The 143,959-nt window shown below is 36.2% G+C and overlaps 1 protein-coding gene across 4 annotated transcripts; it reads right to left on the reverse strand.

The window, feature by feature from the left end:
* Nucleotides 1–10,955: 10,955 nt before the first annotated feature.
* Nucleotides 10,956–116,443, reverse strand: PLOD2 (procollagen-lysine,2-oxoglutarate 5-dioxygenase 2). Of its 4 annotated transcripts, none has more exons than XM_024244900.3 (20): nt 113,745–116,443; nt 70,814–70,905; nt 67,779–67,915; nt 55,933–56,096; nt 52,192–52,304; nt 49,948–50,011; nt 48,410–48,507; nt 33,373–33,474; nt 30,170–30,295; nt 28,368–28,489; nt 26,745–26,849; nt 23,304–23,429; nt 20,651–20,792; nt 19,398–19,460; nt 18,316–18,429; nt 14,806–14,871; nt 14,075–14,179; nt 12,795–12,941; nt 12,560–12,685; nt 10,956–12,390 (listed from the first exon to the last, which is right to left on the reverse strand). In XM_024244900.3, the coding sequence occupies exons 1-20, from the start codon at nt 113,851–113,853 to the stop codon at nt 12,235–12,237; spliced, it is 2,277 nt and encodes a 758-aa protein (XP_024100668.1). In that variant the 5' UTR covers nt 113,854–116,443; the 3' UTR covers nt 10,956–12,234. The 4 variants fall into 4 exon arrangements, with proteins under 4 accessions (XP_024100668.1, XP_024100669.1, XP_054408781.1 ...); XM_024244901.3 differs by having other exon boundaries at nt 113,653–113,779; XM_054552806.2 differs by lacking the exon at nt 113,745–116,443 and adding an exon at nt 69,938–69,998.
* Nucleotides 116,444–143,959: the final 27,516 nt, after the last annotated feature.

The raw sequence follows: 143,959 nt of genomic DNA on the forward strand, positions 1-143,959 counted from the left end.
TCAAGATATCTAGGAAAGTGTTCCAACAAAAGGAACAAAACAAATCCAGTTCTAGTAAGTGGAGTACATAGTTTATCCATTGGCTCAAAATAGATGTTAACAGATTTGAAAGAAAAAGTCAAAGCAAGGCAGGCATCAGTGTTGTTACTTGATCTACTGGAGGCCCTTAAGCACAGATAAGATTAGAACTCAAGAGTTGAAAGCAAGACTGAATCTCTTGGTGAAGTTCTAATGTATACATAGAATAGATGATGGTTAACTAAGAGGAATGCCTTTATGAAAATATAACGAGGCCTCAAATACATAACCCATTGTGTTTCTTTTGAGCTGGCATCAAAAGAGCTTAATGATAGTTTTTGTGTGTGTGTGTGCAATTACAATAAGCCTCTCACTGCTTTGTCTCAGTGTTTTCTGACCTTTCTTGTCTTCATTTTAATAGTATTTACATTATTCCTTTGGACTACCTCTAATTCATTTTGAGTGTGACAGATAGTATAAATATCAATGTATGATACTTTAGCCTACGAACCAGTGCCTTTAGAATTGCACATCATGATCTCACCAACAATGTATGCAATATTTCAAGAATAATGGGGGGGATACCATGAAGGTTGCTACTTGCCTTTTATGTAAATGGCTAATAACACTGATTTTTATAAAATTCTATTCACTATACTGAAATACTCAGGCAATCTTAAAAACTTTGGGGAAAAAATGCCTTTGCCAAATGATCCAGGGTCACAAATTTAAATCATTGCAGTTGTTCTGGGTAACTCTTATTCAATACTGTGATTAATTTCAGATGAGAGAGACTGAAAGTTTTCTGCCAGGCTTTATGAAACAACACTCCTTTTAACAGCTGAAAGATATCTAAAGTCAAAGGAATAAAAAGTAGTTTATTTTGGTTATGTCTTAAAACCCAATGTTTTAAATAAAAAGAGAAGCAATGAGCATAGCATTAAAATTTGTTTCACTTGGAAAGTCCTTAAATTTGGAAAACCAATTTTGGATCCCATGCTTATGAGCTATGTCATTTGCTATCAATGATGATACAAGTTCACAATGTGATCTTAAAATACTTTCATTTATGATACATATTAACCAAATTATATGATGCATAAACCCAACAACATAAGAAATATTAGCACTGTTAATCTTTACTTTTTCAAAATCCTTTTCAAACTTTTCTAAACATTTTGTGGACATAAACAGTAACGTAAGTGTTCTAACTTTATTGCAATCTTAAAGAATTGCATTTGAAAATTCTGGGACTACTATTATCAGAAAATTAAACTAGAACAGATCAAAAGCCTGATATTTACATTCAAACAACAACAAAATATTGTATTTACCTATAAGTTGAGAGAAACCACATTTAAGGATAGAACTCACTTAGATGCATATTAGGGTCATTGAAGTACTTTTAAAAATCACTGTACCTGGGCCTTACCCCCAGAGATTCTGATTTAATTGATCAAGGGTAAAACAGGATATCGCTATATTTTTTCAAGGCTCTCTCAAGTGATTTTAATGTCCAGCCTGGCTGGAAAATCATTGATCTTTTAAATCAATGTAGTATGACTGCGGTAAAAATTGATAAAATGTTGGGCTTCATTTCTAGAATACAATGATGAGATCTAAGGAGGCTATCAGAACCACTATTATAGCCAGGTTGTTCAATCTGCTATCCAGGTGACACATTGTGAAAGGTGATGTTGACAAAGGAGAGAAACAGGTGTCACTGAGGACAGGATGATGATATGGTTTTGAAAACCTGAAATCTTTTCTTGAAGAGCAGATTTAGGAAAATTACAATCCATCTGCATTGCTAACACAGGGAAAAGACAATCAACATAGTCTGTGTTCCTCCAGGAGGCAGAGCCAGAACCAATGGATAGAAGTTAGGATGGCAACTTTATCAGCTCAATAAAAGTAAGAGCATTTTGATTAGAGCTTTTCAGCCACAGATGAACAATCTGTAAAATACTCAAGCACAGGCCAGGTGATCTGTCATGAACATGGGAAAGAGGTTGAACTATAGATATTTTCCTCCTCATTGTACAAATAACCTGAAAGAACATCTTGAGGCTTCATGAAATTTCTCAAATCACGTCCTAGTGGTTTAGAGGCTAAAACAGAATGACTGAGGGGACTCAGACTATTGGGTAGAACCAAGCATGAGCTGCTTGTTCTTTGTGTGACCTCGGGAAGTCTACCATGCATGCCCTCCTTAGCACTAGCCAAGTCTCTGGGTATAGCATACCCTCAAAGAGAAGTTTTTTTTTCTTTTTGTCTTTCCAAATAGAAATTTTAGTTATAGATTTCACTTAGATTGCTATTTAATGATTGATCAGACATTTTCCACTTATGATAGTTCCATTAATATACTACAGTAAACTCAGTATAGAAGTGTTATGTAGTGGTAGCACTATAACCTTTAAGTGCTAAGCTAGATCTGATTCTCCCAACCTGTGCTGCACATTAGAAGCACTTGGAGAACTTTTAAAATAACTGATGGCCTGGCTTCACCCTAGAGAATGGAATTTAATAGGTCTAGGTAGGGTCACAACATTAAATGCTTTTAATAGTTCCCAGATGATTTTAATAGGAGGCTGACAACCACTAAAAATTTCTAAGGTCGTTCTCTAAAACTTCAGAATTCAATGCTTTATTTTCATTTAATTGCAAATAAGTATATTGTTTGTTGAAAAACAGAACAAATTAAAAAAAAAAAAAACCTGTAGCCATGATCAGACTTTCGATTATAAATTTATACAGAACACAGCAAGCCATTCGAATTTTGGTTCATCTTTCTGAACAGTTTTGTAAATTACCAAGACTCAGTTGTCGAAAGCTAGCTCATCATTTTGGGTGGCATGAACCCAAGAGGAGAATAACTTAATTATGTTGAGTGATAGAATTAGCTTTCACAAAGATTGAAACAGGCTAAAACTATAATTTAAAACCAATAAAATTTAATTTAATAGCATTCTATACTTGGCTCAAGAAAAATGTGAAAGTAAGTACTATAAACTGAAGTCATGGCTTAACAGTGTTGTTATGAGAAGGAAAACAACATTTTTCCTGACTGCGAATTATCAGCAGTACAATACAGTTGCCCATTCCTCACCAAAAGTAATTTGATACTTAATTTTATTAACAAAAAATACAAAATATGAATGAGTCTTCTCTTTGCTTCTATACCACTTATACCTAGTACTACCTAGCATATTAAGTTCAGATCTGGCTACCACCCTTCCACAGCTATGTTGATAAACCATTCCAAATGTAGAGGAGAGTGATACTGATACCAGGACTTTGTAAAATCAGCAAGCCAGTCAGCTGAGAGGAGCAGTGAGGGTGGTCAGACAAAGACTAGTGAAGAATCTGGTATTTTTAAATGTGGAAAAGGTAATAAAGTGAGGCATAGAGGGGTGGTAGGTGGGAGGCAACTGTTGTGATTACTGCTGTTAAATATTTTATAAGCCCCATATTAAAAGGTATTAGGTTTTTCATATAATTTCCAAGTGTACCCATATAAGCTTTACAAAGAAGTTACAAAAGACAGTCTTCATTACAGTTATGAAGAAAGCTTTGCTGTTTCTGTGTTAGAATGCAGTAAATTGCCTGTCACCAAATTGTAATGCAGGGTTGATATCTAAATCATGTTTGTAATTTCAGGTACATTGATGGGCTTGTAACAGATACTCATAAACATTCACTAAATGAAGTTTTCAAGTAAACCTGGGTGATCAACAACGAGGAAAGCTTGAAAGATGATTTGTTTAGGGTAGAGGTAGGACAGACTTTGGACTATATAGCTTTTAACACTACTTCCAATCCTCAGATTCTATTGTTAGATGACATAAATTAAATCACAAAATCCTAAGATAACTCTAGATTTTTATTATTTGTAAATCAACATAAACCTAAATTCATCTTCTCCTAATAAAGTGTATATCTTTTTCTCACACATGATTGTTGTTTTAGTCAGGTTAAAATAAGTGGTCTTGCAAGCCTTGAAACTTCAGTGGCTTAACATAGAAAACTTCATTTTTCTCTCTCGCATAAATCTGTTGTCCTGGCAGCTATTAAGGACAACTTACTTCCCAATAGTGATTCAGAGATCCAGGCATCTCAATACATATGCTTCAAGGTCTCTAAAATGGGCTCTTAAATGTGTGGCTTTGCAAGTAATCCACATAACTTCCATTCATTGGCCACTGGCCAAAAGCAGTTCCATAATCCCACCTAACTACTAGTGGGAAGGAAATCTGGGAAGCCCATGTATATTCAGCTAGCTATATATGTAACTGTCACAAAAGTAAACCACCAATGAAGATTAAGATTCAGGGCTACAAGCATCTGAGAGAGGACACAAATTAATTATGTCATACAGACAAGTACATGTTCTGTAATTCTTGCTCTGTCTTCATTTTAGAACTTAAAAAAATACTGTAACATTGGATTAAAATTTTGCAAGAAAATCTATTGGAAGATGAAACTGTCTAGAATACAGTGTAGATGATATTCTGTCCAAAAATAATAGATTAGAAAATTTAATGTCAAAACAAATGTCCCAAATTGGATGAAACCCCTCTAATCAATGGCAAGTTAGATGGCAAGTTAGATGTGTGTTTATGTTCATTCTCCACATACTTACTTGAAATATAATTAATCATAACTCCTGAATCTCATTTCTCCCTCTTAATTCTTATTACTTTACGCACTTAAATTTGCTCTTTGGTACCTTTTAAATATCTCAGATTGGGCAATTCACTTACCAATTTTAAAAATAGCTCCTCTATATTGATTAAAAAATAGGACTTCACAAGAACCTCAAAAGAAGTTCTAAGTTTTATTTTTTCTGACATCATCCCAGTTATAACTTTCCCAAATAATTCATATTTTGAACAGAGTCCTACAGGTCCATAATTCTGAAATTATAAAGTTTTCGTTCCATTATTTATCACATTTGTAAGACCAGACTGAATAGATGTTAAAATAACATTTGGACAAAACCAAGAGAGGCCACACCCAATGGGCAATCGAATCTGTAACTGAGGTAACAACACTAGTTCCAGAGTCAGTACATATCAAAGCTACACTTTCCTTGGCATTTGAAAATCCACTGTCTTCACATATTTCTAGTTTAGAACTATTTTCTAGTTTAAAGTTAGAGGATAAAATATAGAGTTTGTAGTCATTATATAAAACAACACTTTTTAAAGCACCTTTTAGAAAACTGCTTTAAGATGTATAAAAGCAAATTCAATTTGAAACACTTATTGAATGTTTAATACAAATACACATAGTAAGCACATACTAAGCAAATTACTCATAAACTGAACCCTCCCTCTCTCAGTCCTTTGGCCCAGAATGCTGAGGATAACAGTGATAGTTTCCTTTTATACTGTCTTAGTGCATCACTGTATCCAACCTGAGGCCACCTACATGTTCCTTTATTCAGGGACAAACTGTACAATATTTCGCACATCTTTACTTCACACAACTACAGTACACATAGGTTTATTTTTTGGCTACCTCTTAAATTCAAAACACCTATTCCCCCTCAGGGATCATTTTGATTCAAATACAATAAAATTTCAGACATAAAACCAACTTCCAGTTAACACATAAATAGCTACTATATGCCAGACTGTATGCTAAAACTGAAAAGATGGAATAAGACCCAGTCCTTGCCCTCAAGGAGCCCATGGCCTTATTGAGGAGAATGAAAGGTAAGTAAACAATCCAGTATGCAAAGTGCTCTGAGAAGGAAAGCCTATTAGAGATACACTATAGGCAATTAATCCTGTTTCAGTTATCCATTTCTGTGTAACAAACCATGTGGAAACTTAGCGACTCAATAAATTATCATCTTTTATAGTTCTGTATAGGTTTGCTTAGCTCAGCTGGGTGTTTCTCGGCTGAGGGGTCTCACATGTGGTTGCAGGCAGATGTTGACAGGAGCTATATTCATCTGAACTGGGATTTGTCTGGGACTGATGTCCAAATAATTCACTCATGTGGTAGAAGTTGATGCAGGAGCTTGGTTTCAGCTGTTGGCCAGAGTGCTTGCACATGGCCTTGCCATGTGGCATGCGCACAGAATGGTACCTGGATTCTAGAGAATGCCCTAACAGTAAATGTTCCAGGAGCTCAAAACCACAAAGCTTCTCATAACTCAATTTGGAAATTAGGCAGTCACGTCTACTGCATTCTATTGGTTACAGAGGACCCACCTGGGTTCACAATGGTATGAGTACTGGGAGGCATGGTTCATTGAGGACCATCTTTGTCGACTTGCTATCACAGGCACAAAATCATTTCAAAAATACATATTTTTAAAATTCTCTCTCCTCTTGGCTCATAGGTCAATGGGAAAGCTGTCTGAGACAATATGAAAATCAATGATGCCACTCTAGCATTAGCTGAAGATCCCCTTGATTTTGTCCAGCAGCCAAGACACTAAGTGACCCAAAGGAAGAAAAGGGTGATCAACGAGGCTGTGCGGTAAGTAAATGTGCAACAGCTGGAGTAAATTAGAACTACTTTAGTGCATAACTGCAGCAGGAATAAATTTTGTTAATCTTCAAAAAGTCAAAACAAGGATTGTAACTTTCACAGTATCTGAATCACCCAAATTTTACTACCACAAGACTCTTGTCCTCATTGTTGCACTTACCAGTTCCGTACTGATAATAAAGAAAAATTATGATTTACCTTTTCCTAACAAACAGCAATTTTTAAAATTTTGTTTTTACAATAGGACCCTATGGAGCTGTTGTTTTATGTAAATTAAGTAATTTTATCTACTCTAAACAAACTGCTTTATCAGTTGTAGTCAAATCTGACTACTCCTATGCTTATTTTATTATTAATCCAAGTAAATATTCTCTATTGAACATAGATTAGCAGTTTACAAATTAGATAAAAATAGAAAACAAATCACTTCAACAGTATTAACTAGAAATATGCTAGCTACCCCTTATTTCAGAATAAGGTGTCACAATTCTTCCTTTTAAAATGTTGTATTGTATCATACTTAAAAATATATAAATAATTCCTGAATAAAAGCATCCAATATTTATCATTTTATTAGTATTAGCCTTTGGGAAAAAATTTGATAGCATGATTTTATAAAGCTCTTGCATTTGCTTTAAATTTAGGTTCTGTTAGCTAACTATTTTGGCCACAAGGTGGAGCTGTGATGTCACAATTTGGCAAGATTTGTAAGATACAAAAACTATGTAAATACAGATGAAAATAATTTAATAAAATAGGATAATCTCATCTTGCAAATATGCACTATTTAAAATTTATCAATTCTCCAAACATTAATTATCAGGAGAAAACTATCATTTAATTTGTCCAGTTCTCACTTAGCAGTTATTGAGCTTTATCATATATAAAATTGTCTTCAGTAGATGCAGAATTATTCTGTCATTTCACATCACGATCCCAGATTTAGTGACTTTAAACCAGTGTTAAAATAATGTCTTTCAAAATTATTTTGTAATTAATCACAGACTAATTCATTAACCATTACAAAATGTACATTTTTTTTCTCCTTCTCCATCCCTTATTTTGTTATCCAATATTGACTTCAGGATCATCCATTATATCTTCTAAAATAATTCTTTCAGTTGATTATTTGTATTTTGTATTGTTAAACAGGCAGAAATTTCTAATTTTCAAAAGAGAGTATTCAGATTTTGAGTCAACCAAATTTCAGTGAAGATAGACTAGCATGCTAAACTCATCAATTGTCTCTTGAATTATTAAATAAACAAACATTACCACCACTTCAATAATATCTGTCAGGAATGAAACCACTTTTCCAAATGAATGTTTCCTGATCTATTTTAATATATTAAGAATAAAACAAAAATATATCCATACATCTGTTGATGCACATTTAGGCTGTCTCCAAATCTTACCTATTGTGAACAGTGCTGCAGTAAACACAGGAGTGCAGATATTGCTTCGGTATACTGATTTTTTTTTTTTCTGGGCATATACCAAGCACTGGAATTGCTGTATCATATGGCAGCTCCATTTTTAGTTTTTTTGAGGAACCTCCAAACTGTACTCCATAGTGGTTGTAATTAATTACATTCTCAACAGCAGTGTGTGAGGGGTCCCTTTTCTCCACATCCTCTCAAGCATTTGTTATTGCCTGTCTTTTGAATATAAGACATTCTAATTAGGGTGAGATAATATTTCATTGCAGTTTTGATTGGCATTTCTCTGATGAACAGTGATGTTGAGTATATTTTTAAATGCTATTAGAAAGATTTAAGACTTATAAAGTTCACAAATCCCTAGCCTGTTTACTTACCTTTCCAGTCTAATTTCTTTTATCAAAATAATATAATTATGCAGTACATCACATTTTTAAAGCATTTCTACATGTACAATTTTCTCTTCTCATTATTTCTTAGTGTACTTCTGTTCCATTTTAATCCAAAACTCATTGCATTAAAAAATTTTATACATTTCCCTATTTTTCTTCCCAATGGCTTTTTCTTAATAATTATTCTTAAATAATGCTGTGGCTTGCTACTCTAAAAGACCACAAAACAAACAGTTCTGTTTGATACACTGCTTTCATGAAGTCTTGAAGACTTCAATATTCCACAACAGTTAACATCTAGTCAGAGGGAGTTATTTACACAGACACAATTATGACTAAAAATTCTACTGGGCTCTTCTGCAACTTTGAGACATCTGTTGAATAACCATTCCAAATTCCAAACGAATGACAAGTTACCAGCATGTCATGTAAAATGGGCTTTAGGGCATAAAAAGCAAATAAATCAAGACATACATATGTCAGACAGGAAAACACAAGTGAGTATATAAAGAGATTCTGTGACGAGGATGGACCACTCAACTCATATGTTCATTGTTTTCCACATTTCTATTCCATAGAAGGATATTTGACCTCTTAGTTAAGTTACCAATACAGATAAATTACTAGTGTTTTCAAAGATGAAGCAGAATTAAGATTAATGCACTGGATGACTATTGAAGTATCTATATTAAGGAAAATATTCATATTGATTCCTGTGCACATTGAGAAAAAATTCTACCACGGTGAGCATTTAAAGCATCTTGGTAATGTATGTACACACATACACACACATGCACACTTGTGCACACACATGCGCACACACACATGGTTACTATTGACATCCATATGCTTCCATTTATTCAAATTAGTTACGTGAATGTCTCCTTTTCTTTCTAGTCTTTTTTTCTTTAAACAATCAATACACAAATATATTTCTATAATATTTCAAAAACACAAGGGTAAAAGGTAAAAGACATAAATCCTATTTACTCCTCCATGATCTCATACCACTCTCCAGAGTTGTTCCTCTCTAGGAAATTTTCTGTAGGTTTATGCACACATATATAGTATTTTGTTTATAACATAAATGGTATCATACTCTAAATAGTGTGACTTTATCAGGTTCATCTGTCAGAGATACCCGATTGTTGCAGATACACAATAAGCCCTTGGACTACATGTGTTTAAACTACGCGGGCTCATGTGTATGCCGGTTTTTTCTGTCTCTGCCACCCCTGAGACACCCTTCCTCTTCCCCTTCCTTCTCGGCCTACTCAGCGCGAAGACAACAAGGATGAAACCCTTTATGATGATCCACTTCCACTTAATGAATAGTAAATATATTTTATCTTCCTTTATAATTTTTTAAATAAATTTTTCTCTATCTTATTCTAACAATACAGTGTATAATGCATATAACATATAACATAAATGTTAATCAGCTGTCTGTTATCAGTGAGGCTTCCAGTCAACAGTAGGTTATTAGTTGATAAGTGTTGAGGGAGTCAAAAGGTACATGTGGATTTTCGACTGCACGGGGATCAGTGCCTCTAACGCCCACATTATTCAGGGGATAATTGTTTATATATATGGGTGTGTGTGTGTATTTTTTTTAAAGCCTTTATTATATTGCATAAAATGAATGAATCAAACAACAGATGTACTTTCTGTATCTTCTGCTCTGTGTGTTTCAAGTTGTATTTTTCTCCATCCTTCCAATTCTACTTGTTTTCCGTTTTTCAAATTTTTTAATCTACTTATGGGAATTTTTCTAATTTTCTCTCACGAATTATGAATCATCTTTTTAAAGCTACATTTTATATTATTTCATGGAATGTAGGATAAGAGGAAAGACAAAAAAAAAGTGCTCAATAGACTACCTGGATCCCATTTCTGAAAACATGGCATGAGACTGAAATAGTTATGCTAAGTAACCACCCATGGATACCAAAATGGAAAATAACTAGTACCTGGGAAATGTCTTTGAACTGTACCACAAGAGATATTAAGCTGGCTTGCACTGGTAGGAACGAACTGATCTGCTTTTATAACCAGAGTCTGTTCCGATGAGTTGGCATCGATGTCATACCAGGTGTTACATATTTTGAAAACCATTCCTGATGTACAGTAACATAATTCACAAATCATTACTAAAATGTCTCCTCATCCTAGTTGATGGATAGTAGAAATTTTCTTTGGGTATTAAGTGTCGCCAAAGCAGAGAACAAGAGTAGAACCAACTTCCTTATCTTTTTAAGTCCATCTCACAGTGACTATAATGTCTTCTTCATCAACATATCCTTGGTGCCTGGAACAGTGCCTGACCCATAATAGAGACCCAGAAAATATTAATAAACAAATAAACCTATATTGAATAACGTTTAGGCTTCTATTTTCTCACTTTTAAAATGAGTTAGATCAAATCCCTAGTCATCCTAAAATTGAAGATTTTATAATTTCATTTATAATTCAATAGTTTCATATATCATTAAATCTACTAAGCAAAATGAAAAATTATAGGCTTCATTCTTTCAGACAATTCCATCATGTATTCACTTCAGAAGATAAACACCAATAATAAAGAGAACAACAAAACTTTCTAAAATTATTTTATTTTTTATAATTTTCTAACACACGGTGTTAGAAAATGAATTTTGGCACCGTGATTAAGAATTTCTTTTCAAGTTTAACCTTTACATTAAAAACAGTAGCTACAATAAGGGTATTTCAACCTTACTTAGAGAAGTGATAAAACATCAAGTCAACAAATATTTTTGTTGGAGAATTTTTTTATAAGTGGGATAGAGGGAAGTTAACATAGACACTCAGAAGAATAAAATGGAAATTATACCAGGAAGATAAAAAAGCAAATAACCCTCCCCCCAAAAAAAGAATAAGGAGCGAGACAAAGGGCAAAAGGGAAGAAGCAAGGCTCAACAACTTTGTTTTCCTGATATAAAATTCAAGTACTTAAAAAGTTTTTTTAAAAAATAATTAAATGCACTACTCATCTCAATGAAATTTTTCGTTTTCCTATTTTCTAGAACTTTCTAAAAAAGGAAACAAAGCAAAAACAAACAAAAAAAAAACCTCTTTGACTTAAGGACACTTGCTGATCTTGACACTTGATAATACTTTAAGAAATGGAAAGGTTTTCCTAAATCTAATATCTGCTTAATATAATCCACTTTGGAAGATTCACCTGAAAGAAACATAGGGTTTGATTTTTAATATAAATATAAAATAATCTGCCTTAAAATCAAAACAAAAATGTTTTCAACTGTATACGCTCCTCAGTTGTGTTTTGTACTAATTTTCTTGAGGAAAACATTGTGTAATTCTTTGTGTGTTCCCTTAGTAACTACTGTAAATAAGACCTGCATAGGTGTTCAGAAAAATACTTAGTTGCATACAAATCCAGTTAGAATCTGATTTTCAAGGTTTTAAAACATGGTAATTTTCATTTATATCCATTTTGTCTACATTTCCTCTATATTTTGATAAATAAAAATCTTCCCATGCTTTTTTTAAATAAGAAAATATTATGAGTCTTGCTATTTGTACCTAAATATTTTATCAATTTGAAACACAAATTCATCAATTGTCATTATTCTCAGAGGCAACAAAGCACAGAAATAAATATTTAAGTTTTTTCTTTCTTTTCTTCTTCAATCTGTGTTTTAAGGCTCAGAGCAGACATTAAGAAATATCAAACAATTTTTTATAAAAAGTTTTTCAAATGTTTGGCCCAAAATGAAGTCCTTCTGTTGACGTTATTTAAATATTCCCCTCATCTTCTCAGCCACAACTTCAAAGACGTGTTCATGCCAGTCATTCATCCAAAATAAATTTCAATTCAATGAAAAGTAAATAACTTAGGGATCTATAAATGACACTGCAATGTATCTTGTTCCATTTTTAACAGGAAGTCCTTCATGCAAATGTGTGAGTCTCCCAGGATGCATGAAGCTCCAGCCTTTTCGTGGTGACTCAATAGAGCAATTGTACCTTAGAAATTTGCAACCACCTCCCTAAAAAAGTTAAAATGAAGAAATACATCAGATTATATTTAACCAGTGGCAAAATTCAAATTATGTCATTTGAGCAAAATTTAAAAAAGAAACTAAGGCCTAAGGCAAAGTCCTTTTCATAATGATATATTTCTTTTGAACAATCTAAAAACACAAGAGTCATAATTACCTGAAAGTCTTCTCCCACGTTATTAAGTGCAATGTTTATGGTAAATGTAGAAGCATCATGATGAGGACGAAGAGAACGCTGTCGTTCGGGGGAATATTTTACTACAAAATTCAGTAGTGCAAATCCCTGAAAAAGCAAAGTAAGCCAGTGGATTTGCTTATTAATAAAAACATTAAAAAGAACACCTGTGTAAAAATGGGTAAGAAATAGGCTGGAGGGGTGAGAGGATAACTACCTTCGTATAATAGCCTGCAAAGACCTTCAGTGTAACTGGTGCAATGAACTCCCGGATAAAATGAAGCCATACATTCTCCAGATCAACTTGCTTCATGTGGATATCATCAGTTGGGACATTTTCATAACCACCAGATATACGGCTATCCTAGAAACAACATTAATGACATAATAAGCTGTACTCCACGTGCAATTCCCATTTATATTATAGTATTTTTTTCAACCACAGATCATAATAGACAACAAAAATAACAGTTGTTCCAATGTGGTATACCATCTGCTTTAACTGTAAAATTATCAAAATAACTTAGGTAACAGCTTTGTCAATGATACAATGACAAAACAAAGTAATGTAAGGTCAGTAGACTCCTTTCCTACTTCTTAAATGTATATGTGAAGTTTAGCTATAAAGTAAATAAAATTGACTTCCTAAGCCCTCACATCCCCTCTTAAAAATGAGTCTTTTTTTACAGTGACCCTTTAGGCAGTCTTAGCTGCTTGATGAGCATACACTTGGCATATCTGCTGTCTGTATTACCAAACACCGAAAACAAGCTTTCCCCGCCCTTCCTCACTTCTGTTTGTAACACTCAAAAGTTTTTGAATGATTGCTTTTCATTATTTCACCACCTACTGACTTAAGTTCTTCCTTATACTTTAAGCTTCCCTCTCCCTTATCAGCTCATTACCTGGGGGACATAACCGTGCAGAGGCAGTAATATTCCAGAGTATTCTGCTAAAATGGCACGTCTGTTCTCAGAGGAAAAGAAACACATCTAACCACTGGCAGTAGTATTTCCTGCCAAGTCTTTGACACTGAAGGCAAATGCAAAACTGAATTACACCTAAGGCACTCAGATCCCTCCTTCCTATCTTTACACACAAAAACAGTTTTGACAGCCAGATAACGTTTGCCTTAGAATTTTCACCATAGCTCACTGAAAATGCAAGGAATAAAAAGTGGCCTTGGAAAAGAGTGATATCACTCTGTAAAGACATGTGTTACCTAACAAACTCTGGCCTGAGGACATCTACCCTTAGGGAACATCCAGTGTAATTACATGCATAAAGGAGAAACCCGCCCAAACTGATGAAATTACTTAAGTGTTAAAAAATTGGTTGGTGGGAGAAGTAGACTGAAATCAGAGCCTTGGCTAGCCAATTTATCTAAGTCTAGAACTCAGAGACATATGAGAAAAAGTATATAACCCCTCCAAATTCTCTGAGTATCTACTTAACCCCCACATACATTTTAGTTCTTAGTGTGAAATTACAACTTACATGATGTTTTCCCCCAGACCATTTGCCATAATGTTCCATTTCTTCTACCAATTCATCACAGGCTTTTTCAGAAAATATGGGGAACCAAAAGACATCTGGACAGGGCTATAAAATATGCATCATCGTTAGAAGACATAATAACTTCTGTGTCTTAATAGTCTAAAATAGTTATTTTAATATGTGTAAAATAAAAAATATTGTATGACTAGGAAACATAGTTTTCTGTCATGGTTTATTGACAGTATTTTTTTTCTCATGGTACATAAATAATGGTACACCTCAGAACTGATGACATCTTACATTCTCAAAAATTAGGTATTACGAATAGTTTTGAACAGTAAGCTAAAAGAGAATTCATGTTTCGAAGATGTCTCTGAGAAAAGACTCTTTCAGAAAGACAGCCCAGTTTCTTCCAAAGATAAGCTTTCACTGCAAGAGTTCTACATCAGAGATCTGTCAACAGTTTCTATTTTTAGTGGTTTCAGAAAGCTATGACACATAGGAGCATGCTTTTTAAAAAGGCATGCTTTTAAAATGTTAATTTCTATGTTCTACATTTTACAACTGTATGTTCCTTAATGCCATTTAATCAGTAATTGAGCCAAATAAATTTTACCTAAAAGGTAGTTTCTCCACTTTCACATCTTCTGTGAAAGTAGTATTGTATTAATAATATTTCTTCTGGAAAATAACAGCAAAATTTTCTATACTTTGTAATCATTAATACAAACCTGTTCAACTATATTTTCAGTGAAAATCTTTGAATAATCACGGTTTATATACTTTTCCTTCCAGTCCTATAAAAAGAAGTACATATTAAAACAAATATCTTTATAAATACTTCACTGAAAAGTACAAAGCATATGCATTTTAGAAATTATTCAACTTATAAATGATTATGTATAGTGGACAAAATAGTAATTTTCAGAAATCACAGTATATAGCTTAATCTTTGCCTGGTTCTGAATATCCTTATGTCATTCTATGAAATACAAAATTTTTATTTATGAAATATTGTACCTCAGGATTTTAAAACTTAAGTAATCTTACGGTGAATAGATTCACACATTTTATAGACGCTCCCTGACTCACGATGGGGTTATGTCCCAATAAACCCGTGGGAGGTTAAAAACACACAGTACCCTGACAAATCCATCATAAAGCTGAAAATTCCTAAGTAAAGCCACCATAAGTTGGGGACCATCAGTATTTTAATATATACACAAAGTAGGTAAATAAATATGTGCTTAAAGGTAAAAGACAAGGAGCAAAATTCTACCAACAAATATTTGTAAAAATGAATTAGTGAATTCATTAACTAGGGTCTGTCTTATATGTCTATAGTAAATTATTCTAAATTTGATTTTTTAAATGAGTTTTTAAAATTTCTGCCTTCACTGCAGTTATTAATATTTATCAAGGAATAATCATGAGTTTACTAGCACTTTCACTTCTTTCAGTTACTAAAATTAAGGGTTAGGGCTCTATATTGAAAAATGGTTTCTCTTTATTCTAATCCATGAATTTGATTCTTTTTGACCAATCTCTGGCATAAAATCCACACACAAAGATATCTCAACTTTTTTCAACAAAAGCTAAAGAATTATTTTATTGGGTCAAGTTCTTTATTCAAATATGGATATTTATTAAAATATTAATATATTAATATATGGAGTGATATAAATATCCAAAAAGATCTCTTCTGAAATTTAGAATATTTCTAGAAATTATTAATTTTCTCTTTACAAAGTGCAAATACAGAGAGGCAGCAGGGAGGAAGTGAGACACAGACTCAAAATAATTCCAATCAAAAGATGTTTCAAAAGATATTTGCCTTAAATACATCTTTTGAGGCTAGATTTTAGGGGCTGAATATTTATATCACAATTTATGTCATTGGTTTTGCATATCTGTTTATATGTAACTCAAACATTTTTCATGTGAAGGAAACAAAGGTATCTTCAAAATTTTAATAAATTTCATGTTTATGTAGTATATATGGATCAGATTTCTATATTATCTCATTATTCCCTCTAATATTAATTAGCTTTCTGATTCTAAAATATGGGAAGAAAACTGAATAGTCATTCATAAGATTTAAGAATTTTTACCTGTAGCCTTTTTCCTGTGCATCAATGCTGATTTTTCTTCAAGTTAAAGTAAAAAAAAAATCCCCTAAGATTTTATTTTAGGGCACTAGTATTAACATTTCATTGTAGATCACCTTTCAAATCATTGAGCAAACTGTGACTTTATTAATTTCTTAGAAATTCTGATAATGGGATAATCAATAAGCATTTTGCTATGCGGTATCCCTCACGAGGCATATTAATCAGGCTGATTTAACAGAGAACAAAGAAAGCCATGGAAAGAAAAGTTGTTCCTACTTAGTTCTGATATTTTCATTGCTTACTTTCCAAAGACTTGAATTCTTACACAAATATCTACAATTCAGGATATAATTCAGGATATCTGACTTGGAACCTAATGTCACCCAAGAAATCAAATAATTCTATCCCTCAAGACACCAAGAGATTCAATGGTGAAGTGAAATATGGAATTCTACCCTCACGACTAGAAAACACCTCTTTTCAACTTTACTTCCGTGAAAGAGGAAGGTATGTGGCTAAAATGGAACAAAAGTACTTTTAAAATAACACTATGTCAAAAGATAATATTTTCCTATTCAGAATATTCAGAGACAACTACATTTACTATCCCCATATCTCAACTATTCCTACAAAATAAAGGACAATTCTCATCAGGTGGATTGAGTCTGCAATTTAAAACTTTTACTATTGGCAAGGGGAAAATCATTACAGCAGTGTTACAGGTTTGATTGTTGAAGAGAGCATTTTCCCTTGAATAAGTGTGCCACCTGCCTAACAAAAAGATGTCCCTGTAAAACACAAAAGGAGCTAATTACTGTACCATTCAAATCTGTTACAAAAAAAAAAAAAGAAGAAGAAGAAGAAGAAAACAGATTTTAAAAGGAAATTGTTTCTTCAAGTTAAGACTCTTCATATGCTGAATCAGCTTTCTCTGCAATTCTCTCTGGCTATCTTTGATGTACATTCACAAAACTGTCAAAAAATAATTTAAAAAAATGTATTTTCCTAAACAAAATTTTTGAATTTTCTTCTAAAAAACAAACTGTTATAATATGCGAGCTATTTGTAAACATGTTTCTAAAATTATGATTAAAACTGGATGGTGCTTTTGAATACACAAAACAAAAATATTAGAATATTGGAAGAGAACAAATTGATAATTCCCTTCCCCAAACCTAATAAGTGTCTTAATAAAAACAAGTTATTGGTCAAGTTTAGATCTACTCTATAGATCATGAAATACAATTAATTATGTCGTTTTAATTTTTTTCTTTTTATTTACTTTTAAAAAAAATTTCAGCTTTTGGATTCAGGGAGTATATGTGCAGGTTTGTTGCAAGTGTATAATGCATGATGCTAAGGTTTACGGTATGACTGATCCCATCACCAAGGTAGTGAGCACAGTACCCATTAGTTGGTTTTTCAACCCTTGTCCCCCTCCCTACTCCCTCACTCCTCTAGTGATCCCCAGGGTCTATTGTTCCTATACTTATGTTCACAAGTACCCAATGTTTAGCTCCCAGTCATAAGTGAGAACATGCAGTATTTGGTTTTCTGTTCCATTAATTCACTTAGGGTAATGGCCTCCAGCTCTCTCCATGTTGCTGAAAATGACATAATATTGTTCTTTTTTATGGCTTTATAGTATTCTATGGTGTGTACGTAACACATTTTCTTTATCCAGTCCACCATTAATGAACACCCAGTTTGAGTCCATGTCTTTGCTACTGTGAATAGTGCTGCAACGAACAGATACAGGTTCATGTGTCGTTTTGGTCAAATGACTTACTTTCTTTTGGCTATATACCCAGTAATGGAATTGCTGGGTCAAACAGTAGCTCTGTTTTAAGATCTTTGAGAAATCTTCAAACTGCTTTCCAATTTGCTAAACTAATTTACATTCCGACCAACCATGTACAAGCATTCCCTTTTCTCCATAGCCTCACCCATATCTGTTTTTGACTTTTTAATAATAGCCACTCTGGTGTGAGACAGTATCTCATTGTGGTTTTGATGTGCATTTCACCTTATGTCATTTTTAAAAGCCTCTAACCACATTTTATATTATTAACCGACTGATTTATAAACACAGTTATAGAAAAATAATAAAGTTGAGTATGAAATACATACCACAGGATTTTCAAAAATCTGCCAGAGGTCATTGTTATAATGAGAAGTATTGTAATTTGCAGTGGATAATAGCCTTCCAAATTCATGTCTATTAGAAATGTACATAAATACACCCTATATGCCAGAAAATAACAGTATTAATCTTAGAGGTAGGTACAAAAGTAAATTTAATCATAGGAAAAATATATAGAAGATATTAATTTCAATTTTTATATTTCATTTATGAACATGCATTTTTATTCATATAAAATGTGCATAGTTTAAAATAAAAAACTCAAATTTTGATTATGAATTCAGACACCACAGAAAACTAGTAGATAGCACTGACACTCAACTGAAAAAAAAGAAGAATGGACTGTTTTTGTCCCTTTCTCATTGATCCTAGATGTAGACATCGAGGAAAAAATTCCTGTTTGAAAGCAGAAATATTTTTGAGACACAGTGCAATGAATTATACCTCTTTTGGCTTATTTCTCTTTCAAAGAAAGCATCACATTTTTAATCAAGAATTCACTGCCAGTCATATTTCACCAGTCTGTTTCATTCCTTTCTTTTTCTAATGTTTAAAGGCTAACACGCAAATGAGTCATACATTATAAAGGCAGATAAAGAAAACCAATTTCATATTCTTGCCCCAACCAGACAAATGTGGAAAACACCACGAGGTAATGTTGTTTCTTTTTGGACCTGTTTTAATAGTAAAAGACTTAGTGATTAATAACTCAATAATGTGCACCTAAACCTTACTGTAATCAAATTCTATTTTATACCTACTTCTATCCTCTTCTCTCCCTTTAAAAAGAAATAAAAACCTAAAAAAAGAATGAAAGGGACTTAGGTTTAACTTTCTCACCTGTCAACCATAAAATATAAATCAGCTCAAAGAACCAAGAGTTGACTATCACACAAGACCCATGCCCAAGTCACACAAAACACACACACACATACACAGATGACTGATGAAAATCAACATTATACCAAGCTAAATGCAACTAAGGCCCTTAAAGAAACTTTACTACTAGGCAATATACTATATCAAATATTAAATAAACAAAAATAAATAAAATAAGTAAAAATAACACCTTTGGGGGGCTGAGCATTTGGAATGTTTCCGGAGTAGGGGAGTCTTTTTCCCTTTGTAAAGTCTAAAATGAAGAGAAGCATTGGGTAAGTTGACCTGTATACCCGCTCTCTCAGGTATTCTTGGTAAATAAAAATAATAGCAGCTGTTGATCAAAAGCTAACATTCTGAAATGTCCTTCATAGACAACATGCAGAACAAGCAAAGCTTATAGCGCACACAAAGAAACATCTCCAGCTCTTTCAGCCCTTCTTTTCTTTTCTTTTTGGGAGGTGTGGTGGGGTCAAACATAAGTCTAAGCTCATTCCTTAGCAGAACTTTCATTAGACACATAAGACAAAGGAAAAAAATGAGTAAGAGAGGCCATTCCATGATGCGCTGTTGAGTCAAATCAGCCAAACATGAGCACAAAATACAATCACAAGTACTGAGGATATTCAATAATAATGCACATAGGTTTGTAGAGAAAACAAACATATTCAAACAATACATGCTTTGTTAAACTAAGAAAAAAATACTTGCCAACTTTTCTGATTTTTCATCAAATCACAATTGCTTATATAAATTTGGAAATCGGAAATAAAATAACCCCATCATTTCTAAAACCAAAAATCATATCAATATATTCTAAGCCATATTTATGCATTTTGAAAAATTATTTTCTAGTCATGTTAAGTTTTATAAGAAAAGTATATTTGTAGTGCAGCAAGGTATCATTAGTATTTTATTTAGAGTAAATACACTACGTATCTCAACACTTCTACTAGCTTGGTGGTAATAATCCTGCTTTTTAAGAATGTGAAGTTAGTAACAACTTTAAAATTTTACCTAGTTAGAGAAAATGTGGACATTAATTTTAGAACAAAAATATTCTTAAATGTGGAAATATTGTTCCATCTAACCTTATCTAATTAATTTTAATTAGATCAAGTTTTCACTATAGAATTTCAAATTAAAGATGTATTCTTAAAAGAGCAAAGCTGATTTGTAACAAATACATCTTTATTACTGAAATCCAACTCTGTTGCCTATGAATTAGCCTGAGCACAAAAACTAACATTTTTCATACCATTTCTATAAGTAAATGTTAAATTATCTCCAAAATTGCTCCCAAATTTTTAACACAGAACCAAAAAAATTGGCTAGTACTTACAAATTAGCAAGACAAAGGGCATCAAAACACAGTGACACACCAACTGGTAAAGCAAGCCATCTTATAAGAACATTCAAGCAAGCCATCACTGCATATCTTACCATTTCTCTAGCATTTCGGCAAAGAGCCATATCAGGATCCAGTTTGTCACGAACAAAATAGTTCCTTTCATTCATCTCTGATCGGAGTGTCTTTCCTTTAATTAAGTACACATTAGCCATGTATGGGACATTCCATACTCCTCTGAAAGTAAAGAGAAGACATTCTTATATACCACAAATACAAACAATTTTGTTTCATTTTTACCTTTTTAAAATAAATGCTTTGTGTTTAGATTTTGTATATATAAATTATTGAATCAACATACAAATATATTCAATGATATATATATGATTACACTGTATACACTATATTTAATGAGATTTAGGAGATAAACCACTGTCCCTTTGGATACATTTCAATTTTGGGTTGGTATCTGTTTGGCATTTGTATTATAGCTATCATATCTCAATCAGTTGTTACAATTAGACTATTATAATCTATTGTACAGAAGTTGTTTCTATTTAAAATTAAAGAATTTGATAGCATGAATCATAACATACAACCAGTGGTGCACTAGACCCAGCTCATACTGGCTCCCCAAAGTTAACTTTTTCTGCCAAGTCCGTGTTCAGTAATTTCACATTGGAAACTTGAAATCAGCCATGGTAGAAGTATTTACACCAAACATATGGGCGAGCACTTTAAATCAGGGAACCCTCCACCTCCAAAAGCCAGTTGTTACACATTTACCAGCATACCACTGAATACAGCCTAAAATTCTCCAAAATTATATTCTCTTACCATTCATTAAGCCATCTTAAATATTTTATAGAAAAAGGAAAACATGAAGAAATACAGCTGGGAGCACATAAACGTTGCATCCTTTCCCACATCTATATTCTCACTCTGAACATGACTGATTTCATAAAAACTGCAAAACAAGTTTTGCCCCTAAGACTGTGCGCCTTTCCTTTAGAGAACATCAAGGCAAGATCTTGACCAAGAAATGTAGTTAGATATTAAAGGAAATATGATATTGTGTCTTACTAGACTAGCCTCAAAGAAAAATGCCTTAAGGAGTACAGCAGTCCCCGCCTTATGTGAGGGTAATACATTCCAGGACCCCAGTGGATGCTTGAAAGCAGATAGTAACAAACCCTACACATACACTACTATGTTTTTTCCTACACATACACTACTATGTTTTTTCCTACACATACATACTTATAATAAAGTTTAATTTATACATAAAGTACAGTAAGACTAACAACAATAATAGAACAACTATAACAATATGCTGTAATAAAAGTTACATGAATGTTTACACTTTCTCTATCTCAACATATCTTCGTATTTTCAATCCACAGTTGACTTGAAACCATGGAAAGCAAAACCATAGATAAGGGAGAATTACTGTATACATGTCAGCTAAATTCAGAAATTAATCTCTGGGGAATTATTCAGTGTTTCAACTTACACACACACACATACACACACACACACACACACAGAGTTGCTCCTTCGTGTAGCTTTTGGACATTAAGTGTATTCCAGATCAAAAGTTTCTGCCATATTTTTTTCCTTATACTTTAGACAACAATGACAGGAGGTTGGACAGAAAATCACCAATGCCTAAAGCAGCTTGAAACGAATTTTCCATTCTACCTTCACAAACCCTCATTTCTGATGTGCTCAAAGATACTATCAGGTATACTGTCTATACAACTCACCCAGAGTCAATACAACTGCATAGAAACAACAGAATATGATCTTAATAGTCTTTTCTCCTCCACTGTGCATTTTAATTGCAGCTAACAAAAACCTTTATTGTATTTACGTCATTCAGATTGAAGCTTTCCACACCAATTACTATTTCCACAAGCAACACATCTTTTTACCACTCAACTGTTTGAACAGAAACGTGTGCCTTTTTTTTTTTTCTAAATTTAAGGACACATCCTTTTAGTCCTGAGAGTGTACTGCCCCTTTTTAATCAGGCTGACATGTTTGAGAACTAAGGCAAAGCATGTAATGTCTTAGTCACTCTGGTCCATCATATGTATGAAAAAAAGAATGACATTCTTCTCCAATATTACCTTAGCAAAACTATTTCAATTGTGATTATTTTTAGTAATCAACCATTGTCTCTGAAATAAATATAAATCATGCACACACTTTTCAGCAAATATATTCTTTTCAGTCTCTAGAAGTGAAAATCTAATATTGGTGAAAAAACTTGTATTTAAAGTAGAATAGCTATTTCACACACAAAAAAACTCATGCAATCAGGAATACTGGAATGTTCTGGTTGTTAGTGTTATTGTTGGCTTAATTATAAATTGTAAAACCTATCAAAACAACCCTTAATTATAACCACTAAAAAGTTAGTAAACTAAATCCCCTTTCCAAACTTTTAAATAAAGAGTATTACTCTTCTATCAAGCATAATGTGAGTATGGTAAACATACATAATCTCTTAGTATTCCCCACAGCAATGAGCTTGTTCCTTTGAAGATTAGGGACTTTAAAAACATTTTTTTAAAATATTAGTTTTATACTGGTATTTCAGGATTCCAAGTGGTCTTGGGTTCTCAAATTCCCATTAACTATAAAGAAAAGAGATGAATGCAAAAAAAATTTCAAGTAATACTAACAAGACTACATCTTTAGATTATGGTATTTCACATTAAAATATTAAACCAAGTAACTTACACTCTATTCCCTTGAACAATATCCACATAATCTTCAGATCGTGCATAGTATCCATCAGGACTCAATGCTCCCCAGAAATTGGACCATAGCTTTCCATGACGAGTTACAAGGGGAGCAATGATCTTTCTAAAGACAGAGAGTGTGAGAGAGAGAGAGAGAGAAACCTATATAATTATTTATTTTTAAATTACCACAGAATTATGTATTTTGGGCTTAGCATGTCATATAACACAATAAAGCTCATTTAACAAACCTGCAGTTAATAAAAATAAAATAAGGATCTTCTTTCCCAACATCTTTTCTTTAATAAGCATATTGCTAATTTTCAATCATATTGCTTAAAAAGAGTAACAAAGAAGGAAAAAGTAATTGAAAATGCTAATGAATACATAAAAATGACTTTTAAAAATGCCTTGCTTACATCCAACAGAGGGAAACTACTTTAGTTATTTAATTATATTTAAGTTTAATTAAAGTATTTCGGAACCTATACTAAATGAAACCAAATATTTTCATTGTCACTGGGTGAACAACAGCCCCTGGTGCATTTAAGATATTCAATTAATATTTGTTGAATTTGTAAAAAATGAATGAAGATGAACTGAGACGTTTGTAAATAGGCAAAGTTTTCCTGTAATTAAGTCTCAAATTACTTAAGTATGTTTCCAGTTTTCCATGACTTTAAAAAATGACTTGTGATTACAGTAAGCTAGTTCTGGCAACACTGAACTTTCCTTTAACTATTTCAGAAAGCAAATTTATGGAACAACTATTCTTTATAAGAAAAAAGAAAACCTATTTCACCTCCATCTTGTGAAGACCAGCCAGGCCCTTTCTATTACATGCACAAAAGTGAAATAAATAAACACACATCGGGCCAGGCACGGTGGCTCATGCTTGTAATCCAGCACTTTGGGAAGCCGAGGCGGGCGGATCACAAGGTCAGGAGTCTGAGACCAGCCTGACCAACATGGTGAAATCCCATCTCTACTAAAAATACCAAAAAAAGTTAACCAGACATGGTGGCGCCCACCTATAATCCCAGCTAATCAAGAGGCTGACACAGGAGAATCGCTTGAACCCGGGAGGCGGAGGTTGCAGTGAGCCAAGATCATGCCACTGCACTCCAACCTGGGCGACAGAGCAAGACTCCGTCTCAAAAAACTAAATAAATAAAAATAAATACAAATCATGCAAAATAATAAATTTTGGTTTATTCTTACAAATTCCTACTAAACTATTAATCAGAAACACGTTTTGTTTTGTTTTGAATACCTACAATATTGGAAATAATAACATGAATTAGAATCTACATACATTAATTTGGGAAATAATTCAATATGAATAACTATCAAATATTTAATTTAAAAAGAACTTATAATTTATAATCCCAGCTGCCTCCTGAAAAGGTTTAAACCAACAAATTTGGGAAACCAAAATTCATCTGCTGTATACCTCAATGTTTTTGTGAATGAAAATGTAAGGATGACAGCTGAGGAATGATTCATATTATTATACAATTTAAGGAGTAAAATTTAGAGCAAGGGAGCAAATAGAGATAGGAAGAGGAAAAAAGAGAGCTGATGAGAAGCTAGAAAGCCACATGCCCAAGATGTGTCAAATCTTTCTCTACCCTTCAGTCCAATCTACTAAATCTTGCAACATTCCTGGCATATGTGAATAGACTATAGAAACCACATGTCTAGATACAAAAGCAAGAACCATAGGTATTACATAAACCCAAACCTTTGATTAACTAACAGAATTCCATGGAGACATAGCCTGAGTTTTACTCTTTAAGGGGCAAGGGACCCAGATGACAGGTAAGTTTTTTTTCTTTTTTGAGATGGAATCTTGCTGTTTCGCCCAGGTTAGAGTGCAGTGGCGCAATCTTGGCTCACTGCCAGCTCTGCCTCCTGGGTTCACACCATTCTCCTGCCTCAGCCTCCTGAGTAGCTGGGACTACAGGCACCCGCCACCACACCTGGCTAATTTTTTGTATTTTTAGTAGAGACGGGGTTTCACTGTGTTAGCCAGGATGATCTCGATCTCCTGACCTCGTGATCCGCCCACCTCGGCCTCCCAAAGTGCTGGGATTACAGGCGTGCACCACTGCTCCCGGCCGGGAATTTTTTTTCTTTTAGAAGGTTTAAAATGTTTAATATTAAGAGGGATATATGTCAAATACATAGTGTAAATTCATTAAATAGTTCACTAAGAGAATAATTAATAAATATCTAAATTATAGTCATAAAATGAAAATATCTAAATATTATTAAAAAGCATATGTGCATTACACACTATAGCATTTCAATCAAATTAAGAGAAAACAATGCAAATTCAAGAAAATAGTACTGAATTAAACTAGGCTTCAAGAGTTACAAATCATACACTATTTCATATCTCTAGGGTATCACAACTGCTTTTCCTTGCCAAATGATCAAAACCTCATTCATATGCTTTGGAAAATTACCTACAATGTACATAGATAGTTAACTTAGATATTGAGTATCTATAACACAGCTATACAGTTGGGCTGTATATACAGCTTGCTACAGAGAGGTCTTAGATTTTTGAAGTAAAAACTAAATTCTCAAATTTACAAATTCTAGTGATATGGATAGATAGATAGATAGATAGATAGATAGATAGATAGATAGATATTATATATAGGGTGGGTTAATAAAGCATAGTAGATTTCCCATGTATCTTACTTAACAAAATAAAAACAATCATTCTAACATTTCATCCACTAAACATTCTATTTATTATGAGAAATAATTGTGTTAATACATGTACTTACAACAATACCTGGCACTTAATAAGCACTTGTTAAAGGTGAGGTCTTAGCAGGAGTAGTAAAAATGGTATTATTAGTATTAGCAGTAGTATTGACAAACAAACTTAATATCATTGTAAGCTGATATACATGATGTCTTTTTCCCATTTCAATTGAGTTAAATGAGCAAACAGACACTGTTAAGTGATAACTAGTTCAATAGTAAATAAAGCTACACATATGACTGTCGGATGATTTGTACCTCTGAAATTTCCTTCTGATACTAAGGACTACAACTCTGTATGCAATAACTATTTTGGTCAGAAGTTTTGTGAAATTCTACTTTAAAAATATCTATAGAGAATAAAACAACTCTAAATTTTAGTATCAGATATATCATAATTTCACCTAGCTTTAAACAGAAAAATGGGCCAAGTAACTATTTGTGATTATAACTAACATTAAATAATTCCAGATGTATTCAGGCTGTTTTCTATGACTCCTTTAAATGAAAAATAATTAACTTGAATTGAAAGTTTATTAGCTGTAGAACATAACTAAATTCCCTCAATTTACTAAACACACAATAACTACAGTATGTTCACATCAATATGAAAAATAATCATTTTAACAATAAATTGATATCGAATTTTAGAAAGTACCTGTTTTGTTCAATCAAAATTTTTAAAGTCCTTGGATTTGTCAAAACAACATCTGCATCCACACTAAAGTAATAATCACACTTTTCATCCTGACGGCAAAAGTCCCTAACATTGAAAAAGAAAATGAAATGGGCATGAGATAAAATAAATTTCTGCTGACTGAAAAATGTTAACATAAATATTCTTAGATGTAAAATATGGTTCTCTAGCATACTTTTCTGATCAAAATAGTGAAACAATATCTGAAACGATATATATATTGTCTTAAATTTCAAAATGGTCAATTTAACACAGATATTCACAGGGAGATCACCTCTAAAATTTTAGGCCAGTTAAAATATATTTTCAAGCCAGTAAATATTTTAAGGCATAAAACATCCACAAATCAAAACGTTTCTGCATACATACATACATACATACTTACACATGCACACAAATGCAACTTATATATCCCACAACTCAGTTTTAAACGAATGTTGGAGATGTAAGTATATGATTTTTCAGGTATTAATATTTTACAAACTTGATTTGCATCAAGTTTTCTAAGATAGTTATTCCCCTACCTTCTTACCAGGGGCAGTGACTATGTTTGCTTTCCCTGGTACAGTTTGTAACATTATCATCAGGAATATCAAGGAATGAACAACTGGAGATACCAGATGACATGTGGGTTATCAACTTCCTACCTCTGGGGTCCCCTCCCTCACTGTTGGTCCCAGTCAGCACTTTTTGCTGTTGTCAGTGTGTGTCTCCATACCATATTTGTTCCAAGCAACTATCAAACAAAATACCAAACAGGAGCACTTGGTACAATCATGAAAAATATTAAAGAAAATATGTTCTGAATGTGGACCCAGAGGATTCTCCAATGAATAAATTATGGAATCATTAGTAATAACATCAGTTTGGTTTTTCAGAGGCCTCTTTTCTGTCTATCCCTACACCCCTAACCTAGTCAGAATCCATCCCTCTGGGACCTCAGCTTCTGCAGCACAGGCATGAGGGTTCGTAGTAGATAAGATTATTTCCTGATGAGAATGGATCATGTCTTCACCTTTTTATCAGCTACTCTTAACACAGTTCCTGGCATATTCAATTAATATTCATTGAATACACGATTTTTTTTACTATTACTAGAGTTTTATTAGTAGAATGAAGTATTAACAGGGCTAAACAAAAGGCCTATAATACCCCTTCTTGGGGATTACAGTATTACCTAGCTCAGTGAGTAACTGGAGAGTAAGAGCACCTGTTTCCCCCACAGCCTAAAAACACACTTTTACCACACACAACCTTCAGAGTGTACACTTAAATTTAAGTCACTGCTATGAAAGTCATGCTATTCATTTATCTGCCTTTAAAAAAAATTGATCTTACTTTGATTCATCATTTGATTAAATATGTTGACTTGTAGCCATTAAAAGAAAAACATAAGTAACTTCTACAGCCCTTTATGTATAAATACATACAAACATAGACACAGACTAAGTTGGCTACTGCATACACAAACAAATAGTTTGAGACACCCAAATTTGGCATAACAATTTTAATTTAAAAGTTTATTTTTTCTTAAAGTTTCCTTAGTAAAATAATTTAATTTAATTTTAATTTATTAAAACATACATTCCCATGTTTCTGGCTTCTGCTTGACTTAGATTTTCTTCTGGTCCTACTATTTTTATAGTTTTGATTTCATGCTTAGCTTTATCAAAAAATACCTTGATGTCCTTTTCATGATAAACTTCCTGTAACATATTTTAAAAATCAAAAATTAGAGAATAAGACAATAAGATGACTGAAGTATTCATATGTAGAAAGTGCTTCACATTCAAGGTCATGAATTCTACAATTCAGATATTCAATTACATATAAAATAATAAACATATTAAACATGGTATATTTAAATATCACTTAAATGTCACATGAATAATCTTAAATACATATATATCAATATTCTTAAAGAGAAGATGCTTCAAAATTCTGTCAATATCTACTGCTAGACAAGTATTTGTATAAATACTTAAATCTTTAATAGGTGTTTGCATAAATACTTAAATCCTTAGTAATATAAAATGTTTCCAATTGGAGAAGAAAAACATGGCCTGTAGCCTGGAAATCTAGATATATGTTGTAAAATATCTAGAAAAAATGTCTACTAAGCATAATAGCCATCAATCTGAGTTACAAATTTAAACAATCACATTTTACAAAATACTCTTTGAAACCAGAGTAAAATAAATGGTCACATATAATAAATTTTTTTATTTACCAAAAAAAGGAAAAATTTAACAAAATTCTATGGATAGATTAATGGGAAAACCATCAACATAAAAGTTACCAATTTTAGTGTGATTCGGCTGTGCTAAAATTCAGATAAGATTATCTGTCTCCATCATTAGAGCATTTCAGAGATTTTTATTTGTCAAGTCTCTAAGTTTTCTGAAAAGCTGTTGCTTTTTGCAGATTTTTAAAATAACTTATCACATAAAAGCAACATAGAGTTAATACTAAATAACCGAAGATAAGACAAAAACTTCCGCCATCAAGGATTTTAAGGCCCCATGAAAGCAGGGAAAATATAAATAAAAGACAATACATAAAAACAAAATAATTTAGTGAAAGTATATACATTACAACATATTTTACAAAGCAAATGCTCAATTTTTCACCATTTTAAATCCATTTAAGCTAGTTTTCTGCAGTTAAAATATTCTCTGGAAAATGTGAATGGTTAGCTGACATTTACATTAGGAAAAAAGAACAATGGTAAACAAACAGTATTAGGACAGAAGAGAAAAAATCGCACACTTCACAGCTATTGAGTTTTTCTAGACAATGTTAAATACCATTGGTTTTAGTAGACAAGAAATAACTGTAAAAATACTGAGGAAAAATATCTTCAAGTTTGGATAATATGTGGGAGGTATGTAGGAGGCTCTGAATATTTTTGAAGAAAATGACAGTATCAAAATCCTTTGGGGAATGGCATACCCTTGTGTGATTAATCAAAACAGTACTCTATCTGGAAACTGTTTCAAGTTCTTATGATATGTTATTGTCTTAAATCACAAACAATTTAATGACCAATTCTATAGAAGAAAGTACCAGAACTAACCCAAAGGCAAAGGGATTTAAGGCCCTTTGAATCTCCTTGATTATGTATTAATTTAAGCTATATGATGATGGCTAATATTCAGCCATTTTTGATCTACAGAAACTGGCAGTTTCATGTGGCTCATATCAATATTGTGGTGCTAGTCTCTAGACTCTAAAATCCTTAGGTCCTAAAAAGGCAGGGCTGTAATTACTCCAAAAATCCTCCACTGAACTTAACCCAATGAATTTTATTAGACATAAATAACAAAGAGTTCCAAAAAAGACCAAAAATAGTTTTGACACAAAATATTCATTTCTCAAATACTTACTTTGTTATGAATAAAAAGTTTAAGTGCTTCTTTTGGGTAATCCAGTGTCAACAATATGTCCAGAAACCGAGGTAGAAAAGGGGTTGGTTGCTCAATAAAAACACCTATTGATACGTTTGGATGGACCTTTGTTTTACACCAAACATAAAAATAAAATTATCATTAGTATAGTTTTATTTTAAATTTTATTCAAATCTTAATCAGCATGACATAAAAAATACTAGAATACCAATTCAACATAATCTGCTAAATTTGAACTGCCCCATGGCAGTTCTCTAACACTTGAAACCAATTTTTTTGGCCCCCCCCATCAAAGTGATTTTACTGAATCCCATCTTGGTTATGAGTTAGGTTTAAAGATGAAATTATCATAGTTATTACATGAATGTAATTCATGGTACTGCCTACACTACTAGTCAATGCTTCCTTTAAAATAGCCCTTGCAGAAACTTCTTCACATCTGAAAGCTATTTTGAAAGCTTCGTCTAAGAAACCAAATACTAATTGTGTTTCTCTTTTTGTTTCCACAGCTTAAAGTTCACGGCTTAATTCTGAGCATATAAAAAGCAATCATGGGAGACCTGAGACTTTATCCTTTTATTTCCTTTCATTATTATATTATGTATAAGGAGAGCTGTTTTCTTTCATTAATATTAATATATCTTATCTTAATGTATATATTTTAATATATTTTCTTAAGTTCTCTTTAGATATGTTTTGGTGTGGAGTTTATCCTTCATTAATTGCACAAACAATTCTGAAATAGCCATTATACATTCCAATCCACATGATGGGCAATATTTGGCAAAAGGAATGAAAGTTCCTGGCTTGAAAGACTTACAAGTAGATGGGGAAGACAGAAACATAAGTAAACGCCCATGTAACAGTGTCATGACCAGAAATCTATAGAAGACTTGTTTATAATGTCTTACTAAAGCCATGTCTTAAAGTCTGAACAAAAGAATTACAAATATTTTTAAATACCTTATACATTAAGTGCTGAATTAGCAACCTTCTTCCATTTTTTCATACACGGTACCTCACACATTCCTCCATTATCTGTATAATAACATATGCTCACATAAAAGTACACCTTGTACACTATCATATTTCTTCATCTATTCATTCACTTGCCCAAATATTTATTATTAAATGAATAAACAAATACAAAGAACACAAAATATCTACTCTCTAGTAGTTCTCGATTTAATAGGAAAAATAATTTTAAAAGTAGGTCACAACTCTCCTTTATCAAATGAGATGACGCATTTCATTTAATTTGCATAAAAGCCTTAGAGGTTATTTTCCCAAATTTGCACATGAGGAAATGAGATTTAGATAAATTTAAGTAACCCAGAACACATATATTTGAGGGTAAAGTGCTGGGTTTCAATCCACTACATCACCAATAACCTAAGTTCAAGTTTATATAACAACAACAGTATAACAGTTAACATTTATTGAAGACTGACCACTTCGTATATGTATATTAAATTTATACAAATAAAATATCATTTATATATTTGTTTTATATATTCATATATATGTGTGTGTAAAATTTCATTTAACATTCCTACCAATACTCTGAGATAATCACTATGACTTTACATATAAAGAAACATGCCTATGGCCCACATCTAACATTATGATAGGATTGGGATTTAACTACCTACAGAATTTTAATTTTTATATCCCTATTGAAAAACAGCTGTATATAGCACGTAATTTTATTGTGCATAATGGAATGAATAGTTTTCCTTTCTATCACATTTTAATAAGCTGTAAGACAAAACAGCTTAAGTATTAAATTACATAATCCTACATGCAAAAAGAAAAAATGTTAATATAAATATTTTTCTATCTTTGCACCAGAAAGTTTATATAAAAGGAAACAAAACATAAAAAGTATTAACTTGCCCTCCAGAAGACAACACTACTTTCGGCAAAAAAAGATCAGGATAAATTTTTAAACGTCTTCATGATGCAGCTTCATTCAGAAATATTCTGGCATTCTTTCCAGATAGGAAACAGTTTGCTATCTGAGAGACTGGCCAAAAACCATACTTTCAAGTAAAATAGGGCTCTATTCATAAGCTCCTACATGTACACAAGTTACTCTTTATACTCCTTTCAGACAATGATAAGAATAGAAACTATTTAATTCAGAAGCTTGAACATATTACAGTAAAAGTATTTTGCATTTGCATGGGTTCAGGAGTTAGTAGTACCATATTCCTAAGAGCTTTATTTTTGCCTATATTGCTTCTACGTTTCTGGCTGCTGTAGATACTCAATGAACTTACGGTGAATGAAGGAAAAAATCAGTCTTAATGACAAAACTCCCTAGAATCAACGCTTCATACATACAATCTTCCAAGTTATGTGAGCAATTTTTTGGAAGAAAAATGTTATCGTAGGATATCAGCTCTGGCTGATGTTAGAACAAAGATACATAAAAATGTTTTATAGATTAATAATGAATATTTTCAACTCTTTGTTCACTCTCAAAACATGAATGATAAAATATAACTATCTATGAAATACATACAAGTAGCACCATGCCTAGAATATACACATCACACAGGTAAAAATGCAGTGTCAAGAACATACAGTAGTCTGGAGCCAGACTCCCTATATTCAAATCTCACCTCCAACACTTAAAATTGTGTGCCCTTAAACACGTTACTTACATTTATGCACCTCAGTTTTCTCGTCTGTAAAACTGAGTCAATTGTACTACCTACTTTAGGAGTTTTGTGAAGTTTAAATGAGTTATTATATGTAAAGTAGTTAGAACAGTCGTTTGTTATATAATCAGGTAGTATTAATTTTTACATACCAATTTTGAAAATCCAGCACAGATAAAATTAGTCAATAAAAATGCTGAAGCCTTGTAATGATTTTTTCTCAATGCTTTGACTAAGCTAACAGACTAAACACAAGAGCACCCAATCGTAGTAAGCTATTAAATGTTAACCACAGGACTCTTTCATTAGGTTCAATCATTAGCTGGTTTTTCTTTCAAAAAACAGTTCTGAAACACAAATCTAGCAAATGGCTGAATCATCATGTTTTAACACTATCTCCCCGTTATCTATCATAAAATCAAAACTATAAAATAATTTGCTTTTCCTATAAATCACAGTATTTCATGACAATGTACTTTCTATTACTACATTTCACACATAATCAATTCCACTTACATCTACTGCAGACAAGTCGACCGTATCGAATTCACAAAGAGTGCAGCCATTATCCTGTGTCCATGAATTGGGTACATAGTTTCCAAAATAATTCAGGAGAATCTTGTAAATGAAGGAAAAGGTTATTAATGAAGGCAGGCCTCTCATCAGTGTGGTTTCATTCTATAATCATCTAATTTAAAAGCATGTTTTCTGCAGCAGGTATATTCCTTTAGTAATTCTACTAATATATCATCTGTAGGTGCAAACTGAATAGTTTTCTCCAGGATATGAATTGTAAAGCAGGACAAAGTATGTCTAGCAATGTCAAAAAAAGTCTTATAAATCATAAAGGTCATTTTATTTCATATTATATTAGATATAATACCAGAAAGAATGATAAAAAAGAAAAAGCAAACAATGAAATAGAGTTTTAAATGGGCTAGTGAGACTTATTAGGAAAAATACAAATAAGAGTCACATGAATAGTAATTTAGTAATAAGATAAACCTGTTTAAAGGCTGAGCACAGACACCTACAGTAAATGGGGCAGTAGTAATGTGACCTCTAACTAACACAACGCCACACAAAATAAATACTAAGTAAGCTTTGTCACCAAAAGACACTAAGCTCTTCCAGGAAACTATGTTACTATAAGCTAAGCTTCTGGGCAGTGATTCAGGGGTACTGATTCAGGAAAAGACAGCTTGCAGATCAAAATAGATCTAGGGCAACCACTAATAACAGTCACCTGACAAATCCTAGTGACAGTAAGCTAAAGTACAATACTATTTCTCTACACATTTTCTTTCAGATCTCTCTGAGGATCCCCCTTGTGAGGTATCTGTCCTTAAACAGCTATTGGCATTCATTTTAACTGTAAAAAAAAAAAAAAAAAAAATCTGTGCTCTTCTGTGTTTTGGGGAGGGGTGGTGTGAGGGAAGAAGGATAGGTGACGGAGGTCGACACACTTAGATTTGCTCTGAACCCTCAAACAAAATATTTAATATCCCTAGAATTTGAACATGTTAGGCAAAATCCTGCTGAGTAAATAGTAAGTGAAATTACTACATCTTCTGCAATTTTAATACCCAGTAGTGGTATGAGCATTTATATTAATAGGTTTTTTAAATTTTCTTTCCACAAACTATAATTTTGCCTCATGCTATTAAAAAGCACCTAAAATCCCTATTATCATTATATGATCAATAATTTTTCATTGGAAAGGTAAAATGAAATCAAAAGAAAAAAGTCCATGTTAAACATGGGGATCAAAAAATGTACAAAGGAGGAGCCAAGATGGCCGAATAGGAACAGCTCCGGTCTACAGCTCCCAGCGCGAGCGACGCAGAAGACGGGTGATTTCTGCATTTCCATCTGAGGTACCGTGTTCATCTCACTAGGGAGTGCCAGACAGTGGGCGCAGGTCAGTGGGTGAGCGCACCGTGCGCCAGCCGAAGCAGGGGCGAGGCATTGCCTCACTCGGGAAGCGCAAGGGGTCAGGGAGTTCCCCTTCCAGAGGTGACAGATGGCACCTGGAAAATCGGGCCACTCCCACCCGAATACTGTGCTTTTCCGACGGGCTTAGGAAACGGTGCCCCAGGAGAGTATAGCCCGCACCTGGCTCAGAGGGTCCTACGCCCACGGAGTCTCGCTGATTGCTAGCACAGCAGTCTGAGATCAAGCAGCAAGTCGGCAGCGAGGCTGGGGGAGGGGCGCCCGCCATTGCCCAGGCTCGCTTAGGTAAACAAAGCAGCCTGGAAGCTTGAACTGGGTGGAGCCCACCACAGCTCAAGGAGGCCTGCCTGCCTGCCTCTGTAGGCTCCACCTCTGGGGGCAGGGCACAGACAAACAAAAAGACAGCAGTAACCTCTGCAGACTTAAATGTCCCTGTCTGACAGCTGTGAGGAGAGCAGTGGTTCTCCCAGCACGCAGCTGGAGATCTGAGAACGGGCTGACTGCCTCCTCAAGTGGGTCCCTGACCCCTGACCCCCGAGCAGCCTAACTGGGAGGCACCCCCCAGCAGGGGCAGACTGACACCTCACACGGCCGGCCAGGTACTCCAACAGACCTGCAGCTGAGGGTTCTGTCTGTTAGAAGGAAAACTAACAGAAAGGACATCCACACCAAAAACCCATCTGTACATCACCATCATCAAAGACCAAAAGTAGATAAAACCACAAAGATGGGGAAAAAACAGAGCAGAAAAACTGGAAACTCTAAAAACCAGAGTACCTCTCCTCCTCCAAAGGAACGCAGTTCCTCACCAGCAACGGAACAAAGCTGGACGGAGAATGACTTTGACGAGCTGAGAGAAGAAGGCTTCAGACGATCAAATTACTCCGAGCTACGGGAGGATATTCAATCCAAAGGCAAAGAAGTTGAAAACTTTGAAAAAAATTTAGAAGAATGTATAACTAGAATAACCAATACAGAGAAGTGCTTAAAGGAGCTGATGGAGCTGAAAACCAAGGCTCGAGAACTACGTGAAGAATGCAGAAGCCTCAGGAGCCGATGCGATCAAATGGAAGAAAGGGTATCAGCCCTGGAAGATGAAATGAATGAAATGAAGCGAGAAGGGAAGTTTAGAGAAAAAAGAATAAAAAGAAACGAGCAAAGCCTCCAAGAAATGTGGGACTATGTGAAAAGACCAAATCTACGTCTGATTGGTGTACCTGAAAGTGATGGGGAGAATGGAAACAAGTTGGAAAACACTCTGCAGGATATCATCCAGGAGAACTTCCCCAATCTAGCAAGGCAGGCCAACATTCAGATTCAGGAAATACAGAGAACGCCACAAAGATACTCTTCGAGAAGAGCAACTCCAAGACACATAATTGTCAGATTCACCAAAGTTGAAATGAAGGAAAAAATGTTAAGGGCAGCCAGAGAGAAAGGACGGGTTACCATCAAAGGGAAGCCCATCAGACTAACAGCGGATCTCTCGGCAGAAACCCTACAAGCCAGAAGAGAGTGGGGGCCAATATTCAACATTCTTAAAGAAAAGAATTTTCAACCTAGAATTTCATATCCTGCCAAACTAAGCTTCATAAGTGAAGGAGAAATAAAATACTTTACAGACAAGCAAATGCTGAGAGATTTTGTCACCACCAGGCCTGCCCTAAAAGAGCTCTTGAAGGAAGCGCTAAACATGGAAAGGCACAACCGGTACCAGCCACTGCAAAATCATACCGAAATGTAAAGACCATTGAGACTAGGAAGAGACTGCATCAACTAACGAGCAAAACATCGAGCTAACATCATAATGACAGGATCAAATTCACACATAACAATATTAACTTTAAATGTAAATGGACTAAATGGTCCAATTAAAAGACACAGACTGGCAAATTGGATAAAGACTCAAGACCCATCAGTGTGCTGTATTCAGGAAACCCATCTCACGTGCAGAGACACATATAGGCTCAAAATAAAAGGATGGAGGAAGATCTACCAAGCAAATGGAAAACACAAAAAGGCAGGGGTTGCAATCCTAGTCTCTGATAAAACAGACTTTAAACCAACAAAGATCAAAAGAGACAAAGAAGGCCATTACATAATGGTAAAGGGATTAATTCAACAAAAAGAGCTAACTATCCTAAATATATATGCACCCAATACAGGAGCACCCAGATTCATAAAGCAAGTCCTGAGTGACCTACAAAGAGACTTAGACTCCCACACATTAATAATGGGAGACTTTAACACCCCACTGTCAACATTAGACAGATCAACGAGACAGAAAGTCAACAAGGATACCCAGGAATTGAACTCAGCTCTGCACCAAGCAGACCTAATAGACATCTACAGAACTCTCCACCCCAAATCAACAGAATATACATTTTTTTCAGCACCACACCACACCTATTCCAAAATTGACCATATCCTTGGAAGTAAAGCTCTCCTCAATAAATGTAAAAGAACAGAAATTGTAACAAACTGTCTCTCAGATCACAGTGCAATCAAGCTAGAACTCAGGATTAAGAATCTCACTCAAAACCGCTCAACTACGTGGAAACTGAACAACCTGCTCCTGAATGACTACTGGGTACATAACGAAATGAAGGCAGAAATAAAGATGTTCTTTGAAACCAACGAGAACCAAGACACAACATACCAGAATCTCTGGGATGCATTCAAAGCAGTGTGTAGAGGGAAATTTATAGCACTAAATGCCCACAAGAGAAAGCAGGAAAGATCCAAAATTGACACCCTAACATCACAATTAAAAGAACTAGAAAAGCAAGAGCAAACACATTCAAAAGCTAGCAGAAGGCAAGAAATAACTAAAATCAGAGCAGAACTGAAGGAAATAGAGACACAAAAAACCCTTCAAAAAATCAATGAATCCAGGAGCTGGTTTTTTGAAAGGATCAACAAAATTGATAGACCGCTAGCAAGATTAATAAAGAAAAAAAGAGAGAAGAATCAAATAGATGCAATAAAAAATGATAAAGGGGATATCACCACCGATCCCACAGAAATACAAACTACCATCAGAGAATATTACAAACACCTCTATGCAAATAAACTAGAAAATCTAGAAGAAATGGATAAATTCCTCAACACATACACCCTCCCAAGACTAAACCAAGAAGAAGTTCAATCTCTGAATAGACCAATAACAGGAGCTGAAATTATGGCAATAATCAATAGCTTACCAACCAAAAAAAGTCCAGGACCAGATGGGTTCACAGCCGAATTCTACCAGAGGTACAAGGAGGAGCTGGTACCATTCCTTCTGAAACTATTCCAATCAATAGAAAAAGAGGGAATCCTCCCTAACTCATTTTATGAGGCCAGCATCATCCTGATACCAAAGCCTGGCAGAGACACAACAAAAAAAGAGAATTTTAGACCAATATCCTTGATGAACATTGATGCAAAAATCCTCAATAAAATACTGGCAAACAGAATCCAGCAGCACATCAAAAAGCTTATCCACCATGATCAAGTGGGCTTCATCCCTGGGATGCAAGGCTGGTTCAATATACGCAAATCAATAAATGTAATCCAGCATATAAACAGAACCAAAGACAAAAACCACATGATTATCTCAATAGATGCAGAAAAGGCCTTTGACAAAATTCAACAACCCTTCATGCTAAAAACTCTCAATAAATTAGGAATTGATGGGACGTATCTCAAAATAATAAGAGCTATTTATGACAAACCCACAGCCAATATCATACTGAATGGGCAAAAACTGAAAGCATTCCCTTTGAAAACTGGCACAAGACAGGGATGCCCTCTCTCGCCACTTCTATTCAACATAGTGTTGGAAGTTCTGGCCAGGGCAATTAGGCAGGAGAAGGAAATCAAGGGTATTCAATTAGGAAAAGAGGAAGTCAAATTGTCCCTGTTTGCAGATGACATGATAGTATATCTAGAAAACCCCATTGTCTCAGTCCAAAATCTCCTTAAGCTGATAAGCAACTTCAGCAAAGTCTCAGGATACAAAATCAATGTGCAAAAATCACAAGCATTCTTATACATCAATAACAGACAAACAGAGAGCCAAATCATGAGTGAACTCCCATTCACAATTGCTTCAAAGAGAATAAAATACCTAGGAATCCAACTTACAAGGGATGTCAAAGACCTCTTCAAGGAGAACTACAAACCACTGCTCAAGGAAATAAAAGAGGATACAAACAAATGGAAGAACATTCCATGCTCATGGGTAGGAAGAATCAATATCATGAAAATGGCCATCCTTCCCAAGGTAATTTACAGATTCAATGCCATCCCCATCAAGCTACCAATGACTTTCTTCACAGAATTGGAAAAAACTACTTTAAAGTTCATATGGAACCAAAAAAGAGCCCGCATCGCCAAGTCAATCCTAAGCCAAAAGAACAAAGCTGGAGGCATCACGCTACCTGACTTCAAACTATACTACAAGGCTACAGTAACCAAAACAGCATGGTACTGGTACCAAAACAGAGATATAGATCAATGGAACAGAACAGAGCCGTCAGAAATAATGCCACATATCTACAACCATCTGATCTTTGACAAACCTGACAAAAACAAGAAATGGGGAAAGGATTCCCTATTTAATAAATGGTGCTGGGAAAACTGGCTAGCCATATGTAGAAAGCTGAAACTGGATCCCTTCCTTACACCTTATACAAAAATCAATTCAAGATGGATTAAAGACTTAAATGTTAGACCTAAAACCATAAAAACCCTAGAAGAAAACCTAGGCAATACCATTCAGGACATAGGCATGGGCAAGGACTTCATGTCTAAAACACCAAAAGCAATGGCAACAAAAGCCAAAATTGACAAATGGGATCTAATTAAACTAAAGAGCTTCTGCACAGCAAAGGAAACTACCATCAGAGTGAACAGGCAACCTACAAAATGGGAGAAAATTTTCGCAACCTACTCATCTGACAAAGGGCTAATATCCAGAATCTACAATGAACTCCAACAAATTTACAAGAAAAAAACAAACAACCCCATCAAAAAGTGGGCGAAGGACATGAACAGACACTTCTCAAAAGAAGACATTTATGCAGCCAAAAGACACATGAAAAAATGCTCACCATCACTGGCCATCAGAGAAATGCAAATCAAAACCACAATGAGATACCATCTCACACCAGTTAGAATGGCGATCATTAAAAAGTCAGGAAACAACAGGTGCTGGAGAGGATGTGGAGAAATAGGAACACTTTTACACTGTTGGTGGGACTGTAAACTAGTTCAACCCTTGTGGAAGTCAGTGTGGCGATTCCTCAGGGATCTAGAACTAGAAATTCCATTTGACCCAGCCATCCCATTACTGGGTATATACCCAAAGGACTATAAATCATGCTGCTATAAAGACACATGCACACGTATGTTTATTGCGGCATTATTCACAATAGCAAAGACTTGGAACCAACCCAAATGTCCGACAATGATAGACTGGATTAAGAAAATGTGGCACATCTACACCATGGAATACTATGCAGCCATAAGAAATGATGAGTTCATGTCCTTTGTAGGGACATGGATGAAATTGGAAATCATCATTCTCAGTAAACTATCTCAAGAACAAAAAACCAAACACCGCATATTCTCACTCATAGGTGGGAATTGAACAATGAGAACACATGGACACAGGAAGGGGAACATCACACTTCAGGGACTGTTGTGGGTTGGGGGGAGGGGGGAGGGATAACATTGGGAGATATACCTAATGCTAGATGACGAGTTGGTGGGTGCAGTGCACCAGCATGGCACATGTATACATATGTAACTTACTGCACATTGGGCACATGTACCATAAAACCTAAAGTATAATAATAATAATAATAATTACAATAAAAGAAAAAAAAAAAAAGAAAAAAAAAAAAAAAAAAAAATGTACAAAAGTGTCAACTAGAGTTTTCTAGCTTCTTGAAGTCCTAAAGGGGATGTTAAAGTGTGGAATACATGAAGTAGTTGGGTACCATTTTGCCAGATTCCTCTCAAATATCTGGGATCCTGTTCAAATATTCTTACTGTACTGAAACACTGAAACAAATACTGCTGAAACAAGAACTTTAAAATGGGAAAAACTTTGTGTTGTACAGATATTATAGATATAGCTACATTTAATCTCTACAGCAAAATTAGAAGACATGGACAAGTAAGCCATTCACATTTCTTCTAGACTACAGGATAATTCAGAAAACAAATTACAAGGCAGGAAAGATGTAGTCATGATATTAACGACATTTCAAGAGTCAATGTGGTCATTTTAATGTGTCTTGATAATAAAAACAAAAATAAATATTTTACTGTTGTCAAATGACAAAGGCAAACATTAATCATTTGTGTTCTACAAAATATCATGGTTTTGAAGGAAAAATATCTATGTGGAAATGTATCCCCTATTTAGCATTATTTCTTAAAAAGATAAAGAATATGCAAGGGTGAAAAGCATAGTTTTGTTTAAAATATCCTGAGAAAAAGTTTTTTTAAAAGACGGAAAAAATTTCCCAAATATTTGGCCATATCTAAAATCTCCATTGTATATAAAGACTGGTATTTCCACCATCTCAGAAATCTTATTAAAAATGTAAAATTTATTACATGAGTTATTGATCTGTCTACTAGAATCCCTATATGAATATTAAAATGATCACTAGTTTTTAAATGTTAGAGCATAAAAGACAGCACTTTTAGTTTTCGGAATTAAACTTGTCACTTTCCTACCTTCTGCTTTTTATCTCCATTTGTTTCCTAGATAACTAAGATATTTTAGAAACATTACTTTTGACTAGAAACTTCCATCTTTTGGAACTCTCACCACACAGGCAGAGGTTATCCACCATCACCACCCCCCATTTACATCTGTTTTCCTCATGAAAACTGGAGACATTTTTGCTGGCAGCTCTAGATGGTGCAGAAGGCTGTTTACGCAGTTAGGCTGCTCTGGACACTCCTGGGCTACTAGGTGATAGTATTTTCCTGATTCTTCTTTCACAATATCAAAATGTTTCCAAGTATGATGTCATTTTCATTGACAGAGAAACTTTTCCACCCAAATCCTTTCCCTCTTTCTTCCTTTTAAAAATTATATCCAATTATTCAAGGTCACAGTGACCCAAGTACTACAGTTTTTATGCACAAAATTAACATCTCTATTTTTATTACAAATCAGTTTCAGAAATGAGTTATGTTCATGTGTAGATCAGGTGATTAGCTCTTCCTGTTTATCTTTTGTAATCAATATGCAAAAATTGCAAGCATTCCTATACACCAATAATAGACAGAGAGCCAAATTATGAGTGAACTCCCATACACAACTGCTACAAAGAAAATAAAATACCTAGGAATACAACGTACAAGGGACGTGAAGGATCTCTTCAAGGAGAATTACAAATCACTGCTCAAGGAAATAAGAGAGAACACAAACGAATGGAAAAACATTCCATGCTCCTAATGTTGTGAAAATGGCCAAACTGTCCAAAGTAATTTATAGATTCAATGCTATTCCCATCAAGCTACCATTAACTTTATTAGCAAAACTAGAAAAAACTACTTTAAATTTCATATGGAACCAAAAAAGAGCCCGTATAGCCAAGACAATCCTAAGTAAAAAGAACAAAGCTGGAGGCATCATGCTACCTGACTTCAAACTATACTACAAGGCTAGAGTAACCAAAACAGCAAGGTACTGGTAACAAAACAGATATATAGACCAATGGAACAGAACAGAGGCCTCAGAAATAACACCACACATCTACAACCATCTGATCTTTGACAAACCTGACAAAAACAAGCAATGGGGAAAGGATTCCCTATTTAATAAATAGTGCTGGGAAAACTGGTTAGCCATATGCAGAAAACAGAAACTGGATCTCTTCCTTACACCTTATAAAAAATCAACTCAAGATGGATTAAAGGCAAACCTAAAACCTAAAACTATAAAAACCCTAGAAGAGAACCTAGGCAATACCATTCAGGACATAGGCATGGGCAAAGACTTCATGACTAAAACACCAGAAGCAATTGCAACAAAAGCCAAAATTGGCAAATGGGATCTAATTAAACTAAAGAACTTCTGCTCTGCAAAAGAAACTATCATCAGAGTGAACAGGCAACCTACAGAATGGGAAAAAAATTTTGCAATCTATCCATCCAATATCCAGAATCTACAAGGAACTTAAACAAATTTACAAGAAAAAAAACAAACCACTCCATCAAAAAGTGGGCAAAGGATATGAACAGATACTTCTCAAAAGAAGACATTTATGTGGCCAACAAACATATGAAAAAAAGCTCATCATCACTGGTCATCAGAGAAATGCAAATCAAAACCACAATGAGATACCATCTCATGCTAGTTAGAATGGCAATGACTAAAGTCTGGAAATAACAGATGCTGGTGAGGATATGGAGAAATAGGAACGCTTTTACGCTGCTGGTGGGAGTGTAAATTATTTCAACCATTGTGGAAGACAGCGTAGTGATTCCTCAAGGATCTAGAACCAGAAATATCATTTGACCCAGTAATCTCATTACAGGTTATATATCCAAAGGATTATAAGTCATTCTACTATAAAGAAATATGCACATGTATGTTTATTGCAGCACTATTTACAATAGCAAAGACTTGGAACCAACCCAAATGCCCATCAATGATAGACTGGATAAAGAAAATGTGGCATATATACACCATGAAATACTATGCAGCCATGAAAAAGAATGAGTTCATGTCCTTTTCAGGGACAAGGAAGAAGCTGGAAACCATCATCCTCACCAAACTAACACAGAAACGGGAAACAAACACTGCATGTTCTCACTCATAAGTGGGAGCTGAACAATGAGAACTCATGGACACAGGGAGGGGAACATCATACACTGGGGCCTGTTGAGGGGTGGAGGGAAAGGGGAGGGAGAGCATTAGGACAAATACATAATGCATGCAGAGTTAAAAACCTAGGTGACGGATTGACAGGTGCAGCAAACCACCACAGCACATGCATACCTATGTACAACAAACCTGTACGTTCAGCACATGTATCCAAGAACTTAAAGTAAAATTTTAAAAAGCTACCAAATTCATAATTAAGATGTATATTGTTTCATATTTAAAAGAAAAGGCTGAACATTAAAATATGCATCTTATACATTACTAACAATAAATGGGTTTCAAGAAAAAGTAAAGCTTCAAATTAGAAACCAGTTTCTATCTAAAAATTGATTCACATTAGATTTATACAGACCAAGTATGAAAATAATTATTTAAAATACCTAAATATGTTTTAAATAAAATGTTAATTAAGAAACACACAATTATTTATATACTACTATGAAAACAAATGAAAATATAAATGTTCATAGATATATACTAAGGAGACATAAAAACTGAAAGCAGCTATGAATTAAAGCCATATAGGAGGGCAGTATAAATGATTTTTTAAATTATTTAAAATTGTTAAAATTATTTTTTCTAATGGCATAAAATTTGGAGAAAGTAGGAAATAAGCTCATTTTTTATACTTTAGTATCATCAACATACTATAATCACTTCACCACTTATAGATTATATATATTTTTAATGAAAAAATTGCTTAAATGTTTAGTTCAATATTATGGCTCAAAACCACTATCATTATAAACATCCATTACTCAACAAAATAATAAGTAAAACTAACTTACAAAAAATCATACCAAAAAATCCTTCTACCTTTTATAAAGGTTAAAAAATGTTTGTAATAATCCGCTTTCCCTATCAGCCTGGATAAGAAGAATATGTGACATACTCATTTGAATTTATTTAACTTTAACCTAATATTATAAAGTATTAGTATTAAATGTTTACATATTCAAATTTTCTCGAGTTTTTGTATTATACCAAATATAATATTTATAATAAAACTGCATATTTTATTGTCTAATAGAATAACAAAATGAACTAGATACGATCATATCAGAGAAAACATAATAGGAGCATCACATAGCTTGAAATGCCAGAAACAGTGATAGTGCAAACTGAAAATGTTTCCAAGAAGACTTAATATTTCTTAGTACACCTAGGTCTTTCTAAATGATTAAGGATTAGTGCTCCTTTTCTTGTGATGTGTCCTTTAGTCACTTTTTAAAGCTCCAGTCAGCATCATCCTGGAAATTTGGAAGGAATTGGTGATCACGTTGAAATCACTGAACATAAGGCCTTATCCATAATCACTAAATTCTCAGAACCAAAATCACTCCTCAAAGACATTTAAATTTTTGAGACACACTCTCGCTTTGTCGCCCAGGCTGGAGTGCAGTGGCCCGATCTTGGCTGACTGCAACCTCTGCCTCCCAGGTTTAAGCAATTCTCGTACCTCAGCCTGCCAAGTAGCTGAGATTACAAGCAGCTGCCTAATTTCTTTTTTTTTTTTTTTTTAATTTGTATTTTTAGTAGAGACAGGGTTTCGCCATGCTGGCCAGTCTCGAACTCCTGGCCTCAAGTGATCTGCCTTGCCTCAGCCTCCTAAAGTGACATGAGGCGTGAACCACCGCACCAGCCTAAATTTGATTAAAATATTATATTACCAAGGAGGAACAGAACACTGTAGTTATGGGAAAAGTGGGGTTCTACCAGCTCTTGACTAACTGGCACTGACAGTATCACAGACAGCTAAAACAGTGACTACACACACATAGTAAAGGGATTCATCTATCAAATTTGCCTAGGGAAAGTTACAGTGACCAAGAGTAATTTTTTTTTTTTTTTTGAGACAGAGTTTTGCTCTTGTTGCCCAGGCTGGAGAGTAATGGCGTGATCTTGGCTCACTGTAACCTCTGTCTCTCAGGTTGAAGCGATTCTCCTGCCTCAGCCCTCTAAAGTAGCTGGGATTAAAGGCATGTGCCACCACCCCCAGCTAATTTTGTATTTTTAGTAGAGACGGGGTTTCACCATGTTGGTCAGGCTGGTCTTGAACTCCTGACCTCAAGTGATCCACCCACCTAAGCCTTGCAAAGTGCTGGGATTACAGGCATGAGCCACCATGCCCAGCCAACCAATAGTAATTTGATAATGCTTTTGCCCTGCCAGAAAATAATCTGCCTTACTACTCCCAAGAATAATGCTAGGTCATTAGATTACTGACTCTAACATTCAATTAAGTTTGTTGAAAGTGTAGTATTCGCTACACATGTGCTGGACCCTGAGGAAACAAAAGTAAGCAAGACAGGTAAGATTTCTGTAATTCCTAGACCAAAGGCCTAGTAAGAGAGACCAGAAAACAGGCAAATACCATTCCTGTCCAGTGTGTGATACATACTGTAACAGAAGTAGTTCCAGATATTACAAAAGCATACAAGAGACCCGAAAAGTAAAGACTGCACTGACACCTAAAAGATAAGGACTTAGCAGGTAGAGATGCAGCAGGTGGGAATTAGGGGGAGAGGATTCCAGGATATATAAAAAGCATGTACAGAAGACTTGCAGACACAGCAACATGAAACTTCTGCGAAGTTGAAAGTAATGTAGTATTGCTGAGCGGAGAGGGAGAAAAGAGAAGAAATTGAATGTGAAGAGGGTGTGAATGTGTAGGGTTGGGAGTGGGAGAATGAATGGGGTGGTAAATTGGTGGCCACTAAAGCAGGAGCAACATAAAGAGCCTTGTAAGACAAGTTGAGGATTTTCAACTTCATACCTAAGTTCACAGAAAATCATTATATAGGTGAGTAGAGTGACAGGGTTTCTGCTTTGGCAGAATACTCTAGTTCCAGGCTGCTGGGGGTGTGAATGCTACTAGAAGGAGGCTGCAGGTGGCCTGAACTAAGAAAGTTGCTATGGCCACTGAGAAAATCAGATAAAACCAGCATGCACAGGAGTTAGAACAGAGGGCTTTTGGAGTGGGAAGTGCCTAGAGCCAAAACAAAACCCAGGTTCTGGTTAACCACTGGGTTATAAGGGGAGGTAATGCTGCAAGTCTTAATCTCTGGGTATATGTAACACAGAAATCTACCACTTGAGTATTCTGACCTGGAGCTTAGGAAAGACACAGGAATTAGAGCAAGGATTTGAAAACCACCAGCATTGAGAGAATTCACTGATGAGGAAATGACTCAAATTACCCAACAATGCATATGGAAAAGAAAAGGAAGAGGCCTCAGACAGGCCCCTGTGAACATTTACTAAAACAGTAAGGATGAGGGTCACTACATGCACACAAACTGAGTTGTAAAATTTTAAAAATAAATATTTTGAAGAACAATAGAGATTGAAGAGGAAAGCCCAGAAAATAAATAGACAAAGCAGCAGAGCATCGTGGAAGCAAAGGGAAGGAGCATTCAAGTAGGACCAAACGATATCAACAAATTGTCAAATGCTGTCTTTAGGTGAAATAAAGATAAGGGCTGAACAATGTCCACTACTCAACAAAGATTTCACAATGGACCTTAACAGGAGCATTTCTTAGTGTGATGGGAAGAGGTTGAGTAGTGACAGTGAGTTATCTATATTTTAAGAAAGTTTGGCTGTGAAGGGGAGGAGAAAAACCAGGTGCAGCCTGGAAGGCAGTGTGGATTGAAGAGGATGTTCTACCTTGTGTTGGCTTGGTTTGGTTTGGTTTGTAAGACAGAGGAGACTTACTGGTCTTTAAAATGCTAATGAGGAGATGACAGAGCTGGGGAAACTGATTATAAGATAGAGACTGAAGGAGGGCACAAGATAGAGATTGCTTTGTAGGAAGGCTGGAATGGGATGAAAACCAAAGAGGAAAGATTAACTAGAAGAGACAGGAATCTACTTCTTTCAGTTTGATGGAGCAGAAGTTGCCAGCATGGGTTTTCCTTGCATTTCTTTCTATTCACATAGCTTTTCCTGGAATTCAGATCACTCACTCCTCTGGAACAGAAGCCCACATCCCCCAGTATTTTCTTCCCACAACAAATATCTGTTAATCCCTTTTCTAGGTACTTAAACCAGGCATTTCAGCATGTCAGAAGGTTGTTGTAAGCACAGTATTACTGTATTTTTTCAATGCAATTTATGTTCCAGCTTGATTGGACCCAAGCAAAACAAACTTTTCATCTATAAATTTTGCAGTCAATAACATTTTTAGCAAGCTCAATTATATACATTTGAAACAGAAAGGCATCCAAAATTTTATTGGTCAAATTATGTCACTTTCATTAACTGTAGTTAATGAAATAAGAGAAAGAGGAAGCTTTCTGGCCATATTGTAATACCCCAATCTTAACAGTGTTGTTAACTTAGAAAACGGCAAGTCAGGTGAAACAAATGATCTCTTAATGTCCTGAGCAATTCCTAATGAGAAACGATACCCAGTATGAGAGAAATGTGGCTCACTCCCAAGTTAGTTGTTATTATTTAATAAAATGCCAAATGTGCTATAAATAGAATAAAAGGCTATCACTCTGCTGAGGAAAAATCAGTTTGATTAATTAATTAGTATAAAACCAGATGATATACTGTGTAAAAGATGAAGTCTTTATTTTAGCACCAAAATAAAGTCTTTGAAAGAAATTTTTAAAAATAAAATAGATGACATTCCACTTATCAATCCATAGTCTATCTCCAAGAAATAGCCAAATAAAAGTAACTGTTACTTACCTTGGTAGGTCCATTTCCATTAATTGCCACTGGTAATGTTTCATAAAATGTATTCTTAGCTCTGGCTTTGCCATTTTCAAATTTTAAAACAACTTCATCTGGGTTAAAAAGAGAAAATAGGCTCTAGTAATTTAAAATACGTGTGTGTGTCTGTATTCATGTGTCTGTGTGTGTATGTGTATGTATCATCATTACAAAATTTCTCATGGATGTAATATTCCAAGTGCTACAACACTTCTAGTAACCTCATCTACTCCAAGTCAGCAGATACCCAAAATGAAGGATGACAGTGACAACAGATACAGATACCAAACTCACTCCAACCTGGCACCAGTAAAGTCATTGAGGTGCTAAGCCAGTGAGCTGTCTGTCAGAATAATTCATCTTGCAATCCTGCCTTTGCCCCTTCATAGTAATGTTATTCTTGCCAAGTTAAATTAGTAACTCAGTTTAGTCATCTATCAAATGGTATCCATGTCTGTCTTTTAGGGTTATTATGAAGATAATAACAATATATGCATGGTGAGTAGAATATTATCTGGCATAAGCAAGGGTTCTACAATTGGCTACCAATGATAATATTTCCAGTTCTTAAAAATCAGACTTAGCACATTAATCAAGATAAAACTCAAGTCAGAGGGGAGCAGAGCCATCTTCTTAAAATTTCCTGAGCACTCCAAACTAAACATTTTGCATTGTGGGAATCTTTGTTCTTTTTTTAGAGACTGGGTCTCACTTTCTGGCCCAGGCTGGAGTGCAAGGACATGATCACAGGTCATTGCAGCCTCAAACTCCTGGGATCAATCAATCCTCAGCCTCTCATATAGCTGGGACTATAGGCACGCACCACCATGCCTGACTAGATTTTAAGAATCTTTTTACTAAATGAACTGACTTGAAGTACTGATTGAATTGCAATATATTCTCAATTTTTATACATATATTTTAAAGTAGTTATGTGTTAATAAATTATATTTTAAATTTTACTGTATTGATTAGTTTTAATGTATTTTATCAAGATATATGTATCTATAATACACAGGCACATATGCATATCCACACGAGCATGTACACACACACAGACACACACACACACACACATACACACACACACACACATACACACACACTCTTCCCCAGTCTACCTGTCTAGTTGTCACCAGTTATCTTTCAGCTGGGTCAAAAGGATCTACTCTAATACTCTGGGTAATTCATGATACAAAGAATTTCACTAGAAAATGTGTAATAATAAAGTGTAATTAATTCATAAACTTATCTAAAGTTCCCAAATGGTAAGACACTAAATTTTAAGTTACCTAAAGCCAGAAGCTTATCTTTTTCACACTAGTCATACGAAACTTTAATTTAATGTACTGACGTTAAGTTCAAGTCTAGTATTTTTGTTAAGTTACAATAATTACAATATTTACACTGTCAACCTTAGTCACAGCCCCCAAATGGACATAACAAAGGAAAGATCGTTGAAAACACAGGTGTTTGTTTGTATACTTAAGCAATCCCGTATTTAGGAAGCATACCTACAGCTCCATTTAAGGTCTGGAAAATTTTGCATTTGTGATCCAATGTGATGTTAATAGCTTCCTAAAACATAAGAATAGAAATGATATTGAAAATGACAACAAAAACAGCAAACATTCCTATCATATTAATATAGTTTGTTCTTTGAGGGAATTTAAAGTTTAATATTCTTATATCTTAAGTGTCTAATCAAAATATTTAGATGACTAAAGTATTTAGCTAAAACGTAGAAACTGCGATAGTTGCAACCCATTGCAAAATACACTTAAAGAAAATCTTGTTTCCTAATGACAGCAACTACAAACACACAATTAACTTTTATATCTGTATCCAATATATATAGTAAATTTATTAAATATCAACTTATATTGGTAAATATGATAAAAGTATTCTCAAATTAGAAAATCTTGCTTTACTGTACTCCAGAGTTTCACTCACATCAGTTTCAGGAATATTCTCTCTAGGGCCCATGGAAGACTGCCTATTGTACCCAACATTCCCTCAACTCCCCAATAAGGGAACTCAGATTTCAGTAGCATACATCTGCTTAAAATAAAAAAACAGATTTTCCTTTGGGTACTATGAGTGGGCACATACATATGTTCTGATCAAAGTACGAGAAACTATTCGGTAAGACTTCTAGAAAGGCTACTTAAAGAGAGTGATGAAACTGAGATGGCCTGTTTTTACTACTGTGCCTCTCTTAGCTGCCCAGAATATGAATGCAATGACTGAAACTCAAGTAGCAATTTTGGACAAGGAAGTAAGATTAAAACTGGGAACTATGGGCCAATGGTAGAGCAACAAAAGAGCTATCCCTCTTGACAGCATAAAGCCTCCCTAACAGCCTTGTGCTCCCTACCTCTTAATTACTTTTAATGCGACAGAAGGAAAAAAAACACAAATAAAACATCTTTCTTATTTAGACCACTGCTATTTTGACTTGCTTTACTTATTACAGTTTAAGTATTCTTATGAATAAAAGGCAAAAGCCTGTGTCTAGCACAGTCCCATGGATCCTCAGGCTCTAACCTCTTAGGGATTTCATTATCATCTCTTTAAATCTTCAGGCTCCATATTCTCAAATATTTGAAATACACAAATTGGCTATAAAGTTTCCTAAAAAGGATCACACCCATCCTTACAGGCTCTATCCACTCTGGGCCACCAAACACTTGAACAATGACCAGGGCTTTTGGCTTCAATGTTTTCTCAACACCCATAATCTCCAGGCTCCAAATCTCAGAGGAATGTCTCTGTCCTCAGGGGTATCACAGGTAATTTTCAAATTAAAAACTGTCTTTTGAGTGGCTTTATTCACATGTCATTTCAAAATACCAGAAAAGGTGTTCTTTTACAATTGTAGCCAATTAAACACATAAAGTCTATGTTATTATCATATGAAACAGAAAAAAAGTCCAGATTTTGGTTTTCAGGGAACCAAGGATCCAGTCCCTACAATGTCACTGACTATGTGGTCTCAGTTTCTCTACTGATAAAGTGTAGATACAGAGTCTAGCCTCTAGCCTATCTAGGATCAAAGAAGCTCAGAGAGGTACAAAGGGCTTTGTAAGGCTAAAGACTACAAATGAGAATACACTGCAAATTTCACTCTGGTATCAAATGGCTTTGGTGTAGCTTTTGAGAAAACAATTATAGCTGCAAGATGGAGTGAATACAAGAATACACATTTCTAATGCTCTATGTTAATAAATGACAGCTATTTATTCAAGAATATGAAAGAAGACATTCTCTAGAATCTTTAGGATTTCATTATTGTCTCTTTAAATCTCCAAGCTCAGAAGTTTTGATAATGTAACCTATTCTGTTATTTTAGGGCAGCCTAAGTGAGTATGCAGTGGAGGTTAGGGCCATGACAATGGTGTGAGGGCTGCCATTTCATTTTAGTATCAAGTCATTTCAATATGTGTCTCAATACATATAGCACTGCATTACATAGTTCTTCTTTCCTTCTGCCTGATCCAACCAAGTTTGGCAAGTTTGCCAACTTGGCCACAAAAGAGAAGCCATAAAGACACACTAAGTTAGTGCTGATCTCCAGCCAGGTGACATAAACCAATCTCACCTATTAAAAATATGTTATCAACAAGAACATTTTGAAATTCAGTTTACCAGTTGCCATACTATCATAAAACCTTTGTTTCTGACCACTCCACATTAACACAATATAACACACAAAACAACCAAATCAATAAAACAAAAAAATTCCAGCTGTTACACACCCTTTTCAGTGGATCAATGTAAATTTTAGTGTAAAAGAGCTGATCATCATCATTATCCTGGAGATTCCATTGTTGAACTATACGGTTGACATATGGAGCATAGCCAATAAATCCTGCAACACAGCAAAGAGAAAGTAGATAATTTAGGATTCAAAGACCAGAACTGGTGTCATGTTAATTTCACTGACCAGTTGAACAGAGTTGTGAAGTCATGAAGCCTAATTCTTAGGTTGGAATTTCACAGCTCACCATGAAAGAAATATGAATTATTGAGTGCCCCTTGTTTTATATATAAACTCCAATAGAGTGTTTGCTACCAACTGCAAAACAGAAAATAACCAAACTCTTTTTAAATAAATGTGTCTCAAAAAGTAATTGACAAAAGAGGGAGAACTAATGCTTTCCAAGGCTCCTAAGGGAAACAGATTTACTAGGAAAAGAATAGACTAAGAATTTTTTCTCTGACCTTCTAAAAAGCTCTTCTTGGATGCTCTGCAGAGAACTCACTCTTACTTACAGAATAAAATCTCTACTACAGTGGTTTTACTGTCAGTGCCAGAGATGCTAATGCAATCAAAGGAATGCTGGATTTGTCACTAACTGCAAACATCCCGAAGAAATTTTATATCTAAGACATTTTGGAAATGTTTCCATTACTTTGGCCAGTCATTATTATGCCTGCTAAACCATTTTCTGGCTAGGTCTTTTGTGTCATAGTCTGGAAAAAGGAAGTCTAAAATTGGATTGTTCTCCTTGGCCTTAGAGCACAAGCATTAAGACCGCCAATAACATTTGTCTATTAAAGACACAAACGGAATCATTTTTCCTGTCTGAATCTTCCTCTGAATTATGGAAATGCAGCCAAGCTGCTATGTTTCATTGACATTCAATACTTTTAAAAAGGAACCAATGTTACTCCTGTGAGTTGAAGAAAAATCTATTTTTTAACTGTCAAAATTAAAATTTTCTTAAAAGAATTAAAAAAATAGGTCCAGGGAAATTACTGGAGAAAAAAGACAAAATGAAAACATGACCAAAACCAATCAATGGTTGCTCATTTTTTGGTTCTTGCCATATAAATTTTTTTGTTTGTTTGTTTGTTTGTTTGTTTTGGAGACAGAGTCTCGCTCTGTCACCCAGGCTGGAGTGCAAAGGCACAATCTTGGCTCACTGCAACCTCTGCCTCCCGAGTTCCCCTCTGCCTTCTGCCTCCTGCCTCAGCGTCTCAAGTAGTTGGGATTACAGGCACCCACCACCATGCCCGGCTAATTTTTGTATTTTTAGTAGAGATGGGGTTTCGCCATGTTGGTCAGACTGGTCTCGAACTCCTGACCTCAGGTGATCTGCCCGCCTCAGCCCCCCAAGTGCTGAGATTACAGATGTGAGCCACCATGCCCAGCATCAAATAAAAAAATTCTGGGGAGAAGATAATACATTTTTTAAATCCCATGGCCAATCTTCTATGATGAAAAATGTACCACACAGAGACATTCAACATTTTCCAATGGTTTATATTACTGTTCTTCAAAAATTGTTTCCTTATTTTACACGCCCCAAATGTCCTCAATAAATGAAAAAAATACATCTATTTTCACATTACATATTTTATGTGATTTATATTTTTCTATTAAAAACTTTTTTTGTTGTTGTTTTTGGAGATGGGGCTCTCACTCTGCCACCCAGGCTAGAGTGCAATGGTGCACTCATGGCTCACTGCAGCCTCGACCTCCTGGGCTAAACAATCTCCTCACCTCAGTCTCTGAAGTAGCTAGGACCACAGCCATGTGCCACCATGCCCAGATAATTTTAAAAAAAATTTTAGTAGAGATGGGATTTCCCTACGTTGCACAGCCTGGCCTGAACTCCTGGGCTCAAGTCACCTTCCTGTCTAGGCCTCCCAAAGTGCTGGGATTACAGGTTTGAGAGACCGTGCCTGGCCAAAAACTATTTTTAAAAACTAAATAGTATGCCCACAAACAACTCATGTCCCTTAAATAACTGTAAATATGTGATCCATGAAATTATTCAAACTTTTATTAAACATATTTATATTTTCTCCATTCTCTAATTATTTTGACTACAGAAAGCATAAGGATGATGCTTTGATGTCCTTTTATGATTACTTTCCCACTTATAAACACCTTTTCCTTAATTAAACTGACTTACAACTGCACTTGCTTGCTAATTTCTTGCTGCTTCCAAAGCACTGTGAGTCTGTCTGAAACCTGACCACCTGAGTACATACAACACTATTTGAAATAAATTTACATGAGATTTCACTATGCAAGTCATCTTCAGAAAAATTTCAACAAGCATAAAATAAAACATGTCTCAGAGTCCCACAGCTACATATTTCCTTTAAAAAATTGGTTTTAAACAGTGGAGGACTTAGAATAAGTTGCAAGATTAGCCATATGTTACTGAGGTCTTGACAGTATGGAGGCCATGATGTGGAAGCAGCACCCATCCATGAGCCGAATGCTCAAGCAGAGAAGTGAAGGTGGGTAGCCGTATTACAGAGAGGCTTTGACAGTTCATGAACTGGAAATCCAACATAGAAAGACTGCTAAGGCAAGAAGCACAGAGTAACCAATATGATAAACCTCGCGTTCTCACTTGAATATGGAAGTTAAATCCAAAGGTGGTAGATAGATTTGGAGAAAAGAAAATGGTCAAGAGATCCCAGATAGCATTATCTGTAGAAATATTGAGACGAAGAGGAACAGAGATTTCAAGCCAGGCAGTGCAAATTGGAATTTAAGGTTTCAAAAGTACAAAATCTATATGAGTTATCAAAGTTCCAAGGTACAACTGTGGGAATAGGTTGATAAAATAAAGTGCAGGTGCAAAGAGCTGAAATTTAAGCATTACCAAGAAACTAAATCACTTCCTAGTGGCTAAGCAAAGCCTAAAACCCAGATATGCTGCTACCTGAAGCAGCACTTATTTTAACTAGCCTGGATAGTACTGGTTATATACACGTAGATCACCCCCAAAATTCATTTTTCCAATGTGGTTTGCAATTTGTACCCAATTTGTTTCTCTAACATGTCCTTCATCCTATTTGGTTATGTCTTTTGTCCCTATGTTTATATTAATCTCAAACTAGTAAAAATAAATTTGTAGCCATCATAATGTCCAAAGTCAAATTTTATTTAATTTTCTAAAGGCTGGACTGAGGAATGTGGTAATTCGTTCCTTTAATCCGTGGTAGCACAGCTAATGCAATATTTTAAGTATACCCAGACACTCAATGTTAGATATTTTTCACTACTGGGTTCAAGACAAATCATTTATTTAATCCCATAATGTTTAAAATCAGATAATATTAAGTAATACCTATTCTTAAAAGCTGCTTGATTGCGGACTGAGAATAATTTTTTTTCAAGTAAGGAAGCTTACTAAACTTATTATCCTAGAGCAAGAAAATTCTCAATGTGTCATAATTAAAGGAACTGGATCCATACTTTTCTTCCTTTAACAACAGAATATCTCTAGAAGTCACTTAAATTTGAAAAACATGAGTTTCCTCACTTATAATGTGGAAATTATAACATTTATATTACCTAGTGTTTTTAGGAACACCAACTCACATAATACATGGGAAAATGCTTTGTCAATATACGAATAATAAGATAAGGGTTATTTAAAACTTCATCTAAAGTTACTACATCTGCAAAAACGGTTGTTTCATTAGTCTTTATAACTTGCATTAAACTTTTCTTCCAGTATCTAACTCACCTCCTGAATTCAGATAGCGTTTCCCAATGTGCACAACAGGATACTTGTCTGCTAGTCTTTTATCTGGCCACAGAATTCCATCTGCTGCAAAGACCACTTTGTGGTTTGCCTTTTGGAATTTTTTTAGAACTTCTTCTGGACCACCAGCAAATATGACATCAAAGCTGTTCAATGAGGAAAAAATGTGTTTTAAAATACACTTGTCAGAATCTAGACACATAAACCATGAAAAGTTCTCTAACAAAAGTCAGAATCTATACCTGTGCCAACTATTTACACAGAACACCAAACAAAATTTCTCTCAACTTAAATTATATGAATTGTATTGAATTATTAGTTTACATTACATTAGCAAATGAAGTCCAAATAAAAGTCAGCTTTTTTAGTGTTAGCCTTAATTTTTTTTTTCAATAATCACTTATTCCCAAATTGAAATTCTAAAACAGTATTGAAATGTTAGAAATGCAGTTACTTGTTGAATAACTTAATAATACAGATAGTCATTTACGGAAGTTGCCATAACTGCCTAATATTTCAAGTAAATTTGTACCAGTCCATTACAGTTTCTGAAGAATTATTTTTGAAAAAATGTGTTTAACTGCTAAATGTCATCAATGTATGTTTAATATTTGAATGACTGTTTAGCATGGAATCTTAAAATAAGTGTGTTCAGACAACTGCAGGTTTTTAAAGCTCAATACACTTGGGGGAAAATTTTTGTAAAAACTGACACTATAATTTAATATCTATAATTTCATTGATTTTTCTGATGACTTTCTTCCTCATGGTTCATTCACAGAATCACAATGACTTAACAAAATGTGAAGTATAACAGCCACTATCTAAAATTTTTCTACTCTGCAATAAGTTCTTTATTCATTACAATCACAAATTATTTTACTTTTTTTTTACATCAGTGCACCTTAAGACCAAAGGTTTCCAATGATGATAAATTAATGACTTACCATCCCAGGTAGCTAACAGCATAATTGTAAAGCCACTCACAGCATACAATTTGCAGTCTGCCAGGTGGGTTTCTAATCCCACCTCTGCCACTTGATATGAGAATAACCTTAGGACAAGTCACTTAACCTCTTTACACTTAAGTGTAAAGTATAAAATGGAGGGAAAAGTAGTATCTATATCCTCAAGTTATAATTTAAAAAAATTAAAGGTAACTCCTGGCACACTGTAAACACTGAACAAAGTTAAAAATTAACATGAAAGGGACTAGAGTGAAGGGAGAGACAGACGAAAACTCACTTCAAAGTTTTTACAAATCTGTAGGTTAAAATAATTTTATTTTTAGCCAAATACTTGTACTTTTGAAACTGAACTTTAAGTTACAATAAAATTTTTCTGACTGAAACCTCAAACTTTGCCCTGTTTATTTAAAAAAAACTGATTAATCTCACATTACAAAACATAACACTTTACTTTTTCTGCTAAGTACAACTGATTTCCTCAACCCGATTTAACAGTGGTATTTTCCTCAAGACTATAAGTTGTTGATAATTTTTTTTTTTTATAATGAAGACTGGGAAATAAGACCAGTTTTATGGGTAATTGGGCCAGGAGAAGCGAGGCAAATAAACCAAAGTCTCTGAAACAGCGACTACCATGCAAGTGATAAACAGACCCTTTGTGCATTGCCTGGAGATGGGGAAAAATAGCTTGTGATGTCAGAGCATCTTATGATTGGAGACTCCGACTAAACTGAGTCTGAAATTTTGCAGGTAGCAGCATGCATACAGTGTGGCAATTCCTCAAGGATCTAGAATCAGAAATGCCATTTGACCCAGCAATCCCATTGCTGGGTATATACCCAAACAATTACAAATCATTCTTCTATAAAGTTACATGCACACATATGTTTATTGCAGCATTATTTACAATAGCAAAGACTTGGAACCAACTCAAATGCCCATCAATGATAAACTGGAAAAAGAAAATGTGACACATATACAACATGGAATACTATTCAGCCTCAAAAAGAATGAGTTCATGTCCTTTGCAGGGACACGGATGAAGGTGGAATCCCATAATTCTCAGCAAACTAACACAGAAACAGAAAACCAAACACCGCGTGTTCTCACTCATAAGTGGGAGTTGAACAATGAGAACACATGGACATAGAGAGGGGAACATCACACGGTGGAGTCTGTCGGTGGGCAGGAGGCAAGGAGAGGGAGAGCATTAGGACAAATACCTAATTCATGCAGGGCTTAAAACGCAGATGAGGCCGGGCACAGTGGCTCACGCCTGTAATCCCAGCACTTTGGGAGGCCAAGGCAGGCGGATCATGAGGTCAAGAGATCAAGACCATCCTGGCCAACACAGTGAAAACCCATCTCTACTAAAAACACAAAAATTAGCTGGGCCTGGTAATGTGCGCCTGTAATCCCAGCTACTTGGGAGGCTAAGGCAGGAGAATTGCTTGAACCCGGGAGGTGGAGGTTGCAGTGAGCTGAGATCGCACCACTGCACTCCAGCCTGGCAACAGAGTGAGACTTGGTCTCAAAAACAACAACAACAACAACAAAAAACTCTAGATGATGGGGTAATAGGTGCAGCAAACCACCATGGCACATGTATACCTATGTAACAAACCTGCACGTTCTGCACATATATCCCAGAACTTAAAGTAAAATAAAAATAAAATTTAAAAATTAAAAAAAGTTATAAATGCACTTTCGGGATGTGAGTGAATATTTTTTGTCTTTGAAACCCTAATGATGGATACAGATTATATAAATAGTATAGCTCAAACTATTAATAAATGTCAGTTGTTTGAAAAGGAGTTATGGTAACTTTTATAATTTAGTGTTTTATAAGCCTGCATTATCTTTATAACAAAACACAAGTATCTTAAAGCAAAAAGTCAAGACAAAAGTTATCACATAATTGCCTTTGAAGAAAAATTTCACATTGCTGAAACCTTTCCTATCTCATTCTAGTAGCACTGCTATTTCTGTGTTTAAATACTTTAGAAAAGTTATTTGAACTTATTTAAAACTTCTCAAAGGGCAAGGAAGGTTTCCTACTTAAATTTATTTTGGCTGCAAAAAGTCAAATTGTCAAATTTAAAAAAATGCACACAGGTGTTTCGGGAAGTCAGGGACCCCAAACAGAGGGACCAGCTGAAGCCATGGCAGAAGAACATAAATTGTGAAGATTTCATGGACATTTATTACTTCCTCAAATTAATACTTTTATAATTTCTTACGCCTGTCTTTACTGCAATCTCTGAACAAAAATTGTGAAGATTTCATGGACATTTATCACTTCCCTAATCAATACTCTTGTGATTTCCTATGCCTGTCTTTACTTTAATCTCTTAATCCCATCATCATCGTAAACTGAGGATGTACATAGCCTTAGGACCCTGTGATGATTGCATTAACTTCACAAATCGTTAGTAAAGCATGTGTGTTTAAACAATATGAAATCTGGGCACCTTGAAAAAAGAACAGGATAACAGTGATGTTCAAGGAACAAGGGAGATAACCATCAGGTCTGACTGCCTGAGAGCCAGGCGGAACAGAGCCATATTTCTCTTCTTACAAAAGCGAATAGGAGAAATATCGCTGAATTCTTTTTCTCAGTAAGAAACAGCCCTGAGAAAGAGAATGCTTTCCCAGGTGGAGGTCTCTAAAATGGCCACTCAAGGAATGTCTGTTTTACACAGTTGTAGATAAGGGATGAAATAAGCCCGGGTCTGCCGTAGCACTCCCAGGCCTATTAGGACGAGGAAATTCCTGCCTAGCAAATTTTAGTCAGACCAGTTGTCTGCGCTCAAACCCTGTCTCCTGATAAGACGTTATCAGTGACAATGAGTGCCTGAAATTTCATTAGCAATTTTAATTTCACCCCGGTCCTGTGATCTCACTTTCCCCCCATCTGCCTTGTGATATTTTATTGCCTTATGAAGCATGTGATCTCTGTGACCCACACCCTATTCGTACACTCCCTCCCCTTTGAAAATCACTAACAAAAACTTGCTGGTTTTGTGGCTTGTGGGGCATCATGGAACCTACCGACATGTGATGTCTCCCCCAGATATCCAGCTTTAAAATTTCTCTCTTTTGTATTCTTTCCCTTTATTTCTCAGACCGGCCAACACTTAGGGAAATAGGAAAGAACCTACGTTGAAATATTGGGGGTGGTTCCCCTGATACACAGGTCATAAAAATATTCTCACAGAAATTGAGTCCATCTACATATGAAGAAAATAAAATTTTCCACATATAACTGTGGTAAGTATGCCTGGGTCCTGAAAAAACCATAAGATTCTACCTGATGTGGTCATACTGAGTCCCCTGCCAGACATGTCAGTGTTCTATCTCAATAGATGATTGAGATTTTCCTAAGTGTTTTTCCTTTTTGTCCTTCTGTGTTCCCTACTTCTGTGACACCATCAACCACATACTCACCTAGGTTGAAAATCTTTCATTCACCCTTCACTCCTCTCTTTCCACGGACTATCTCATGGAATCTTTTCCCTAATCCTATTGATTCTGTCTACTTAATTTATTTTGCATTCAATTCCTCTCCACTCCCATGAGAAGGCACAAGGCTAGATTAATTTTAAAACCCTAGAGACCTCCACATTACCCATCTCTTCCCCACTCATAAATAAGACTGTCTGACAAACTATTTCAAAAATTATTCTGTGCCAGTTCCCAGATTGTATCAATGGTTCTCAACTATGGCCTAAAGCAGAAGTCAGTAAATATTTACTCTCTGGCCTTTTACAGAAAATATTTTAGGTCTTGATGACCATATTGTCTGTCACAGTGACTGAACTCTGTCACTGTGTTGCAAAAGCCACCATAGACAATATGTAAACAAATGAGCACAGCTGCATTTCAATAAAACTTTTTACAAAAACAGACAGTGGTACAAGCCACAGAATCCATCATCTTTAGTCTCAACAAGAAGCAAAAGCTCCCATATAGCCAAAAAAGAAAGCAACAGAAGTGTTCCCTAACCTTGTCATTTAGCCCCAATCCTTTATCATTATTGGCATAAACTTCAGCAAAAATTTATAATCATCCAAACTATTAGCAGCACAGAAGTAGCTTCACACCTGATAATTCTTTCATCATATCTTCACCTGAAACATATGTCTGTATTTCCAGAGATAATTAACATCACAAACCAATACTATGGATCCACTCCTAACCACCCACCCTCAAAACACACAGACACACAGACACACACACACACACACACAGTTAAAAACACCCACGTACCCAGTTGACCTTGCACAACAGATTATGATAAAATCACAATAAAATGATTAAAATTATTTTGTAAATTTTGGAGGGAGGGAAAGGGAGTTCGTTGGCATAAAATGAATACAATTTTAACAGCTAAATATTGAACCATCCTGGCATTCCTGGGATAAATCCCACATAATCATGGGGTATTTTTGTTGTGCTGTTGGAAAGAAAATAACTATATCAACAGGATACCTATACTTCCATGTTAACTGCAACACTACTTATAATAGCAAATATACGGAACAAATCTAAGTATATATCAACAGATGAATGGATAAACAAAATATGGAGTACATACATAATAGAATATTATTCACCCATAAAAAAGAAGGAAATCCTGTTATTTGCAACAACAAAATGGTTAGAACTGGAGGTTATTAGGTTAATGATATAAGCCATGCACAAAAAGACAGTATCAGATGGTCTCACTCATATATGGATATCTTCAGTTTTCCTTTTGTTCTGAGAATAACCTAAAACCTTGCCAAATATTTATTTTTATCTAAATTAAATATAATAAATCTTACCCTACAGATTATAAAGAGCCAGTTTCTAATTTTAAACGTTCATCCAAAAGTAAGTTTAGAATACACATTCCATGGAAGGAATGCAACAAAATTGTTTCTAAATTAATTCAGGCTTTTTAGCATGTCTAAATGGCATACAGGATAATTAGGGGGTATCGGAAACATTCTAAAATTGAATAATGGGGATGACTGCACAACTCTGTAAATTTAATTAAATTCACTGAATTTTACACTTACAAATGTTTATTGGCATGTAATATAAATTATACCATAACAAAGCTGTGTTTCTTAAAAGGCTCATCTAAACCACTAAGTATATAAATCTGTGTATATTTTCATATGATAGTGACCTATGCTTCCATAAAACAGTTGAATTGTCCTTAAAAATACCACATAAAAAATAAGAATGTTTTGCTTTATTAAAATGAATATATCCTGAATTCTGGCCCTTTACCAGAGCTAACCTTAATTAAGAGTTTAGGAATTGAGTTAAGAATGGGCATCATATTTCAAACCATTTACAAACAGTTTAATTCATTCTCCCAGGCCCTAGATTACAATTTTCAACTGCATTCATCACTCTGTATAAACTTTTTAAAAAGAGTGTTGTTTTTAAAAAATAAGAAGGTTAAAAAAAATTTCTTATGTGGCTTCAATTGCTCATCCCTCTTTACCCTCCTGGTTACCTTCTCATGACCCCTAGGTTTTTTCCACAGGAGTCATGGTAGGTAATGATGGAGAAAATGTTAATGACTCCTCTTAGACAATGACTTGGCTGAGTGGGTACCCATGTTTTCAGTTAGCTGGCTGTTCTCACAGGAGTTGTCAGAAATTTTATCTGTTTGTTTCTGTGATATATCCCAAACACTAACAGTGCCTGGAAGACACTGTGTCTTCCATTAAAATTTTATTATCTTTTCTGTCAAGCTGGGTCCTAAAGTATCATCTAAATCAACAAACTCAACCTCAAGCAGGCTTTAGGTATCTCACAGTGTCCTTCTTCTCATGAGAAAAAAATAGGTCCCTCACTATACCAGTTGTCCACAAGGATAAATGTTAGATAGGGGGCCGGAGGTAGGGGATGGTGATGCGAGAGTGATGGTAGAGAAAAGTTCTTCCTAAAACCCAAAAGGAAGCTTGAGGATGTAAAATCATTTCTGACTCACATGTAGTAACTCTTACAAGGAGAATCTGCCTCAGAGCCAAAGTGAAAATGTACATGTGGCAAGTTTAAGCTGACTAATATGGTTGTTTGAAATCCATGGTAATGTTAAACCAAAACATACTCATATTTATTCTACAGAGCTATTTTAATGAACTTGGTATTCTTTTTCTAAGTGTAAAAAAAATAACAAATGCTGTAGAAAAATTCCCAGTACACTATGGCTAACACTTGCCTTACCATACTTCATCTTGCAAAATAGGTAACCACAAGCAGAACTTAATTTTTTGTGTAAAATATAACAGGAAAATTTTACAGATGCAAGTGTTACGTATCTTTTGAAAATTTTTAAGTGTGTATGGCACTGGGACTTCATTATATTAATATCTATTTTCATTTCATAATTTACAACTTTCTTATTTATACTAATGCATAAAAATATTACTCTTATTTTCATCTGTAAATAGTTTGTGTCTTTATATTTTCAAATTGCGAAAAAATATGTAAAAAGACTTTCCTAAGTTAGAGGGGAAAATTCACGGGGACTTAAAATGAGCAATCAATAACAAAAACAAATAAGATACAGAAAACAAAAGAAAGGAAGTAGTAACTAATAACTCATGACAATTCGATGTCATTACAAAATTGTAAGAAGATGGCAAAAAAGAGTGGATATTTTAATTAGGAGAGGGAAATATTACACAAAATACATTTACATTAAAAAAGTTCTTGTTTCATAGTAACACAGGCTTTCTTATGTCTCACTTGTATTTATAACTTTGAGTGGTCTTTTTCTTCTGTTTAACCAGAATCCATTAAGTTACCCGTCTCAATAGTAAAGCTCACTATGATCTTTATTCTTAACTCAAGACTGAAGTATGAATTTCACAAAAATGTTAGCTCTTGCCATGTTCTCTCATTAGTGTTTATGGTAATTCATCATCTTTGATGGTATTACATCATGTCAGACCATAGTTGATATAATTTGAATCAACGTCCCCACCCAAATCTCATGTTGAAATGTAACCCTCAGTGCTGGAGGTGGGGTTGGGTGGGAGGTGATTGAATCATGAGGGCAGTTTCTAATGGTTTAGCACCATCCCCCTAGTGATGTTCTCATTACAGAGTTCTCATGAGATCTGATTGTTTAAAAGCATGTAGCACCTCCCCTCACTTCCTCCTGCTCCAATCATGTGAGACCTTCATTCCTCCTTTGCCTTCTGCCATGATCCTAAGTTTCCTGAGGCCTCTCCAGAAGCCAAGCAGCTGGCCAGCATCATGTTTCCTGTACAGCCTGTGAAATTGTGAGCCAATTAAACCTCTTTTCTTTATAAATTATGCAGTCTAAGGAATTTGTAGCAGCACGAGAACTGATTAATACAATAGTTTTGTAACTAGTAATAACTACTTTTTTTTGCCTCTTTTTTTTATTATACTTCAAGTATTAGGGTACATGTGCACAACGTGCAGGTTAGTTACATATGTATACATGTGCCATGTTGGTGTGCTGCACCCAGTAATTCGTCATTTAACATTAGGTGTATCTCCTAATGCTATCCCTCCCAACTCCTCCCACCCCACAACAGGCCCCAGTGTGTGATGTTCCCCTTCCTGTGTCCATGTGTTCTCACTGTTCAATTCCCACCTATGAGTGAGAACATGCAGTGTTTGGTTTTTTGTCCTTGCGATAGTTTGCTGAGAACGATGGTCTCCAGCTTCATCCATGTCCCAACAAAGGACATGAACTCATCCATTTTTATGGCTGCATTGTATTCCATGGTGTATATGTGCCACATTTTCTTAATCCAGTCTATCATTGTTTGGCTTGGTTCCAAGTCTTTGCTATTGTGAATAGTGCCGCAATAAACATACGTGTGCATGTGTCTTTATAGCAGCATGATTCATAGTCCTTTGGGTATATACCCAGTAATGGATGGCTGGGTCAAATGGTATTTCTAGTTCTAGATCCCTGAGGAATGGCCACACTGACTTCCACAATGGTTGAACTAGTTGACAGTCCCACCAACAATGTAAAAGTGTTCCTATTTCTCCACATCCTCTCCAGCACCTGTTGTTTCCTGACTTTTTAATGATTGCCATTCTAACTGGTGTGAGATGGTATCTCATTGTGGTTTTGATTTGCATTTCTCTGATGGCCAGTGATGATGAGCATTTTTTCATGCGTCTTTTGGCTGCATAAATGTCTTCGTTTGAGAAATGTCTGTTCACATCCTTCATTCACTTTTTGATGGGGTTGTTTTTTTCTTGTAAATTTGTTTGAGTTCATTGTAGATTCTGGATATTAGCCCTCTGTCAGATGAGTAGATTGCAAAAATTTTCTCCCATTCTGTATGGTGCTGGGAAAACTGGCTAGCCATATGTAGAAAGCTGAACCTGGATCCCTTCCTTACACCTTATACAAAAATTAATTCAAGATGGATTAAAGACTTAAATGTCCCATTCACAATTGCTTCAAAGAGAATAAAATACCTAGGAATCCAACTTACAAGGGACGTGAAGGACCTCTTCAAGGAGAACTACAAACCACTGCTCAATGAAATAAAAGAGGATACAAACAAATGGAAGAACATTTCATGCTCATGGGTAGGAACAATCAATATCGTGAAAATGGCTATACTGCCCAAGGTAATTTACAGATTCAATGCCATCCCCATCAAGCTACCAATGACTTTCTTCACAGAATTGGAAAAAACTACTTTAAAGTTCATGTGGAACCAAAAAAGAGCCCGCATCACAAGTCAATCCTAACCCAAAAGAACAAAGCTGGAGGCATCACACTACCTGACTTCAAACTATACTACAAGGCTACAGTAACCAAAACAGCATGGTACTGGTACCAAAACAGAGATATACGTCAATGGAACAGAACAGAGCCCTCAGAAATAATGCCGCATATCTACAACTATCTGATCTTTGACAAACCTGAGAAAAACAAGCAATGAGGAAAGGATTCCCTATTTAATAAATGGTGCTGGGAAAACTGGCTAGCCATATGTAGAAAGCTGAAACTGGATCCCTTCCTTACACCTTATACAAAAATTAATTCAAGATGGATTAAAGACTTAAACGTTAGACCTAAAACCATAAAAACCCTAGAAGAAAACCTAGGCATTACCATTCAGGACATAGGCATGGGCAAGGACTTCATGTCTAAAACACCAAAAGCAATGGCAACAAAAGCCAAAATTGACAAATGGGATCTAATTAAACTAAAGAGCTTCTGCACAGCAAAAGAAACTACCATCAGAGTGAACAGGCAACCTACACAATGTGAGAAAATTTTCGCAACCTACTCATCTGACAAAGGGCTAATATGCAGAATCTACAATGAACTCAAACAAATTTACAAGAAAAAAACAAACAACCCCATCAAAAAGTGGGAGAAGGACATGAACAGACACTTCTCAAAAGAAGACATTTATGCAGCCAAAAGACACATGAAAAAATGCTCATCATCACTGACCATCAGAGAAATGCAAATCAAAACCACAATGAGATACCATCTCACACCAGTTAGAATGGCAATCATTAAAAAGTCAGGAAACAACAGGTGCTGGAGAGGATGTGGAGAAATAGGAACACTTTTACACTGTTGGTGGGACTGTCAACTAGTTCAACCATTGTGGAAGTTAGTGTGGCGATTCCTCAGGGATCTAGAACTAGAAATACCATTTGACCCAGCCATCCCATTACTGGGTATATACCCAAAGGACTATAAATCGTGCTGCTATAAAGACACATGCACACGTACGTTTATTGCGGCATTATTCACAATAGCAAAGACTTGGAACCAACCTAAATATCCAACAATGATAGACTGGATTAAGAAAATGTGGCACATATACACCATGGAATACTATGCAGCCATAAAAAAGGATGAGTTCACGTCCTTTGTAGGGACATGGATGAAATTGGAAATCATCATTCTCAGTAAACTATCGCAAGAACAAAAAACCAAACACCGCATATTCTCACTCATAGGTGGGAATTGAACAGTGAGAACACATGGACACAGGAAGGGGAACATCACACTCTGGGGATTGTTGTGGGGTGGGGGGAGGGGGGAGAGACAGCATTGGGAGATATACCTAATGCTAGATGACGAGTTAGTGGGTGCAGTGCACCAGCATGGCACATGTATACATATGTAACTAACCTGCACATTGTGCACATGTACCCTAAAACTTAAAGTATAATAATAATAAATAAATAAATAAAAAAGACTTAAATGTTAGACCTGAAACCATAAAAGCCCTAGAAGAAAAACTAGGCAATACCATTCAGGACATAGGTATGGGCAAGGACTTCATGTCTAAAACACCAAAAGCCATGGCAACAAAAGCCAAAATTCACAAATGGGATCTAATTAAACCAAAGAGCTTCTGCACAGCAAAAGAAACTACCATCAGAGTGAACAGGCAACCTACAGAATAGTAATATCTACTTTTTAAAACAATGATTCCTTGTCAATAATTTTTTTTTGAAATGGAGTCTCGCTCTGTCGCCAGGATGGAGTGCAGTGGCGCAATCTCGGCTCACTGCAACCTTGCCTCCCGGATTCAAGCAATTCTCTGCCTCAGACTCCAAAGTAGCTGGGATTATAGGCACCCGCCACCACGCCTGGCTAATTTTTTGTATTTTTAGTAGAGATGGGGTTTCACCATCTTGGCCAGGCTGGTCTTGAACTCCTGACCTTGTGACCCAGCTGCCTAGGCTTCCCAAAGTGCTAGGATTACAGGCGTGAGCCACTGTGCCCAACTATATTTTAATACATCATCTACAAACATAAACATCAGCTCTTTAAAAAGTAATTGAATATAGATTTTAAAATCCACAGGTTGTTTCTCTTACCATTCAGTAAAGATGACAACCAGATCATCTTGATCAGCATAGTGTTCCATGACTTCTTTCATTAATCTCACTTTCTGGCCCCCTCCAATACTATTAATTCCATCACCACCTCTCCATTCTTCTCCTTGACCAAGGACCTATAAACAAAATCAACATTTCATTCCTGAGCAAAACTCAAATTATGAAAGTACTATGAAAAACTTAAAGACATCATCAACTTGAACAGTACTGTACCATAACCACTCTTCTAATGTTTCATGAAACCATGATTCTAGAAAAAAAAATCTAGGTGCCTAAATCAGATCATAATTCTTCAATGTTATCCATCCCCAAAATGCCCTTCTCAATTTTTACCATCTCAAAAGTTGTGAGTCTAATCCAAGGAAATAGACCCAGAAAGTATTTCTCACATTGCATCATTTTATTCCTATTTGTTTAGACCATAAAGAAGAAAAATGAATAAATTTCCCATATCACTTTTTTTTCAATCTGGCAGGAAATCTTTATGATCAACATTGAAGCTGAGTGGCTCCTTGATGAGAGGCCTTTAAGTGATTTTCCTACTGAACAAAAATGGGTTTTTCAGGGAATTGCAGAGGGCATCAAGAAAAAAATCACCTTCTTTACCTTATACATCTTAAACGTATGTAATTGTCTAAAGCTTAATAAGGATTCTTCAGTGCAAGATATTGCCTAAGTACGATTAATTTAAATTTAATTTTAATTACCCTGTACCCTTTCTCTTCACTATTTGCTTGAGCCTCAGCAGCTGCTCACTGAATTGGAAATGCATTATGACACACTGACTCTAAGGGAACAGAAAGTACAATACACGTCCCTTCCCCCACACAACACACACCTTTTCTCTTCATTTCATCAAAACAAAGTCTGAAATTGCCATTATAATGATCTACTAAGACATCTGGGAAATTAATGGAGAATGAAATTAAAAATAAACACACAAGAAAAGGATAAAATAAAATTTAATAATAAATACCACTAGTTCTAACTTTACTTAATACTGAGCCAGAGATAAATCTTGCCGGCAAAGCCTGTGGGGCTCCCAGCCACAAGTGTCTTGTTACAACTTATCACTTCCTATGTGGCAGGTTGCGGGAAAAACACAACCCAAGAAAACTCAACCTGTTTTGGATCTGGATTCAAACTAGGCTAATCTAGAAGCATTAATAGTACTTTCTCTAAAAATTGGTCTCCTCTGGCCCTGAGATTTGTTCCACAACCCATCTGGAATCCCTAATCCTAAAGCAACATTGGACCCAATGACATCTGAGAGTCTACTCTGTGCAATACACCATGTTAAGCACCACCCTCTATGTTCTTTCCACTACACTAGTGGTTGTCAAATTTCAGTGTGCATCTGAATCTCATGGAAGCCTTGTTCAAACACAGACTTCAGGGTATCACTCCCAGGATTTGTAATTCAGTCCGTCTGAGGTGGAGCCTGATTATTTTTTCTTTCTAATCAGTAGCCAGGCAATGCAGATGTTGGTGGTCTGGGGTCCACGCTTTGGGAACCACTGCATTACATGAGGAGAGAGCAAAAGGATCATAAACTCCAGTAAGTTAAGTGGGGATGGGGTCCAAGATCTGATATTATACTCTATATAGTTATTTGCCTTGGGACAAGCTTTCCTCATCCAGAAATAAAGTAGTATCTACCTTACATGGTTCATATAGTGACTTAACAGCATATCATATATAAAGTTCCTTACAAGGTGCCTTGCACGTAAGAAACATTCCACTCTCTCTCCAGGCTGAACCCTAATGATTCCCCAACTAGATTTCAGCATTATTTTATCCTGATTTTAATTTTATTTCCACAGTGTCTCCTATCAGTGCATACTACTACATTTTCCATCTATCTTAGTAACATATTTCTAACATGTTTTTCATTTATCCTATATTAAACATCTAGTTGTTACCACTACATCTCTTTTTCAGCAAAGTTTAGCTGTTTATTAGCTGTTCTATATTAACACTTAGCTGTTCTATATTTACATCTATACTTAGTATTCCAGTGGTTATTTAATAAAAACTACCTTTTTAATATATTACATACTCAAATGGATCAGTTTTTCTCCAAAAAGTAATCTTTCTTCTTTTTTAAAAAAAAAGTTTTTTGCTTTTTGTGTTCCTACCTAGGTATCTCCTTGTTCTCCTCTTATTTGTAGAAAAGACTTGGCTGACAGATCCTTCTTTCTATTAAAAAAAACAAGTAAGTAAATAAAATGGCAGGCCTCTCATAGCTAAGTGTAATAGTTCTATCAATTTCCCCAAGTTTCCTCTGATCACTTGTCAATGAGATGTTCACCTGGAGATAAGTTTTCTAAAATGCTTTGGTTAAAAATACATTAACAATCCTCCCAAATTCCTCTAAATGAAAACAAACAAACAAACAAAAAAAGCAAAAACAAAAGCAATTCTCAATAATAGACAGAAAAGGCACCCTCTTCACATTTATGTTTCTAATTCCCTGTAAACAAAGAATCATCCTATGATAGCAAAACCCACTACAGAAAAAATTATGCAGTCAGTGAAAAAAATCCCTGCCAAATCTTATTTACATTGTATTTGTACATGACCTGCCAGAAAGAAATTATATATATATATATGCAAATACGTATTAACTTTTTTTGCTGTTTTATAGAACATATTTATACAAAGCATTGGCAAAAATTAAGAAATTATTGTTTGAGTGGCACAGCATTATTTTATCTTAATTATTACAGGTGCATAATAGTTGCATATTTATGGGGTACATGTGATATTTTGATACAGGCATATAATGTGTAATGATCAAATCAGAATACTTTGGCTGTCCCCTCACCTCAAGCATTTACCACCATTTCTTTGTGTTAGGAAATATTAATAAAGCCAAAAACTACATGAACTAACAGCAATTATGTAACCAAATGCTATCTTCCTTGTGAAGATTACAGATTCTAGTGCTGTTGTGAAAAACATACTTTAGGCATACATTACAGGATCTTCATAGGTTAAAGGATATACCATACCTTCACAGTATAATTGAAATATTTGGCTGACTGCATAAATCGATGGAATCCATCACTTTCTTTTGTTGCTACAGTTATGACTAATAATTTATCTGCAAAGACAAAAGGAAACAAAAGAAGGTTTACCAAGAGATCAAATGCTCACATTTTACAACTCACTACAGTAATTGAGACCTCACTAAACCCATGGGAATATTCTGGTTTACTGATCTACACAAGACTAAACAAAGAGCTGTTGAAAAAATAGATGACTCAAATTGGTTGTATTACTGCCAAATGACGAACCTTCAAATGACAATTATTTCAATGCAAAAAAGTACATTGATGATTAAGAAAAATCATGCCATCAAGAAAGTATTTCAACAGACAAAAACTTCCATAAAATGAACATTTTTTATAATCCATGATTAAGATTCCCTGACATTATCTAATCAACAAACTTCACCATCATCTATAAATCATTCCTGATTTATGACATCATCAGTGAGGAGATCAGCAAATTACATTCATCAAAATAATGACATATACAAAAAAACAGATACAATCATTAAATCTGATTCTAATTTTCTAAAATAAATTGTGACAACTGGGAGCAAATATTTAAAAACAAAATTTTTTTCTCCTATCCGGGATTGCTTTTTTATGAGAATTCTTATAAGCGACAACATTATTTATTGTGTTTTGGTTTCTCTTTAAAGAATAAATGGAATCAAAATAACCACTGCCCTAGTAAATATACAACTATTAGCTACCATTTTATAATGAATTACTACTTTCAATCCAACATAACACTTCTTTTTAGTAGAAGTAGACAGATTTAAGGAATTGTCTCAAAACACCCACATAAGCTACTACAGATAACGATTATTTTTAATAGGAAAAGATATGCTGGAAAATGCACAAAAGAAACAAGTGCATCAACAAATGCCAAAAGGGCTGGAACACTTTTTTTTTTTAACAGGAGATTTAGAAGGACCTACACGTTAAGAAAGCAAAACTAACATCTTTTCAATATTCTCTGAGTAACATCATTTGTTTCTCACTTGCCCTCTATTTATAAGAAAAAATTCAGGTTTTGAGTATCCCCTAAGCAACAATCACCAAACATGGCAATAATGCATTATAGGATTCGGTTAAAAATTATAGCAGATGCACCAATGTATTTATCTGTCAAAATTTTGAAAGAAACTATAATAAAATATAAGTAAGTACAATATACAAAGAAATACTACATTCAAACATTCAATAGTCAACCAAAAAAAAAATAATTTCCATGAAGATAAACATCAACATTCTTAGAGTTTTTTCTAAGAAAAAGGTATTTCTTGGCCAGGCATGGTAGCTCATGCCTGTAATCCCAGCACTTTGGGAGGCCGAGGTTAGCAGATCACTTGAGAGCAGCAGTTTGAGACCAGCCTGGTCAACGTGGTGAAACCTCATCTCTACTAAAAATACAAAAACTAGTCGGGTATGGTGGCACACGCTTGTAATCCCAGCTACTCAAGAGGCTGAGACAGGAGAATCGCTTGAACTCGGGAGGCGGAGATGGTAGTGAGCCAAGATCACACGGCTGCACTCCAGCCTAGGTGATGAGGCCCTAGTAAATGTATTTTAAGAATACTTTTTAAAATTAACTATTTAAAAAAGTTTTCATTTATAAAGTTTCAAACAGAGCTTAACTGATTATGAAAATTTAACATTATTCAGAGTAAATTTCAAAATAGGGAATACCACATTTTATTTTATAAGAAGAAAGAGCTTTTTAAAGTCTATCTGTAATAAAATTACTCTATTTAAAGTTACATTTCTTAAATTTTTCTATATAAATCATAAGAATTAACTACAAGTTTCAGTTTTTACTGGATGGATTTTCACACTTACAATTCCAGTATAAAGTTAACAGCAAGGATTTCATCATCCTTAATTGGAAAAGTAAAGTTGGCCAGACCCTTGAGTAGACAAAAATGTTACCAAATCCAGTGACTCAGAAGGCAAAGCTTAATCATGTGTACTCTGACCATGTCTAGCAATCCTATGCCAAATAAGAACTCCTACTGTTTCAGTACTGTTCCTCTTTATAAATAACCTCAACCAAATCACAAATACGTAATTTTGTTAAAGAAAGGTCTGGTTAGTAATATTACACATGAACAGCTGTTTCCTCTAAGTTGCTATTCAGTATCATGACTATGATAAGAAACAAACCTCAGTTAAAGAAAAAAAAATAGTGTTGACATGTATCACCCACAAGCTTTTTTAACAATTCTAGAATTCAACCATCTCACCATTTATGAAGTATTACTGTTAGAAAATGTAACCTAAGCTGGACACGTACTTTTCAGATTTCACTACCATTTATGCTACAAATTTACCAGAAATAAAGAGACAAAGATATGGTGACAGGAAAGAGATGTCAGCAATAAAATTCAGAACATGAGAAATTCTATAGGACAAATGATTTACGTAATCGATGGCAAAAGGCACAAAAGGGAAGGGAAATATAGGGAAACATATAGAATATTAACATAAGAGACATTTCAAACAAATGTTAGTCATGGACCTCAGTTGGGACCTGATTTGTAAAAGCTATAAAAAAGCATTTGTGAGAAAATTAGAGAAATTTGAACACTAATTAGATATTTGGTGATGTTGAGAAATTAGTTAATTTTTTAGCATGCTAATTTCATTTACTTTTTTTAAAAAAGAGTCCTTATAATTTAGAGACACATACTGAAGTAATATCCAATCAAATGATACCATGCCTGCAATCTGTTTTCAAGTTAATTGGGGTAGATAGATTAAAACAAGACTGGCCATATGTGATAAATACTGAAACTGCATTTTTTGTATGTTTAAAAATCCCTATAATTATTATTTTTCCATCTGTTTGTTCACTTATTGAGTCAACACATATTTTCCAAGTCCCTCGTTCAGTTACTCATTGTTGCATACAAACACAAAATTCAGTGTTAAAAAACATAAAACTTTATTTTTGTATGGTTCAGCAATATGAGCTCAGCTGAATAGTTCTTGTTTTTATTATTTATTTAAATTTCATTTTAGATTCAGAGGATACAGGTGCGTGTTTGTTACATAGGTAGATTGCATATTGGTGGGGATTTGGCTTCTAGTATATCCATTACCCAGATAGTGAACACCATAACCAACAGGCAACTTTTCAACCCTTTTCAACCCTCTCCCAACCTCCCGCTTTTTGGAGTCCCCAGGTCTATTTTTTTTCCATCTTTATGTCCATGTGTACCCATTGTTTAGCTCCCACTTATAAGTGAGAACATGTGGTATTTGGTTTTCCAAATTAGCTCACATAGGATAATGGCCTCCAGCTCCATTCATCCTGCTGCAAATGACATGATTTCATTCTTTTTTATAGCTGTGTCGTATCCCACGGTCTATATACATATATCACATTTTCTTTATCCAGTCAACCACTGATGGACTTTTAGGTTGGTTCCATGACTTTGTTGTTGTGAATAGTGCTGCAATAAACTTATGAGTATAGGCGTCTTTTTTATATAATGACTTTGTTCCCTTTGAGTAGATACCCAGTACCGGGATGGCTGAAGAGATATTTCTCAAAAGAAGAAATACGAATGGCCAAGAAATATATGAACAAATGCTCAACATCAATAATCATCAGAGAAGTGAAAATCAAAACCACAATGAGATACTATTTCACACCAGTCAGAATGGCTGTTAACAGGTCAAAAAACAACAGATGTTGGCATGGATGCAAAGAAAAGGGAACACTTACACATTGCTTGTGGGAATGTAAATTAGTTCAACCTCTATGGAAAACAGTATGGAAAGTTATCAAATAACTAAAAATATAGAATTCCTATAAAGACAGAGTACAACTTTATGTAAAATCTCTAAACTTCCAATAAAAAAATATAGAAAATTATGCAATGTAAATCTTTTAGCAGACTGACACATCTAAGGATAAGGAAAGATAAAATATACAGAGTTCTTTAACCAAACAATATTATAATTTATATAACTATAATTAATACCTTTTCCAATCCACCCTCCAAAAGCCAAATGAATGATAAAATGAGATGACTAAGGAATGGTGCTTCAATAACAGGCACCTGCCAACCACTAATACCACCAATCTATAACAGCAACAGCTATCTCATTTTCTTCGTTTCAGCAAGATACCTGGCACCATGATGTTAAAAAAACAAGCAAATGGAAGTTCATCAGTAGCCAAACGTAACCTCTATTGCCACCTTCGGACTCTAGTAGACAACAGATCAATACAGTTTCCATGAATAAGAAACAGGTGATGCATCTATACAGTGTGGTAGATTTGAACAATCACTTACCAAATGAAAATCAGTGGCAGACTATGTAATCATCTTTACATAATCCTCCAAACTGCCTATCACTACAGTAAGATTTAATAAATATTTGTTAAATGGCTGAATATTTTGCTCTGTCTGAAAAATCAGATGAATTTCATAATTTCCCCAAGAATCAAGAAGTCAATTTGTTTAGAAAGGCCAAAACATGCTATGTCCTCAAAGCTCTGGAAGAAAAAAAAAATGCAGTTGGAGTCATCTTTTTCTCCAAATAGCTCTTGATATCTGAACACAATTTACCAATATTCAGTGGTGACACAATTTTTCTATTCAAAAACAAACCACGGTTTTAAAACAGAAAGTGTTTTTGCTAATATATCCTGTCACCAAATGCTAAAGCAGCTTATGAAGTCCATCTGAAATCCATTTTTTTGGGGGGTAACAGAGTCTCAGTAGCACTGAAATCAATTTTCTTAATGAGGGCATCACAGTTAAGTAACTCAGCACTAGCCCAGCTGCCTTTTATCCATATCTTCTCAAGCACCTTTAAACACAGTTCTTAATTTTAAACTGGCAACAACAAAAAAAAATGATTGTGCCACAGAAGTAACTGTGAGTACACTGTTCTCATTCTACAACTAACTGATTTTATGACCAGACATGTCTTTTATCTGTAAAGATTACTGTTTCTCAACTTTCTACTAAAGAAAAATGTTTTCGTAGTAAAAGTTAGCATAATAGAGATGTTGAGAAAACTTCTTCTGCAGAAGGTCAAATAGTAAATATTTCAGGCCTTATGGGCCACATACACTCTCTAATACAATTTTATTTTTTCCTTATTTTTTTACAACCTTTTAAAAATGTAAAAAACATTTGTAGTTGTCTGGCTGGCTGTGCAAAAACAGCCAAGGGCCAGAGTTGGCTTAAGGGTCATAAGTTAGCTACTTATCCATATAGTTGGCCATATGGATCTGAAGGCAAACTAGTTAAGCTTAAATCCCAGCTGTACTATTTCTTCTTGGTTTTGACTTGGTCAGTTACTTAAACTCTGTGTCTCAACTATAATATGTCTGTAATAATAGCATCTACCTGACAGTATTTCCATGAGAGTAAAATGAGTTAGTATATATAAAGCAGTCGACACAAACTCCTACATATGTGTTAGGCAGCATCTTACATATATATTCAAAGGATGCACGGGCAAGATAGATTGTAGCTGATGTGCAAAACTCAGCAAGTTATAACTCCCATCCCTTTCTCTACCAGAGATGCTATCCAGATTGTTTTTAAAAATTATGGAAAAACAGTCGTGAAGCTGTTTATTCAAATAGTTTAGCAAGTAACTCTACATAAGCCTTCTCAAATCTTTACATTCCTCTCCATCTCCCAGCAAGCTATAATAACTCTAACTCAAGTTATAATCAGTACTAGCTCAGGCTTCTGCAATCGCCTCTTAGGCCAACTTTGTACACTCTAAACCTCTGTTTACAAAGCAGCCAGAGTGATCATTTCAAAACAGTTAGATATCTGACCATGTCACTTCATTGGAAAATACCCTCTTAGGATAGTAGAGAAACTCCATTACCACAATGTGGTCCTAGTTACTTCTCTCCTCTCCAATCTCATCCACTTTCTCTCTCCCCTTTGTTCTCTCTTCTCCAACCACATTGGCCTGTTTATTTTCTAATAATGCCTGCACCCTCCCATTCAAAGAGAAGAGCCTTTTCAAGACCATTATCTAATATTCCTCCCTGACATCTTGATGTGGCCACTGCCTAGGTAAACTTGAGATTCTTACACATATGCTATTTCCTTAGAGAGACCCTCTCTGACCTACTAGAATAGGCCAGTACCCATGTTTTCACTGCACTTTCTACTTCTCTTTCAGGGCACTCACCACAAGTTGTAATTACATATTAATTTGCATAATCTCAAATTATGAATAATCTCAAATTATGTGAGATTAAAGTCTCTCTCTCCAATGAGACTGTAAGTTACAAAAAGGCAGAGAACATTCTTTTGCTCACAATTAGACCTCCAGAGCTTATCACAATATTAAGCACACAGTAGGTTCTTAAAAAACATTTCAGAATGAGTGAACTCAGGGGCAAGTAATATCATATGTCTTGCATGTATGTGTGCATAAAATAATTTAACAAAATCCCTATGTAGTTAGCATAATCATCTCAAATTCACAGGTGAAGAAGGTTAAGCTCCAGTAAAGTAATTGACTTAGCCAAAGTCACCTAACAAATTACTAGTAGGGCCAGAAGTAGAACTTCAGAGTTATTCTTCAATGTCACGTGGCCTCCCTTGGTGACAACTGGTTAAGGGCTGAAGCAATCATTGAGTTTTATTATGTTCAGAAAAGAGATAGCAACTTAAGACTTCTATCCTTAGAAAGATCTGCTTATAAGGTTGGTCCTTGGCAGGCATCTGAAAAGTTGGATTCCATATGGTTTCCAGATGGTTTTCCAATGGGAAGGGTTCCCATCATTCCTAGATAAGATGGCTCACTGTGGCTAAATTATACAAACAATGTGGTTTATGCTGAACACCTGCCTTCCTTCTGGGTGCCTGAAATTTTGGTACAGAGGCTGCCTATGTGACCATTCTCCAGAAAAGCTATGGGCACTGAATCTCTAATGAGCTTCCATGGTAGGTAAACATTTCACACATGTTGTCACAACTAGTTAGTTGCTTGGAGAATTAAGCACATCTTGTGTGACTTCACTGGAAAAGAACTGTTAGAAGCTTATTCCTGGTTTCCCTGGACCTCACCCATGTGCTTTTTCTCATTGCTGATTTTGCTTTGTATCCTTTCACAATAATAAGTCATAGACATGAGTACAACCATATGCTGAATCCTGTAGGTCCTCCTGGTGAATCACAGAACCCGCAGGTGGTCTTGGGGATGTCTGACATATTATCCTAGCTACAGTCAGAAAGTCTTATCTGAAAGAGGTACTATGGGGATAGTGCATTATGCTGTGTTCTGTACTCAGAGGCGAAGCTGGAGAGATACAAAAATGACTCCAAATGGATTCCAGAAAATAAGTATTCGGTACATAAAGTAATCATACCCTGCTCTTCCACTGACTGAAAGTCATTTCCTTTAATGTGAATTATGACCTCAGGGTCAGTCTAGCAAAGCCCACTTCTTTCATGAAGGAGGAAACCATAATCTAAAGAGAAAACAAGACTTGTCCAGGATCCTGCAGTTAAGTGGTAACCAATCTAAGACAACTCGGGATTCACAATTACTAAAAAACTTGGTTTTCCTAGGTTTCACTGCACACAATTTAGTTGCTTTGTTAAGTACTGAGTCACCAAAAACTATGACAAACTGAAGCCATGAAGTCTAATTTTATTTTGTGGAATTGTTGAAGAGAATTAATTTTATTTTGCAGACTGTTGAAAAAAATTCAAGACAAAAATTCCTCAAGAGTAATTCACATCACAATTTCAACAAGAAAAAAAAAAAAAACCTAAAAAGGATGTGTCAAGAGACATCCAATGATTTCCTACCATTTTTGTAGAAAAAGAGGGGCAATGGAATGCTTAAAGAAAAAAGTCACTTCCAACCTCTAATGCTACATACAGGGCATCTTCACACACATTAGCTTTCAGATGGATGCCTGGGCTTCCACAGCCCACTCTGGACAATGAACAGACAAACCACAAATTAAGAGAAGTGCTGAAAAGTGGAGGGTAGTATGCAGAATGACTCACCATCCCAGTAGGCCCAGGGCTGAGGAGATTCCAGAAATACAGGGCTTTCAGTTTTAAAACTGAAAAAGTCCTAGGCAAACTGGAATGAGTTGGTCACCATAGCAGTATGTGCAGTGGGATGGAGAGGGCAAGTATCGCCAGTTATTTACAGAAAGGCTGTAAGACAAATGGTCCTGGATAGGAGTCATGAAGTTAAAAATAAACTCTTCTAGAACCATAAGGTCCAATACTAACTAGACACCAAATGAAGAAGGATAGATCAAGACTTCCAGAGATAATAGATATGTGAAAGACCAAGGTGCACCGAGACCATCCCCATCCTTTATAAATACTTCAAACCAAACCATGATATATCTTTATCATTTTTTTCAAATAAAAATTTTATACATGCCAACATTAAGAACTTCTTATTTTTGGTTTCCTGATCATCCCTTTGGATACTCATTTTTTCCAGTGATATACCCACATGTGTGCTTTTGTCTGTTAAGTAACCTAATAGTGAATGTTTGACAAATTTCAAGACAGAACTCAAAGGAATATTATGATCAAGAATTTCTAGTAGCTAGTTACTTTCAAAATGCTATGAAAGCTTCAAGACATTTTTTAAAACATACAGATTATACTGCAAAAAAAATCAAAATTCGTATATTTATGGTCGATAAAACTTGAATAAATATTAGACAAAGATTTGAATTTTAAAATAAAAGCCTGGCAGGATCCGGTGGCTCACGCCTGTAATCCCAGCACTTTGGGAGGCCAAGGTGGGCAGATCACGAGGTCAGGAGATCGAGACCATCCTGGCTACGGTGAAACCCGGTCTCTACTAAAAATACAAAAAAATTAGCTGGGTGTGGTGGCTGGCACCTGTAGTCCCAGCTACTTGGGAAGCTGAGGCAGGAGAATGGCGTGAACCCAGGAGGCAGAGCTTGCAGTGAGCAGAGATCACACCACTGCACTCCGGCCTGGGCGACAGAGCAAGACTCCGTCTCAAAAAAATAAAAATAAAATAAAATAAAAGACTCCATTTTCCTAGTGTATGAGGAATTTTAATATAAAATAATATTTTTATTTTTTTAATATAAAATATTGTGGGCTCCTCTATAACCATGTTATAGCAACAACTGATCAAGAAAATTATGACAAAACCTTGAAATAAATACAGTGACATTTAAATAAATTTACATTCTCACAATCTCAAAAGTATCCATATACTTCAGAAAGTCATTAATATATACATATGAACCATATATAATTTTTCCAATCTGTACAAAAAACCACTTTACTTAGAACTGCTTGCAATAACTCCCTTCAGTAAATCCCACAGGCCCTCATCACCCCTATACCTCTCTACTTCTGCATCTCAACAATTGTCCATGACCTAAATGTTAAGAACTCAACCTAAACATGATAAGCAATTAAAAAAGGGGGAGCTGCTCCTCCACATGTATGCCAATCCCTTCCCAGAAACACAGAGATTAAATGAAAGGGCTGGATTGCAGCCAAGGACTATACACTGAGTTTCAGCAAATTCTTTCCAGAGTTCAGAAGGGAAAAGTAAAATTCAAACAGCAAAGAATGATCACACGTGGTGGGGAGGAGGTTCAATCAGAGTAAAACCTGACGTTAAGAAGTTGGGGAAAAAAGGTGTGTCATGGGCCTTACTTGAATACAAACTCAAAAATGAGCCAAAATGTGAGATGGCTGACCAAACCAAATAAACAAAAACGAAAGCTATTTTAACAAGAGAAGTGATGATTACACTGTAATCTGTATAGCCCATCTGTGGAAAATTGTAAGAGCTTGGGATGCTAAATTAAGGAGAATTTTAACAAATAAGGAGTTTAACCAGTAGGTTCAGGGGTCTAGCAATCACATCATTACTGAATAGTTGAGGGATTGAGAAATTTTCTACACGAAAAAAAGAAGAAAGATTCACTACCTCCCCACCAACTCATTACATTTGAAGAGAAAACAATACTAGATTTTCTCTATATGATTTTAGTGGAAAGAACTAGCTGGGGTGGAAATAGAGAAGAGAATTAATGAGGAGTGCGGATTACATATCAATACAAAGTACAATAAACAATATCCAAAATGAAAAGATTATCTTGGAAAAGCAGTATGTTTCCTATCTTTATAAAAATTAAAACAAAGAATATAGGACCATTTTCCAGAATTTATGACTTGGAAAACACATTTGATCCCTTCAAATGTTATAAAAATGTATATACTAGATAAATTTTAACGTCAAAGGAAAATGGATCTGCCCCTTCACAAATAGAGCAGACTTTAATCTGTTGAATTCCAAGAATTCAAAGGTTTCAGCAACCTCCACGAATGAATGAGAAACCTTCTCTGAGTGGGATGGGGTAACCCATCTGCTGGCCAAATGCTTTATTAGAGAATATGAACTGCCTGCCAGAAATCTGGCACCAAGGTTATGTAGCTTGCTGAAACAGATATGATCCGTTCCTGTTTATTTCATATTTTACACGGACACTAAAAATATTTCCAATGCTTATATGAAAAGGGGATCAATAGCAAAGTTAGGAACCAGGACAAACCAGCACAGGCTCAGGTAATATATTCCTGCCAATTCGCATATGAATAAGGAGAGTTGCCCTGGAGCAGAAAGCTTGAGTTAGGCTTATGCTTAGGCAAGCCATGCTCTAAGAGAAAGTTGTAAGGATGAGGTGCCTGAATCAAGATAACATTTTATTCTTCATAACGGAAAAAAAAACAGCCTTTATGTACAAGTCTGCTGAAATTAAAGCAATGAAAATAAATGAATCAGTTACACAAATTAAAAGCAGACCTGGGGGTGAGGAGCCAAGACGGCCAAATAGGAACAGCTCCAGTCTACAGCTCCCAGCGTGAGCGATGCAGAAGATGGGTGATTTCTGCATTTCCACCTGAGGTACCGGGTTCATCTCACTAGGGAGTGTCAGACAGTGGGCGTAGGACAGTGGGTGCAGCGCACCGTGGGCAAGCCGAAGCAGGGCAAGGCACTGCCTCACTCGGGAAGCGCAAGAGGTCAGGGAGTTCCCTTTCCTGCTTAAGGAAAGGGGTGACAGACAGCACCTGGAAAATCGGGTCACTCCCACCCGAATAATGCGCTTTTCCCACAGGCTTAGGAAACGGCGCACCAGGAGATTGTATCACGCACCTGGCTCGGAGGGTCCTACGCCCACGGAGTCTCGCTGATTGCTAGCACAGCAGTCTGAGATCAAACTGCAAGGCGGCAGCGAGGCTGGGGGAGGGGCGCCCGCCATTGCCCAGGCTCGCTTAGGGAAACAAAGCAGCCTCAAGGAGGCCTGCCTGCCTCTGTAGGCTCCACCTCTGGGGGCAGAGCACAGACAAAAAGACAGCAGTAACCTCTGTAGACTTAAATGTCCCTGTCTGACAGCTTTGAGGAGAGCAGTGGTTCTCCCAGCACGCAGCTGGAGATCTGAGAATGGGCAGACTGCCTCCTCAAGTGGGTCCCTGACCCCTGACCCCCGAGCAACCTAACTGGGAGGCACCCCCCAGTAGGGGCAGACTGACACCTCACACAGCCCGGTACTCCTCTGAGACAAAACTTCCAGAGGAATGATCAGACAGCAGCATTCGCGGTTCACAAAAATCCGTGGTTTTGCAGACACAACTGCTGATACCCAAGAAAACAGGGTCTGGAGGAGACCTCTAGCAAACTCCAACAGACCTGCAGCTGAGAGTCCTGTCTGTTAGAATGAAAACTAACAAACAGAAAGGACATCCACACCAAAAACCCATCTGTACATCATCATCATCAAAGACCAAAAGTAGATAAAACCACAAAGATGGCAAAAACACAGAGCAGAAAAACTGGAAACTCTAAAAAGCAGAGCGCCTCTCCTCCTCCAAAGGAACGCAGATCCTCACCAGCAACGGAACAAAGCTGGACGGAGAATGACTTTGACGAATTGAGAGAAGAAGGCTTCAGATGATCAAACTACTCCGAACTACAGGAGGAAATTCAAACCAAAGGCAAAGAAGTTGAAAACTTTGAAAAAAATTTAGACGAATGTATAACTAGAATAACCAATACAGAGAAGTGCTTAAAGGAGCTGATGGAGCTGAAAGCCAAGGCTCAAGAACTACATGAAGAATGCAGAAGCCTCAGGAGCCGATGCAATCAATTGGAAGAAAGGGTATCAGTGATGGAAGATGAAATGAATGAAATGAAGCGAGAAGGAAGTTTAGAGAAAAAAGAATAAAAAGAAATGAACAAAGCCTCCAAGAAATATGGGACTATGTGAAAAGACCAAATCTACGTCTGATTGGTGTACCCGAAAGTGACGGGGAGAATGGAACCAAGTTGGAAAACACTCTGCAAGATATTATCCAGGAGAACTTCCCCAATCTAGCAAGGCAGGCCAACATTCAGATTCAGGAAATACAGAGAACGCCACAAAGATACTCCTCGAGAAGAGCAACTCCAAGACACGTAATTGTCAGATTCACCAAAGTTGAAGGAAAAAATGTTAAGGGCAGCCAGAGAGAAAGGTCGGGTTACTCAAAAAGGGAAGCCCATCAGACTAACAGCGGATCTCTCGGCAGAAACTCTACAAGCCAGAAGAGGGTGGGGGCCAATATTCAACATTCTTAAAGAAAAGAATTTTCAAACCAGAATTTCATATCCAGCCAAACTAAGCTTCATAAGTGAAGGAGAAATAAAATACTTTACAGACAAGCAAATGCTGAGAGATTTTGTCACCACCAGGCCTGCCCTAAAAGAGCTCCTGAAGGAAGCACTAAACATGGAAAGGAACAACTGGTACCAGCCACTGCAAAATCATGCCAAAATGTAAAGACCATCGAGACTAGGAAGAAACTGCAGCAACTAACGAGCAAAATAACCAGCTAACATCGTAATGACAGGATCAAATTCACACATAACAATATTAACTTTAAATGTAAATGGACTAAATGCTCCAATTAAAAGACACAGACTGGCAAATTGGGTTAAGAGTCAAGACTCATCAGTGTGCTGTATTCAGGAAACCCATCTCATGTGCAGAGACACACATAGGCTCAAAATAAAAGGATGGAGGAAGATCTACCAAGCAAATGGAAAACAAAAAAAGGCAGGAGTTGCAATCCTGGTCTCTGATAAAACAGACTTTAAACCAACAAAGATCAAAAGAGACAAAGAAGGCCATTACATAATGGTAAAGGGATCAATTCAACAAGAAGAGCTAACTATCCTAAATATATATGCACCCAATACAGGAGCACCCAGATTCATAAAGCAAGTCCTGAGTGACCTATAAAGAGACTTAGACTCCCACACAATAATAATGGGGGACTTTAACACCCCACTGTCAACATTAGACAGATCAACGAGACAGAAAGTTAACAAGGATACCCAGGAATTGAACTCAGCTCTGCACCAAGTGGACCTAATAGACATCTACAGAACTCTCCACCCCAAATCAACAGAATATACATTTTTTTCAGCACCACACCACACCTATTCCAAAATTGACCACATAGTTGGAAGTAAAGCTCTCCTCAGCAAATGTAAAATAACAGATATTATAACAAACTGTCTCTCAGACCACAGTGCAATCAAACTAGAACTCAGGATTAAGAAACTCACTCAAAATCGCTCAACTACCTGACAACTGAACAACCTGCTCCTGAATGACTACTGGGTACATAACGAAATGAAGGCAGAAATAAAGATGTTCTTTGAAACCAACGAAAACAAAGACACAACATACCAGAATCTCTGGGATGCATTCAAAGCAGTGTGTAGAGGGAAATTTATAGCACTAAATGCCCACAAGAGAAAGCAGGAAAGATCCAAAATTGACACCCTAACATCACAATTAAAAGAACTAGAAAAGAAAGAGCAAACACATTCAAAAGCTAGCAGAAGGCAAGAAATAACTAAAATCAGAGTAGAACTGGAGGAAATAGAGACACAAAAAACCCTTCAAAAAATTAATGAATCCAGGAGCTGGTTTTTTGAAAGGATCAACAAAATTGATAGACCACTAGCAAGACTAATACAGAAAAAAAGAGAGAAGAATCAAATAGATGCAATAAAAAATGATAAAGGGGATATCACCACCGATCCCACAGAAATACAAACTACCATCAGAGAATACTACAAACACCTCTACGCAAATAAACTAGAAAATCTAGAAGAAATGGATAAATTCCTCAACACATACACTCTCCCAAGACTAAACCAGGAAGAAGTTGAATCTCTGAATAGACCAATAACAGGAGCTGAAATTGTGGCAATCGTCAATAGCTTACCAACCAAAAAGAGTCCAGGACCAGACAGAGTCACAGCCGAATTCTACCAGAGGTACAAGGAGGAACTGGTACCATTCCTTCTGAAACTATTCCAATCAACAGAAAAAGAGGGAATCCTCCCTAACTCATTTTATGAGGCCAGCATCATCCTGATACCAAAGCCAGGCAGAGACACAACCAAAAAAGAGAATTTTAGACCAATATCCTTGATGAACATTGATGCAAAAATCCTCAATAAAATACTGGCAAACAGAATCCAGCAGCACATCAAAAAGCTTATCCACCATGATCAAGTGGGCTTCATCCCTGGGATGCAAGGCTGGTTCAATATACGCAAATCAATAAATGTAATCCAGCATATAAACAGAACCAAAGACAAAAACCACATGATTATCTCAATAGATGCAGAAAAGGCCTTTGACAAAATTCAACAACCCTTCATGCTAAAAACTTTCAATAAATTAGGTATTGATGGGACATATCTCAAAATAATAAGAGCTATCTATGACAAACCCACAGCCAATATCATACTGAATGGGCAAAAACTGGAAGCATTCCCTTTGAAAACTGGCACAAGACAGGGACGCCCTCTCTCACCACTCCTATTCAACATAGTGTTGGAAGTTCTGGCCAGCGCAATTAGGCAGGAGAAGGAAATAAAGGGTATTCAATTAGGAAAGGAGGAAGTCAAATTGTCCCTGTTTGCAGATGACATGATTGTATATCTAGAAAACCCCATTGTCTCAGCCCAAAATCTCCTTAAGCTGATAAGCAACTTCAGCAAAGTCTCAGGATACAAAATCAATGTACAAAAATCACAAGCATTCTTATACACCAATAACAGACAAACAGAGAGCCAAATCATGAGTGAACTTCCATTCACAATTGCTTCAAAGAGAATAAAATACCTAGGAATCCAACTTACAAGGGACGTGAAGGACCTCTTCAAGGAGAACTACAAACCACTGCTCAATGAAATAAAAGAGGATACAAACAAATGGAAGAACATTCCATTCTCATGGGTAGGAAGAATCAATATCGTGAAAATGGCCATCCTTCCCAAGGTAATTTACAGATTCAATGCCATCCCCATCAAGCTACCAATGACTTTCTTCACAGAATTGGAAAAAACTACTTTAAAGTTCATATGGAACCAAAAAAGAGCCCGCATCACCAAGTCAATCCTAAGCCAAAAGAACAAAGCTGGAGGCATCACAATACCTGACTTCAAACTATACTACAAGGCTACAGTAAACAAAACAGCATGGTACTGGTACCAAAACAGAGATATACATCAATGGAACAGAACAGAGCCCTCAGAAATAACGCCACATATCTACAACTATCTGATCTTTGACAAACCTGAGAAAAACAAGCAATGAGGAAAGGATTCCCTATTTAATAAATGGTGCTGGGAAAACTGGCTAGCCATATGTACAAAGCTGAAACTGGATCCCTTCCTTACACCTTATACAAAAATTAATTCAAGATGGCTTAAAGACTTACATGTTAGACCTAAAACCATAAAAACCCTAGAAGAAAACCTAGGCATTACCATTCAGGACATAGGCATGGGCAAGGAATTCATGTCTAAAACACCAAAAGCAATGGCAACAAAAGCCAAAATTGACAAATGGGATCTAATTAAACTAAAGACTTCTGCACAGCAAAAGAAACTACCATCAGAGTGAACAGGCAACCTACAAAATGGGAGAACATTTTCACAACCTACTCATCTGACAAAGGGCTAACATCCAGAATCTACAATGAACTCAAACAAATTTACAAGAAAAAAACAAACAACCCCATCAAAAAGTGGGAGAAGGATATGAACAGACATTTCTCAAAAGAAGACATTTATGCAGCCAAAAGACACATGAAAAAATGCTCATCATCACTGGCCATCAGAGAAATGCAAATCAAAACCACAATGAGATACCATCTCACACCAGTTAGAATGGCGATCATTAAAAAGTCAGGAAACAACAGGTGCTGGAGAGGATGTGGAGAAATAGGAACACTTTTACACTGTTGGTGGGACTGTCAACTAGTTCAACCATTGTGGAAGTCAGTGTGGCCATTCCTCAGGGATCTAGAACTAGAAATACCATTTGACCCAGCCATCCCATTACTGGGTATATACCCAAAGGACTATAAATCATGCTGCTATAAAGACACATGTACACGTATGTTTATTGTGGCACTATTCACAATAGCAAAGACTTGGAACCAACCCAAATGTCCAACAATGATAGACTGGATTAAGAAAATGTGGCACATATACACCATGGAATACTATGCAGCCATAAAAAATGATGAGTTCATGTCCTTTGTAGGGACATGGATGAAATTGGAAATCATCATTCTCAGTAAACTATCACAAGGACAAAAAACCAAACACCGCATGTTCTCACTCATAGATGGGAATTGAACAATGAGAACACATGGACACAGGAAGGGGAACATCACACTCTGGGGACTGTTGTGGGGTGGGGGGAGGGGGGAGGGATAGCATTAGGAGATATACCTAATGCTACATGACGAGTTAATGGGTGCAGCACACCAGCATGGCACATGTATACATATGTAACTAACCTGCACGTTGTGCACATGTACCCTAAAACTTAAAGTATAATAATAATAAAAAAAAAAGCAGACCTGATAAAATGTGGTGTGACTGAAATAGGAACAAAAATGGACAGAAGTCATAACTTTCATTTACCATCTTCAATTATAGTGAAATATTTGCTTACTTTACTCCACATTGCCATGAACACATTATAATATGATTTTTATAAGGAGATATCTTCCATTGTATCTACCTTGCATAAAATGAATACATTTAAATTGAGGAGCAGCCCATCCTCACACTGTCTTGAAAGTTTTATGGCATCAGTTTTGGCAGCTCAGAATCCTCCCCCAACAAGTTGCTGAAGTTCTCCACATTGTTCCACGAGTTGAAGTTGTTGCTATGTAAGATATTACTAGAAAACTGAATCTGTATATTATGTATTTTCAGTACATAAAATTAAATGATGATTTGATGAAGACAACTACAAATATCATCTTCTATGGAATTACCACAAGACTCCAAAAAAGTTTATTATTCACTCTGTGTTGAAAACTGTCATAAATTCTCATCTTTATGTAAGGAGATATCTTTTTTTGGAGTACATCCCAGAAAATACAAGAAACATTCTAGCATCCACCACGTCAAGTTGGAGATCTAAAAAATATATTTATATATGTGACTGATCTTTCCTTACTTGTAATTTAACTTTTGGACTAGGTGACGTAGAAAGTGATAATCTTTACCAGACATTTAACTGACTTCCCTTCAGAAAATATCAATAATACTGGTTCGGATGTATGCTTTAAGAGATATTTTAATGCATGCAAAAGTGAATACTTCTCATACGTGTGCATACTCTCTATTCCACTCTGCATCTTTTTAAATTTTTGTATTTCTTTGAGATATTTCCAAATAGAGTACAGACATATAATATTCTGTTGTATGAATGAACCATCATTTAGCCAGCATGGTGGTAAAAATTTAAGCTGTTTCCATTCCACTGCTGTGCTAAAAAAAAAAAATTAAATATTAAAAAGCTGCAATTGATAAAGATGTTCACAAGTAATTTCTTACATGTAAGATTGTATCTCTACAATAAATTCCAAGTAAACCTTGTGGGTTGAACATTTTCTCCCCACTTACCATTTATCTTTCAACTTTGTTTTGACTGTATGATTTTTTTTCCAGATAGAATTTTTATTTTTCTATGACTTTTCAAAATCAGCCATTAATTCTTACATCTTCTGGGTTTTGTTTCTCACACTTCAGAAATGCCTTCTACATGTTGCAATTATAAAATAATTATTCATATTTTCTTCCAGTACTTTTATAGTTTCATTTTTTACACTGATATCTTGTCATATGCATAGTGCTGAATAAATGAAATACTGAACCTGATGAGACTTTACCAATTCATATTACAGGTTGAGCATTCCTAGCCCAGAAATCCAAAATTCAAACTAAAACTTTTTGAGTGCTGAAAGACCACAAGTGTAAAATTCCACACCTGACCTAATGTGAGGAGGACAGAGAAAACTTTACTTCTTACATAAAATTATTTAAAATATTATATAATATTGCCTTATATGTAAAAGGTATATATGAAACATACACGAATTTCATGTTGAGACTTGGGTCCCATCCCCAAGATACCTCATTATGTGTATATAAATACAGTAATGTGCCACATGATGTTCCCATCAATGATAAGCCACATATACAACACTGGTCCCATAATATTACAATGGAGCTGAAAAATTCCTGTCATCTAGTGATATAGTAGCAGTCATAGCACAATGGGTTGCCTTTTTTATGTTTAGATATATTTAGATACACAAATACCATTGTGTGACAACTACCTAAATATTCGGTACAGTAACATTCCTTACAGGTTTGTCGTGTAGAAACAGTAGTGTAAACTATATTGTCTAGGTGTGATAAGCTACACCATCCACGTTTATATAGGTACACTCCATGATGTTTCTACAATGACAAAATCGCCTAATGACTCAATTCTCAGAAGGTATCTTTGTCGTTATGCAACAGATGATTGTATTCCAAAATCTGTAAAAACTGGAAATCTGAAACACTTCTGGTCCCAAGCATTTTGCATAAGGGATATCCAACCTGTACTCCAAACAATGAAGTTCTTTGGTTCCATTCTGAATTACCAAACTTACGATGAACTGACATGTTAATGCTTTAATGAGAAATACTATTTATTTCAACTATGATTCCAAGATGACCTGTGATTTTTTTAAAAAGATGGAATTGACTAAAAGGTATTTTCTATATATCAAAGCATAAAAATTCTGAAAATAACAGGAATACAGCTCCATATGTTGTTTCTAAATAATTGGCTTTATAGCACCATTTTGATTCAGTAAGAAGCTCTATCTGCCACATTCACAAAAACTCTCCTAAGATGTAATGACCTCTGATTCAATTAGCTCCCGCTGTTTAAGTTGTGATACTCCCACCTCAGCCTCCTGAGTAGCTAGGACTACAGGTGCTCACCACCAAACCCTGCTAATAAATTTGTATTTCTGGTAGACATAGGGTTTTACTATGTTGGTCAGGCTGGTCTATAACTCCTGGTCTCAAGTGATCTGCCTGCCTTGGGCTCCCAAAGTGCTGGGATTGCAGACATGAGCCACAGCGCTGGCCCCAACTGGACCCTTAATCTCAGATATTCCCAGTCTGGAAACTGGCCCATCATGCCAATGTCCTTGCTCAGTGCTTTTCAAGCATTAGCATGGACTAGAACAACTACCCAAAGACTTGTAAAAACAAGAGATTGTTGGGTCACACCCCAAGAGTTTCTGATTCAGTTTGTATGGGGAGCTCCTGGGGAATAAATTCCGAGTACCAGGCATCATCATGAAGAGATGCAGACGATGCTCAACAGGGATCACACTAAGAAAAATACCATCCTAGGTATGCCAAATAATAAAAGATTGGTATTTCTGATTCTAGATAACAGCCCAATGAGGAGGTTAAACAATGAACGGCAACAATAAATCAGAGGAGGAAGAAATCAAGACAAGTTGAGGTAATACCACAGGGGGAAGAAACAGTTAAGTGGGTCTCAAAGACATGAGAATATTTTGCTAGTCAGAAATGGAGAGGGATTCGTGTTTTCATTATTCAAAAGACAGGAAATGGTTAATTGCAAATTACCATTTAGAATTAAGAGCGGACAGCTGGAAGCCAAGATGGAGCAGATCACAGACCACAGAGGGCACAGCTAAGAGAATACTGGGTATACATGGGAAAGATGATACCACATGAGGTTTTGAGCAGAGAATTAACCAGGTGCCATAAGTTCACTAATTCCTTCAGTGTTACTGTGTGCCTACTATGTGCCACTGTTCTAGAGACTCAGCATTCAAGACAGGACAAGAGACCAAAAATAAGCCTCTGCCATCATGGAGTTTATATTCCAATACAGGGAAAAAAAAATTTGCATTTAACTTTCAGGGCTAAAGATAAAGAACGAAGTGTCATAGAGTGTCATAGGGAGTCTTGAATGAGTTGCTATCTTGGATAACATAACCAAGTTTCACTGAGAGGATGACCTGAAGCAAAGGAAGTGAGCTATGCAGATATTTGAGGGACATCTTTCCAGTAAAAGGAAACAACAAATACAGAGAATCTGACTGAGCTCGGTTCAGACCTCATATATTGGCAGTGGAAGAAAAGGGAGGACAGCAGGCATCCAGAATGGCCAGAAGAGACTATGCAAGGGAAAATGAGATGAGTTCGGAAGTCAGAATGAATAGATTGTACAGGGCCTAGGGGGTCATTGTAAAGATTCTGGTTTTTACTTCAAATGTAATAGCAAGCTAGTAGAGGATTCTGAGTAAAGAGATGATATAATAGCTACTAAAATAACAGTAATAACAATACAATAATAACAATGTCTACCATATAGATACTATTAATTCATTTAATCCAAGTATTACTGCTCTTCCAATATTACATTTAACTGTGTTGCCCAACTTTAAATATATGGTAAGTGGCAGAGCTCATATTTGAACCGAGAAAGACTAGCTCCAGAGGCTGTGCTCTTAACTGCCATGCAATACTGCATCTCATAATCTGACTCACGTTTAACAGGATTACTCTGGTTGCTATCACAGAGAGAGGCCAAGGACAAAATTAGGAAGTCTGTTGAAGAGTGTTTTGAACAGTGTTCTAGGTTAGAGACCATGGTGATACAGACAAGGAATGGTAGTAAAGGAGGTAAAAAGTCATCCATTTGAATATGTTTCTAAGGCAGACTAAACAACATTGATGGACAGATTAAATGGGGTTTGTGAAAAAGAGCAGTGAAGAAGGATTCCAAGTTATTTCGTAAGACTAATCTTAAAAGATGAGTCTCCTGCATCAATAAAATTTTAAGAAAATGTTTAAAGTAGTGAAGGACTCCAAATTATCTCATAAAACTAACCTGAAAAGATGAGTCTGTTACATAAATAAAATTTTAAGAAAATGTTTAAAGTATCTTCTGTGACTTTCTAAACAATAAGAATTCTAAATACCACATTCCCTATCCTGAAGGAACACAAATTTCTACAATTTATCTTGATAAATGCTCACCCCGGTAGCATTATAAACGCCAACTATCAAACAACCTAAATGTTGGATTAAGGGTTTTATTATGATGCAGGAAAAAGATAATAATGCAGCTCATCCTAAAGTGTAAAGCTTTTCTGCACATCCAATATTTTACTTAGATTTCCACTGGACTTAAGCAGAAATGAATATTCAGAGGATTTTCTCTCTTTTTCAAACCAGTTTGTAAAATAAAATCAAGCCAACAGTTACACCTTCCTGTACAAATGCCATCACTTTAAGTCATTAGCAAGAAATTTATTACAAGGCTTAGAATATATACATTGAAACAGCACTAGGGAAGAAATAGCTGCTGGCAAAAAATATTGTTGAAGAATGTCACTGTGTAAAAAAGCTGGTCCTTCCCTGCCTTCCTCCCTTTCTCTTTCCCCATCTCGTATACAGTCAAATTCAACTAATTCCTAGCTACAACACATTAGAAATGAATGATTCACCACCTGGTTCTTCAAGATTGCTCCACAAAAACATAGCAAGGCATTAATTAGTCATAAGCAAGATGCATATTTAAGGTAGATGTTCATAAAATAGCTCTCTTTTGAATGCAATTTAAATTTTCTCAGCAGTATAAATCCATACAGGGTCAGGATGCTCCAGTATGACCCAGTGCACTGGGTCAGGTTGTGTCTGAAAGAGTCAATGGTTCATTTGGGGAATTTATGTAGCAGGAAATAAGAATCCCCTTGTTAGAAAGCTGAGCCATTGCTATATGGGGCCAGTTCTTATGACAATTCATCAAAAGTCCAGCCTCTCAAGATGCCTCTACATTACAAAGACAAACAGAGACATTCCCATTTGTGAAAGGATTCATGACATTCCTCATCATAAAACTGCTCCCCAGTGAAGTCTGATTTCACTGTGACCTAGAAACAAGTGTAAGCATTCAGTGTTTTGTCAGCGTCAACGACCTCTCCCCAACAATCCTTACTCATTCTTAATTCCAGAATTTCTCAAAGTAGAAAGAACTCAATAATTTCATAAACTAGTATATAATTAGAAGTATATACAGCTCAGAGTCTGAATTAAACTATACTATGTGTGCTTTTTCAGAAATACACAATACGCTTTAATAAAGAATAGGATCAGTTTCTGAAAATCCACAAACGACTCTGCATTTTTAGTCATAAAGCATTCCAGTCAATTAAACCATGGTGTCTTTCAACTTTCTCTAAACACTTTCTATTAATAATGTTAATAATGCAAATCATTCTGTCAAATGTGATAATTAAGCAAAGAATACCAAACAAATATAACCTCTTCTTGAGGACTGATGATCACTTACCATATTTTCCAATGATATAGTACTTCCCCAGAACATCTAAATCTACAGAGCTGTTTATTCCTATAATAAGTGGCCCCAGACAGAATGTTTTCCACATGCTGCTTCTGACCTTTAATTTCTTGGTCTCCATTTTAATGTCTGAGTGTCCATGTACCTGCTCTGTCAAGAACACAACATGTTTCTTCATTTACTGCCCCCTAATAAGTTTTATTATGAGGTTTTATTAAGTTTTATTATGTACTCTCAGTACATAATAAACTAGATAAATAATAAATCAGATAATTTAATACACAGTATGAACAAATGAGTTATCTAATGGCTTTCCTACCTTTAATTATAAGTAACATAAATAGCTGGATGTTTAGATTAATTACAACCCAAAAAAAGGACAAAGTTAACTACATTAAAATTTAAATTGTTGTATTCTATTAATGTGGACCGCTAATAAAATGATCACTACTGCATTAACTCTTCTGTGATTTATCTTGCAGTTTACTTAAACTGCATACATTCCCTAGATGCAGTTTACAAAATGGATCTAACACTAAGGAAGTTCTCATTTTTATTGAAAGAAAAGTTAGAACCGGCACAGTTGGAAATTTCCGATTGAGATGGGGAAAGAAATCCCCAACCTCAGGAGAAGTTCGTGTTCCTCAACTACAGATTTAACCCCTGATTCCACACCACATTTGAGCCCTGCAAATACTCCTCAGTGGGCTTTCATCTTTATTCTTTCAACAGATATTGACATTCACTGTTTATCAGGCACTGTACTACATGTTGGAGACATAATGGTAAACAAAGTAAATGCTGGAATTGAAGAGAATGTAAACCTAATATATCCCCAAATCCTAGCTGATACACAGTAGGCACTCAATAAATATTTTTGGAAGGAAGTCACTCAATAAACATTTTTGGAAAAATCAATCCCTGTCTTCATGGGTCTTACAATACAGTTGTGAGGGGAGACAGTGGCATATAATTCCACTAACAATTTAAAATGGAAACTGCAGTAAATACTAAGAATATGTTCAACAACACGAAGAGGATGAAAGGTTTTAACAGAGAAAGTTATTTTAAATTGGAAGTTTATGAAAAAAATTGTGAGGAATTCGCACTAAAACTGAGGACAAATGAGTTCACCAGGTGAAGAAATGTAACAGGGGAATGGGATTCAACATTCTCCATTTCTGTTCCCAGAGAGTTAGAAAATTGGTAAAAACATCATTTACTGTATCATTAACCAAATGTTCCTGTCAGAAAACAACTGCCAAACTATAACTTTCAAAAAGATGAGAAAAGTATTTATCCCTTGAAAGTATCTCTAAATAAACGACAAGTAAAGCTATTATCTACTGATATTTATCCTTTATTAAAAGGAACTAGTTTTTTATTCAGATTTTTGTCATCAAGAAAAATAATGCCTAAATTAATATGAATGCAGTGTTTTCTTTTTTAATAGAAATCTCTGTTATCCAACAAGTTTTAAGTTAGCAAAAAAATCACTGCCAAATTCACCATCCAGCTGTATGAATCTACCCCTCCTGGTGCTTCTCTCTACTGTTTTTTCCATCTCTCTGCCTATTCATTCTCAGTCTGTCAGTTTTTCTTCCTTTACCTATTTCCAAAAACTAAGGGTGGTACACAGAAAAGTCATCAGGGATCTTTTTCCAGCTACATGGTAGGTGTACTTTTATGTAAAGGTTGGTCAATAAAAACACTACAAACCTGAAACCTTTCATATTACAAGATTAATTGCCCACTGACCTAAATGGAAAGTGGAGGCAGAGTAGGGTCTGTTCCAGGCACACAAATCTCCAGTTCTTGCCCTTAAACAAAGTTTAAGCACACAAATATCCCAGTGCTTGCCTTTAAACATAATTTAAGTACAATAAATAACAAACAATAAAAGCTACATTCAAAATAAAGCTTTGTAATATACTGCCTAAGATTATAAGAAAGGGGCATTGTCAGCACATTCCAATCTCTTATCAAACCAAATACACTTGATGCCTTGGTACGAACCAAAGCTGACTCAGGGACTCTCTGCAGCAGCACTGATCTTAGAGTCTGTAGCCAGATTTCCCCTGCCATTTGTTCCCATCTTCCATGCTTTGGTTATAACACAATTTCCGTAAACTGAAAAATCTGCTCCAAGCAGCTCTGCTATTTTTCAACGCTATCGGCTAACATTTTGCAGAATGCTTTTTCCCAAACTCACGACTCAGTGAATCACAGCAGCTATTTTGGCCTACTTCCTAGAGTTAAACACTCCGACCGCCCTTGTAAAAATATTTTTAGGGTCCTGTTTTCCACCACTAGCATTCTACTGAATAAACATTTAGATAACATTATAGACACAAAGAAGACTATAAGTTTTAATAGTAATTATTAAAATAAGAGTAAAGCAGTCACCAGAGTAACTCATGTTTACAATCTATGTAAACATGAGTGAGAATATTAAAAAAACAGCATGTAGAGTATATACTCAATTGGTGTTAAGACTTAAATCAAAACTTCTAAGATGTAAAATTTTAAGAATAAAATTTGGAGTCATCCTTAACTCCTGTTTTTCTCTCACATTCCCCATCTAAGTTGACCACAAATTCTATCAGCATTACAGGATGCACCCTCTCCTAACCATCTTTTCTGTGACTAGTCTAAACCTAGGCACCATCCTCTTCTCCCTAGACTACTGAAATCAACTCTTAAAGAATTTCCCTTTATCTACCCTGGCCATTGTCAATCTCTTCTTTCTACTGGCCAGAATGATATAGCTGTAACTTTATCAATTCAGGGCCACAGTGTATATAGTTTAGCAACTGTACTATATAATAGAGCCACCCTTTAGAGAGGCTAAAGGGGAAAATGGGGCTGAAATCAGCCTGTACTACATTCACCAACTAAAAGTCCAGATAAGATAACCTATTCTAATTCACACACATATCTTGCATTTCTCTCCAAATTTTTTTAAGGGTTTGCCTCTTGTTCTCAATAAAATCCAAACTCCTTACCCTAGTCCACACTCCAAGTACCTAAGAGATCTGGCCTTGACTGTCAATCTGATCTCTTCCATCACTATCCCCTCTTTGTCCCTAATGCAGACACACTGTTCTCCTGGCTGCTCTGCAGACACATCAAACACATCCTCAGCTAAGAGCGTTTATACTGTGGTCCCTGCTGCCTGTAATCCTCCTCTCTCAGAAAGCCTCCACCCTTCTATGCTCAAATGTAACCAAATATAAAAAGCATCTCCTGAAAACAGTACCTATGATGGTATTCTTCAACCTAATCACTCTAATCTCATTTTATTTTTCAAGATTTATACCTTCCCAATACATTTGTTTACTGTGCTTTCTAAAGGACAAAAAAAATGCCTAAATTAATATGAATGCAGTGTTTTCTTTTTTAATAGAAATTTATGTAATCCAACAAGTTTTAAATTAGCAAAACAAATCCACTAGAATGTACACACCACTGATACGAATATGCAACTCATATAAGAAACAGAAGTGGCAAAAAATATTTTAGCAAGTAAATAAATCACTATAAATTTAAGAAATAAAAAAGGAGGATAAAGAGAATCAGACAGTATTCTCCCCTAAAACCTTGAATTAAGTGTTTTGAAAAGTAATGGTTGCCAAGATTTCCATACCCTTTTGTACACTGCTCGTGGAAGTGAAAATCCATAAAACCTTCTGGAAATCAACTCCACAATATGTAACAAGAGACAGAAAGAGTACATATCTTTTTATTTAAATATTTTGTTTCTTGAACTTTTCCTATAAAAATAGGTAAAAATTGAAACCAAAACTTATTTTCAATAATGCCCTTACAATATTATTTCTGTTAGTGTCAAATGGCAAACAAGCTATATATCGAATAAGGTAATGGTTATAAAACTTATGGTATAATCCCATGACAGATATAAAAATGTTACTTAAAAATCATGGCTTGAAGAGTATTCAATGACATGGGAAATGCTTAAAATATACTATTTTGTAAATAAGACAAATACAAAACTGTGTCTTTATTGGTTATCAATATGTATGTATATCCTGATTTTATAAAGAAAATATATGAAGATATACAAACAGAAAAAAATGAATACTATCACAGTGTTTTACATTGTTTACTAATTGATAGTATGTTCACGGACAAATTTAAATTTATTCTTAACTATCTCTGTTTTCAGTTACAAGCATTTATTGTCATTGTAACCGAAAACACAACTCTTAAACGAAGTTATGCCATCTTCATTAGATCTACCATATCCTAGTTCTTACTGATTTCTACTGGTGCTTCAACATTTCTTATAGGAGCTCTGCCATTTCTTACTAGAGCTTTCAGAATAATTTAGATGACAAACGTCATTTAAAGGGCTAAACTGACTACATCCTAGGCATATCATCAAAATAAATCCAGATTCCCCAAATATTTTTGTCTTCATCAAAATAAAAGCAAATGTTTTTAGCTGTCTCATTTTAAACACACACATACAAAACCAAAAACTAAAACTGCCATGGTGGCATAATAAACCTAGATAGGCATGTATTAATCTAATCCAGCCATTCCCAATCTAGTTTTGTCTATGTGTTAATTTGAACACTAAGGTACATCTACCTACCACCTGAAATTATCACTATGAGCAAAACAAATGAAATTTTAAAATAAATAAATACCATGTGTAGTTGAGGTGTCCCAACTCCAAATAATGTGAGGAAGATCAATATTCTAATTTGAATGCAAGATACTCCTCTGTAGATTTGTTCAGCAGGAGTTTCAGCCATAAGCTTAACTACAGTTACTGTTACAAGCAAAGAAACTACAAAAGTAAAAAACAATTACATAAAAACCAAACTTTCAAATAAAAATTGTGAAACATAAATTTACAATTAGAAAGTACAGTTATGGTAGTCCACGAAGTTTTCTTTTGTACTTTTGTTATCATGAATTTTTAAAAGGCTGAGTCAAATTAAATCCTTCCTTCCTTAATGAGCCAGAATTTTATTATTGACATTCTCAAAATCCAGAAGCTGTGAGTAAGCCCCACTGGTTTTATCTCAGAAAAGTGACATTAGTCAGCTAAGAACTTACTGAAAGTTATAGGGTGCTGTATAAAATAAGAGAACTAGTAAATAAGAAACGAATGAATAAGTCAAACAAATACCATAAAATTGTAATTAGGATTAAGTTGTACCATGCTGTCTCTTCCATAAAAGTTACAATCCACTGGCCTTAAAACAATAAGGATGGTGAGGGGACATAAATTTCTATTACTTAGTTGCCTCTATTTCATAAGTTTCTTTTTTTCCCATGATTTTCTTAGAAATTGCTCTTCTTAACAGCTGAGAAAGTATTCAACATGCTTAGAACTTTATAATAGAGCTCCACGTTAAAAAGCATGTATTTCATGTAATGCTAAGCCCCTTACTTGGGTCCCTATTGGCAAAAACACCCATAAAAATTTAAAATAATTTAATGCTTTGCCAAGCTTCAAGAACAATTACTGAAGAAAGTCATGAGAAAATCAAATATTAAAGGTGCATTTCTCCAAGTTCTTTGGAGCTAAACATTTGGATGTAAATTATACCCCTCCTCTAAGATGTATTCCTGTGAGATTTGAAAAACAGATGGTCCTATCCCTATCACTTTTGGCCGTTTCCATTGGTAAGCATGGTCAGAAGGATATGGTTTACCCTACACCAGTGTTCTAGGGTCAATCTCACACTTTGTGGGAACTGGGGAGGAGGGTGGGTGGAGGGAGAGGGAGAGAAAGAGAGAGAGAGAGGCAGAGAGACAGACAGACATATTGACAGCAGCAAAGGCTGTGGCTGAATTCTGCATTGCTGGTATAGTCACCGCCTCATGGGCATAAGGAATCAACAGAGACAGCTTCTCCATCCCTGGGTTACATTTATGGAAGTCTATTTCTGAATTCAATACTTCCAATGGTGGGCTCCTGATTCCCCACTGGGACAGAGGTAGTAGCCTCCTAGTTTGGTCAGCTATTTCTGCTATTCTAGAAGTCACCGCCGAAAGCTTTGCTAAAGCCCATTCTTCCAGGCTTTCCAGTAATTGTATAAGCTTGTAATTACTTTTGTTAAATCTGTTTTTGCTCAAGATATCTAAAATGGGTTCTTCGTTTGAACAGAACCCTGACCAACATAGGGTGCCCACTTATCTTGTTAGTTGTGACTAGGGCAAGCCATGGGTTAATGGACTATCCCTCTGTAAGGCCTATAGGCAGAGGCTTCCGAGGTTGGGAGTTCTAAGGCACAGCAATTCAAGAGATACGATCTCTATCCTCTTGCAGGTTAAAATCCAACAAGAATGTAAAGTTAGTTCATATGAAAAGACTGAGAATAACATACTAAATACTAATTTAAATCACAGATTATACATTTGCAGAGAATACTGTAGGAGTTCAACATTGAAGGGACAATAAAAATCTACAAAAAAAACTAGAATATAAGACTTAATATATCTATGTTCAGGCCTTAAAAAATGACAGACAGTATTTTGACAGTTAAGGAACCTGGAAATATAATCCCCCCTCCTCCAAAAGATGTGTAAAAGCATGATCTCTTGACTGGATAGTGAGGAATCCAGTATGAATAGAGTGCAAATTGGGAAATGATAATAAATACATTTGGAAATAGAGAAGACACTAGAAGTGGGGCAGTGAAATTAGAAGTGTGCCATCAGACTGTAGCAGAGCTTCCCAACTTCAGCACTATTGACATTTGGGACCAGATAATTCTTTCTCGGGGTGGGGGGTGGGAGAGAGTGATGGAGTCATACTGTGTAATGCAGGACACTTTAGCAGGGTCCCTGGACTCAACCGACAGGATGCAAGTAGCACCCACTGCTCAAAACAAAATGTCTCTAGACATTACCAAATATTCCAGGGGGGACAAAACCACTGGACCATAGGCTGAAAGTCATAGCATGCAAAGAGTCACTGGACTCAAGAAAGATGAGATGAGAAAAATAATTTCAGAAACAATGATAATTATCTAATTCAGTGACATATACTGAGAGGGGGCTGCAAACACATCAGTGAAGAGGTCAGGCACCGACTATGGTGACTGGAGTGCACAAGCACCCCATCCAAGGAAAGGACTCCTCAGAGTCAGCCAGCTGTTGTTGCCATACGGGAAGGAAAACCCAGGGTTTCCAGGCCTTCTTTTCCTTTTTTTTCCTCCAAAACAAGAAAAATTCTGAGTTTTAAGTAAAATTTCCTGAAACATAGAACTTAATTTGAGACTTTTGAAAAACAATATGCAGGCTAGATTTGACCCTGAAGCTGAAGTCCTGCAGTGTAGACTAAGGTAGTGACAGCTTGGAAGGTGTTTAGGAAGATAAATTTATGGATCCGGATCAAACAAACCAACTATAAAAGGACATAGTTGAGAAAAAGAGGCAAAGGTGAATTTGGATAGGTATTAAATAACATTAAGGAATCACTGTTGAATGCAATAACAATATTAAGATCATGTTAAAAATAATCTTTACCCGTTTCAAATATCTAATAGATATCTAATTATTTATACAGGCAGGCAGGCAGGCACGCACACACACACACACACACACACACATACACACACACACTTTTCACTACAGATGAAACAAACAAAAAAAGACAGAGACAAAATAATGAGCAAAGCACTATACCTAAATACCAAGAATAAATCAGAGGAATGAGAAAAAATGACTTCAAAGTTTTGAAGTTCAAAGTTAGAGGTCTCTAGTCTCCTTGTATAGTGAGCGCCCTCTGGCTATATCAAGAAAGCAAACACTCCTCTGTACTGTTTCTGCATTTACCCTAGTATTTTAAAAACATCATCCTCAAATTCTTTGTAATACACTTAATCATAATAAAAGAGGAAATAACACAACTCTCCAATAATTCAAAGCACAACAGACTTTTACCTCAATTTATCAGAAATACCAAGTGATATGAAACACATCCATGGTTGCATCATAATATTACAACATCTATATTTCTGAATCTCTGCTGATTACTGAAGTAACCAGCTGATTTCCTGAAACCAAATAAAAAACAAATTCAGCACTATACACTGTCTCAGTGTATATGTTGCAAGAGGGTCCATGCACACTGGACCATAGGCTGAAAGTCATAGCATGCAAAGAATGGCTGGGATATTCCATTTGTTACGGTTAACATGAAATGCTACAACCGCAATAAGCATAATCCAGATAAATAAATCCCAAGGATGAAACTACCCAAACCATATTTCTGTTCAGGGAAGAATTCAGTGTCACATTTTACATAAGCATAATTTCCCTTGCCAGCACTCAGCAGTGGCTTCTAGTTCAGATTTTTCTGAATTAATTGTGAACTCATTCAAGTCACATATTTTGTAATTTTGTACCACACTTAAAAGCAACTTCCCTTCCTCTATTTCACTTACCCTCTCACTCCCATCACCTCTTCAAACTGAATAGGACTCTTTTTCGAAAGAATTTTCTACAAACCAAATAAGCTTTTAAACTAATTTAAGTGTGGGATATTCTGAGAATTATTAAGAAAAATTCATGCCTTGCATCAATAAAGAATTTAAATCTGGTTATAGAAAATCAGATATAATTATCAATTATAGTTATTTTTTAAGTTTGTGTCTACGGTTCAAAAGTAGACTTCTTAGTTTATCTTTTATCTCAACATGAAAAAAGAATCTCACTTATCCACTCTGCCATAACCCATGGAGTTGACAGTACTGGTGTAACAGAGCCATTCAGTGAGAAGGAGCCCGGTTTGTTAGGATATTATACTTGCTGTTTAAAATGTTAACACTTCATTTTTAAAAAAACATGTTTATGCTTGAGGAACATAAAATATCAAGTGATATTAAACAATAAGATAAAAGTTAGTTTATCATTTTAATAAACCAAATTTTTCTTCAACCTAATATACTGTACAAAAGAAACAGCTACTGATATTTATTTGCTTATTCAATAAATAACAGTTAATTTCCAAAACCAACACCCAGGCTAAATACTTCTGTTAATATTTGCTAATCTTACACTTAAAAAACAACTGTATAAGTAACTATATATGTTTTTAAAATTAAGTCACCCTCTTTCCCTTCCAATTGCTCTGCTTGAACTGCTTCCTTCAATTTACATAAAATCCACCTGGAAACAGTAGGAAAAATACCCAGAAAAAAAAGCACTGCACACCACCATCTTCTCCAACGATTAAGTCTCAGAAATACGCTGCATTCTAAAGATGCAAACACATGTAGAACAAATGCTGCTGTGACAATGACCTAGCAATATATCAACGAAGAAAAGTCCAGATTAAAATGTATTTATACTTTCTATTCCTTTCTTAAGGCTCAACAATAACCTCCATGGCTAGTAAACACAAATGTGTACATACACATATACACATATACGTATGCACATACTTTGCTCCCACAAACTGATTTCGTTTTTATTTACCATGTTTTCAGTTCACTAAATGCAATCATATTTTAAAGATAATTAATCAATCTAAAAGTTGAATCTAGGTATTCCGATGACTATTTATGTAACAAGTTAGAAAAGGGTCCCCAATTTTTAAGTAGCACATATCATAAAACTTCGCTTTAACTTCTACATAGCCATTAAAAAAAAATGAGATCATGTTTTTCGCGAGAATATGGATGGAGTTGGAGGCTATTATCCTTAGCAAACTAACACAGGAACAGAAATCCAAATACCAAATATTCTCAGTTATATGTGGAAGCTAAATGATGAGAACTCATGAACACAAAGAAAGGAACAACAGATACTGGGCTCAACTTAAGGGTGACGGTGGGAGGAGACAGAGGAGCAGAGAAGATAACTACTGGGTACTGGGCTTAATACTTAGGTGATGAAATAGTCTGTACAACAAACTCCCGTTACGTGAGTTCATCTGTGTAACAAACCTTCACGTGTACCCCTGAATCCAAAATAAAAGTTAAAAAAAAAAGTTACCAGCGTAATTGTTATTAATTTATTTGACTTAAAGGTCAGGACTGAAACAGATGAATATAAGTTTATTTTTTTAACAGCATACAATATTTAAATGTACTGAAGAGGACACGGTTCCTCTCTGAAAACAGAAAATAGCTTCATAAAAACACCAGACTTGTTTTCTCTTCTCATATAAAAACACTTGGAATCTTTTTAAATGTAAATTTAATTCTAGTTACTCTTGGCCTACTGTCCTGCATCTAAATCAAAAGCTAATTAAGAGAAAAAGCGACACCAAGTCCTGGCCAAGTCCGGATCTTGATACAACAACTAGTAGAAAAAGTAGAATTTAAAACACAAAACAACCTTATATCTATGCCTTCTTTGGCCTAACAAATAATAGTAAGTTTTCTTGAGACCTCTTTTCTGATTCCTGCAGCACTCTGCCTCTACCACCATTCTGACACTTAAAAGTCAAGAGACATTGGCCAAGCACGGTGGCTCACGCCTAATCCCAGCACTTCAAGAGGCTGAGGTGGGAGGATCACCTGAGGTTGGGAGTTCAAGACCAGCCTGACAAACATAGAGAAACCCGGTCTCTTCTAAAAATACAAAATTAGCAAGGCATAGTAGCGCATGCCTGTAATCCCAGCAACTCAGGAGGCTGAGGCAGAAGAATCACTTGAACCCGAGAGGCAGAGGTTGCAGTGAGCCGAGATCGCGCCATTGCACTTCAGCCTGGACAAGAACAAAACTCCGTTTTTAAAAAAAAAAAAAACAAAGTCAAGAGACATCAAATCACAGCACTATAAGGATCACAAATTACAAGTAAAATCTGATGAGGCTCAAGAATTGGCTCAAGGTTGGTGAGTGGAAGGATGAGAACTTAGATGTAGGTTTCCTGATGCCAGATGTGTGTGTTCTTCCCTGCAGTCCAGGTTGCTTACCCGTAAGTGCTTCTCTGATTTGCTCAGTTTTATATATACATTATTTTCCCTGTAAGAATCTTAGAATTTCAATACAAAACAGGAACTGAGCCTTGTGTGGTTTTTGTTTGTTCATTCTGGTTTGTTTTTTCTGTTTTTCCTTCACACAAAGCAACAGAACACAGACTAGCCAGTCAATAAATACTCCAATTATATTTTAAAATATTAATTACCAAAATTTCACAGTATTACACAATGGGAATTATTGTTGGCATACATTTGCATCTAAAAATTTACAATGCTGTTAGTTACCTCTAAAAAAATTGTATTATAAGAGAATTTGTAAAGCTTAGCTAAATAAACTAACGCAGATTTACTAAATTATATAGGTTTATAAAAGCATACACAAATTGCTACTAAAATCAAGAATTAAAGCAATACAAAAATAGTTACGGGCAACAGCATAAAAATTTTCTACCTATTGGCTGGGTGCAGTGGCTCATACCTGTAATCCCAGCACTTTGAGAGGCTGAGGCAGGTGGATCATCTGAGGTCAGGAGTTCGAGACCAGCCTGACCAACATGGTGAAACCCCTGTTTCTACTAAAAATACAAAAATTACCTGGGCGTGGTGGCACACACCTGTAATCCCAGCTACTCAGGAGGCTGAGACAGAAGCATCGCTTGAACCCAGGAGGCAGAGGTTGCACTGAGCCAAGATCACACCACTCCACTCCAGTCTGGATGACAGAGCAAGACTCTGTCTCAAAAAAAAAAAAACTCTACCTATTGAAGAAAATTAAGTGTCCAATGGCTAGAGTTATGCTAATATGTAATGTAATATGTCCCTAAGAAATGACAAATATACCTAGACCATCTATTACCACTTGTCTACCCATGGATCTCATGGACTCCAACCATGGAGAAGAGTTGTCTGTGTAAAAGAAAGTGGTAGGAAGAAGTGAGGAATGAGAGTGAAGAGGGGAGAAAGAAACGCTGGGCAAGGACACAGAATTCATGAACCCTCAAAATGTGCTGGGTGTGCAGGTATCCAGGTTGCTTACCCATAAGTGCTTCTTTGATTTGCTCAGTTTTATATATACATTATTGTCCCTGTAAGAATCTTAGAATTTCAATACAGAACTATACCAAAGTCAGAGAAGAGTAAGAACTCTGAATCTCTACTTTGTAAGTCTGTTCATTTCTTTGCTTTGGTGATTTTCCAGTGTGGGGTTTTGTTTTGTTTTGCCCTTGGTTACTTAGTAAAGTCACTGTTTAAAAAATTCCAACCTTGTCTAAACTAAACTAAGAAGAAAAGGAGGATTGTCCTTCTCTAGACGTGGCCGGCAGGAATTACAGAGGCCCTGGACCAGCAGGGCATTCTGGTCACCACTGTGGTGCCAGCTGGAGGCCAGGAAAAAACCAGCATAGCCAGAGCAGGAGAAGAGGCCTCTGAAGACAAGGTGCCTCAGAGCTGGCTTGGGCAAGACTGGAAAATCCCATCAAAGAACCCATCCGCCCTCTTCATAACAACAGTGCTCTAAGACTTCCCCAGGTGATCACATTAAGGAGATCATTTTGGTCTACCAGCAAACTGTTAGCTGGTTCCTTTTTTCAAAAAGAAATAATTTAAATTCTATATTTGCAGAATTTTTAAAGATGAAATAGCTGTTGGTGTTTAGTACATTGCTAGAAACAGGAAGGAAAGATTTAAATATTTAAAGAACCTGTTACAGAATGCATTTTAAAAGATCTAAATGTTACTGGCCCCCTTCTTAGCCCTGTGTGCAGCACCCGTTAAGTATTTCGCACCTGAAAGCCCACAAAAGTTGTGGCTTCAAACCATTTAAAACAGAATAGTCAATGACAGAGCAGCCTTGCCTATGAGACACTGTGTGCTGGGGCTCTGGAATAAAGTACAGCTTCTGGAGCTTTTCTTCTCTCAGGCCAGATCGATGCCCTAGCATCAGAAAGCCCAGGTTGCCAAAATCCACATGTCTATTTCGCTTGTTGCTGTGCCTGTGGAAGGGTCAAGCTGCGGAGCATGATGCATATTCAATAACTCCTTACTGCACTTGAGTGTCCGAGACTGACCAGGAGTGCTGTCAAGAACAATAAAAATTATGTGTACTTGAAAATTCCTTTGTCCCATAAAGAATTTTTACCTGTCCACAGCACAAAAAAAAAAAGGAAAAGAAAAACAGCATTTAAATCAGAGGAAAGTCCTATCTCTTACCTACCATTTGGAAGGAACCTTAAAATAGGTTAGCAGTAACTAGAAAGCAAATCAGAAAGTTCTTTGTAAAAATTTGAGAATATAATCCCAAATTAAATGAGCAGATCATTAGTTAATGCACCAGGATGTCTTATGCACACAAGATAATAAAAGCAATATTAAAATCAATAAACTATCAGTAGAACAAATATTTAATTTCAACTGTGGCCCATTTTTGAAAATTCACCAATGTTTATATGAAACACTTTTCCTGACCACTCCCCTGCCTCAAGTAGCCCCTCATTTTAGCCATATGTTCACCAAGACTTTTATTTGTATTAAAAGTCTATTGAGTATATTTACAGTAATAATCATGTTCTTTATTGTATTCAAACTTGAAATACGGTTTTTTTCTCTAAACTTCTGGTGTAGATTTTTATTATAAATACAGTAGTTCTTCAGCCAAAAAAGAAAAGGACATTCCAATGTAGTATACCTTGTCACTTCTGTATTGATAATGCCTGGGGAGTATCCCCATCACTCATGAACTTGCACAGAAACTGATACTGTCTTGTGAGAAGACTAATAATAAAAAAGAACAGCAAAAAAAAAAAAAAATAGTGTTAATTGCTCTTGAAATGAAGAGCAAAGGTTATCCAGTTGCTATTTACAGATTTTTCCCTGGTTAAAATTTAATTACAAACCTATACAAACTAAACTTTAAACCTAATTTCTTATAGCAGAAAAGAAATTGTAAACATGAAGCATATTTCCACACTAACAAATTAAGCATCTTCTCACTTAATCACATCTCCTTTAAGAAATAAATTCAAGAAAGGGGGAGTATATCCATATTTTAATAGAAATTTTAAAATGATTTTTATTTTCCTAAATCTGCCACAATATGCTACTAAAACAATCAAGGCCGGAAAAAAATGCATGAGTGAATCAGTAACTAAGTATGTAAATGCATAAACCTGATTGTATTGTTTTGAAGAAAACCAAATTAAAATTAACAAAAAGTACATTTCCCTCTTTTAATACACAAAAGAAAATCTGTAATGAAAATCTTCCTTCTGTGTATAAAAACAATGTATCTTTGCTCTTTGAATTGCTTGTAAAGTTACTCTGAAAACAAAAAATTATTTGAAGTTACTACATTTTTAAATTATAAACAGTATTTTTTGAAGAGGTATCTTTGTGACACAGTCGGGCAGTAATCAATTCTGTACTGCTACACCATCTTTAGTAGTGTAATTACCAAATATGGGTTGCAACATGTAGGCTTTAAGGTGGTAAGCAGAATAAAGATAACAACAACAGAGTTGCAGTCCCAGCTACTTGGGAGTCTGAGGTGATAAGCAGGATCACCTGAGCCCAGGAGTTTCAGGCTGTAGTGAGCTATGATAGCATCACTGCATTCTAGCCTGATCTACAGAGTGAGACCCTGTCTATAAATAAATAAATAAATAAAATAACACAGTCTCTATAATTCTACTATTCTAGGTAACTATTTTTAACTGCAATCTCAATAGCTTTGAAAATTAGTTTCATTGGCCAGGTGTGGTGGCTCACACCTGTAATCCCAGCAGTTTGGGAAGCCGAGGGGGTTGGATCACGAGGTCAGGAGTTCAAGACCAGCCTAGCCAAGATGGTGAAACCCCATCTTTATAAAAAAAAAAAATACAAAAATTAGCAGGGCATGGTGGCGGGCACCTGTAATCCCAGCTTCTCAGGAGGCTGAGGCAGACAATTGCTTGAACCCGGGAGGCAGAGGTTGCAGTGAGCCGAGATCATGCCACTGCACTCCAGCCTGGGCGACAGAGCGAGACTCCATCTCAAAAAAAAAAAAAAAAAAGAAAGAAAGAAAAGAAAATTAGTTCTGTTCAGTTTAGTTTGGGGAGGTAAGCATTCTACAGCAAATGCAAATGAGTAAGATGTAAATTAAAAAGAATATGTCATTTTAAAAGCCACCAAATTCTCAGTTTAGCCTAATTTATAGCAATGATTTAAAAAAATAAAAATACTCATTGATAAACGTGCTAATTATTTCCTCCCAGGAGCTCAGCCACAAATTCATAACCAGGTTTCTAGAACAAATTTCTAGAATATACTCAAGCTCTGAAGAAATATGCATCTCCTTTCCAACTAGCCATCAGTGTTTTATTCATTTTTGATCATGAGAACACTACTTACACCAAAGAACATGTCTTGATAGCTTCAAGTGCTGTGTTTAAAAAGATGTAACAGAGAAGCTCTATGTTTGAACGCAAAACACCACAGGAATCACCAGCAAATTCTAAAATGAAAAACAGGTCTCTGAAATGCCCAGAGCCAGCTGCTACTGTCCAGAAGCCAGCTCCTTCCCACAGAGCAGCAGATCGGCATGAGCCACAACTTAAGTGGGAATGCCATCTCCTAAGGCAAGGTTCGGCAAAGCTTTTCTGTACAGGACCAGCTAGTAAATATTTCAGATTTTGCACACCTCATAGTCTCTGTAACTACTACTCAGCTCTGCCTTGTAGCACCAAAGCAGCCAGACAATAAGTAAACAAATGAATGTGGCTGAGAGCCAATAAAACTTTAATTTCATATAATTTTCATGTTTCATAATATATTATTCTCCTTTTGATATTTTTCAACCATTTAAAAATGTAAACATCTCTGTTAGTTCACAGACCACACAAACACAGGTAGCTGTTTGGGGTCTGCTGGATTTGGCCTATGGGCCATAATTTACCACTCTGGCCTAGGGCCCAGTTTTCCTTCAGCCTGTGCCTACTCCTTTCTCCTCCTTTTACATAACCTGCAAATTATGTCTTTTCCCTTTTAGCAAAGCTTTCCTTTTGTTTCTCTAAGTCACTGATGGCCAGTTTCTGTTTCTTTCCCATAGGTCCCAAAAGTCCAAGAGAACAATTATGAGGTCAGGAAAGACAAGTACAGCCTGAAGAAGGGGCACAGGTCCCTCTTCTACTGCTTTCCAGCTATGTGAGCTTGTGCAAGGTATGTAACCATTCCAAATCTCCATTTCACCACCAATAAAAAAAATTATGGCACCCAACTACCTGAAAGTAATAGTGAAGGTGCCACTTTGTATTGAGAAAAGCAGGTAAAGCGGGAAATACAACCTGTGGAGAAGGGTTGCCAAACATGGTTCAGAAACAAGGCAGCAGATATTTCACTTCTAAGCTGTTAAATCATGTAGCGTATGGGTTCCCAAGCAGAGAAAGGAAGCTCAGTGAATTCAGATAAAGTTCTGGGGGAAGAAGAAATTAGCAACCTCATTGACTGCATAATTCTCAGAACAGGCTAGAAACTCAGTAAGCAAAACCTGAGAATGTCTGTGGCAAAACAATAACAGTGTAGACACTGAAGAGCATAAAAATGAATAAAACTCAGCCCTTCACTTTAAAGAGTTTATAATTTATTAAACATAAGGACCTATAGTACAAAGTAAATATGATTTGTACAAACCAACCACATTAAGAAGTTAAAAATAAAAAGAACCAAACAAAAATAGCCAGGAGAAGAATTTCCTAGGAGCTAGACTTAAACAATAAACAGGATTTCAAAAAACTAAAAAGGAAGGAACAGAAATTTGGGAGTGCTATTCAGGTACATATCTAGGATTACAGGACATGGGGATTCTCAATTCAAGTAGATATTATTAAATTGTTCTCCAAAGACCCTGTGCTTCCATTAACGGTCAATTCCCATCCTGACATTTGGTACGATCAGAGTTTATTTTAAGATGCTTTGTCCCATGTGATGGATAGAAAAGGGTAGCTCAATTTAATTTTCATTTCTTGTCTTCACATTCTGTATAGTAGTTTTATATGTCTGTTGTCATGTGAAATAAAAGGCACAGTCTGTTTATGGATGACATGTCATTCTGTGTGGCTGAAGCACAGAATACAGAAAGCACAGAGGACAAGACCCTCTCTCTTCCAGAGGTTTCTCCAGGCCTTTGCTCTTTTCCTCTCCACCCCGTAAATTGTTGGTTTGCATCAGTAGATAGGGACAAACCTTTCCTTTTTTCCTTGAATGTACCACAGTAAATTAGAGAGTTTATAAATGAATGAATGTGGTAGAAAAATACTGGTCTTGACAGAAACATTTGAAACCATTTCCTTTATTTTTGCCCAAAACTTGGTTTCTGCCCAATTTGGATCATAGAATAGTAAGGTGCCTCAGAAAACACACACAAATTTGATCCAGGTCTGGAGACCTGACGGCAAAGACTTGGCAGGAAAACATCCACCTTCTCCTTATCCCATCTAGAAGGCAGAAAGGGCAGGAAAGATAAATCAGGGTATGAACCTGATTTACTGGCACTGATTAAGAAGGTTCTGCCTCCGAAAGTTCCCATAAGGATATAATTTTCAGGTAACAATTCCTATACATTATTTTCAGAGAAAATGATTATTTTAGCCAAAATCTTATTTAGTCTTTCCATGCTAAGAATAAAGTGGCAACCAAAAGGAATCAATACAACACATAGAACTCTCAAAAATTTAACAAAAATCTATGTTCTCAACTCTGGTCAACAAAGCACCAGAGCTAGGAAAAATTACACTCCAAAAATCGATGAATGTGTATCACATTCCCAACCACAGTGGGTAAACTGAAAATCACTATAAATATTTGTTTTCAAAAATGATTTGCTGTTATCATTCCAGTAACACTATAATGCCATATTGCCTCAAATACAAATAGATTAGTCTAATCCAGTGATTCTTAACCCTGGGCAATTTTGTCCCTCTGGGGACATTAGGCTTTTTTTTTTTTGGTGCTCAGATTAGAAAGGGAATACTACTGGCATCTAGTGCACAGAGGTTAAGGATACTGCTAAACATCAATGCACAGGATAGTCCCTCAAAGCAAAGACGCGTCTGGCTCAAAATGTCAATAGGGCCAAGAAATTGTGATCTAAACCATTTCTTCTTGGTTAGCTGGGACATGTTGACAAATACACAGGGTTAGAGATGATACACACTCTTCTTAAAGAACTATTAAGCTAGACAATTTCGGGTCCTATAGAAGATCTTGATATTTATGTCAACGAGTAAGCTTCTATTTAGTAATTTTCAGTTGAAATATGTAAAGAATAAAATAGACCACAGTCCATGATTCTGCCCACCTTGTCAAGCAGTTTACCTCTACATTTATTAGTTTATCACATAACCTATGAGAACACCTACCTACACCGAAATTTGTAATCAAACTGGCTACTGCTGGCTTCACCTATCACAAATTAGTATCTTCCCACATTTCCACCCTAACCGAATTCTCCATGCCTGCTTACCAAGTGACCAGTCCTCAGATTTAAACAGTGGGTTTCATGTGGTCTTTTCCTGAGGAAACTTTCATATCTAAAATTATCTTTCTCTGATATCACAATCCATTAAAAGTTTACTGTCCAGTTCCATGAAATTTAAAATCCAGAGTGAGAAGGGAATTTGATTTTGACTATAAATATAAAGGCAGATACAAAGGGATGTCCTCTATTAAAAAGTTAGGGGTGTTGGCAGTGAAGTGGAATAAAATATACAAAGGCCAAAGGGGCCTCTCTAAATATTACAAAGTCCTTAGAGGTTATTTTATTTCCCAATTAAAGTTTCCTTGGGTGTTTCAACAAAGAAAGACATTTTTCTGGGGAAGTCTTTTTGTTCTGTTTTTCCTTTTTAAATTTCTCTACTTCCAAATTTGCTGAAAGTATTTAGTTTCTACTTTCTAGATATTATGTTAGAAGAAATATTTTTAAATTATGCAAAAGTTTAGTTCAAATTTAGACGAATCACACGGGTTCAGAAATCCATTTTTAAATGGTCCCATATACCTAACAAAAAGAAAAGCATCCTGTAACTGACAGAAATCCATCTGAATGCTGAAGTTTCTCAAGCTAACAAAGCAAGCACTGTTTTGTAGAAAGATAGGCAGTTCAGCCTGCTGACGCTTTCTGAAACACTTAAAGATGAAGACAAAACTACTGCTACATGGATTAGCTGGACCGCAAACCAAATGTCACTTTCCGAATGTAACTCTGAAATAGAAATTTCTGTCCTTAGGCTTAAGAAAAGTTCAAGTAGAAAAGCATTCTATTACAAACTTGGGGGAAAAAATGGTGCCAAAATGACTTAACAAAAAACAAAACAAAACAAAAAGGACATTAGAAGGTCATTTAAATGCAAGCTCTAATTTCAGAGAGTTGAGCACAAAGAGCACAAATGTGGAAAACTCCAAGGATTTTTCATGTGCCACAAAAGGCAGCAAAGCATGTTTAGACAGACGTGGTGAAACTCTCTTTAATCTGGCTAAATGTAAAAAGTTTTGTTTTACACAGCTTCTGAAAACAAGAAACAGCACCGGGCTCAAGAAAAGGGTAGGTAAGGGGAGCAGCTGTATGTCCACAGCTTCCCCTTCAGATCCCAGAGGAGGAAAGCTGCCGCCTGGAGGTACTGGGTAGCCAGGCAGCCTTACTGAAAACAACTTAAGGTTTTCGAGCGAGCGTTGTTTTTGGCAAGAGGGAGGTGTTACCGGCTGCTTCCTGGGGTGCTGGAAGGAATGTGTCACCATCAATTAGAAAGTACACTAAGCCCCGTGTTTAGGTCACAGAAGGAGTACTGCCTCGTCCATCAAGGATAAATCCATGCCAACTCTCGGAAAGGAGGGGAAAGGAGAGCTGCAGGAAAGGTGTTGGTGCCCATGACCTGCAAGTCCAAAAGGAAACTCCAACTTGTTCTGCAGGGAAATTCGGACATGCTGAGTTCACCGAGAACTCCAAGGAGTCAACGAGGGCGGGTGCCCCTACACTTCCCCTGGGACCAGCGCCCCCCCACCGCAATTCTGGGGAAGACCCCGGCGGTCCTGGAGAAGAGGGACAGGCCCCCACTACTCACCTGGCCAGCCCCGCGGAAGGGCTGGTGGATGAATGAACTGCCCCCCCGCCGGCCGAGCCTCGCGGGACAGCGGCGGACCGCGGGGTGCTCACCTGTGGGGATGCTCGAGGGCTTCTCCGAGTCCGCACCCAGACAGGGATTCCAGGGGTGGAAGACGAGCGCCAGGAGCAGCAGCTGAGGCTTCACCGTGCATCCCCCCATATTCGGCCCTCGAGGGCCGCGCGGGCTCAGGCGCCCACGGCCCCGCAGCGCCGCGCTTCTCGCGAGAACGCAGAGACCCGGGTACGCCCTGAGCCGCCGATTGCGGGCGGGAGCGGGCGGGAGCGGCGCGCGGCCGGCAGCCGGAGCGGCGCGTAACGCAGCAGAGTGAGGTTGTCGGCGGAGACACGGAGCAGCAGGCGCCCGGGGCGCTGCGGAGGCCTTATAGGCTCCCCGAGGGGAGGCGACGGGGCGGGCCGCGCCCTGGCTATTGGCCGCCCGCTGACCCGCGGCCGCTGCGCGCCCGGTGCGGTCGCCTCAGCTCGCCCTCCTGGGTCCCACGTCTGGACTGTTTGCTTAGCGCGGACGCTATTTAAGGAGCTGCCTGCGGCTACGTGTGGAGGCTCACGCAGCGCTTCTGGCTGGAACGGGGAAGCCTGCACTTAGCTTTGGGAGTGGGTTTGGGAGAGGGAGGAGGAGCCGCCGGGAGTCTGGCGGGAGGGCGGTGTTCCGTCTGGGTTCCTCTCTGCTGTCCCAGCCCCGGTAGCTTCCACAGCAGCCTTGAAGGGTGAGAATTTGCTCCTCTATGGACTTGGATACTCCACCCAGTCTGAAGTGACTGCAAATCTGCAGCAGTCTTGGCTGACTGGGACCTCGCCAGACTCTTAAGCCATGGAAATGGATCGCCCCTCATTAATTCAGGGGCAGGTTCATCAGCCTGTAAAAGGAAGGCCGTGCTTTTATTTTACTCCGTAAACCGAAAGTTTTATTGTCCAGTGAACATTTCTTGCTCCGCCGCTTGTGCCAAGAGAGCCTTAGACTCTTTCCAGTAATGAGGCTTGTAAATCCTGCGGAATCGGAGCCCAGCGTGTGTAATGCCAGGGCTGTGCTTACAAGATCTTCCTCCAGTCCGCATGGAAAATTACTCCCAAAGACGTGGTCGGAGAGGTCGAGATCTCTGAGCCTTGGCCCCCACTGCTTCCACTTTTGACAGATGTCTAAGAAAATTCCCTTTTTTCTGTTCTCACATTTTAACTAGCCAAGGGTTTAATTTGTTGGAATGAGTGGGAGCAAAAGCACAATTAAGAAAAAAGCTTGACAGTTTTGCCTCATACATTTAATGACATAAGCTATCTTATAGGAGAAAGAGAACCAAACTGCTACCATTCTGGAATCTCCTGCCTAAATTTTCGTGAAATTAGAAAAAAACAGAATCGAGACAACACCTGTTATAACTCTGGGCCTTTGAAATTAAGACAGAAAATTATGGAAAAATGTGTTCCATTATGATCACGTTTTGTCTAAAATTAACATATCAAGATAACAACTTAATGCTTTCATCTTATCTTGATAGATTAAAAACAGGTGGAAAACCCTGCAAAGAAACGTTGCCTGGGATGTGACATTTTAGAAAGAATCATTTCCTGTGCCCAGAACTAAGCCAGTTATTACTCTGTTTTGAAGGTTTGGTCTCAGTTTTTTAAAAGAAGAGGAAAACTGGAGAAAGTTCTGAGAAGAGTAACAAATAATTAAAGAAATGGAAACTATGACCTGTGAGAAGAATGAAATAAGGTTTATTTAGTCTGAAGGGGAAAAAAAAAGCTAAAAGATGGATTCCTTAATAACAGCCTTTCATGTGTGGCAAGTACATCTTCATAAAACTAGGCACAAAGCAAACAGCATCAGTCCTCTGAGTCCAAGGACTCTGCTAGGAATGGCTGGTGTTTTGGCCAGATCTGTCTCCAGAAAGCCAAACCTGCAATTGCCAAACTCCTTGAACTTGACTTCTTGCTTCCTTGGTTCTCCAGTATCTTTAAGAACTTGCAGAGCTACAACCTGGCTTCCTGCCCTCCCAAACCCCCGTTCCCCTCATGAATGGTTAACGGCTTCTCTGCATCACAGATGTGTGTGTGTGTTTAAACTCCAAAAGTCTACTAATAATTTCAGGTCATTTTGACATTCTTCCTTCTCTGTTAAGAGTCACAACGTCTGTGCTGTGAGAGTCGTATAAAGCAAGTGTTTCTTTGGGATTTTCAAATACCTAGACATTTCTAACACAGTCTGAAAGAGCCCCAATTCTGAAACCAAATCCTTCCTGCTTTCTTATATTTCCAGCCATCTGCTGAACATTTCTACTTGGATGTTCCATTGGCACAAACTCGATATGTCTTTTTTTTTTTTTTTTTTGAGACAGTCTTGCTCTGTCGCCCAGGCTGAAGTGCAGTGGTGCGATATCCCCTCACTGCAAGCTCCCTCCGCCTCCCAGGTTCACACCATTCTCCTGCCTCAGCCTCCCGAGTAGCTGGGACTACAGGCACTCGCCACCAGGCCCGGCTAATTTTTTTTTTTGTATTTTTAATAGAAACAGGGTTTCACCGTGTTGGCCAGGATGGTCTCGATCTCCTGACCTCGTGATCCGTCCGCCTTGGCCTCCCAAAGTGTTGGGATTACAGGCATGAGCCACCAAGCCTGGCCCGATATGTCTTTTAGCTCATCAAATCCAGATTCCACTCAGCTCCCTCATCTCTGTTGATACTCCTGCTCTCTAACTCATATGGCCTCAGACATTTTTACTTCTCTCTTCCCATCCCCCACACCCGCCAACTCACAGAGCTGGACTCCAAATCTTGTCATTTTTTCCCTTCGTGTTCTCTCTTCATCTATTCCTTTCCATTCTCACTACTACCTCACTAACTAATGCACTCTTGAGTGTATCCTAAGCCATTTCCTGTAGACTTTCCCTACCACCAGTGTAATACCACTGTATACCACAACTAGATTAATCATACTCAGATATCCTTTTGATTGCTTCATCCCCAAACAGATTTCATAACAGATTTGGAAACAATCCACATTCCCTAACCTAGTATTCAGATTCCTTCATGCCAAACTAAACCCAACCAACATAGTTTGCTTTATTATCTCCTAAAGCAGACCAAATACTTTGTCACTTTAATTCTCTAAAGTTTAGGTAGGAATCATTTGGGTTCCTCCGAAGCCCAAGCATGAGCCCAAATTCAGTGACTAGCGGTTTGTGGAGAGTTTCGAGAAAACAAGATAGGTGAGGCTAAAATGACACAGGAAAGGGAAAATATCCAATTAAATCAACCACAGTGGGTAATGGGAGCTTAATCCCACAAAATTGATGTAATATATATCACTCAAAAATATCCTGGTCAATGGGTCAGAGAACTGGGATATATATTCCCAACACCTATCAGTCATTGACTTAAGGGCTGAGGAACACTCACTAATTCCCAGGCATTCCCAACCTGCTATGGTAGCAGCCACTCCGATGTTGTAACTCTTGATCATAAGAAGTCAGGGTGACGTGCTCAGAAATGGTAAGGAAATTTGAGGAGAAATGAAAGAAGCAGCATTTGCTCAGCAACCGTACCTTTGTTCTTGTTATCCCTATATCTAAAAAAAAAAAAGGATGACAAAACCTGTCCTCCTTCCTTCATTGGGCTAATGTCTGTCAAGCTCAAGTGCCACCTCCTACAGGAAGCCCAACTGGGGTACCTTACCCTACCTCAGGATGGGTTTAGATGTCCCTGTTCCATGATTTCTAACTTCTGAAGCAAACCTCTCTCATTTATGACAGGGTCTTTTCTTAGAATTATTATTAGACAGTGTGTCTGTTAAGGTCAGGATTCAATTATTTTTCATCATTGAAGAGTAAGTACCATAGTAGCACATTTGTTTATTCATTGATTCATTCAAAAAATATTCCGTGACTACCACATCTCAGGCATTGTTCTAGATAGATGTTGGTAAAAACAAATTTATTAGTGACAGAAAAACAAACATCTATTGTGCTTTAGTTTCAGGTGAAACAGATAAACATATAAGGTAATAAGTGGTAGAGAGAAAGTAAATCAGGAAAGGTAACTGGGAAGGACCAATAAGGTGGGGAGGTATACTGAAACCTTAGTAAGGGATCCTGGGAAAGCCCCACTGAGAAGACGATTCTTTAGCAAAGATCTGAAAGTGGTGAGAAAAAGAGGGGGCCAGGATGTACAGGGGACCTGTGTTCCAGGCAGAAGAAACAGGAAGTGCAAGGACTGTGAGACCAGAAATACCTGGAGTGTTGTGAGGAGGCAAGAGGGCAACTGAGTGTTCAGTGACTGTGCATAAGAATAGTAGGAGATGAAGCCTGAGAGGTAACAAGCAGGGCGGAGGCAAGCAGATAAACAGAGTGTGATAAGGGTAGAACCTAGTAACAGCTTTGTCCTTTACCCTGGATGAATTGAAAAGCCGTTTGGATGGTTGTAAGCAGAGCAGTGACATGATCTGAAGTAGGATTTAAAAAGGATCGCAGAGTCCACAGCTGCCACATTAGAGGAAGACAAGGGAGAGTGAGTGGAGAAATAAAACAGAAAGTCTGTAGACCTGTAGACCAACTTGAAGGCTAATGCAGTGGTCCAGGAGAGAGATGACAGAGGCTTTAAGCAAGTCAGTAGCAGTAAATGAAGGTCAATTTCCAGATAGATTTGAATGTAGAGTCAACAAAATTTGATGTTTGAATGTGGGCGTAAGAGAGAAAAAGGAGTCAACGAATATTTATTCAATGAATATTTGTGGAGTGAATAAGAAGTAAAGCTTTGGGAATTTGTGTAATAACTCTGGAGGTACAGAGGAAGGGGGATGTTAAATGAATTAGAGGACAAAGAAAAACCACCAGACATCCAAGAGCTGAAACTCAGAGAAGGCGGACCCTTTTGAGGAAAGAGGAAAAAGAAATTAGCAAAGGAGACTGTTAAAGTCAGATAAATAGGAAAAATGTTACAGAAGAGAGACTGGGGAATAGGAGGAAGCCTCAGAGAGGTCATTGATTATAGCATTGGGAAACACAAGTTTAAGATCAGAACTTAGATGGGAGCAGAAACCACAGTGAATACAAGATATAAACTGGAGATGAGGGCTTAGAGAACACCATGAAGCAGAACTTTTGTGCTGTGACTCTTCATTCTAAATCAGGTCTCTGCTGCAGATGTCAGGGGATGACCTCTCTAATTTTAGGATCATCAAGTTGCCACAAATCTGAAGCTCCCTTTTATATATGAGAGGTTTGCAGTCCGTGGGCCTCAGCAGTTTTCCCTTTAAATTCTTTAAGCTGTAATTTGACAGGAATGATTTACCAGGTGACTTTTTCAAGGCTGAACGTCCTTTCAAACAAAGCCTATATGAGACCAACTACATTTTAAGAAGTTAAAAATAAAAAGAACCAAACAAAAATAGTAAAGGGAAGAATTTCCTAGGAGCTAGACTTAAACAATAAAATGACCTGCTTAACACATAAGTAAAACAGGTTTCCTCATGCAACAAAAACAGTAATTTATCACAGGGAAAATGAGCATGGTTTATTCTCTGAGGTGTTTTATTTCTTTCATTTCTTATTTGTTTTGAAGAGAAGATAAGGACACTTTAAAGTATGTTTTTTTAAATAACACTAATTCTATGTTTTAGTCATCTTAGTGTGCTTATCTGGAATCTTCTTTATGTGGATGTGAGTTGTGAAACCCTTGTACCTAGCAAAATGATGTCAGATGTAAAACTAAACTCAGCCAAGTTCAAAGTAAGAAGAGCATGCCAGGATAGGAAAGAATGCCAGCAAACACAAGTATTTTGAAGATGATTCTAGCAGATGTTTGTGACTAGTCAAAATGATTGGGCAGAACTGTCTAGGCCATGAGTCATCCTTCAGGGTCAGCAATCATTGTGGCATTCACATTCAGTCTTCCAAATATGTTTGACCAAAGTTCCACACGATGACATACTTGTTGGCATAGGTAACACCAGATTAGCATTAATTATGATTAATCACCATGTATAGTCAACATTTTCTTGTTCAACAGTAGTTTCTAATTTTTTTTTTTTTTTTTTTTTTTTTTTTTACTGACTCTCTGCCCTTATAATCTCTCATTCTCCTGCTTCTCAGGACCATTTAGCTCCTTTCTCTGACATCTGCTCTGCCCAGAGGCAGATTTACCCTGAAACTATTGAAGCTTAAATGTCAATGCCCCTCACTTGCAAAGGCCCCTGTAAGTGTTAGGAGTGTCTGGGAGTAGTACAATATGCTAGGCTGGAAGGGAAGCCAGGCTGTAATCAGGAACAATCACTAAGAAAACACTTCTCAGAAACTGCCTGAGGAAATCTTAGAAAAAAGGGGCCTGAGCTCCAAGGATTCTCTAAATTATTGGGTTTTCTTTTCTTATTCTAAATAAGTACACACTTCTTTATTTTATTTGATACTTGTAACTCATATAATCTTTTTTAAAAAGATCTCTAATGCTTTAGACCCCCATAAATTTTGACTGGCTTTTTCTCCTACCCCTAGAATCTAAAACCAATCCTTTCCATAAGTATTGAGAATACAAGGAGTCTATGATCAACAATTCTTGGGCTCAGCATGCAATTGAATCTTTCTGAGTCAGTTCTGATTGTATGCTATGCTCAATTTCCGATAATGATATTGTTACTTTATTCCTCTATGATTAAGCATGCCCTTATATACTTTGGTTCAAGTATTTTAGTCACTATTTTGGATCCCTGTCTGATTGCCTAATTCATCTCAGACTGAGCTCTTTCCTGATCTTCTTCTGAGTTTTCCAGAAAACGGAGTTCTGTCACTTAATTGAATCTCTGAACCTTCTCAAGGCCTCCTGCCGGCATTGTCTTACCATCTACTATTAGGTATTTCTTTACCCGTCCTTCCCATGGCTCTTAGTCTGCTGGTTCTATCATCCCTATTCTGGCAGAGCTTTTTATGACAGACATGAGATTAACATACATTGATTACAAGTGTCTGATTCAACCAGAAACTTTCAGTTAAACAATTGTATTATAATTCTACTTGGTGAGATCTCTAAGGATGCTATCTTGAAATGAAGTATAGTCTACCTAAGAAAATATTGAGATCTGTTATGTAATAGAAACAGTTGTAAAACTCTAATATTGGATGTTAAAGATGTAAATAACTCTAATATTAGATGTTATATAAAGAACAGAGAGGATAAAATCATAGAAAATTATAAAACTTTGGTCTTAGGGAAGTGGATATCCTTCAGAAATATGGCATAAAAGTACAAATGGTATTCTTAATCTGCCATTCTTAAAATCTGGATAATGCATTATGTGGCCCTTTTTTTTTTCCAAAAAAGGAAACATTTTTGCAATAGAACTGAAAGTAAGGAGAATTTACTTTAAAGCATATACCAATAGAGAAAAGCATGGCATTGGCCGGTGTGCCACACCATGCCCAGTCTGACTGCAGCACCTTAGAATTATAAGTGTTGTCTTCTTTAGAGTATTTTTTCATTACAGGTTTCTAAAAAGGATAGTTTACATCAGGTATAATTTTCTGTATTATAGGCACAGATCACAATGCACAGAGCCACTTCATCCTTTTTGAAGATCACTATAATGATCATGCAGCCCATTTGCTGAATGCATGTGAAATGGTAGGTGAACTCCCTGCAGACATCTTATTTTGCAAAGTTCTCTAACATTACATCACACCACTCTGATGTTGAAAGGTAACCATTTGGTTACTGCCCTCTAATTTATCTTTTACTTCAACCACAGTATTTTTCTTAATTACTGTTGCAGTGTTACTTTGTTAATGTCTATGGGCCCTCTTTTTTTTTTCCAGCTGTTAATATGGTTCTTAAAAATTGGAATTCAGAGATTATTGACACCAATTTTATCCTAAAAACATTATTTAAGTGCAAAGGATTATCAGTATTTACCAAAAAAGGTTTTAGGTATAATGAAAGACAAATACTTATTTGAACAAGTTATTAAATAAAAATTTTTTCCTTAAACATTTTAAATTTCAAGAAATGAGAAATATTATCAAATCAACTACTTTAATGCCTTCTTTGAATTCTTCAGCTTTTCAATAATTATAATTTATTGCCTAAATCAAAATAAATAAATGATACAACTAGTATCCACACAGCAAATTTGGCCAAAATCAATCCCAAAAGTCAAAAATCTCATTTTATCTTTATTCCACTCATGATTTTCTTAAAGTAGATGCACAGTTTTTCATTCAACAAATAGTTTTAGTGCAGGGACCACATTCCAGACACTGCTGTTTGTCTTTCGGCTTTCAAAATGAATTAGATCCTGCTTTCTATTTGAATACCTACCTACAAAAGCAAATCACTCTGCTAAATAATAAATTAAATTGTTATAACTTGATTTAGTCTGTAATATATCAAAATTAAAACGTATTAAAGAAAAAATAAATTTTCTGAATTTGGGAAACTGGATTATTTTGAATATATTACAGTGTCCCAGATAAAATAATAATTTGAATTATCTTTTTAAGGTAATAGTTTGTTGTCATTTGTTGTTGATATTGCTAAGGTGTATTTGACAATGGTCTATAATTAAGTAATTAAAGTTACATAATTATTTCATAGTCAAGAAACTAATCAATTTTGATATTGCAGCCACCTAAAACGAAAAATGCCACTTTTATTGTGAGAATAAATCAATAGAAGGTAAGTTATTAGAGTTTATTTGTAGTCTTTATTGTTGACAATAGGGCACATCCCCTCACTTTCACAGGCACTAATTTCTTTCTCTATCACAAATTTGATTTCCATTTTTAAGAGGATGCTTTAAAGACTGCTCAACAATGACAGTATGAAATTATGTTGACCTCAAGTCTTTGACTCAGGCCAATCTGGGTTCCAATCCTGATTTTGCCACGTATCATCTATGAAACCCTGGGCTGTTTCTTAGCCTCTTGATTTGGCTGAAATTAAATAAAACTTATTATTGCACATATGAAGTTATCCAGAGACAGGGAAGTCCCCAGGCACAGTCTATTAGGTCTCTGCCTCTCTTTCTCTCTGATGTTATTGGCCTGCCCTCCTATGGTTCTTGTACTGGTAGCAACATGTTTGCAGAAGTCCTGGGCATTAGGTTGACAGGAAGTTACCCAGAAAAAGAAAAAGAAGTGTTTTTATTTCTGTCTTTACCCAGAAACTGCCCAGAAGACATCCCCTTGTGTCACTGGCCAGAATTAGGTCATGTGGCCATTTTTAAACCAATCATGCCAGAGGAAAATGATTGCCATTCATGTTTAGCTTCATATCTATCCCTAGAGCTGTAGATGATGTCAGCTCTCTCTGAATCACACAGGAGACAGTTTGATTTGGAAACTTAAACAAAATTTAGGCCCCATGAGCAAGAATTATGAATGGTTGGATAACCAATATAGTCCATTACCTATTAGTTGACTGCCTACCAAGGAAGATGGTAGATTGGTAGAAGTCTCTCTTCTCTCTCTGTCTCTTTCTGTTTCTCTCTCTCTCTCTCCCCGCCCCCACACACACAAACATACATACACACATTCGCACTCATAAACATACCATCGCCAATCCTCTGCATGTGTGTCACAATTTTAGTTAGATTAATATTTAGTGTTTGCATGATTGTGGTTGTATAAATAATATTTATTGTTAAGCTAAGTAATTTACCATAATTCAATTTCCTTTCTTGTATGTTTTCTGCTTTTCCTGGAATTAATAATTGCCTTTTAAATTTATTTACTGTGTAATAAACTATCATTAAATTCTTTATTCAGTTGCTTAGTTTTCTATATGCCATCACTACATTTTAATTCTTTGGGATAAGCTGTCAAACTTCAACCAATGTGGTCAGTCACATCCAGCAATTTCTTTGTCTTTTTTCTTAGAGATGACTCTCCTAGAGGAAACCTTCATCCTTCTCCTACCTGGACTGATGGAGCTGAAATTCCCATGGGATTTCTCATCATTGTAATCATTGGAATCCCTTAGCCTCTCTCCTTTATTAGATGCTCATTCCTGTGATTCATTCCATTGTTTTGGTGGAACACATCCTCCAGTAACTTTCTGAGAAAAAGTTCATGAAATGTAAATGTTTTGAAACTTTTCATGCCTAAAAATCTACTCATTCCACTCTTATAAGTTAAATGCTAGTTTCAGCGAATATAGAACTTTAGATTGGTTTTCACTTTCCTTCAGTATTTCAGATTGTTTCATTGTTACAATGACTTCTGATCAAGCTTGTGTTTACAACCTGTATCTCTTCTCTCTCTCCCTGTCTCCCTCCCTCCCTCTATAATCTTTTGTATTCACAGTGTTCTAAAATTCACAGTGACATAATGATGCATTTTGGGGTAAATCTTCTGTCATTCATTGTTTTGTGTATTCAGTGAACCATTTTTTGAAAAATTTTCCACTCCATTTTCTCTATTCTTTCTCCTATATTGATCCTCTAATTTCCTTACCTTCTCTGATTTTTCATTTATTTGCCTTTTTATTCTATTTAGAATATTATTTAAATGTATCTGCCTCTTTCAAATTTTAATTTCATAATTTAAATTTTAGAAGCCGTTTCTTATTTTCTGAATGTTCACCTTTAAATGTCAGTCCATTATTGTTTTATAAATACACTGTCTTTTAATTCTTCAAATATAATAGAGTGGTTTTTTTTATAGTTTTCTTCAATTTCATGCCGGCGCTCTGTTTTCTTCAGTTCCTTTGTTTTGGCCACTATATTTATGTGAAAGCTTGCCTCATATGGTCCGCTTATCCTTGACTTTCTAGTCAGAAAAGGTGTTTAAAAGATGACAGATAGCTCTATGTGCAAAGGTGGGGTTTGTCAACTGGCGTACATTTTGTAAGGTGATGAGAGAAGAGAACATCTAAACATTTTGTTTGAGGAAGGCTCCCAATGTCAGTATCTTTTGATGCTACCTTTTTTTTTTTTTTTTTTTTGAGTCAGAGTCTCTCTCTGTCACTCAGGCTAGAGTGCAGTGGCGTGATCTCAGCTCACTGCAACCTCTGCTTCCTGGGTTCAAGCAATCCTCCTGTCTCAGCCTCCTTAGTAGCTGGGACTACAAGCATGCACCACCACACCCAGCTAATTTTTGTATTTTTAGTAGAAGGGGGTTACACCATGTTGGCCAGGCTGGTCTTGAACTCCTGGCCTCAGGTGATCTGCCCGCCTTGGCCTCCCAAAGTGCTGGGATTACAGGTATGAGCCACTGCACCTGGCCTTGATGCAACTTCTCTATAGAAGAAAACTTCGATCTCCTGAATGTAGGGGAGGCATGGCCTTTCAGTTTGGCTGTTATATTCCAGTTCTTGAATAGGGTGGGCTAAAATAATCATGTGGGTCTTACTACTCAGAATGTAGAGATTCATTTAGCTGCCATATTTTTAGTGTGTTACTTTATGTTATAGTCATCTTAGGTGAGTTCCTTAGTCAATTCCCTCTATTCTACATACTGCAGACAATAATTCCCCATTTCACTGAAGAGTTGGAGTCAAAGGAGGAATAGTTTTCTGTCTATGCCAGGAGAGACAGAAGATCTGAGGTGCAGAGACTTCCTATAAAGACTTTATATTTGGCTTGTGGCCCTATCACATAACTTCACATTCCAACATACATACTAGCTCCAAATTATGAGTCTTTTTCTAACAAGAACTGCTTTGTTTCTTACTGAAATTTTCATCTGCAGGCATACAAATTTCAGCTTCTTGAAACTTGTATATAAAGTCTGAACGATCAACATATTAAACATATATTCTTTAAAAACTGTATCATCAAAATGAACTTAGTCACTAAAGAGTGAGCTTGATGGTGTCAACATTCCATAACATATATTTATTTTACTGTATCTATATAATTACACCTCAATAAAATTTGAACTTGACCTGTGGGAATGAGGTGATCTGGAGGAAAATGTTTTAAGGGTTCTTTGTAGAAAGTCTGTGTTTGTTTCATCTGCTGATAAGGACATATTTGTGATTCCAACTAAACTACTCTGCTTTATTCATGCTTCTGTTTGAAGAAATAAAATGTGCTAAGGGTGCTTTAAATCAATAAATGCAGCTCTCAGGGACTGGATGAAAATGTCTTTTATGAAACTATTTTGATGCTTTATTAAATAAAAAATGTATTGATTCATCTGTAGAACTTTGGGCACCGTGTACATCATGTGTACTGGGAATAGAGTGTGTTGGGAACAGAAGCATTTCCAGTCCTTTGGGAACCTGAAATCTATCATAGGGGATGATGATGAAAAAATAATTAAAAGCATTGTAAATGTGATGAAAGGAAGAAGTACAAAGTGTGTGGATGTGGGCTGGTATGGAGGGTTAACATAGTCAGGGAAGGGTTTCATAAGAAAATGTTTAAATGAAGACCGAAATGGTAAGACTCACTAGATGAAGGAGGAGTTAGGGAGAGAGTATTCCAGGGATTTGAAAATCATAAAGCATGAAGACAAACACAAATTGCTCACCAGTAGTGAGCAAAGTGTGTGAGAGGAGGTGGAACTAAAGAGGCAGGGTGGAGTTGGAAGGACGTTTGGTGGAGGATGGTTGGCTTTTATGGAAATGTCAATTGGAAGTTGTTGAAGAGTTTGAAATGCAAGGGAAACATAATCAGATTTGCTGTTGAAAAATATCTTTCCAACTGCCATGTAAACAATGGATTGGAGGCGATTCTACCTTTTGGGTATGGTCCAAAGACAGCTCAATTTCATCCTTTTCTTTTCCATAAAGTGAATAGAATTAAAATAACACCTGAGGTCAGGAGTTCGAGACCAGCCTGGCCCACATGGCAAAACCCTGTCTCTACTAAAATCATAAAAATTAGCTGGGCGTGATTGCAGTCACCTGTAATCCCAGCTATTTGGGAGGCTGAGACAGGAGAATCACTTGAATCCAGAAGGCGGAGGTCGCAGTGAGCCGAGATCGTGCCACTTCATTCTAGCCTGGTCGACAGAGCCATACTCTGTCTCAAAAAAACAAAAAAGAAATAATTAAGTATTATACACATAAAAACTAGAAAGATTTTAAATTGAACTATAGCCCTGTTAAGATTGCTTTTAATAAGATTTTGCATAAAGTAAAATTTAAAAGCTTGACTATGAAATAATTTAAATCCTTTCGAAAACTTCCATAAACAAACTGGAACCTCCAATTGTTCACGTAAAACATGAACAATATGTAAACATGTAAAACAATATGCCTAGCAAGCACATGATTTGTAACTGCATTTGTATATTCTGAATCCTTTGTAGTATATTTAAATTATTTTAAATATAAATTCAGTTTAGCATTAAGTCAAAAAAATTTAAACGAAAGGCAAAACTATCAAAGTAGTTCAAATTCAATATCAGTTTTAATAAAAACTCTCAAAACATATAATCTTTACAACCAAGACAAATTAGTTTTTCATTTTTCTAAACTCAATCCAGTGTTTTTCCTGTAATGATTTTAAGCACTAATGCAAGAGAGAAGGTCCACAAAACATCTATTTTATTTTGCATTAATTTGTTCTTTGCAGTAATTTGAGAAAATACATTCAAAAATTGAACAAAGTTCAGTTTTCAACATAACTAAGAAACCAATTGTATTCAAATTATAAAATAAATCTGTGGATGATCTGCAGTACTAGAGTACCATAACTCTGAGAATCAAGTACTCATAGATACCAAGGTCACCATCGAGACAATCGAAATCAATATTGTTCCCTTCATATCAAATGTTGCTGAGGCTTTCATATGCCCACCTACAAAAGGAATTTTATTGACTTTTAGTGCATCATTTGAAGAAAGTTTGGTCTTGGTCTCATGACAGTGTGAAGAGGTAGCTATGGAACGTGAGGCATAGGTTTTACATTTCCCTGAGTTGCCACAAGGATCTGCTAATACAATTTGGCATCATTCATGGTGCCAATAAACACTGTGTGCATTTCAGAGATAAAACATTTAGCCTCTCTTAAAGGAATGTAGTAATTGTAAAAAGAAAGATGTTGTGTAAGGTCACTATGCATGGAGATCTTCTGCTTCTCCAATGAGTTCTCATCAGAAAGTGCCTTCTCTTACCTCCTGGGCCCCTGACAGATAGCAGGCCCAGAGCTACACCAAGGCTTTCTACCTACCTCACAGTGTGAACTCCCAGGAAAACATGTCTTATCAACCTAAATTATGAATTAAGTTGATATAGCATTGTTTGATATTTTCATCGAACTGCTTGAGAGGGTTATGTCTTCTTTGGTTGAATCAGAAACAGGGTAAAGCCCAATATTTATTTTTAAAGTTACATCAATGCGATTCTGTTTTAGGGAACTTTGGAAGTTAGTTTGACAAATGATTTTTGATCAAGTGTTCGTTTCCAACCTCACAAATGAAATAACTCTTGCTCTGTACTTGCAAGCCATATACTACATTAGAAATAGTCATATTGTTTTTACTCTGTAGTGGGCATAAAGAAGAATGTAACAACCTTTCCTAAAATAAAATTTTAGAAACTGTTTAATTTGCTGTTCAATTTAATGAGATGTACCTAAGATGCCTAACTCCAAGTTGTTGTTATTATTATATTTTTTATAAGATAAACTTTTTCTCATTTTTTTGCTCTTTGCAAGAGCTAAGTACAATCTGAATAAACAATATTAAATAACAACAAAAAACCATTAACTTTTTCCATGAGACATTTCAGGAATGCAAGAATTCATTTTTGATCGTTTGCCAACATAGGGCTATCTGATCCTTGGAAGCTTTCTCTGTTAATTGAATGGCTTGTACAACTATCTACTTCTTTTCTCAGCATCCAACCCACAGTGTCATTCTTAAAATAATTCTTACCGTTTACTTTACAGAAAAAGCAGAAGCCATCAGTATAAAGGTTTTGAACTAACTTCCCCTCCTACTTCTGTTGCTCCAACCATAGATGGACTTGCATTTATTGTCATTGCTGACTCTCCCAGGAAAGTCTCTCCAATTTTGCTCTGGATCCACTCACTTGCAACTTCCTCACACAGTGTACCTTATCAATGGCCCTCTCTCCTACACACTCACCTCTCTCTCTTTACACTTAGAAGCACTTAAATACAATACAGACTCTATTATAATAAAAGTAAAAGGCTCATTTCTTTGGCCCTACATATTCATCTACCAAATTTCTAGGCCAGAGATTCTCAAACATTTTGGTCTCAGAAATACTTTCCTTCCCTAAAAATTATTAAAGGCTCCAAAGACCTTTTATCCGTAAGGGTTATATTCATTGATATTTACTGTATTCAAAGTTACTGTATTCAAAGTTAAAACAGATATTTAAATAATATTTATTTCATTTTAAAATAACAATGTTAACTAGGTAACATCAATAACATATCAAAAATAACTATAACAAAACATTTAGTTAAAAGAATGGCAAATTTCTTTAATATTTGGGTTAAGAGGACACAGCTATACTCATATCTTCTGCATTTAATTCCTCATGGGGTTTTTGAAGTACATGAAGAAATCTAGCCTCATACAAATATGTAGCAAAAAAAAAAGACAAGATTATCTTAACAGCCTTTTCAGGTGAGTGTGGATAGTCTTCTTTGATGACTTACCAAAATTTGAAAAATGGCAATTTCTGAAAGGTTGGTTGTGATGTGAAATCTTTGTTTGGTATTCTGTTATATTAAAAATCAAAATCAATTCATGTATCTTGCTATTTGAATGGATCTTTTACCCATGTATGATTTTGTAACTTTGTGCATCAAATATTTCCAATATATTGGCTCACTTAGTTATACAGAGCTTCCAAATATACATTGGAAAATTCCCCCACATACTCATGAGATAATGAAAGTGAAAAAAGGCAAATAACACTTTAATATTAGTATAAAAATAATGTTGACTATTTCTAGACTGTAGGGCCTAGTGATTAAGAGAGCAGGATCTGGAGTCAGACTAATATGTACAACTATAAGCTCTGCCCACCTTAGGAAAGATACATGATTCCATTTATCATGGGTATAATAAAATATCTACATCATTAGAACTGCTGTTATGTTGAGATGACATAATACATGTAACATAATGGCACACAGTAAATGACCAAGAATGACAGTTTTGCTTTGTTTTTTAAAATGTCCTTTTAGTTCTGATTTTCTCCTGTGCTTTCAATTTATATTCATGTTCTCTCCACCTTTACTTTGTCCTCTCTTCTGGGATCTGACATTCAGGGTAAATGTGTCCTTAGGTCCTGACTGAAGAAAACGTTCAGGTTAGAATCTTCAGCTAAATCCAAATTGGACCAGGAGACAACTCCATTCATGCTTTTTAGGAAGTGAGACAATTTCTAGAACATGGAAAGCAAAGCAAATTGAGTCCTCTAATCCCAGGATCCAGAAGTTTCAAGGTGAAGGATATGACTTACTAAGGGAAGGATATGACTTATTAAGAGAAATCTCTAACTATGTATAGGGGCTCCTTGAACATATCTGTGATAGGAAGCAGAGTTTCTCTTTCAGGCTGCTTGAATTAATGGAACATTTGGGAAGAGCATGATGTTAGCCTGGGAGAATAGTTGCATTTAGCTCCTGGGCCATAGAAAGAAAATAGCTGACTTCAGTCCTTTGTAAGAAGTCTGGCTCAAGTTGGATTCAAATTTCCTGTTCTAGTTACAATTGCTGTGTAACAAATCACCCCAAAATCTGGCAGTGCCACTTACAACCACCATTTTATTAAGCTCACAGATTCTGGCCTCAGAAATTCAGAAAATGCACAGTAAAAACAGCTTCACCCTGTTTCTCCTTGTTTGTGGTGTCAGCCAGGAAGATTCAAAGGCTAAGAGAAAACTGAAAGAGCTGGAATCATCTGAAGGCTTATTCACTCACTGTCGGGCTCAGTGCCTACGCATAGTCTCTCCAGAGAGCCTGAGCTAATTCATAGCAGACAGCCTCAAGGTAGTCAGACTTTATATGGTGGCTTAGACCTCCAAGAGTGAGTTCCAGAAACAAGCTCGAAACTACACTTCCCCTCATGTCCCAGCTTCATAAGCCACACAGTGTCATTCCCACCACACTCACCTGGTTGAAACATTCACAATCACAAGACTACCCATATTCAAGGGGAGGGGACAAAGACCCCATCTCTCGCTAGGAGTAGTGTCAAATAATTTTTGGCCATGTTTTAAAACCACCTGAGTGCTAGACAAGGAAACTATTAATTGGAGTTTAATGTGAAGAACAATTTAATCCTGTGAGCGTGGACCCAGGGACGGAGAACAAACGGAAGCAACAAAACATTTCTGAGCCCAGGGAGTCAGAGGTTAACTTGGATACTTCAGGACTTGGCTGGCTTGGGCTGGAGAAGCATCAGAGTTTCTTTGGTAGTAGAGCTGGATATGAAGAGACTGAATGCGGAAGCTTGGCAAGGAAAATGGGAGAACAGAGAATAAAGAAAACAAAATCACTCAAAATCCAACTCCCCAGAAGTAACATTCTGATGTGTTACTTTTAGTGTTGTGTCTGCAATACATGTATATTTATGATTTATGTTGTGTGTATGTAAGCAAGAAAGAACATGCATATGAAGCAACATTGCAATCATACCATATAAACAATTTTACGCCCCATCTTTCAACTCAAGAATTGGCTTACTTCTCATTGGCATCCCACCCTGAACAGATTTACATTTCAGTTCTGTTCACTTCTGCTAAATCAGCTAAGTTAGTCTTGATAGAGTTCCTGTGTGCCTAAGTTTCTCTGTCCATTGCCAACAACTTACCACTGAGTTTTTGTTGTTATTGGTGTTTTAAGTATTTACCAATTTGAAAAAGACTTTCCAACCAAGAAAGGAACAAAGTCATTAATTACTCCTGTCCATAAACCTAAGGGCCAAAGCCTCTAATATATTAAATAACAAAGTTTCTGCCCTATAAAGCAGACTCTGCCATCTTGCACCAATGCACCATTCCTGGTGCAGAAGCAACAGCAACAGCAAAGATTACAAACAAATAAACAAACACAAACCAAACTGCTACTGCAACCGTTGCTCATCGCTTCCAGAAATATTGAGAAGGACCCAGGTTACATATTTGGCCACCTAAGGTCTTAGCTGGTTTTCTCCTTGTAACAAATGCCTAAAACAATATAATTGACTCCCATCCCTCAACTGGTACCCTCATTTACCAGCAACCAGTTGTTATGAGATAGAAACGAGGCCAATTAACAGCTCCCAAGCTTCCTGTGTTGACTTCTGAGACACTTGCTCCATTCCTAACCTCCTAACCCCTTGCTCCATTCCTAACACTTGCTCCATCCCTAACCTCCTAACCCCTTCTGAAAGCAGGAACTACAGAGCAATTTAGTGAGGAGAAAAATTATTCCTAGATTTTTATCAAAGGACAAAACTTTAGCCAGGTGTTAAATGTCTCTTGCTAAAAGGCTTAGAAGAGCATAAGAAGAGAGAGTCAAGCTGAATATAGAACGTGTTGCATTTTTAAACAAAAATGCCTTTTTTTTTCTTTTGGCCAATGGATATTTCCAAATAACTAGTGTCTGCTTTAAAGTAACTATCATGACTGGGAACACAATAATTCTAGTGATGCTATTCTTATCCACACCCTTTTAAATGTGTCATTTGAAGTTATCTTTATAGAGACCATCATATTATTTTGCTTATACTCAATGGCATTTATTCAACATTTATTTAGTCCCTACTTCTTGTTAGTTACTGTTATAGGCAGTGAGGATATAGGGTAAACATAACACACAATATCTCTGCCTTTTCAGAACTTATAAACAAGCAAACAAATTATATTTCTTTTTTTCCATAAGTTATTGGGGTACAGGTGGCATTTGGTTACATGAGTAAATTCTTTATTGGTGATCTGTGAGATTTTGGTGCACCCATCACCCAAGCAGTGTACAGTGTACCATATTTGTAGTCTTTTATCCCTCGTCCCCCTCCCACTCTTCCCCCCAAGTCCCTAAAGCCCATCGTATCATTCTTATGCCTTTGTGTCCTTATAGCTTAGCTCCCACATATCAGTGAGAATATATGATATTTGGCTTCCCATTCCTGAGTTACATCACTTAGAATAATAGTCTCCAATCTCACCCAGGTCACCACGAATGCTGTTAATTCATTCCTTTTTATGGCTGTGTAGTATTCCATGGTATATACATACCACGGTTTCTTTATCCACTCGTTGACTGATGGTTATTTGGGTTGGTTTCACAATTTTGCAATTGTGAATTGTGCTGCTATAAACATGCATGTGCAAGTATCTTTTTTGAATAATGACTTATTTTCCTCTGGGTAGATACCCAGTAGTGGAATTGCTGGATCAAACAAATCAGTAAGAAAGAAACAAACAATCCCATCAAAAAGTTGGCTAAGGACATAAATAGACAACTCTGAAAATAAGATATACAAATGGCCAACAAACATATGAAAAAATGCTCAACATCACTAATGATCAGGGAAATGCAAATCAAACCAAAATGTGACACCACCTTACTCTTGCAAGAATGGCCATAATCAAAAAATAAAAAACAGTAGATATTGGCGTGGAGACAGTGAACAGGGAAAACGTTACTGCTGGTGGGAATGTAAACTAGTACAGCCACTGTGGAAAACAGTTTGGCAATTCCTTAAAGAACTAAAAGTAGAACAAGTAATATTTCTGATGGTGTTACGTGCTAAGAAGAGAGAATGATGTGAGGGACTGGATGGGTCTGGGCATGTTTTCCTGAGGTGGTGACATGAAGAAAAGGGGTAAGCTACCTTAAGACATAAGAATGATCTAGGACCCTTCTGGGAAACAAAGCTTTGTGAGTAAATGGAAAGCCACTGGTGGTTTTCAGAAGGGAGTAATTTAATTTGGTAAAGATGAGTTTAACATAAGTGAGTGAATATGGTGAGTGTTTCAACTGAAGCATAGAGTTTATGACACGAATTCAGTTTTGTAGTTTGCAGAATAGGGGGCCATTTCTAAAAGATGATTTCCAAAACCGTGTTAACAAAAGAGACCTTAGGAAATTATGCTCACCAGGCTCTCACCACAACTGAAGTCCTGACAAAGAATATTTTGTTACACACACACACGAGGGCAGTTAGGTTTGCAAACAATTTAGTGTGTTTAAAAACCAAACAAATGAGTTATCTGTAGCTAGATAACTTGGCTACTCACATTGCTTTTCTTTTCTTTCTTGGATGGTTAAATATGTTTGATTTTTTAAAAAATTCTTCATGAAAACTTTAATGGCATATAGAGTCTAGAGTTTGTCCAAATGATCACATTCAAACAGAGGGGCCCAAGGTAAGGCAGTCGCCTGAACTCTAAAAACAGAAATGGGTCATGATTCACTAGGGGAAGTCTTGCTAACATGGACATATGGAAACATGGAATCCATACACATTTTTTTCACCATTTCGTTTACTTTACCACTCAGACTTTGGGTATCTTCCCGTAAGTTTGTCTGTGACTCAGTTTTAGTTTCAGATGACTTAATGCTTCCATCTAATCAAGGGAAGGGAACATGATTATTTAACATATCCATGATCCCCAGTTAGGATGCCAGGAGCCTCTAAGAGGGCTAATCTTGTGGCCTGGCATTTTTCATCTTTTCTTTTCACTTAAAAAAAAAAATCATTGCTTACATGTGGCCTGCTAACCAAACATTTCTTTTATCCGTTGAGGATATTTCTGGGTCCATTTGCCTTGATAGCTCATAAAAGCCTATCCAAGAGCCTAAGTTACCTTGTATAGAGCAAAACTAGACCAGCTCCTACACTTCCATCTTTGCTTTTACTTAGTAAAAATGCTAATGTTTCCAAGGGCCAGCCTTATCCACATATATTATCTCATTTTAGTTCTCACAATCACACTGTTATCAAAACAATTCAGGCATTATGGCTTTAATTTACAGATGCAAAAGTAGAAGAGCACAGAGCTTCGTGTCCTGCCTAAGGTTATTAGTAAGGCTGGCTGCTATACTCAAGCCAATGTCTGGGCCCCACAAAATTTAGTACACTTTAATACATCACAATGTTTCTGTAGAACACATCCCAAACTTAACATATATATTATTTCCTACCCCCAGATGAGTATTAGACACTTATAATTTAAGTGTTTGATGTGCTCTTATTGTATATTTGTTATCTATCATCACAGTTTGTGTGGTTGATAGAGAATTCCAGAAAATGAAGTGTAACAATTGGCAGAGATAATAGTCCTTCCTTCTCTCTCTAGACCATTATGGAAAGAGACTCTGTGGTTTATATTTGAAAATGGCACTGAAAACAGCAGTCAGGAGATAAATTTTTATTTTATTTTATTATTATTATACTTTAAGGGTACATGTGCACAATGTGCAGGTTAGTTACATACATATACATGTGCCATGTTGGTGTGCTGCACCCACTAACTCGTCATTTAGCATTAGGTATATCTCCTAATGCTATCCATCCCCCATCCCTCAACCCCACAACAGTCCCCGGAGTGTGATGTTCCCCTTCCTGTGTCCATGTGTTCTCACTGTTCAATTCCCACCTATGAGTGAGAACATGCAGTGTTTGGTTTTTTGTCCTTGCGATAGTTTGCTGAGAATGATGGTTTCCAGTTTCATCCATGTCCCTACAAAGGACATTAACTCATCCTTTTTTATGGCTGCATAGTATTCCATGGTGTATATGTGCCACATTTTCTTAATCCAGTCTATCATTGTTGGACATTTGGGTTGGTTCCAAGTCTTTGCTATTGTGAATAGTGCCACAATAAACATACGTGTGCATGTGTCTTTATAGCAGCATGATTTATAGTCCTTTGGGTATATACCCAGTAATGGGATGGCTGGGTCAAATGGTATTTCTAGTTCTAGATCCCTGAGGAATGGCCACACTGACTTCCACAATGGTTGAACTAGTTTACAGTCCCATCAACAGTGTAAAAGTGTTCCTATTTCTCCACATCCTCTCCAGCACCTGTTGTTTCCTGACTTTTTAATGATCGCCATTCTAACTGCTGTGAGATGGTATCTCATTGTGGTTTTGATTTCTCTGACGGCCAGTGATGATGAGCATTTTTTCATGTGTTTTTTGGCTGCATAAATGTCTTCTTTTGAGAAATGTCTGTTCATATCCTTCTCCCACTTTTTGATGGGGTTGTTTGTTTTTTTCTTGTAAATTTGTTTGAGTTCATTGTAGATTCTGGATGTTAGCCCTTTGTCAGATGAGTAGGTTGCGAAAATTTTCTCCCATTTTGTAGGTTGCCTGTTCACTCTGATGGTAGTTTCTTTTGCTGTGCAGAGGCTCTTACCTAGGAATCCAACTTACAAGGGATGTGAAGGACCTCTTCAAGGAGAACTACAAACCACTGCTCAAGGAAATAAAAGAGGATACAAACAAATGGAAGAACATTCCATGCTCATGGGTAGGAACAATCAATATCGTGAAAATGGCCATACTGCCCAAGGTAATTTACAGATTCAATGCCATCCCCATCAAGCTACCAATGACTTTCTTCACAGAATTGGAAAAAACTACTTTAAAGTTCATATGGAACCAAAAAAGAGCCCGCATCGCCAAGTCAATCCTGAGCCAAAAGAACAAAGCCAGAGGCATCACGCTACCTGACTTCAAACTATACTACAAGGCTACAGTAACCAAAACGGCATGGTACTGGTACCAAAACAGAGATATACATCAATGGAACAGAACAGAGCCCTCAGAAATAATGCCGCATATTTACAACCATCTGATCTTTGACAAACCTGATAAAAACAAGAAATGGGGCGATGATTCCCTATTTAATAAATGGTGCTGGGAAAACTGGCTAGCCATATGTAGAAAGCTGAAACTGGATTCCTTCCTTACTCCTTATACAAAAATTAATTCAAGATGGATTAAAGACTTACATGTTAGACCTAAAACCATAAAAACCCTAGAAGAAAACCTAGGCAATACCATTCACGACATAGTCATGGGCAAGGACTTCATCTCTAAAACACCAAAAGCAATGGCAACAAAAGCCAAAATAGACAAATGGGATCTAATTAAACTAAAGAGCTTCTGCACAGGAGATAAATTTACTTGAATTTCACTGTCCTCTAAAGCTTACATTTCCACATCAATAAAAGTGGTATGTTATGTGGAAAAGGGGTCACAATAGTTCTGCAAACCTATACCAGCTAGCTTATATGTGCATTTTCTTGATTTGCAACCTTTTTGTGTGGTTCAGGAAAAAAATATTAGCAAAAACTGTAATAGGTTGAATTGATCAAAAGGAGGAAAGTGTGAGGGTAGGGATGGAAGTAATGAAAGTGGAGTTTGGGAGTTGCCCACTTATTGAGTTGAGTGAGGGCATACAGCAAAGAAACTAAGCCAGTTGTTATAAAGCTTAAGACTATTCAGGAAAGGAGATGAATGAAGACTTCTAGGAGGTATTACTGGGCATTAGCAAGGTGATTCCTCTTTGCTTTTTCCTCAGTGTTCAGTCTCCTTAACACTCCTTTACATACAGAGAAAATTTACATTGATCTTTAGTGATTTCTAGAGTACTGCTGTGTTTTGTTTGTAGGGTTGCCAGATTTGACACATAAAAATATTGGGAAATACAGGAAGTATCCCTCCCAATTAAATTTGATCGCATTCAAGGACATTCAGATAAACAATGAATAATTTTTCTGTGTGTCTTAAATTCTGTGTGTCTTAAAAATATGACATTCTTTTACTAAAAATTGATGTCTGAAATTCACATTTAATAGGACCTGTATTTCATCTAGCAACTTGGCTAAAAACACAGATAAAAGCAAGACAGTTTATTTTATTGGCTTACATGCAAATTGAGGGAAAGTTTCCTGGAGGCTTTCAGGCAGTAACAGCTGTTCCCAAACTTGTCTCGACATTAGAATCACCTGAAGAACTCCAGATGCCAGTGCCGTGGCTCTGGAATTCTGCCAGGGTGTGGGATTTTTCAAAGTATTCCAGGTGACTCATGTACAACAGTGAGGAGCTGGTGACTGATGTCCAGTGCTTCTTAACTTTCCTACATGTAACAAACATCTGGGGAACTTTTAAGTATACCCATGCCCAGATCCCACCAAGAACAATTAAATCAATGTCTATAGGCAAGACCCTTGTATTGCTATTACTATAAAGTTTTCAGTAAATTTTAATGTTTCTTCATTAGAAAGCCCTAAATTGTAGCCTAAAAATGGCATCCCATGGCCTTTCCAGGTATAGAAATGTCATTTCTAGTTATAATATATCTCAAAAAGTTTAATTTTTTAAATTATGAAATTAATGTTTTTCTTATAAATTCAAGCAATGCAGAAAAATCTGAAATAAATATGAACTCCCAAAATCTACTTTCTAAAGGTATCTGCTATTAAAACCTTGATCTATTTTTAACTTTTTAATCATTTTTAATCATTTACCAAAATTTTTAATCATTTACCAAAATATGGAGAATTATACGCTTATACTCTGAAAAGAATGTGTCCTAGATAGAAAAATTGTAACAATCAATTAGGTTAAATTTATCAACCCTTAGATATATTTTTTAAAATGAACATCTGACTTAGGGCTTACATATTTTAAAAGCTTGTATGTTGGGAGATAAGTATTTTATTATTGGGTTTAGATGCAGATAAGAGGCCCCTCCAAAAAATTTTATTTAAATGTTTTATTTCTTAAGTGAAAACAGTCTAGGAATCATATGGCAGCTCTGTGGTGGCATTACTTTATCTAAGAAATCCTCAGCAACCCAAGTTTCTTCTATCTTGTTGTTCTATTATTCATGGTTTACATTCCCAAGATCAGCTCATGGTCCAAGAAAGGTGTTCTGCTGCCAGCCTTCACACTGACACTGGAGTCCACAAGAAGCAGGAAAGAATAAATAGTAGCAAAAGATACACGCCACTTATCTTTTAAAGAAGTTGCCAGACTTCACTTTTAATGGACCAGAACTTTGTCATGTTTCCACACCTAGCTGAAAGGAAATACTGTGTTTATTCCAGGCTTCAATGTGAATCAATGAAATCAGAAGCTATAACATTAGGGAAGACTTCAACAGACAAGCACACCTCTCCCATAATCATTCCCCACTCCTGACATTCCCATGTGAGATAGTGACATTACAGAACACTCCTGACCATTCTCTGCCCTCTGAAAGAAAAAACTGAGCATGAGTAGTTCAATTCCTTCTTTTTGTCTCTCTTTGGGGAGGCAGCCTGTCTGAAGGGCACACACAGTCCTACCTCCTCCATGGGGTAGTATTAGAGAGACAAGCCTCTACCAGGAACCCCTCTGTTTTTCCACCTCTGCCTGAGACAGGGAGGGTAACTGATTCTATATCATTCTGCAAACATATTGTTGCCAGAATACATGGCATATCCTTAAAACAGCCTTATCAGGATAAAAATGATTTCTGTTTTCCTCCAATACCTATTTCTCAACGGATTTCATTGACAAAGTAATCTCTCAAAATACCAGCAATATAAACATAGTTTCCTTTTGAAAGTTACAGAGCTATCATTGAAGTAAACGATATAATCTCTCCCTGATTTCTATGTCCAGGCAGGCCCTCTGAGTGTAACTCAAACAGGTGGCATGAATACTTTAAACAGAAATGCATAAAGCCACATAGAATTAAGAGAGATACACAAACACAACAAACAGAAAATAAATAGAAATGTTATAAATATTAGAAAAAACAGTAATATCTAAGTAATTCAAAGGAATAAAACTGAACATGGCCAGGAAAAATCTTCATGGCTGTCATCTGATTTGCCAGACTTTTGAAAAAATATCCCCACATCCCCAGCCATATTGTCCATTCGATGTCACCTATCAGGCCAGTAGGCAGCCTGGGTCATATATGGGCAGATTGTATTCCATGCCCATTAGCCATATTTTCCTTTTCCTATTCAAATAATGGCTTGATTCTGTCTGTGCCCATCTGACATTCTCATTTTAACTAACAATTACACCTCTTCAAAGCATGAAAATCTATCAATTAATAGTTTTTAACAAAAAATGTAAAAATACATATTTTAAGAAAGAAATTGAACTCAGATGCGCATGGTGACTACGGAAGAAGATAAAGGTATATCAGTGTATGAGTGGATGAATAAATAAAAAATACTCTATGTTACCTAGGACATACACATTTTAAATGTTTTGTTGTTTTTATAACATAGTAATTTCGTTTCTCCTTTATAGTTAGAAAACCTGTGAAATTAATCTGATTTATTGAGGTAGACACCATGAGTATGTGCTTAAAAAAGATTTTGAACATTAGAATAATTTGAAACTGGGTTTTTTCATTCTTAAAATCTCAATGTTATGAAAGATGTTGCTTTAAAATGTTTTAAATCTCTGCTAAATTTTTGCTGTGGCGGCACGGAAACTGGAATAAAAATGGCGATCTGTATTTTTAGTTCTGGTTTGATTACTAGTTAATTCTCACTGTAATTTTAGACACATAATCTGGGCCTCTCCCACTTCCTTCATTTGTATATTAGAATGTAGAGCAGATGGTCCTTAATACTTCTTCTGATTTTAAAATCCACTGATTCTATTCATTAAAATTTATAGATTGGTACTGATAAATTCTTGGATTAAAAAATGAGCATAGTTTAACAAAAAAAATCCATGAGCTGGTGCTGCCCCCTATTGTAGCTTGTTTTATTCAGCTTTCTGACATGAAGCGGGGAAAGGCAGCAAAGCCAGATAAATATTTTGTCACGTCTACTTGCTTCTCCCTGGCATTCTCTACTTGTTTATTTCTGTAAAATCAAGAGGTTTTAAAATGGTTTGATTTCTAACTACGTTATATTTTATCTGTTATAATGAAGAAAGTTAAAACTCATGTAAATTATGTTTAGTGATTGTTAGCTAAGACAATTTGAGCAACATGTTTTCAAAACTGTTTAAGGAAAAAATTGCTCCTATAATTTCCTAAAATAAATTTGCCTAAGCCTGGGTCATAGAAGAGCTGACACAATTTTAAATAAATGTCTTTTACTTAACAATAGTACTAGAAATATTAAACATTTTAAAAGAATCTGGAACTCAATAATATGATGATAGATAACTCATCTCAAAGAGAAAAATATTTAGTTGTAAGTTAGGTATAACAAATAGTAATAAGTTGCAAGTTGCAATATTATATGATTATATTTATGTTAAAGAATTTTCCTCTGAATATTTCACGTAAAAATCATGTGCAGTTTAAAAAAATAGGTCACTCACATTGCTAGCAATGTTGCAAACTAGATAATCTTAAAACCCCTCTTTCCATAGAATATATAAAGTCTGGCTGAAATATAACCAAAGGGCATTTAGATGCAAAGTGTAGATTTTGGGAGAGTACAAGATTTTAGCAGAAGTTAAAAATAAAGAATAATTGGAAACGTCTGACTATTAAGCTTAATCTGACATTTTCTTTGGCTTCTCAAATGGAAGGAGTCACCAATGTTTATCAGGAAGGTGCTTTGATTTTACCCACCACCATGAGGCTGGAAGTGAGGTCTTGGGCTTAGGCAAGGGTTGATATTAGAAGAGAGACCCCCAGTAAAGTGGAAAGTCTCAAAGGGACACACTCCAGTGTAAAAAGTGAAATAGAAAAATTGGCAAATAGAAATTAAAAGAAAGCTTGATTGTTTTGACCTCTGCTACAGGTAGGGAAAATTTGTTCCCTGAGAATTCTTAAACCAGGATATGTCCACATCATTTAGGGGTTCATATTTGAAATACATACATGACTTGGGAAACACCAAACTGAAGAAATAATATAAAAAAATGGTCATCAGCTGGCAACACCACTGAGGCACCAATAGAAGCAAAGGTAAGCCTCTTTGGAGAGAGCTACCCTCAGACAAGACTTCTGAGTCTCTTGCATTTCCCGGCCATAGTCCTAAATTTTAAAACACATGAAGTAGCATGCCATCTTCCTCCTCTATTTCTGTTTCCCTGTATTTCTGGGTTAACAGACAAAGAACCCAAATATTACACAGAGATGAAAGGAAAACGGGGCATAAAAATTTGGAGTGTAGCCTCTGGATGTTTATACCAGTACTATGCTGTTTTGGTTACTACAGCTTTGTAATATAATTTGAAGTCAGGTTATGTAATGCCTCCAGCTTTATTCTTTTTGCTTCTCAGTGCTTTGGGCAGTCAAATAACAGCTTTGTGGATATAAAGCTAGCTGAGTGGCCTTGTGCAAGACACCTAAATCTTCATTTTCTATTTTGTAAAATGGGAATAATTATAGTAATCTATCTCATAGGGTTATGAGAATTAAATGGGTTAATATACAGAAAGTCTTTAGAACTGGAACAGTGTCTGGCTTGTAGGAAGCATTAAATACAGCTGGCTGGTTTTGTAGTCTTCATCATTTTCACTATTGTTATTATAGGTAGTTGCATCATCCCACCTATCTCATGATTAGGTTGTTTTTTCTCCATATGTGCCCCAGATGAATGTCCAACATCTGGCCTAGAATTAAATCTTTGGGTAAAGATAGCAATTATGTATCCCCAAATTACATGATTTCACAACTGGCTTCTTTGCTGAGGAGCAGTACAAGTAAGAAAGGCAAGAAATGTAATAGGCAACCATTAAGCTAGCTAATGGCAGTACATGTTTTCAGAATTTGCAATTTACTTTTTTGTTTAGATACTATGTGCAAAGGCATTACCATCTCCCCAGCTCTAGCACCTTCCCCACCCTCATTACACACATTAGTGAACACTCACCACGAACCTGCTCTGGGCAGCTGGGACACAGGATTAGGACAACTGGCCTCATCAGATTTCGGGTTGGAACCTTGAGACTGGGCAGCTCTACAAATTCTTGCATTAACTAAGTTCCACCGCTAGGTGGAAGTAGCTCCTCTAGCTCTAGGAGATTTCATGTATCACCTTTTATCCAACCCTTTAGTTTTCCTTCATTACAATTATAGCAGGGACTCCTTATAGCATTTCATCTTCTTGGTACTATCACCTCTTGATGAGGTTTGCTCTTCCTCTGAAAAATGAGATTGATGTTTACCTCATGATACAGTTGTGAGAATCCAGTAATACACCTTTAAAAAAAAAACACTGTATTTATTTTATGTAATAATTACTTAGCTTTGTGCTACAATTTTTCATCTACTTGCTTTATCCTTGCTGAGGGATAGACTACATGTTCCTTTCTGTCTTCTTGAACACCTGGCACCGTGTCATACACATATTTGAATTTTTTTCATTCATTCACCAATATTTATTGAGCATCTTGGATATACCAGACACTGCCCTGTACTCATGGTTTACCATAATAAGCAATCAATCCCTGCTTTGCTTGATGAAATTAGAAAGATTGACATTTTCAGTTATACCCACCATGCATTCAGCTTGCAGACATAGCTATAAAGTGCATCTTACTTACCTCCAGCAGGAACAGGAAGTTGCACTGGGCATATGGCACAAACAGCCTGCCTTAACTGTCTCATTAAATGGGACAAAAATATATTATGCAGCACTTGAGATGGTGCTAATGACATGGCCTTTATTGAGTGTGCCAACATTCCACTAAGTATGTGTTCATTGTTGTCCTAAAAAATGTGTGTTTCGTTTGTTTAAAAGTTTATCTTGGCCTGGCGCGGTGGCTCACACCTGTAATCCCAGCACTTTGGGAGGCCGAAGCGGATAGATCACCTGAGGTCAGGAGTTCCAGACCAGCCTGGCCAACATGGTGAAACCCTGCCTGTACTAAAAATACAAAAATCAGCCGGGCGTGGTGGTGGGCCCCTGTAATCCCAGCTACTCAGGAGGCTGAGGCAGGAGAATCGCTTGAACCCGGGAGGCGGAGGTTGCAGTGAGCTGAGATTGTACCATTGCACTCCAGCCTGGGGGACAAGAGCGAGACTTCGACTAAAAAAAAAAAAAAAAAAAAAAAAAAAGCCTATCTTGCCCACTAGCCTGTGAGCCCCGAGAGTAGTAATTATATATTTTAACCTTTGTATTTCTCTCTGCCTTAAGAAATAGCTCAGTGTCTGAATTTAGTAAATGTTCAGTAAAGTATTGATGGAATGAAATAGTGGTAAGCATGACAAGAAGTTTTACTGACAACTATAGCAAATATTTCAAATATATATCCACTTACTGTATTTTAATTCATTTAGCAGACACTGAGTAAATACCTACCATGTGCTATTATTAACCATGCCAAGTGTTATCACATAGTATTTTATTCTGCCTCACTTGGACTACTTTGGAGTGTATCACTCTGCTTTTCTCTTTTTTGAGATTTACAATTTAA

Source organism: Pongo abelii, chromosome 2, assembly GCF_028885655.2.
Source record: "Pongo abelii isolate AG06213 chromosome 2, NHGRI_mPonAbe1-v2.0_pri, whole genome shotgun sequence".
NCBI lineage: Eukaryota > Metazoa > Chordata > Mammalia > Primates > Hominidae > Pongo > Pongo abelii.

Bases quoted from the DNA above. Each gene is read 5' to 3' on its own strand.
- PLOD2 (XM_024244900.3), bottom strand. From the start codon at position 113,853: ATGGGGGGATGCACGGTGAAGCCTCAGCTGCTGCTCCTGGCGCTCGTC. The intron at 70,906-113,744 runs GTGAGCACCCCG...TTGTCTTTGCAG, and splicing joins GCCCTCGAGCATCCCCACAG to ATAAATTATTAGTCATAACT. The intron at 18,430-19,397 runs GTGTTATTTTTA...TCTGGCATATAG, and splicing joins AAATGCTCAGCCCCCCAAAG to GGTGTATTTATGTACATTTC.